We start from the raw sequence: 144,179 nt of genomic DNA, 5'->3' as shown, positions 1-144,179 counted from the left end.
TGCATAAAACTGTAACACCCAAATTACTTATCCAAAGTGTAAACATAAATTATTCATAGCTTTTAGAATATTTTGACTAAAGTATTTTGTTTAATAGAAACTTATTGTAATAACTCAGATTTTGAATTAAGATTTTATCTGTAACCCGACCTGTTTTTATGTTCGAAAAATTTTATCAATTTAAAATACCGCAATTATCGAGTAAATTAACTATTATTAAGTTATTGTTTAATTATTTATATAATATAACTTTCACATTATGGCAAAGTTAACCCAAACTAATACTATTAACTCACTATGTTTCCATCTTCAATCTCCAACGACAAAAATGCAAATAATATATATCTTAACCCTTTTACCCATTATCCAACCCTATAACGAACCTGTTTACCCGATCTCTTGTCTTGTACCCAAATCTCCGTCCTAAACATGGAATTGTTCCTTCCAGATCGTTTATTAGACCTAAAGCGACTCCACCGGCGATCTTAATTATATTAACATGAACCAACTCGTCCTAAATTGAATTATTAATAGACTATCAAGAGATCATAGTAATGCAATTAACTTTGTTAGATCATTCGTCTAGACGTCGCAAACCTTTACCCTATCACTTATTGCACTAACGTTGTCTGTATGTCTCTGATTGAACTCGTCTATGGTCGCAACTGTTCATGCTCTATTCATCATCGATTACGGCCGACAACAGGTAATAGATTAGTGTAACGAGATCGGTGTAGCAACTCAGATATTTTTTAACTTAATACCCGACCCATTTCGATGTTCGGAAATTTTATCACGTATATTGAGTTAATTTATTTATTATAATATTACTTGTTGGACTCGGTCTGCCCAAGAGACATATTAAATTGATGTGTCTAGTACGTTATGATCCAAGTCGGGTCATACCCAATAACAAGCTAGACAAACACCGAAAATATTCGTTCATATATGATGTGATCATAACAAATGAATATTAACACATGAGTTATTTGGAAAGGGGTTTCTAAATAAAATGTACTTGTGTAATAAACAAATCATATGGATGATTTATGTTTTATGAAAGAACATTACATAGTGTTATTTAAGTTGGTTAAATAACAATATGTGAATAATAATAACCAAGCATGTCTCTTAACATATAATAGGTTTTATAAGTTATAAGTTATAAACTTATAAAAGTATATATGTATGGATATATATATATATATGTTTAAAGTTTTATAAAAGAAAAAGATGATAACTCTTTCAAATGTAATATTATTATATGTTTGAGTGGAGACATGCAAGGTGAGTGGAGACATGCAATGGTTATTATTGGTGGAGAGAAAGATGCCTTTAAATAAAACCAAGTCTTTCTCTTTCATTCTTTCATAACACACATAAGTTCCAAGTAAACTTTTCTCTCTTCCTCTCTTGGGTATTTTCATCCAACATAAGAAAAGAAGAAGAAAATTTCAAGTGCAAATCCTAGCTAGAAGTGGTGTGTTGTTGAAGCTTGGGGTATGCTAGCTTGAGGAGCTTCCATATTCAAGTTCTTACCTTTCAATCATCATCTCTTTCACCCGGTTTTGTCATATTGAAAGGTAGTAGTAACATGCATGGACTTATAGTGACATGCATGTATTTGATAGTGTGTAATTCGTATTTGGATCCGGGTTTGGGTTTTGCATGTTTAAAATTGGTTTTATACATATCATATTAACAAGATTTAAAACTTTTATATCCGCTGCGTTTTTGGTAAAATAGGGGTTTTATCACTTTGATAATCTTGTTAAAACCCAACAATGGCATCAAGAGCCGCTTATACGAATGCATGCTTCATTAGATCCAAAATTTTTCGGGTTTATGGTGGGTTTCACCATTTGGCCGAAACTTTTTGGGGTTTTGGTTACCCCATGGTTTTTCAAGGTTATACTTTACATGCATGTGGTAATCTTGAAAAACCAAGTCATTTGGATGATTGTTTAGTTTGTTTGGACAAAACCCGAAACTTTCGGTTTGCTTAAGCTTTGGCCGAAAGTTTTGAGGCAAAAAGGGGAACCATTTTGGTCTTGTATTATTGCATATTTGGATGTGTAATAGATGTTCATAACCTAGCCATGGCCTTGTGTTTGGTTGAATGATTGTGTTGGTTGTTTGTTCATTCGATTTGGTTGTAATATTTATTTGGGTTAGTAATCTATTTATTCATTCATATGGCTTGTAATAATAAGTAGATTAGATGTATTTCTTTTACTAGAAAAATGTATTAGGATATATTTTGTAAAAGAAGATGCATGGATAGAAGCCCAAATAAAATGATGAAGACCACAACACCGGGAGTAAACACTTGGAGCATATGGATGCGGAATCAAGTGGGAGTTCACCGACACAAGTGCATGTTCTTTTGGGTCCCTTAGGAGAGACTTTTTGACACACTTGTCTTTGGTCAACAAGTGTGGTCAATATTAGGAGGCTATGGTTATGAACTTGTGGTTGTGTATATTTTGTGCTTGCATGGTTGATTTACTTATTATTTGCAATATGGTTTGATTAACAACTTAAAATCAACTAGCATAAAATTGGTTCCTTAGAAATTGTTAGGTAATAAAAATTGGTTTTATTAATAACTAATGATTTCATAATAAAAATGGGTTTTATTAATTGGAACTTTAAAAATGGGTTTTTCAACTAAGTACCATACATTTGAATGCATGCAAATGAAATGTACAATAAATAGTTTTCCAATCTAGAATTTAGAAAACTAAAATCCCTTTTTAAAAACAAGTTAAACACCATCCTTTTATACAACACTTAAGTCACTTGTAGACTTGAAAGTGAGTTAGGATCACCTAAGCACTTTTAAGAAAACTTGTGATCATAAGGTGATTTTACAAGTACATTTGGCATTAGGATCACCTAACCACTTGTATGAGTAAACTCACACGTGTGTATAAGTCAGACGACTTGATTTGAAACCATGACTATAGGATCACCTTAACATGGCGTTCAAAGGTGTTGATGGGATTTAACATACCAACTAAACATATGATGTTTAACCAATCCCATAAAACTAGAAGTTGCAAAGGGTTGCAATTGTCAAACGTTGACTACCTTGTTAATTCGAATAGTAGGATAAAGGTCACCTAACTACTATTTGAATGAAACGTTGGGTTCAAGATTTTAATCAATAATTGTCTTGGAGACATTTAAAGGGTATTAAAGATTAAAATTTTATTAATATCGAAAATACTAATTTGAACTTTGTTAAAATTCTTTTAGATGGCCGCAAACAACGCACCGAACGCAATTATCCCACACGTGCATAATCTATCACTAAGATCCATTCTGGATAAGGATCGTCTAAACTTTAACAACTTCATGGATTGGTATCGAAACTTGAGAATTGTTCTCAAGCAAGAAAAGAAGTCTTATATTTTAGACGATCCTATTCCCGATGAACCCGATGTCAATAACTTGGATGCCTATGCGGATTGGTTAAAATACACCGAGGATTCGGTGCAAGTTTCTTGCCTCATGTTGGGAACAATGATTCCCGAGATCCAAAAGGATTTCGAGAATCATGGGGCGTATGACATGATAACCCAACTTAAGGAAATGTTCCTTACTCAAGCTCGGGTTGACCAATTCGAAACGGTTCGAGCGCTTCATGCATGTCATATGGAAGAAACCCAATCTGTTTCATCTTATGTACTTAAGATGAAGAGCCACATTGATCGGCTTGAACGGCTTAACTGTCCCGTCTCAAAAGAGTTAGCCACGGATTTAATCCTAAATGGCTTAACTAAAAGGTTTGAGACATTCGTCATGAACTACAACATGAATGGATGGGACAAAAGCATTGGTGAGCTTCACGCAATGCTTAAGACAGCCGAGGCCGGCATGGGTAAAAAGGTTTTACCCGTTCTTGCGATCAATGAGGGTGGCTCAAAGAAAAGGCATCACCCGGAACCAAAAGCAAAGGTTTCCGTTGGTAAGGGGCAAGTCAAGAAGGGGTTCAAGGGAAAGGCAAAGGCGGAGCCAAAGCCAAAGAAGCTAAAGGTTAGCGCTGAGGATCCGTGCTTTGGTTGTGGTGAGATAGGTCATTGGATGAGAAACTGTCCGACTTATCTCAAGGAGTTAAAAGCTAAGAGGGATGCGGGGCAAACCTCAGGTACAACTTTCATGATTCACATTGATCTTAATATTATTTCTTCTAACACATGGGTATTGGATACCGGATGTGGAACTCACATATGCAATTCATTGCAGGGGTTCAAAAGAAGAAATGAGGTGAAGAAAGGAGATATAAGTCTCTTCATGGGCAATGGAGCAAAGGTTGACGTACAAGCCCGAGGAGATTATGTTTTAAAGCTTCCAAATGGTTTGGAAATTGTTTTGAAAAACATTTTATATTCCCCTAGTTTGACTAGGAATATTATCTCTGTTTCTGTATTAAGACAATCTGGTTATGACTTTAAGTTTGTTGATAATGGCATTTATGTTTTCATGGATAATGTCTTTTATTTTAAAGCGATGCCGTTTTATGGCATTTATGAATTAATTCATGATGACTCATACATTGATAACTCGTTGTACCAAGCTAACACCAAAAGACTCAAAATAGATTTGAGTAATACTTTTCTTTGGCATTGTCGTCTTGGTCACATAAACAAGAATCGTATTCATACACTTCAAAAGAATGGTCTTTTGAAATCAAATGTTGATTCATTTGATGAATGTGAATCTTGTTTATTGGGAAAGATGACCAAAGAACCCTTTAATGGAACAAATGAAAGGGCGAAAGACTTATTAGGTATCATACATTCGGATGTATGTGGACCTTTTAGGACAATGACAAGAAATGGTGAAAGATACTTCATTACCTTTACCGACGATTATAGTCGCTATGGGTATGTGTTCTTGTTAAGACACAAAAATAAGGCCTTTGAAATGTTCAAAGTCTTCCAAAATGAAGTACAAAATAAACTCAACAAAACAATCAAAGTACTACGTTCCGATAGAAAAGGTGAATACCTCAATGATGCGTTTCTAGAACATCTTAGGAGTTGTGGGATTGTCTCACAACTTACTCCACCTGGAACACCACAACATAATGGTGTTTCCGAAAGGAGGAATCGAACTTTATTGGATATGGTTCGATCCATGATGGCTAGATGCTCATTACCTCTATCATTTTGGGGTTTCGCTGTGATCTCTGCTGCCCGTATTTTAAATATGGCACCAACCAAGAAAATGGATAGGACACCTTTTGAAATATGGCATGGAAAGGCTCCAAAATTTTCATATTTAAAGGTATGGGGTTGTGAGGCTTATGTTAAGATCTACACCCCTGACAAACTTGAATGTCGATCCACTAAGTGTATATTTATAGGATATCCCAGGGATTCGATGGGATATTATTTCTACAATCCAAGCGAGCATAAAGTGTTTATAGCTCGAAAGGCTAAGTTCTTGGAAAGAAGGTTCCTTATGGAAGGAACTGATAGAACTGTAGAACTCGAAGAGGATCGAGAACTACAAGCCGATACACGTTTGGTTGACACTAGCAATCAACAAGAGGTTGTTGAGGATGATCAAATGGTTGATCAAAACACACAAAACATTCACAAATCTGGTAGAGTTAGCACCCCACCTGAGACATATGGATTTTTCATGGATGGATGCTACGTGGTTGATTCGGATGAACCCACCACATACCGAGATGCAATGTCGCAATCTAATTGTGACAAATGGCTAGAAGCCATGAATGTTGAGATGCAATCCATGCATGACAATCAAGTATGGGACTTGGTTGCTCCACCTCTAAATTCCAAGCTGGTTGGAAGTAAGTGGGTTTTCAAGAAGAAAACTGATATGCATGGAAACTTGGATACTTATAAAGCTAGACTTGTAGCAAAGGGTTTCACTCAAACTCAAGGGGTTGATTATGATGAAACTTTCTCGCCCGTGGCGATGCTAAAGTCTATAAGGATATTGTTTGCCATAGCCGCATATTATGACTATGAGATATGGCAAATGGATGTCAAAACTGCTTTTCTAAATGGGCATCTTAATGAAGATGTTTATATGGTTCAGCCTGAAGGTTTTGTCGATCCACAACATCCTAACAAAGTATGCAAGTTGAAGAAATCAATCTATGGATTGAAACAAGCAACCAGAAGTTGGAATCACCGTTTTGATGATGAAGTTAAGAAATTTGGATTCATCAAAAACGCTGATGAAGCTTGTGTATAAGAAAGCTAGTGGGAGCATCATAACCTTTCTGGTATTATATGTCGATGACATATTACTGTTTGGAAATGACATTCCAACCTTGGAAGGTGTGAAAGCCTGGCTTGGAAGCTGTTTTTCCATAAAGGATCTTGGTGAAGCCGCCTATATTCTGGGAATAAGAATCTATAGGGATAGATCAAGGCGGTTGATAGGTTTGAATCAAAGTGCATACATTGACAAGATCTTGAAAAGGTTGAAGATGGAAAACTCTAAGAAAGGTTTGGTACCTATTCAAAGAGGAACGATGTTGAGTTCTTCTCAATGTCCAAGCTCAAAGGATGAGCAAGACAAAATGAGTGGTATCCCATATGCATCTGCTATAGGATCCATCATGTATGCCATGATTTGCACTAGACCGGATGTGTCATGCGCCTTGAGCATGACAAGTCGATACCAACAAAATCCGGGAACTAGCCATTGGATGGCTGTTTAAAGCATATTGAAATACCTTAGAAGGACTAAGGATATGTTTCTAATATATGGCTCTGGTGAGGAGGAACTCGTTGTAAACGGTTACACTGATGCGAGTTTCCAAACTGATCGAGATGATTCTCGATCACAATCAGGATATGTTTTCGTTCTCAATGGTGGTGCTGTCTCATGGAAGAGTGCAAAACAAGACGTGGTAGCTTTATCCACCACTGAATCTGAATACATCGCCGCCTCCCTGGCAGCTCAAGAAGCTGCATGAATTAGAAAGTTCATTGCCGATCTAGGAGTGGTTCGTACCATTCAGGACCCTCTAGAGATCTTTTGTGACAACGAGGGTGCGATTGCTCAAATCAAGGAACCCCGCGCACATCAAAAGACTAGGCACATTGAGCGGAGATTCAACTACATAAGGGATGAAGTTGAAAAGGGAAAGATATGTATTCGCAAAGTTCAAACTGATCAAAAAATTGCGGACCCACTCACGAAACACCTTGAAAGGCCGAAGCATGAGAGTCATACTTGCGCCTTAGGACTTCGATATTCTAGTGATTGGATTTGATCAAAATTTGTATTTGGATATTGGAACAATTTTATTTTAACTCAATCATATGGTTTTGGTTATGGTCATGTTCTTGAGTTATGTTCCATTTTAGTATGTTTAAATCCGTGAATAATTTGAATTATTCTAAACGTCCGTAGTCGTTCATATTTGTGGGAACAAATGTGAAAGTAAGACTATTATGAACTTGGATTGGTAGATATTCATGAGGTATGAATATAGCAAAGGGTTGCTGCCAAGGTTCATAGATATTTATGGGATAAATATTGGAATGACCCGCTCTCAATTTTACTGGATGGAATCCTTGGGATTTGTGATCATAAGTAAATTTGAGTAAAGGCGAACTTCATAGTATCCTCCGACCTGAGATACATATTGGGTCTTGATATTCATCGACTATTATGCTTTGACTTAGTTCTTCGCTGCTCTGAAATATGTCAGTACATAAGGCTAAGCTCAAGTATAGTACAAGGTGATAGTGAGAGACGTATGTAGTCAATATGGGATTTGTCCCTCTTATTCGTTGAGAGTTAAATGTCTAAGGCCTGACAAGTTAAATCAACAGAGAATGATCACTCTGTGTCTCTGGATTTAACATGACATTTGTGGCAAAAGGATAAATGATAGTTTCACCTAAATCATTTTCAAGTATGGGACTTGAAAGGGATGATGTTATTGAATGGCACTTCGTCATACGTATTAGGGGTAGTAAACCGTAGTTAGGCGGTATTTGCTACTTGCATCAATCTTCTATGTATCTTGTGCAAGTGGGAGATTGTTGGACTCTGTCTGCCCAAGAGACATATTAAATTGATGTGGCTAGTACGTTATGATCCAAGTCGGGTCATACCCAATAACAAGCTAGACAAACACCGATAATATTCGTTCATATATGATGTGATCATAACAAATGAATATTAACACTTGAGTTATTTGGAAAGGGGTTTCTAAATAAAATGTACTTGTGTAATAAACAAATCATATGGATAATTTATGTTTTATGAAAGAACATTACAAAGTGTTATTTAAGTTGGTTAAATAACAATATGTGAATAATAATAACCAAGCATGTCTCTTAACATATAATAGGTTTTATAAGTTATAAGTTATAAACTTATAAAAGTATATATGTATGGATATATATATATATATGTTTAAATTTTTATAAAAGAAAAAGATAATAACTCTTTCAAATGTAATATTATTATATGTTTGAGTGGAGACATGCAAGGTGATTGGATACATGCAATGGTTATTATTGGTGGAGAGTAAGATGCCTTTAAATAAAACTGTGACAATCGTCAATTTCAGGTTAACTCCGTTAACTCAACTCCGTCAATTCAAACTTTAAGATCATTGAATCTATAACGCACACATCATTACATTTAAACTAGGGTTTAAATGACGCTTAACACTTACTACATGTGTAGTCTTTCGGGATTTGCACCGAAACGCAAACGAGTTGACGCAAACGATTGATTAATAAACGAAAAACGTTAAAACAATAATTATGTGATAATTATGTGTTAGACTTATGTGTTATGTGATAACATGATTATAAACGTTAACTCAAGACGAAAACAAGCTAGTTAGGCTAGAAAAACAACACTTGAAAGTAGAGGGACTAGAGTGTAACTTGTATATCTATAAATATAACCTTAACACTTAACCCTAACTTATTATTATAAACCTACAAGCTCCGATCGGCCCCTCCCTTGCTCCCTCTTGGCTGCCGTCCACAAGCACACACACATACAAGCCCTAATCAAGTGTTTAATCCAAGAACTAGGTGCTAGGAAGGTATAATTGATCATCCTTTACCTTCTTGTTGTTTAATTTTGATGTTTAATGGGTTAATTAAGAACCCTAGACAGCCGATTTTTATATGTATGTATGAGTTAACATGATGGTTGTTGAATTCATGATGATTGATAACTAGTATTGATGTTGTTGCTTGATTGATTGTTGTCTTTGATTTGAGTTAAAACACAAACCCTAATCTTGTATGTATGGTGTAATTGATATGCATGGATAGTGGTTGTAGTGTCTAGCATGTTATATGATTGATTTATGGTCCATAGATAGTTAAATTGTTGAGTTTTGATGTGAACAGATTCTGGACAGAATGTGTATACGATGTTTAAGTGACTGTAACGAAGTGTAAACGTGAAAATTGGTTGAGATTGTGGGTAATGCTGTAAACTAGGTTGAGTCTAGTTTCTATAAAGTATAAGTTTGTAATTTTTGGACAAGTAGAAGTTTACTTTTATGATTTTACAAAAACGTTGTGCAAAGCTGAGCTGTTAGACCTGCTGTTAGGTTATGTTGTAAATGTTATATCTCATGAACTACGAGACCAATTGGGTTGGTTCCACTTCTGGAAGTTGACTCATTGAGTTAGGAACCAAACCCAAGTAGTCTTGCATTTATACAAGGTCTCGGTTGTGTGCTGATGCAACTCGAGAAGGTTATAGCCTACGCCTCTCGACAACTACGGGTTCACGAGAAGAACTACCCGACCCATGATTTGGAACTCGGAACTGTGGTGTTTGCTCTTAAGATATGGAGGCATTACTTGTATGGTACCAAGTTTACCATTTACACCGACCACAAGAGTCTCCAACATATCTACGATCAGAAGGAGCTGAACATGCGACAGCGTCGTTGGGTCGAGTTGCTTAAAGATTATGATTGTGCCATCAAGTACCACCCTGGCAAGGCCAATGTGGTGGCCGACGCCCTCAGCAGAAAAGAAACAGATAAACCCAGACGGGTGAGAGCATTGCAACTCACGATTCATGCCAGCTTACCCGATCAGATTCGCGATGCGCAACTTGAAGCTTTGAAAGATGAAAATCTCCCATCGGAACTCATGCGGGGCATGAACAAGCAACTTGAAACCAGATCGGACGGGGTCCGATATTTTGAGAACCGGATTTGGGTTCCACGATACGGAGAGTTGAGAACTCTAGTGATGGACGAAGCTCACAAGTCCCGATATTCTATCCACCCTGGCTCAGACAAAATGTATCATGATTTAAAGGCACTTTACTGGTGGCCGAACATGAAAGCCGACATTGCCACCTACGTGAGCAAATGCTTGACTTGTGCCAGAGTCAAGATAGAATACCAGAAACCATCTGGTCTACTGCAACAACCGGAACTCCCAATGTGGAAATGGGAGCACATCTCAATGGATTTTATTACGGGTTTGCCTAAGACACCGACGGGATGCGATACCATCTGGGTGATCGTTGACCGGTTGACTAAATCGGCACACTTCCTAGTAATTAAGGAAACGGACAAAATGGAAAGACTGACTCGCGTATACATGAAAGAAGTGGTGTCTAGACACGGAGTGCCTGTCTCGATCATTTCCGACCAAGATTCTCGTTTCACCTCGCACTTTTGGAAGTCGCTGCACAGCGCACTGGGCACCCGTCTCGATATGAGTACAGCATACCATCCTCAGACGGATGGGCAAAGTGAACGGACTATTCAGACCCTGGAGGATATGTTGCGTGCATGCGTTTTAGATTTCGGAAAAAGTTGGGAACCCCACTTACCCTTGGTAGAGTTTTCGTATAATAACAGCTACCACGCAAGTATTAAGGCAGCGCCGTTTAAAGCGCTGTACGGACGGAAGTGTCGATCACCACTCTGCTGGGCAGAGGTGGGTGACAGCCAAATCACTGGTCCGGAACTGGTACTCGAAACCTCGGAAAAGATTGTTCAAATCCGAAATCGCATGGCAGCAGCACGAGATCGCCAAAGGAGTTACGCCGACAAGCGCCGAAAACCTCTCGAATTTCAAGTGAACGATCGGGTGTTACTCAAAGTCTCACCTTGGAAAGGTGTGGTTCGCTTTGGAAAGCGAAACAAACTCAACCCACGGTATGTTGGTCCGTACCGGATAACTGAGCGCATTGGCCCGGTGGCGTACCGACTGGACCTACCAACAGAACTCAGTGGCGTACACGATGTATTCCACGTATTAAATTTGAAGAAATGCCTATCTGATGAATCCCAAGTAGTCCCTTTGGAGGAACTACAAGTTGATGAACAGTTACGTTTCATTGAAGAACCAGTCGAGGTTTTGGATTGGGAAACCAAAACGCTCAAACACAGCAAAATTCCAATCGTTAAGGTTCGTTGGAACTCGAGACATGGACCGGAGTTCACGTGGGAACGCGAGGATCAAATGATGAAAAAGTATCCTCACCTTTTTGAAGGGCTAACCAAACACCGAAAACCGCGAAACCCGGCAAACCGTCAAACATCACCGGAGGTATGTATTAAATTTCGGGACGAAATTTCTTTCTACTAGGGGATGATATGACAAACTGAAAATTTTTTTTACTCTTTCAGACTCTCATCACGACTTGACTCAAATTTTCGGGACGAAAATTCTTTAACATGGGAATGATGTGACAATCGTCAATTTCAGGTTAACTCCGTTAACTCAACTCCGTCAATTCAAACTTTAAGATCATTGAATCTATAACGCACACATCATTACATTTAAACTAGGGTTTGAATGACGCTTAACACTTACTACATGTGTAGTCTTTCGAGATTTGCACCGAAACGCAAACGAGTTGACGCAAACGATTGATTAATAAACAAAAAACGTCAAAACAATAATTATGTGATAATTATGTGTTAGACTTATGTGTTATGTGATAACATGATTATAAACGTTAACTCAAGACGAAAACAAGCTAGTTAGGCTAGAAAAACAACACTTGAAAGTAGAGGGACTAGAGTGTAACTTGTATATCTATAAATATAACCTTAACACTTAACCCTAACTTATTATTATAAACCTACAAGCTCCGATCGGCCCCTCCCTTGCTCCCTCTTGGCTGCCGTCCACAAGCACACACACATACAAGCCCTAATCAAGTGTTTAATCCAAGAACTAGGTGCTAGGAAGGTATAATTGATCATCCTTTACCTTCTTGTTGTTTAATTTTGATGTTTAATGGGTTAATTAAGAACCCTAGGCAGCCGATTTTTATATGTATGTATGAGTTAACATGATGGTTGTTGAATTCATGATGATTGATAACTAGTATTGATGTTGTTGCTTGATTGATTGTTGTCTTTGATTTGAGTTAAAACACAAACCCTAATCTTGTATGTATGGTGTAATTGATATGCATGGATAGTGGTTGTAGTGTCTAGCATGTTATCTGATTGATTTATGGTCCATAGATAGTTAAATTGTTGAGTTTTGATGTGAACAGATTCTGGACAGAATGTGTATACGATGTTTAAGTGACTGTAACGAAGTGTAAACGTGAAAATTGGTTGAGATTGTGGGTACTGCAGTAAACTAGGTTGAGTCTAGTTTCTATAAAGTATAAGTTTGTAATTTTTGGACAAGTAGAAGTTTACTTTTATGATTTTACAAAAACGTTGTGCAAAGCTGAGCTGTTAGACCTGCTGTTAGGTTATGTTGTAAATGTTATATCTCATGAACTACGAGACCAATTGGGTTGGTTCCACTTCTGGAAGTTGACTCATTGAGTTAGGAACCGAAGCCAAGTAGTCTTGCATTTATTGGATTTTTCGTTTAACGGGAATTGCAAATAACATTCTGTTGCGCATGAATCTGACTGATATGAGTTTACTGTAGTGTTTTGATCATTATGAGAAATCTATATGGAATAAAAATAAGATAAAATATGTTCTGGAAACCTAAGACATGTATGTTTCAGTGGTGATTTTTGGTGAATTAATTGAGATGATATGATCGGTGAAATAGTACAATCTTTCAAGTAGAAATTCTGTCACAGTGAAACTAGCTGCTGAGTTGTGTATAAATGCATGAAATATGATATTTCTTATATAATTGTTATGTTTTGACCAAAATACCCTTGCGGGGAATAGTTGCAAATTGATTGCCATGATTTGACCAAATTGCCCTTATGGGGAATAATGGCTAGTAATTGTTATTTGTTGACCAAAATGCCCTTACGGGGATAATTGCTAGTAAAGTATGTTATTAATACATGACACAAAAGTAATTGTTCACTCACGTATCGTATCACAATTGTACTTGTTTAAGTCACACACGATTCACAAACGAAACACGAAACATGTTACGTGCATAGGTATTATGTGCCGAGTCTAGAGACTCGTTAAACATACCGATACTTAGAAAATCTCTTTGTTATTTAGAACGCTAGAGAGTTTCTACGACGCGCATCACTTGGTGATCTAATTCGGGATATTCTTCGCAAACAGTGAGTTCACTTACCCCACTCTTAAACTGTTTTCAAACGTTTTTCACTTGGGGGAGATAACATACTCCGATAAACGCATTTTTGAGATAAACGCATATTTAAGATTTTGTTATAAATTATATATCACTTGTAAAGACTAAGCGGCAAACGTAACATTTGAAGTCCCACACATCGAACCGGTTAATATTTAGAATAGCGAGTCACTGTTGAGTAGTACTACTGGGTTTGACAAACCCCACCCGACGCTAAGCTCAACTGGAGGTTGAGTGGGTGTAATTTTGGCTAACACTTACCATGGTCTGGATTGACCTGGTGACGGGCACTTCAAAACAGTCAGCTTCGGTGTCGAACCACTTAGTAATACTTGTTGTATAGATTAGCTACCTATCGATATATAATTTGACATAACATTATCTGGTAACGCAAAACGCCGTAACGTGGTTACGCAAAACGCAAAACGCCGTAACGTGGTTACGCAAAACGCTTAAACGCCGTAACGAGGTTACGCAAAACACTTAACGTAAACGCTGAATGCAAACGCTAAACGATTTATCTTATATAACTTGTGAACTCACCAACCTTGTGTTGACACTTTTAGTATGTTATTCTCAGGTAGCCGAGGCGGGCGCGCGGTTTAGGAGCATGCATTAAATGAAAACACTTTTATTCTGCAAACTTATTTTTAACAGTTATCTTTGGTTTTAAGTCGTCCTGCGTGACGCAACTTTTGAATTAAGGTTTTTACGCTTCCGCACTTATTTGCATTTAAACGTTTTTATGGTTTGATTATAACTGATGATTCCGATTCTGCCAGTTCACACCCTCTGACGGTAAAACTCCGTGAGTGAATTTTGAGGGTGTGACAAAAACCAAGTCTTTCTCTTTCATTCTTTCATAACACACATAATTTCCAAGTAAACTTTTCTCTTTTCCTCTCTTAGGTATTTTCATCCAACATAAGAAAAGAAGAAGAAAATTTCAAGTGCAAATCCTTGCTAGAAGTGGTGTGTTGTTGAAGCTTGGGGTATGCTAGCTTGTGGAGCTTCCATATTCAAGTTCTTACCTTTCAATCATCATCTCTTTCACCCAGTTTTGTCATATTGAAAGGTAGTAGTAACATGCATGGACTTATAGTGACATGCATGTATTTGATAGTGTGTAATTCGTATTTGGATCCGGGTTTGGGTTTTGCATGTTTAAAATTGGTTTTATACATATCATATTAACAAGATTTAAAACTTTTATATCCGCTGCGTTTTTGGTAAAATAGGGATTTTATCACTTTGATAATCTTGTTAAAACCCAACATTACTGTTTAGTTATTTATTTAAAATATATTTTTAACTTTCAAGTAATGACAAGAATTACCCTAAACTCAAACTATTACCCTATTATGTTTCCTCCCTAAATCTATAGGGACTAAAGTGCAAATTCGTATCATAACCCATCAAGATCTGGTATGCCCTATAGAAACTAAATCAATATTCGTATTACACATACCATTTATGGCAAAACCAACAACTTAATTAACACTACGTGAAAATTGACCTTCGGCCACACGAAAAAAGTGTGGCCGTAGGCTTTTAGCCACACACATTTTGTTCAGGTCATATGTGGCCAAAGGTCGCGACACCGTGGGTATGATATGGCCACACACACTTTTTAGTGGCCTTATGTGGTAATAAGTGTGGCTAAAGGGTACATGCATTAGTTGCTGGCCATCAAGAAGCCTCTCCAATAAGTGTGGGTAAAACGTAGAAAATGGCGACATGACTATTTCCTATGAGTGACCATTGCACGTATATAGCCACTTGAATTATTATTTCAGCCACATGAATTTTACAATAATGTGGCCAATAGGGTTGTGTTAAGCTTGCATTGTGACCTATACTGTGTGGATATAACAAAGATATGTCCACTTAAATTTAATAATAGAGTGGCTAATTACATGATATAGACACTGAATATTATATTAAAAGTGACTAAATATGTTTACTTGCCACTCAAACACTCCTTTGTAGATTATAGTGTGGCTATTGTCTTACCGTTTGTCACACATAATGCTTTTCGTAATTGAAAGTGTGGCTATTGTCTAACTTTTCGTCACACATAGTGAGGTACTGAGTGGCTAATAATATCATATAGACACTTGAGGTTATTGTCAATGTGGCTAAAAATGTGAACTTGCTAGTCAAAAACTTTTTTGTAGTTTGTGGTGTGGCCATTGTCTTACCGTTTGTCACACATAATACTATTCGTAATTTAAAGAGTGGCTATTGTCAAACTTTTCATCACACATAGTGAGGTAGTGTGTGGCTAATCGTATCATATAGACACTGGATGTTATTGTCAATGTGGCTAAAAATTTGAAGTTGCCACTCAAACACTCTTTTGTAGTTTGTGGTGTGGCCATTGTCTTACCGTTTGTCACACATAATGCTATTCGTAATTTAAAGTGTGGCTATTCTCAAACTTTCCGTCACACATAGTGATGTATTGTGTGGCCAAACATATCATATAGACACTGGAGGTTATTGTCAATGTAGCTAAAAATGTGAAGTTGCCACTAAAACACTCTTTTGTAGTTTGTGGTGTGGCCATTGTCTTACCATTTGTCACGCATAATTCTATTCGTAATTTAAAGTGTGGCTATTCTCAAACTTTTCGTCACACATAGTGATGTATTGTGTGGCCAAACCTAACATATAGACACTGGAGGTTATTGTCAATGTGGCTAAAAATGTGAAGTTGCCACTCAAACACTCTTTTGTAGTTTTTGGTGTGGCCATTGTCTTACCGTTTGTCACACATAATGCTATTCGTAATTTAAAGTGTGGCTATTCTCAAACTTTTCGTCACACATAGTGATTTTTCCAATGACGTTTGATCTCGTTCCGCCTCACAAACAAAAACCAACTGATGAAGGTGTGGCCAATGTTTTTGGTACCCTTTCGTCACACAAAAATGTTTTTGTTGTGGCTAATGGTCATTTATAGACTCTAATTTTTGTAATTTCAGGTGTGACTATTATCTTACTTTTGGCCATACCTATTTAATGTGTTCTCTGTGGCCAAATTGTGTGTAATTAGGTAATATTATTATTTTTATTTTTTGTGCAGTAATATAAAACAGCTATAAGCAAGCATGACAAAAAAACAAAATTAGAAACAAATTATATTAACAATATTATTCACTTAAGAAAATGTATATGCAAAATATCTTACAAAAATAACGACTACCTATATACTAGCTAAGGCGTCGGTTTTTTGGCACTGCTCCTTGTCTTCTGTTTGGTCACCCTGTCTATCGTTGTGTACTTTGTCTTTGCCTTCTTGCCAGCTTTGTCTGGTTCTTATGAGAATGGGAGTGGTGGTAGCTGGAACAATAGAATATGAAAAACAAATATGTATAATTAATGTCATATTTTGTAATTTAATAGAACAAAATAGTAAGCTTGCAAACGAACCGAACGTTTGTTTAACTGTTCGTGAACCTTTCGGCGGGAAGTTCATTTATGTTCGTTTATCTTTGTTCAATTACGTTAGTTTAGATTATAAACAAACTAACATAAACGAACACAAGTGTTCATTTTTTAAACTAAATGAAAATGAACATAGATATTTGTTCGGTTAAGTTAAAAGGGAACAAACCTTCTGGTCACATAAGATTAGGTGTTCTGGCCAAGCAACAAAAGTACTACGTGCGTCGCCAACAGTCATAATTTCACCTGCTTCACAAGGAATACTTGTTTGTTCCTTTATGACTTCATCAATACTAACTTTATATCAACCCTCCGGGATTGCTTTTCCATGCAACTGTTGTGGAACCGGTGACCATTGAACTGTACCACGTGCCACCTTGTTACGCTTGTCATGCACACACAAACAACACTCATACACCTATAAACAAGCATGTGAAATTAACAATGTTGAAGTCAATATATAAGTACATACCAATGTTGGTGGGAGATTAACAATGTTTTGCGCAGTACATACCTTTATTTCAGTAGGTGGGGAAGCTTCATCCGTATATACATCAACTTTTCTTTTACGGCTTCTCCGTTTTACCTAAAAACCATTCAGTGAATCAGCTTATGGATGGAAATCAATCAACAATTAAAGGGAATACTGAAATTGCCAAATACTTACTAATTGTTTTTTCGAGCCGTTACTATCCGAAGTGTGGTGTAGTTGTGTTGATGTTTCGTTAACATTGTTTTCTACAGGCTTCATTGGTAATATAAAAGAAATTGGAATTGTTAGACTTATTAGGTTATAAAATATAAAAACTGAAATTGTCAAATACTTACTGATGTCGCGCTATGGGGATCGAGTACCGTTTGGTCAACATTTTTTTCCACGGACTTGGCCTGCAATTCGGTAATAGAAAATGAGCACACTCACATTGGAAACGAATTATAAAAAGTATTGAAATTGTCAAATACTTACTGATGTCGCGATATGGGGAGTGAGTACCATTTCGACAACTATTTTATCCACATACTTGGCCTACAATTAACTTATGCAAAATCAGCACACTCACACGAAAAGTTAATTATTAAAAAAAATCGATCAAAATGTCAAATGCTTACCTGAGTAGCGGATTCTTGTTGCACAGCCTCACCTGAGGTTAAGATGTTTCCCACAGAACTGGCCTACAAATCAATTTATTAGGTTATGGAAAATGAAAAATCACATGGAAAGTTGTAATAAACAAAGAAACTGTCAGATACTTACTGGTGCTGGCATTTTATTTTGCGCCACAGCACTAGTACTTTGGTTAGAACTAACCTGGTTGGGAACATGATTTACCTACGAATTGTGACAAAAACAGTGCCAATTATGTATGTCGAATGCATTAATAATATGTAGCATACGTCACTTACTTGACTTGCCGACATTTGAGGCAACAATCCTTCGAGATGTCTAAACCTGGCCTCAAATGCTAACTGCTCCTTCTCACGGCTTGCTAGCATAGCACTCGTGGATTCAAGTAGAGTCGTCAACCTGTTCACCATTTCATCTCTCTGCACCACCTCATACTCATGTTGGGCAATCCGTTGCTTAAACGAGCCTTTTACCCAACTCACACCCCAATATTTACCTGTTGTCAATCCGTACCTAATCCCTTTTAAAAACCCACCTTTCTCTTTGCCAAGCACTAAGGTGACGGCATCTGTGCACGGTTCAAGTGCCAGGGCTCCGGAGGCGATCTGCTCCTCATGCTGAGCCTGCAAGAAAACAAATATTATAATACACTTGTAACACGCTTATGTATCCACATAAAGTGTTGAGACAAGTTATACAGACTCAAGTTTTTTTTTGTAAACGAGTCTATTACGCTTGTAACACGCTTATGTACAAAAACAAATATAAATATTTTAATACGCTAGTTACACGCTTATGTACAAGAATCAAAGTTTATTACTCTTGTAAGACGCTTATGTATCCACATCAAGTGTTGAGACAAGTTAGACAGACTCAAGTTTGTTTGACGCCAATATAAGGCTATGTGTATGGCAATGAATTGACTTTAACATGATTTAAAAAGTTTAATACTAAAACATACTAATTTGGTTGCCACACCTTTGACAACAACATTCTTGTATGCACCATATTTGTCCTCCCTTCCTTTCATCCACATTAATACACGGCCGGGGATCTCATCCGGTCCAATTTCCTTCTTTTTGACCTTGTAAAATATTCAAGAGAAAGCAGCTGACGGTCATGCGTTAGACACATAATCAACAAATCATTGAACTAGAGAGAAAGCAGCTGACGGTGATTACCAGTTTCTCTCGAAGGTAGGTATAACCCCCTCGTCCCATGTGATGATCAAAAACATTCTTTGCTCGAGCTCCATTTGATGAAGCCGATTTTTTCTTCAACCACACATTATAATCATTTCATTATATTTAAACAAAACATACACCATATATAGTCGATCAATCTACATTTGTAGAGTAGAGGATTTATACCAGAAACTGCTCTGATTGTGTGTACTCAACGAAGCGATCCCAGTCTTCTTGCCTGATCATCGTCCTGTGTCCCTTGGGTATCGCCTTCAGCTTCAGTTGTTTACCGATGTTCGGCATAATGTATTTTGCATACTTTTTTCTTCGGAAATCCCGAAGAAGGTGTCCGAGCGATTCATCACAGAAGGCCTGTGACACGCCTCAATCTCAAAATATTTCTGCATAATATAATACAGTAAAGGTAAATTACTTCTATAAATATAAAATGCACAAATAAAAATTAAGAATAACCGTTATTTGTTCCCACAGTTTATCTTTAAGCTCCTTTGTGACCTCCCTCTAACTTAAATGTCTCAAGCCAACTATTTCCCTTAGAACGTCCCCTAAAAAACTTGCAAACTTTGATATGGTTTTGCTAGTGAACCTACCCAGATTATCAAACTCCACTGCCAGTCTGACACCTCCAGAGTTTGCATAATCGGTACGTAGCTTAGGTAACCTCGTCAACCCCCTTGTAGGTTTTTTCGTAGTAGCAAAACTGTTGATGGGTTCGATAGCCATCGTTGCTATAGCATCGTCTGCTTGACCGTCGTCGTCGTTGGCTTCCTCGCTGGAGTAGCCTTCAGTGTCATCTGATTGAGCGTCCTCGTCGTCGTTGGCTTCCTCATAGGAGTATAAAACATGTTCTTATTCGATTGTTTCATCTATAAGCTTCATCTTCGATTGTTCTTCTTCAGTTGTGTCGTCTGATTAATTTGTGGAGTGGAAAAGTTTTTTAATAATTTGGAGTGTAATTTGATTTTTTGATTGTTAAATGTAATTTGGAGTTTTTGAATATTTGGAGCCAATATTTTGGAGGTTTTTGAGTTTTGCCTCCCTTTTAATTAAGAACCAATAGATTATTGGCAGAGAACCTCTGGCTGAAAATAGGCACTCTGATAGAAGATAGTTTTTAATATAAATTAAAGGGGATAAGCGTGTTACTAGCGTACTAGGATATTTATATATGTTTTTGTACATTAGCGTGTTACAAGCGTAATAGATTCGTTTGAACAAATATATCATATTTTAATAAGCGTATCACAAGCGTTTTTAACAATAGATTAAGAACCAATAGATTATTGGCATAGTTTTTAATATAAATTAAAGGGGATAAGCGTGTTACTAGCGCATTAGGATATTTATATATGTTTTTGTACATTAGCGTGTTACAAGTGTAATAGTGTTTTTTAATAAAGTGTTTTTTGTTTTATTTTTAGATTTAACCAGGTGTTGTTTACGATTTAATAAGCGTATCAGTAGCGTTTTCAACAAAGTGTTTTTTTTTTTTACGATTTGTTTTAAGATACTCCATAATTACAATTCTTTAAAAGTTTTCATACAAAAGGTACCATTAAAACAATAAACTATAATATGTAACCAACCAACATTCATAACAATATGTTACAAGAAACTATAAAAGTAAAGCATTTAAAAGTTAACCAACCAACATTCAAAACAATAAACTAAAATATGTATCAATACAACCATAACATGAAAATAACAGATGTTACAAAAATCACAACTGTCACCAAATCACAAATGTTTCCCAAAGTCACCAAATCACAAATGTTCCAAAAATCACCAAACACAACGCGCATTCTTGCACTAATCAACTTTTGAAACTAACAAAGTACATTCATTGATGTCATATTCAAATCTGCACTTATCACCAATCTGTAAATCATTATCCGCCCTGAAAATTTTCCATTTTGGTAAACAATATCTGAATTTCAGTTTCGACAATTCACCATGAAGTTTCATTTTTTACGACCTTCGGGATTAGCCAAAGTGATTAGAATTCCATCATAGGCATCAATCTTGGTAGCAATGTGACCCGGAAGAAGCTGTGAAAAGCAAATTTCAAATATATTATTAAGTTAAAATTTAAACGAATATACTTGTAAATAAAAAAGAAATTTAAAAATTCAATTTACCAATTTGTTGGTGACGTTCATGTGGAAGAGGATTTTAGAGTCATCATTTTGCTCAACAAGATGGATTGGGTTTTGGGAGGAACTACCTTGATTGCTTAATTGATAGTTGAGAAACAGCTGATTTGGACCAGGAAGGATAAATTCTATGCCATCTTCATGAAATAAATTAATATGAAATCTCAAATTTGATATGACTTCAAACATAACAAACGAACCACCTTTCAAGTTGGTTTGTTTAAAACCTCATTTCATCCATCATCTAGCCTAAAACCCATTCTATCCCAACGACATGAAACGTTAAACAACACTCTATCTGGAGCAATAAGCTCGAAAATCAAATTCATGCAATTTTCACCAAATTCTTGAATCACGTACCACTCAGGGAAATCCTGTTAAACATCTTAATTAATAGACATTTGAATTTGGAAAAAATCATTAGAAACATAAATTAAAACTTACCAAGTAATGAACGTGTCGGTTTCTGACTGGAATGCATAACATTTTACAGGATTGATCATTTACGTTTCTTTTGAAAGTAAACATGTTCAACATAGATGTTGACTTAACCTCAAAAACAACATATGTTCCAGCTTCTATACAACATTCTCCGATTAATTCAGTCCAAACAGTTCCAAAATAAAAGTCATCAAGTACTTTGATTATTACTACAGAAAACGTTCTACCACTTTGATCATAAATCAAACAACAGCCGGTATTCGATTTCATGTCAGCAAACATTGGTTGAACAGCTTTAGGAATGAGCTATAAGTAACACAAAAAATGTTCTTAGAATGTATATGTTGCAAAACTGTAAAATGTTTCATAAAAAAAAAATTAACCAGATAACATTAACATACCATCCTACTCATGGAATCGATGTCGATATCTACCAGGAACTTAACTCCATTATTGAGACGTGACATTTTTATGTCAGAAGAGTCTTTATGTTCTTACCAGGATAAGCGATGTCTATTAATTTTAGTAAACACGAATTACAAATATTCTTACAGTAAAGCGAAGTTAGAAGTCGATTTAGGGTTTTGGAAGTAAAGGGGTTTTATCATTGAGAATGGTTTGAATTTTTATTTTATTTTTTATTTTTTTCTACACATTTAATTATATATATTTTGGTTTTTGTTTTATAACTTATTATATTTAAATTTTTAAAAAAATAGTATAAAAACATAGTCTTACTTTTAGTTTTTTTTACTAACATTCTGCTATAAATTTCGTTAAAAGTTGAGTTCGTTTAATAAATCGTATTTTTTAAATAAACTTAAAATTGTATCCATTATTGATCCATTAGTAAGATTTTCTGGATAAGATTTACAACTTCGTAATAGAGAAGCTCATAACATTCTAGTGTTATCATTATCATAATGAATAAGTATGTAGTTTTGTATCATTATCATCTTCTAGGTTATCATCATCAACATATCTGTTATGATGATGATCAACATCATAAAGTTATCATCATAATCATCAATCACCATCACCATGAAATGACATCATCATCAGACATGCGGGTAATCAACGTGGTCATTGTATAGGCTATCGTAGTCGGCGTTGATCATACGGGTAACATATATCTAGTCAACAGCATCATCATCATCATCATCATCAGCATCATCATCAACCTATTGCCATCTACGGGATGTAGTCAGCATCGTATAGGTTATCGTAAACAAAACACCCAATATTAGCAATCACTGTTGGCACCATCTTATGAATTGTTGTCGTCATCAAACGACATCATCAGTCGTACAGGCTACCATCAGTATGACCATTGTATACATTATCATGGTCGTCATCGATCATACGGGTTACATGTCATTAAACATCGGTGTCACCATCATCATCAACATATATATATATATATATATATATATGTTGTGTGTGTGGGGGGGTGTGCGTCTGTGTGGCGTATTGTCATATAGGTACATATAATTGATCATCATCATATATATGTGTGATCATCATCATAGACATCATGCTCATTGTACGAGCTACACTCGCCATCGTATGGGTTGGCGTAAGCAAACCGTACCATATAGGTTAGCAGCATCATTATGATAACCACCACCAACCCAGGTTGTTATATCCATGTATTCATGTGGGTACCATTATATTAGCATCGTCGTCGTCATAATTGCGCCAATCATCATGGTCATCATACGGGATAGCACCATCATCGTCTCATGGATTACATATCCGCAATCATACTACACACCACCTACTGCCACCATCCACCGGCAACATTCGCCACAACGACCTCCAGCACCAACCACTAACCATACACCACAACCACCCACCATACCTCCGCCACCACCACCACCCACCACACCACCACCACCACCACCACCCACTAATATTATACATACACACACACACACACACACATATATATATATATATATATATATATATATTTATACCCACCCACCACCACCACCACCGATCTCCTCCAGCACAGCCCACTACCCACCACCACCACCTACCACCGACCTCCGCCACCACCACCACAACTGATCTCCCCCACCACCACCCACCACCACACATCCGCCACCACGAACCACCACACCTCCGCCACCGTCCACCACCATCATGACCACCTGAACCCACCACCACCCACTAATATTATATATATATATATATATATATATATATATAAATTTATATCGTACGATTAAAATTTAAAAGCACGCTCCTTCTTTTAAAAGGGTCAAATAATTACCCAAAATTCAACCTCGTAAGTCAATATTTCTACTGTGAAGCACAATCATTCCCAATATTCCTTAAAACCGTCACCGATTCGTTTCTACTATGAAGTACAAGCACAACCATAAGCCCAAGTGGTTTAATTATTCTGGAACGGAACCAAAATGAAGAACCCTAACTCATCTACTTCTGGAACGGAACTAAGGACGAAGCACAAGCAAGATAGGTCTCAAAATAAAGATGGAACATGTGTTAATTTATGATTTTTTTAGCGTTTTAGGTTTAAGTAATCTTAAAATGTAAGCATTTGTTTAAATCATCTTATGTATTAAAACGTTTTATAAGCGTGTTGTTGTAATACATATCTTTTTTTTTAAAAAATCTATTTATAATATTAAAGCATGTTATAAGCGTATGCTAAGAGTGTTATGGCTTTGGTATGAGAATTACCAATGTGATGTTTGATAAGAGTTTTTTGTTTTCTTGTGATTCGTGTTGATATCCCCTACCCCCATGTTTTATTGTATGTATGTATGTGATTTAGTTGTCGAAAAAAACAAGACTGGTAAAGCTAAGCATCTAAACGAGAAGAGAGATAAAAGGAAAACTAAAAAAGTTGCTCCGGTGGTGAAAAAGTTAAAAATAAAACATGTTGTTGAAGCAGACTCTGATTTAGACCTTGACACAAAAATCGACATGTTGTTGTCAAAGCGGAAAGAGGTGGAACACAACACCTCTGACCCGGACTTTCAGCGTCCGAAAAAGAAAGCCATTAAAGAAAAGAAGCCAGCCGAGAGGGAAAAACTTTTGTTGAATTTGTAGACAAAAAAATGAAGAATAGGTGTGCACCTTGTAATATTGTTGATGCAGTGAAGGCAATGACCACTGCCCAAAAAACTTGTGTAGAAGAAATGGGTTTCGGGTCAATGTTAAGACTTCAAGTAACCCAAACTCTAACAACTTTGGGATATTGGATGCTCATGAACTATAATAACCGTTTAAATGAATTGACATTGGGAGCGGTGTTATTAAGATAACACCACAAAAAGTACATGAAGTGTTTGGGGATACCAATAGGTAAGATTCCTGTTTTAGACAAGAGTAGACCAAGATTGGGGGAAGATGTTACTACAGATTTGTTCAAAAAGCAATTCCCGACAAATTCAAGAATAAGTATAAAGCATGTGAAAGACAAACTGGCCTCGGATCAAGGAGTTGGTGAACTGTTTAAGATTAATTTCCTTGTGTTGTTCAACACTTGTATAGGATTTGTGACAAAATCAACAACAGTCAATCAACGATTCGTCGCCGCAATTGATAAACCCTCAGATATTCCAAATATGGACTGGTGCAGCTATCTTATTGAAAACTTGAAAATGAGAAAGGAAGAATAGAGAGATATCAACGCTCAATACAACGGTCCGATCATCTTTCTTGTGATGCTTTACATGCATGAATACCAGAAAAAATGTGGTCCATTTGGGACTCCCGTCACAACGCTTGCAGTCAACTACATAACAACAACTACTCTTAATAAGATGGAAAAATACTTGGAGAATAATGGTCCTCCCTTAGTAGAAGATGCTACTGAGGTTGTTGCTGCTGCTGCTGTGACATTTAGTGTTGATGGGAAGGGGATTAATGTGGCTACTGCTGCTCCTACTGCTGTGACCGTTACTGCTGCCGGGAAGGGACTTGATGAGACTACTGCTGCGGCTGCTGCTGCTACTGAAAAAGATAATGCCGATCAAACAGCTGAACAAGATTTGGATGATTATGTAAGCGTTTATTCACCTTTAAGTTTGCAAATGCCTATCATACTTGTTGACTATTATTTAACTCCATTACAACTGGTTGGGATAAATTGAAAATATTTTTGAATTAACAATAACTATATTTTCTTTTTACAGTCTTGGAATAAGGCAATGGATAAAAATTTGAAGACATTTGATAAAATTTGCTCAGAGATCAACGAGTTGGTCCGTCAAGGAAAGGATAGGCATCCATCAAATCACAATATCTTTGCTAGATGTTGTGAATGGGAAAACAGTTTCACTAATAATGTGGTCCCTAAAACACAAGATTCAGATGTTGGTGTTGGTGGTCCAGTGGCTGCTCTAAAAGGTATTTGGGCTAAATTAATTATAATTATAATTAAAACGCTCATAAAATGCTTATGCTGTTATTTTAAACTTATTACATCTGTGTGATGCAGTTGATTCAGATGTTGGTGTTGGTGGTCCAGTGGCTGCCCAAAAAGGTATTTGGGCTAAATTAGTTATAATTATAATTAAAACGCTCATAAAACGCTTATGCTGTTTTTTTAAACTTATTACATCTGTGTGATGCAGTTGATTCAGATGTTGGTGTTGGTGGTCCAGTGGCTGCCCAAAAAGGTATTTGGGCTAAATTAATTATAATTATAATTAAAACGCTCATAAAACGCTTATGCTGTTTTTTTTAAACTTATTACATCTGTGTGAGGCAGTTGATTCAGATGTTGGTGTTGGTGGTCCAGTGGCTGCCCAAAAAGGTATTTGGGCTAAATTAATTATAATTATAATTAAAACGCTCATAAAACGCTTATGCTGTTAATAAACTTATTAAATCTGTGTGATGCATTTGATTCAGATGTTGGTGTTGGTGGTCCAGTGGCTATTCACAAAGGTATATGTACCAGCTTAATTATAGTCACAATTAAAAACGCTCATAAAATGCTTAGGCTGTTATTTTAAACTTATTACATCTTTGGCTGTCGTAAAAACTGATGCAGGTGATGCAGGTCAAGAAAACAATGTCTAATGCGCAGATATTCATAAAGTTGTTAATACAGTGGTTGAGTGGGCTAAAGAGGGTATTTAATTATTGTTAATACAGTGATTAAGTAAAATGATGTTTTGTGTAAACAACTTGTGTGTCAACTTTTTATATTAGGATAACTTAAAATAATGGAGGTTAGCATATCTAGGAATATAAGGTTGTAACTTGCAACTAGTTATGCAAGTTGTTTTATGATTATTGTAAGTCCCGAATCTGGATCACTACAATTATGATATCAATAGAACGAGTATTGGTGCAGAATACCAACACTTGGTGATTCAAGAACACGAATAAGCACAAACAAACAAAAGCCCACCGAGAACACAAAGTTGTTCTCGGCTCACATCACAGCCCGCATCCCAAGCCCATAAACAAATTAAACTAAATACAAACTAAGCTCAAACCACATAAACTAGGCCCAACAATCTCCCCCTTAGTTTGTTGCTTTGTGTTTTAGTCATATACCATGTAGTCTACATCAACATCTTTCAAAGCACCCGCCCAATATCTGTATCTGATAATTGAAGTTACCATACTAGTGAATTCTTTCCCAGCCATTTCAAAGATCGGATCGACAATTATCTGGATCGTACTTAAAGTCTTGATATCCCTTTCATTGAACTTCAGTAGGTCTCTTGGATCAACAAATCTTAACTGACCCTTTCCTTTTGCCATCTTGATGACAACAATAGCAGTTAAACTATCGTACATCCAGAATCTCATGTTATCCAACGTGCCATCTGGAATTTCATCTGGTACAGGAATATGAGTGGCCTTGTCCGTGGCAGGCCACATCACATTGACAATTGTTTTCCCTGTCTTTGGATCTTGGACTCCTTTTGCCTTCTTCAGAAAAGACTCAGCCGTCTTCATATCAGTGAAACTTCTATCGACTTGTCTTCTCAGAAAGTTCCAAAAATCTATACAGCGTTTATCATTCATTGGATTGGTGAATGGAGCATTAATCAGGTCACTAAGATCCACTTTAATCCAGGAACCAAAGTTTTTCATCTTCTTGTAATACTCAGTCGTTCCTGACTTCCTCTTAATCCACCACATTTTCTTATCCACATCAAAACCCCACGACAGAACTCCAGATCGATCACCGTATTTGTCGGAAAAACCCTTTTGAAAGGTAACAACGAACCTGTCTGGATGATCCTATGATTCAACATTCTGATTCTAGTTCTTCATCACCAGCATTTTCTTTTTCCCTTTTTCAAGTAGATTCTTCTTAATTCTGTCTGGTTTCTCCTTGGAGATGGGGGGCATCCATGTATTGTTGTAGCAATTCTGACTGATCAATGTTGTCTATAGGACGGGCAGAAGAACGGACATTGACTTACGTTGGGTACTTTGGAGACTACATCATCACTACCTTTAAACTCATCTCCAAACTTTTGGAACAACATTTGTTGGAGGTCAAGATACAAGGCAGTTAGTTCCCATGTTGGACTGTAGTTCTTTTATCTTGGAATCTTTATCAGAATTACCTGCTTCCAACTCTTGAATACGCACATCATTGACTACCAAATCTTGTTCAAGTTCAAAAACCCGATGTTGTAATGCATGAACATCAACAGGAGCATCTTCAAGAACCACACCATTACCTTTATTCCGAAGATAAGCTTCCTGCATAGCCAGAATCTGGGTAACCTTTTCTGGCGTACTGGAGCTTGACTGACCCTGAGTATCTAGGCCAGATGAACCGGAGGGAATATCTGTAGTGTCGGTGTGTGGAATATCTGTCTCAAAATCAAATTCACTGACAAAATCACTAGTCAACAAATCATGAAAAGATGGCTCAGCAGTAAATGTATCTTGTTCAACTTGTACTTCTGGGGCAGGTGTCTCAGGTTGAGTAGTTTGTTGTTGACGGCTGGTTGTTGCATTAGTAGATGGTATGGTGGTGTTTCAGATTCACTAATTAGCACGTCAGGCCTCGGGTCTTTCTTTCTTCGTTTACATGGATCGAGGTCTGCGGCTGGATCTTCAGCTATGTCTTCTTCATTAATTTCAGCAACAGTCTGAGGAGGCTTCAGAGCATTTGACTGTAACAAAGCTTTCATAGCTTCCAAAGAACTTAAGGTCTCATTACTTGGAGAGGTATCTGACTGACGGTGTTCAGTCTCATCTTCTTCATCATCAGAAATCTCGTAAGTTGCAACGCGGTTGAACTGGTGCCGCGTGTTCATCAGCAACTTGAGCTATGACCGGCTCAGCTTCTGTCTCAGTAAATCGTCCAAATTTTACCGGAGCATGAAGGCTCCGATAAACGATCTTGGCACCTTTCCTGTTTTGTTTCATCAACCCAAAAGTATTGGGTCCCAACGACTTCATATCCATAGTGTCAACATATTTTACAAGGTCTGGAAAGTGAGAGTCGAAAATCATCTGCAGGAACCTTGGATACATAAGGAACATCTCCTTCTTCTTCCCTTTCAGATTGCTCATCATTTCATTGAAAACGAACTTGGAATAATTGTAATCCCAATCCATGATCAGAGCAGTGATAGCAGACATCTGAGTATGACTAATCTCATCTGAGCCCCCTTTCCTACCGGACAACAAGTGAAAAACGTGTGAATCAAGAATCTCTAGTATGGGTGAAACAATTTCTTGATTGCCATAGGATAGGTGCTCTCATAACCCATTCTGGTGAGAACCTCTGTAACAGCAGTAGTGGAGTACTCAGTCGGGTAATCAGGTTGATCACCAAACAATAACGCCTCTCTCACAATGGCCTTAGTGATACTGACTGGCATCTTCTGTACTTTGGAATCTATGGATATTAATCCATCTTGTCCGCGTGGGTTGATTGAAGCATCGTTCCAAAAGTCCGTGATCATCTTCTTGCAAATGACATGATTCTCTCGTAGTGCATGAGAGATCCTGCACGTGTTGAGACCGACAATCATATAGTTGAATTCCTTGCGAATCAGGGGTGGATCATATAAGTATCCAGTTATGTTATGCGTGTCAACATTCTTTAACGAATTCTGATCAGCCATTTCTGCACCAAACGTATCAAGTTAGACAATATATCGAATAACTTTATAGTATTAAAATATGTTCATGTTTTATATGGGATTTTGGGACATAAGATTGAAACAGGTCCAAAGAGAGAAACATAAGATGACCCAAGTTCATAGATCAGCATAGGTTTGGGCCCAATCAGTGATAGTTGAGCCCATTTGGAGGGATCTCGGTTAACAGGGTGGGTTCTCGGTCAACGAAAGTCAACAAAGATAAATGAAATCAACTAGGAATTGGGGTTCTCGCTTAGCATTTAACCCAAAAACGAGGGTTCTTGGGTCAAGACCTGACCGAGAACGTATGTTTTCTGTCAAGACGAAGGGTTCTCGGTCAACGAAAGTCAACCGAGATCTCCTTGACAGCTGGGGACAGAGAACCCCTTGGCTTTCACCTTGGGAAACGTGTAATCACCCTCATCCCACCGAGATCCCTATGAAACCTCTATTAAACCTGCAACAATTTCACAAGGATTAACCGAAAATGCTTAATTAGACCATAAGACGTCCACCAAAACCCCTAGTTACTTAAAATCTACTTTAATTCATCATATCATCCAAGAGATCAGTTCATGGCAGCCTTAGTCAACCATCTGTCAGATCATGGATCCCAAATAACCTTTGTCCAATACCTGTTGAGTAAGTAAGAACACTTCCCAAAGATTATTAGTGATGAAGAGGTGGATGTTATTGATTTCGGCTGAGAAGCTAAAGAGAGATAAACCCTCTTTGAATTTTTGGCAAAAGTGAAAGTGATAATAAACACAATCTTTCGAAGTACTTATACCAAGACCGAATCGAGCCGAGAACCCTAGATGGGTTCAAAACAGTTCAGGGCCCAAGTAAAATAGTCCAAACAGACAAGAAGCCCAAAGGATTTCAAAGCTCAATTTTTCTAAATAAGCTCGGTTTACGCATACGTTTCGAGGAGAGTAGTTCCGAGATAAACAACATAAAATAGAGTTGACTAAGAATAAAAACAAAAGAGATACACATTTAATTTACACAGTAACTTCCTTTGAATTTTAAAATCGGGATCAAATTTCAGTTTTAGTAAAACGTCGTCCTTTTATGAAAAGACCCGAACATGGAATCATATCGTTTAAGAGGGTGTCACAAGGATTCATGTTCAGCGTTATTATGGCATAAAGAAACAGGTTGAAAGCAGGTATAACATAGTTAGAATGATTTTCATTGCATCAATGATATGATTAAGGTTCAGTTTGGCATAAAGCTTAGATGGACATCACTCATGGACCTGTGGTGCCTCCTATCTCTTCTCAAAGCGTATTTGGCTGTCCCCGGATCACCCCAATTTGACTCCAACCCCCTAGTGCTTGATCAAAAGATTTTTATAAAGGCAAAATTTTTAGGCTTTAAGGTTGAACGTTGGACTTAGTGCCAGTAAACTGACAAGCCGTTCATTCAAGACATGACAGGATTTACTTGTGTGCCCCCATCTCTGTAGTTCTAGTTAACCCTTTAAACCTTTTAAAAATACTTTGAAGGAATAAAATAATACTTAAATAACTTTTTTGTTTTTAAATAATAATAATAATAGCATAATAATACAGTATTTTTGGTGATCAAGACACTAACGGGCTCGTGTATGGCTGGGTAATTGCTTTTCTGCCTATCATTCGGAGAGATGTATCTGGAGACATGCACCTGTCTTCAAAATGAATCTCCACATTAAGTTTAGCAAATTTAGTTTATATCACTTCAACTTTTACGCACCATGGAGAGCTACCATACAATATCAATGACTGTTCTAGAGCCTTTTAAGCTTAATAACTTCACCCGTTAGGCACATATAAACAATTTATCTATCACCTTCCAAAGGTTGGATCAATTTTCATTTGAAAATATTTTGAAGCTTCTAAAAAGCTGTTAACTGAATAGTAATATCATTTCCCAAGGAGTTACATAAAACACGCTTGTTAAGGATTCAGTCACCCAGGTCAGTGTTAAGCTTTTAGGTAAATGGCTATCCTGTATGACCACAAGTGGTTAACCGGACCAAACATGTATGATACACATGTCCTTCCACTTCAAAGTTACCGACATAATTTTAAGTGAAAGAAAATAAAACACATCATAATCGGCCCGGGTGCTTTCAGTCGTTGGGTAAGTGGCTATCCTGTGAAACTACAAGTAGAACACCGGACCAACCATATACGATTATATGTCCTTCAGACTTGAGCAACCGACATAATTTTAAGCGAGAATGAATCTTGAAATTGTTGTTTTGTTTTTAATAATAAAACAAACGCGCACACACACTATTTTTGACTTTTTGATTTTTCTCCCCCTAAATTTGTGCAAGAATAAAAAAATTGTACGAATTTATACCCCAAAGAGACTCAATCCTCAAAACGAAGCATTTTAAGAAAACCCACAAGCATATTAAATTTTGTTGTTCCGACCGGTTTTGTAAATAAGTCCACCACATTGTTGTCAGTGTGGACTTGTTCATGGTGAATTAATTTTTGATCGAAACAGTCACGAATAAAATGAATTTTGATGTCAATGTGCTTGGTTTTGGAGTGTTGAACGGGATTTTTCACAATGGCAATGGCCGCATCATTATCACAAAAAATAGGAGTGTCAAGAAATTCCAAACCGTAATCCAGCAGTTGGTTTTGCATCCAGATGACTTGAGAGCAGCAAGCAGATGCAGCAACATACTCCGCTTTGGCAATCGAAGTAGACACCATCTGTTATTTCTTGCACTGCCATGAAATGAGACAGTCTCCTAGGAACTGGCAACCAGCTGACGTGGATTTCCTGTCAATGTCATCTCCACCATAATTGCTATCAGCAAAAGCATAAAGATCAAATTCTGATTGTTTGGGATACCAAAGGCCTAACTTTGGTTGTCCCTTCAGATATCTAAAAATACGTTTAACAGCAATTAAATGAGAGAGTTTAGGATTACCCTGGAACCGAGCACACTGGCAGACTGCAAACAAGATGTCAATACGGCTTGCTGTCAGATACATCAGAGACCCGATCATCGATCTGTAGTATGTTTGATCTACAGGACTCCCATCAGGATCAGATTACAGTAGTGGTCTTTCCGCCATGGGAGTATTGGCACTCTTTGAATCTTGAAACTCGAACTTTACCAGCATATCCTCAACGTACTTCCCTTGATGTAGTAAAATTCCTTAAGAGCTTTGACGAACCTGTAGCCCCAGAAACGTTGTCATTTCACCCAACGAACTCATCTCAAACCTCTTCTTCATGACACCCTCAAATTCAGTGCACAACTCAGCGCTGGTGGATCCAAAAATGATATCATCAACATAAATCTGGACGAGAATCAAATCTTTTCCAACAGTTTTCCGGAATAAGGTTTGATCGATGGTTCCACGCTTGTAGCCATGATCAAGAAGATGCACGGTCAATGTAGCATACCACGCTCTAGGAGCCTGATGTAACCCATACAATGCCTTGTCTAACTTGTAGACGTGATTTGGCTTTTTAGAATCAACAAAGCCCGGTGGCTGATCAACATAAATCTTCTCCTTTACCTCATCGACAGAAACGCGGTCTTCACATCCATATGATATACTGTAAATCCCAAGAATGAAGCATATGCCAGAAAGATTCTAATAGCCTCAAGCCTAGCCACTGGGACATAGACTTTAGTGTAATCTAACCCCTCAACCTGACAAAAACCCCGAACTACCAATCGTGTCATATTACGAACAATAATCCCGGTGTCATCTTGCTTGTTTCTGAAAACCCATCTAGTATCAAGAGCTTTCTTTCCTTCTGGAAGTTTAACCAATCTCCAGACCTTCAACTTATAAAACTGATTCAATTCCTCATGCATAGCATCAACCCAACTTGTTTCTTAAAGAGCCATTTCTACATTTTTAGGTTCAATTTGAGAGATGAAACACGAAAATATGCACCTATTTATATGTCATGTTTGGCTTCTGGTGGACACTCCCGCTTCAAATGGACCTATGACATTTTCAATCGGATGATCTTTCTGAATTCTTGATGGAATTAAATGATCAGAGACATCACCGGTAGATTATAGATTTGACAAGTTTTCAATATCATCAACAAGAGGGTTTTTCCATCCAGATGTCGCCGTGCTGTGAGAGAACGAAGTGCTGGCAACATATTCATTTGGAATGTCATCGGGAAACAAAGTGCTCCCGCAGATCTGATGAATAGAACTCTCCCCCCTCAACATCAGTTACATTTTCAGTCATGTTTGGCGAGCATTCTGGTTCTGGAGTTTTGTTGGACTGATTATCAGGGGCAGGTGAAGCATTATTCAATTCTATAACATCATCATCAATCAGTGGAGAAATATGAGATACAGCCTATGGTTTTCCTTTGCAGCTTCCACTGTGGGACCACATCGAGGTTCGGTGCTGATGACTGGAAACACATTGAATGGTTTGAAAAATTCATTGTAGTCAAATAACCAATCGGGACCAACACGAGCATCAGTCTCATTTTCTTCCAGCCAACGAACCTCATAAGACTCTAAAATCTATTTGGTCGACTTGTTGTAGACCCTGTAAGATGTATTTCCCGCATAACCAACAAAGTAACACTCATCGGCTGCAGCTCCAAACTTTGGAGTGGTTTCGAGGTTTAGTAAAGTGCACGGACAACCAAAGGCTCTGAAATGTGCAACAGTGGGTTGATGACAGTAAACAATCTCATATGGTGTCTTCAAATTGGTTTTGTTGATTATCACCCGATTCTGAACATAACAAGTCATGTTAACAACTTCTGCCCAAAAGAACAGTAGCAGTTTAGAGTCACACAACATTGTTCTTGCAACTTCGATAAGGGTTCTGTTTCTTCTTTCAGCTACACCATTTTGTTGAGGCGTCCGTGGGGCGCTGTATTGACGGAGCACTCCCTTTTCTGAACAGAAATGATTTAAAGTTGCATTCTTGAATTCTGTTCCATTGTCACAACGGATTCCCTTCAGCTTTAGATTTAGTTGATTTTCCATGAGCACAATGAACTTCTTGATTAGATCTGCAGTTTCACTCTTATTTGACAAGAAAAATACCCATGTAAAACGTGAGTAACCATTAGTAATAACTAGACAATAAGAGCTACGAGACAGACTCAAAACATGAACTGGCCCGAAAAGGTCCATATGAAGTAGTTGAAAAACAGACGAAATGGTATTAATCAATTTTGGCTTGTGAGATTTTCGATGATGTTTACCAAAAGCACAAGCCACACATTTTTCAACAGTCACAAAATTCTTGATTGGTAAACCACGCACTAAGTTATTTTTAGCAAAACGATTTAGAGTTTTTGCATTAGCGAGACCAAGCCGACGATGCCAAAGCATTGCATTATGTTCTGACACTTTTAAAAACAAACAGGTTATTTCGTCAAGAACATTTTTATTCATGTCGATCACATAAGCATTATCATTTCGTTGTGATCGAACAAGAATCTTGTATTCTGGTATAATTATACCAGGTTTCAGAATTAAGCACTCCTTTTTAGTAAAATGAGTTGAAAATTCTTTGTCACAAATTTTTGATACGCTCAAAAGACTATGCTTCAATTCTGGAACAAAATTAACATTTTCAAACTTTAAAACACCGTTACTTACAGTACCCTTCTGAATGATGTTTCCTTTCTATCCTCCCGCAAAAGACACATACCCACCATTAAATGTTTGAATGTTTTGCAGCTGGGTAATGTCCCCTATCATGTGCCTGGAACAGCCAATATCAACATACCAAGGTCTGATGATATTCCTCCATAGCTATCCCTGCACAAAGCGCGGGATTAGTTAGTTTTGGTACCCAGTCCATACTTACACTGGGTGACCCTGACTCATCTACAGTTTTCACAGATTTCCATGACATATCCTTTTGATCATCAAAAACGGAATGAGTAGACGCTTTCGCCGGAGATTTAGGCAACCATTTATGTCTGTATGATTTGGAATTATAGGTACGAATGGTTGTCATAATCTCCGGTGTTTTAGATGTAGATGGAGACGAATCAACCTTCTTTTCCTGTTTTGGTCTAGCCTTAGTGTTCATGTGAGGATTTGAACATCGAACACCGTTTCTGAGTTTTCTGTTGGACATGTTAGATTTGGTCTGATGAGGACTAAACCTGCCAGATTTGTTTCGATTCCAATCACCGTCAAAGGAACTAGCTTGATAATGCCTGAATCCTTGTCTGTACGCGTTATGGGGCATGTATGGAATATTCCTTTGATAAAATCCGTAGTAAGGAACATACGACGATGTGGACAATTTCTGGCAATATGACCAGGAGTGCCACAATTAAAACAAGTTCGTCGTTGTATAAACAAATCATTTTGGGCAACTCCTTGTCTGGACTGGTTGTGTGGACCAGTCTGCTTAAATTTGCGAGAGCTCTTGTTCTCCTTTTTAAGCCTATTACCTTGTTTGTCATTAGAGCATCCCTCCTTGACAAACTTAGGTGCAACATATTTTGTTGATGTTTTTTGTTTTTTTAATTTTATTGGAAATCACATTATTAGAGTTAAAAGTTTCAACCGAATCAACCACACAAGAATCCTTGCTCTTTAAAACAGAGCCCACACAAACATTCGGAATAACAGAATTTAAGACAGGAAGTTTAAAAGAAACATCAGAAACAAAGTCATTATCAAAATCAAAACTAGGGTCATCATCCTCATCAGTCCACTCCTTCACAATTACTTTTTATGCACATGAAGTAGACATATTACGTTTATACTTGAAGTAGATGGACCGGCATTCACAGAGCTGGTCCCATCACCCTTATCTTGTTTACCATACTTCATGTCCTTTATCTTTTCTTCATGTTCTTTGGTGACAGGGGTAGGGACATAATTATGGTTATACGGTGGGGGAACTTGACTGAATCCTATCCCCTCACCTTCATTTTCTTTCCACCACAATTGATTTTCAATCATTGAGTTAACAACTTTACTAGAGCCATCGAATTTTTTAAAATAAAGTTCATCCTTTTCAAACTTTCTAATTAGATTTAAGATTTCTAACTTGGAAGCTTCCAGTTTAGCAGTTAACTCAGCGATTTCTTGTTTAGCATCAAGATGGTGACAACTCTTTATGCTAAAATCAGACTTAAGTTTTTTAATATCCTTATTCAGAGAGTCTATTTTGTCTAGAAAGCCCTTTTCATTTTTCTTGAGTTTAAAATTCTCTGATTTTATTCTTTCCATACCTATACTTAGACTGTCATTATGAAGCTTATACAATTCTATTTTCTCACCAAAATTTAAAGAACATGGTTGAAAACGTACCTCAGATGAATCTGGAGAAGTGAAAGCCATATATGCGAACTGAAGCTTCTTGAGCTTCTCCTCACCAGTGTTTTCTTCTTCAGTGTCTTCAACAGTTGCGAAGTTTGTAGTTTGATTTTCAATGTTGAGTGTAGCCATCTGACCTTCCCAAGAGAACTGTTGAGCAACCATACCTCTTTCACCATTACCCGAACTACCTCCAGCCTCACCTCGTGCACTTCCAACTGGAACCAGTGCCCTTTCCGTGTTTCCATCTTTAGCTGGGTTAGTACATTAACGAGCAAAATGACCCGGCTCATAACAATTGTAGCACCTGAGAGTCTATTTGTTAAAACCCACCTTTTGGTTATTAGGCATGTTCCAATTATTTCTACCCGTCCTTTTAGTAAACTTCTTGGCACGGAAAACTGCCATTGCAATTTGCCACGAGATATCCATTTCTTCAACATCATCGGGATGAATCTGATCTAGTTCAGCAGCAACAACGGGTTGAACCAAATCTCCAGCCAGAAAAGCCTGAAAACAATTCATAAATCCCGCCATTAGAGCTATATTCTCTTGAGTTTCTTTTGGTATTGTGGGAATCTGGTTGAAGTTCTGACTGGGAGTGGTCTTACCGGAATCATTTGTAGACTAAACCGATTTGGTGAAAAAGGCTGGAACTGGTTTGGGCGAATTGGATGATGATGATTGCCCTAGAGTGGATGAAAACATCTGAAAGTTTCCCTGTGGTGGTTGTTGAGTAGGCTTGAATAGTAAGAAGCTATCTTGAGACATAAGAGCACTATTAGAAGCAACGTTATATCCCGCAGCATTGTAAGAGCTAGCGTGATTTATTTCCCGCTGTTTATCATCTATATCACAGGCTTTAATAGTGGCTATCATTTCAATAATGCTCATTCTGTTAAGATCCTTGGTCTTTTTGATAACCACAACATTCATGTCCCAATTTTTCGGTAGAGATTTCACCAACTTGTTGTTAATTTATGAGGTTTGCAGAAAAAATTCTTGCAGTTCTCATTTCAGTCACGAGAGATATAAACCTTTGAAGTTGGGATTCCAATGTCTCTCCCAAAACATGATTAAACATATTAAATTTTTTTCGCAGCAGATCTTGGCGACTTCTCTTCATATCCTCATTTCCCTCATAAACTTCTATCAATGCAGCCCACAACTCCTTAGCAGATTAGAGTTTTCTAAACTGAAGGGCAATCTCAGGTGAGAGTACCATGGTTAGAGTGGAAAGAGCTTTCTCATCTTCTTCAACTTTGGCAAAGTCATCATCATTATATTGAGCAACTGGTTTCACAAGAACCTCGTCTGAACCCTCCCTTTGATAGGTGATCCATTGAGGTTCCCTCACAATGCTTTTCCAAATTTTTGAATCTTTCATCTTGGCATAGTGTTTGAAACGGAATTTCCATTCACTGAATCCCTCATGGGACAATAAATAGGGTATACGAGTGGCAGTTCCCATGATGGAGTCAAGTTCCTGATGAAGTGACGAGTTGGTTGAGTTACTAGTGTTAGTTAACTGGGCCATTTCAATTTAGTCCAATTGAAAGTTTTAAGTCCAATTAAAATTTTGTCTAGTAATCCAAGTCCAAGAAGAACAAGCCTAAACCAACTAACTGGGCTGAGAATAAAATCAGACTGGTTGACCGAAATCTATGGTTTTGACCAATTCTGACCTACAAAACTTAGTGTAGACCGAAAACTAAGTTGTTGACCAATTCTAACCAAGAACACTAAGTGTTGACTGAAAACTAAGTTGTTGACCAATTCTTTGACCGAGAACAACCGTGACCCGAGAACTGATTTGACCGAAAACGCCCAGTAGACGAGAACAAATAGCAACCGAAAACCCTGAAAGATCACCGGAAACACCTAGAAACAGATTTGACCTAGTAAATTTGGTAACAATCTAATCCCTGATTTTACGGGATTCAAATTATTTCCAAACTAGTAACAAACCTTTTTCTCCGATCAGTATCACGCTGGAAAAACCACCAAAAGATGCTATTCTCGAATCGTTGCTATCACAATAACGAGCCTGAAAAGGTCTAAGGCTTTGATACCAATTGTAAGTCCCGAATCTGGATCACTACAATTATGATATCTATAGAACGAGTATTGTGCGGAATACCAACACTCGGTGATTCAAGAACACGAATAAGCGCAAGTAACTAACGCAGGATTGCTTCAAAACACACGTATATTAAGAATACGTCGGGTGATTAAGCACTTACAATACTTGATCACAATAACTAGGAATGAACAACCTTAACCCTATACATGACATAACTATATATAGGGACACCAACCAGCTAGCCGGCCCAAACAAAAGCCCGCCGAGAACAACTTTCATCACAGCCCGCATCCCAAACCCATAAACAAATTAAACTAAATACAAACTAAGCTCAAACCACATAAAATAGGCCCAACAATTATGCAGATTTCATGTTGTAATGTTTTAGTATAAATAGGTGGCTTAAGTGCCTTGTATAAGTGTTGTGGTTTAATCCCTTTAATGCAAGAGCAGTTTTGTGACTTTGATTGCCAACAATTATAAATAAAAAACAAAAGGGTTGAATGTATTTAATTATAGTTACAATTATTTTCAGTCAAATTTAATATGAGTTGTGTTATGTTTAACAGTTGACACCGGATTGTCAACAACTGATAACCTCATTAGACTGAATTCTCCATATCTTATGAGAGAGGTCGACGTATCCGCTAGTGTCACAGAAGACGAAGAAATAATTTCAGAGTATATATTGATGTGTTTACAACCGTCCACCTTGGATGTGTATGAAAAGAAAGTTCATCATGCTTTCCTTATTAATATCCGGAGTGCCAGGAAACAATATTGATGTGTTTTTACAGCCTTTAATTAATGATCCAGCATCTTTATTTAAGGTCGGGGAGCCAAAATATGATGCATATAAACAAGAAATGTTACACTACGTGCAGGTGTGTTATGGACGATTAATGATTACCCTGCTCTTGGTACACTATGTGGTTGCCCTTATAGTGGATTCAAAGGTTGTGTAGTGTGTCAGGGCGACACTCAGTGTGTTCGACTTTATCACACAAAGAAGCAGAGTTATGTTGGCCACATAAGGTATTTATCACATGACCACTCTATCAGAAAACAAACAAAGACGTTCAATGAAAAAGAGGAGATGAGAACCGCTAAAGAGCCTATGACAGGGGAAGATATATACAATGAGGTCAAAAACATTAACAATGAATGGGGAAAGGGATCTGAATCCCTAAGTGGGAGTAAGAGAAAAAGGGATAACACAACGCCGCAGCCATATTGGAAGAAGTTCAACATATGGTACCAACGGCTCAGCTATTGGAAGTATTTACCTATCTAGCATTGTATTGATTTGATGCATGTTGAAAAGAATGTGGCAGAAAGTATTGTCGGGACGTTGCTGAACATTCCCGGTAGAACAAAAGACGGATTGGCAGCTAGAAAGGATTTGGAGTTTTTAGGGATTAAAAAGGAGTTGCAACCGAAAGCAAAAGGCAACAATACAGAACTGCCTGCAGCATGCTTCACATTATCAGCACAAGAAAAAGACATGTTTCTTGAAATATTGTATAAACTAAAGGCTCCACTAGGGTATTGTTCTAACTTATCTAGTTTGGTGAATCTTAAAGAAAGGAAGCTACAAGGCCTTAAATCAAATGATTATCACATGCTTATGCAACAGTTTCTTCCCCTTGCAATACGGTCCATCATGCCAGAACCAATGAGAAATGCTATAATCAGGCTTTGTTTTTTTTTTCAAGTCAATTTGTAGCAAAGAAATCATTGTAGAAGAGCTTGATAAGATGTAGGAGGAGCAAATAGTTACACTGTGCCTGCTGGAGAAGTACTTTCCTCCATCATTTTTTAATGTCATGGTTCACTTAACCATGCACCTTGTCAGAGAGACAAAATTATGTGGGCCACCATGCTTTCGTTGGATGTATCCCTTTGAAAGTGTATGAAGGTTATCAAAGAGCATGTGCGAAACAAAACTTATCCAAAATGGTGCATTGCTGAGGAGAACATTGCGGAAGAAACGATCGAGTTTCTGAGCGAATACCAAAAAAACATAAAGAGTACTGTTGGTATTCCACATGATAAGCATGATGATAATGGGGAGTCAATTCCTGTCACAGGCGCTAAATCAGTTGAAGTTTCTCCTGATCTCTTCAAGAGAGCACATTTCTATGTGCTGCAGAATACGCCTGAAATAGCGCCGTATATCGAGTAAGTATTACTAACATATATACTCTAAATTATATATATATAGGGTGCAGTTACTGTACGCTAATTCCTTAACGTACGGTAGATATGCGAGACGCTCAAAGGCAAAAAACAAAGGAAAAAACCTAAAACGCTCCGAAAACGCTCAAAACACTTAAACCCTCAGCAAACGCACCCATATATATATACAATTACATATACATATACATATATATATATATATATATTAGTTTAGAATATATCATACGTTAAGGAATTAGCGTATAGTAACCGTACAGTAACTGCACCCATATATATATATATATATATTAATTCACAATATATTATACTCCTACTTGCAGACAACACAAGACCTCTTTGAAAAACCAAATGCCTACTAAACGATAAGCGTTGCTGGAGAAGGAGCATACTTTGAAGTTTGGTGACTGGTTACGCGACAAGGTAGATCAATTTATTAAGTCTTCTATAATTTTTAAAAATCTTTTATAGAGAGAACTAATCCTTGTAATGAAATTCAGGTTGAAAGAGAGCTAGCGGGCTCCCCAGGTTCTATATCGGAAACCGTAAAGTGGATTGCACATAGAGCACACCGCAACGTTTACAAATACGACTCATACGACATCAACGGTTTTGAATTTCGTACAAAATCTCATGATGGTAGAGTTTACCAGAACAGCGGGGGTTGGTGTAGAGGCGGATGACATGCACATCAAAAAAGACGTGGTGACCTATGGACAAAACTTTTATTTTGGGGTTTGGCAAGAGATATGGGTCCTACATTATCATAGTAAAATAATTTCGGTCTTCATGTGCCAATGGGTTGACCGTAAACATGTCAAACATGATATTCTTGGTTACACTTCGGTCGACCTAAACAAATTTGGCCACAAGGATGATCCGTTCATATTGGCCTCACAAGCACGCCAGGTGTTTTATGTTCAAGATCAGCTGGATTGAAAAAAGCATCTTGTCCTCATGACTCCACCCAAGAATTATAGGCATTCGTATGACGAGGTCCATGAGGAATTTAGTACGGTAACTTTCCGTCAACGGGGTAATGCATTGCCACTTGTACAACCAAACCAACTGCTTCGTAATGAGTCCCTGGATGATTATTGGAGGCCCGGGAAAAAGTCTGCAACTATTCGTAATGGATATTGACACCGACGTTGTCGACCCAACAGTTGTGTTCGCTCGGCTAGTTAGATGTAAATATATGTTTAAATTTAGTTGTGATACATGATATCACCATTCTTTACTTTGTACTTATTAATTCAAACTAAAGAAATATTGGTTGTTTTTAATGCTATTACTACATATACAGGCCGGTTTGTTGAATTCATTTCATCTTCTGGCTATTTTGGTCAATTGGTGTCAAGTTCAAACATACATCGTGTTACATCGATAAAAGTCACAAATGACTTGTAGTGTATCATAGTATGATCAATAAAGTCATTACACTCATAACTGACTCGTGCTATATCAAAGTTACATTAATACAAAGAAAGCCCAAAAATGCATCGTGTTGTCTAGGGTGTTCATGGTTCGGTTGGAAACCGCGAAACCGCCCAAACCGGCCATCGGTGACAGTCATCATTTCTCGTCTGATGGTTTTGTTTCTTGCAAAACCTCTATTTGGTTATGTTTCAATATACTTTTTAAGAGCTGGTTTCCTGCAAAACATTATCAACTAATTTTATAAAAAAAGACCATTATACCCTTCTTTTCACTAACCTGCATACCAAAATTGTACCCTCCATACTCAGATCTTTGACCAAAGCATCTATGGGTCTTAGACTTTGAAGAAGCCTTTAAACAAATAAAATTCAGTTTTGAAAAACCCTTTCCAAACTCAATGCCATCACCAGTAACCTAATTTAAGATTTGGTGATGGCATTGAGTTTTGGAAGGGATTTTATCAAAATTTAAGATCTTTGGGAATTTAAGATCTGTGGAAATCTTAGATTTTTTCTTCTTGGCCAAGTTTGGAATTCACATAACATATATATATTAAAGCCTAATAAGTTTCAGCCACTTGTTTTATTGCAGACAATAAAGTCTCTGTTGTTTTATAATTGGCTGTTGAGTGTGTAACTGCATACAAGCTGTCAAAATGTTTTCCACACGCTTTGGAAACGCTCACAAGCTACTATATCTTGGAAATATATATCACGCTTTGGAAACGCTCACACGCTTTACAGTTAATAATAACATTTACAATAATAACATTCACATAACATATTGATACCAAAATATAATATCATTTACAATAATAACATTTACATTAATATAGAAAACCAAATTACATAAAACTAACTCCAAGAATCCGATTCCATATCTGAATCTACATCGATATCCATCAGATTCTCAGCTTCTGGAGTCCTACCATCAGATTCTGTATCTGAATCTACATCTGGATTCTCTTCATGATCCTCTCGTACATGCCATCAGTCCTTAAGCCTTTGGAGGCGAAAGTTCACCTGAGTACGGAATGTCCCATAAAGGGACACAGCCTTGAAGTCCTCCAAGTCGTTCAACTCAATGTACGCCACCTCGATTCCCGGGACTACTATATCAATACTGAAATAGTCAGCAGTGGTGTACCCCAGCCACCTAACCATTCGGTTAAGTTGTTGGTACGTGAAGGTTTGAGGATGGACATAGTCCACAAACCTCACCCTTTGATTCTTCCGAACGGCGTCGGAAGAAAATTGGAAAAGAATGGTGAAAAATGTGTGGTCGTAGTAGATGGGGGCATGAGTACCCGGTTTACGTATGATCCATGTTGAAGTCATTATCGGAAATAAATCGGAAGTAGATTGTGGATTGTGATTGTGATTGTGATTGTGGATTGTGATTGTGATTGTGATTGTGGATTGTGACTGGTATTTAAACACCATCGAAACCCGGCGGTACATCTCCCTGACAAATTGAAATTGGCGGCACAAGAAACTGTAAAGGCAATGATGACGTCGCCACTCGTCAAATTAACGTGTGGCCATTAATTACGTTTGGACACGCTTAAAAATATTTTAATGTGACTATTTATCACTTATAGCCACACATAATAAGTGTATTTGTGACAATAAAAAACTTAGAAAAAATAAAACTAAGATACTCTTTGGTCACACAACCTCGTATAAGTGGCCATTAATTACATTTGGACACACATAAAAATATTTAAGTGTGACCATTTCTCACTTATAGCCACAAATAATAAGTGTATCTGTGACAATAAAAAACTTACAAAAAAATAAAACTAAGATACTCTTTGGTCACACAACCTCGTATAAGTGGCCATTAATTACATTTGGACACACTTAAAAATATTTAAGTGTGACAATTTCTCACTTATAGCCACACATAATAAGTGTATCCGTGACAATAAAAAACTTATAAAAAGCAAAACTAAGATACTCTTTGGTCACACAACCTCGTATAAGTGGCCATTAATTACATTTGGACACACTAAAAAATATTTAAGTGTGACCATTTATAACTTATAGCAACACATAATAAGTGTATACGTGACAATAAAAAACTTAGGAAAAATAAAAGTAAACTACTCTTTGGTCACACAATAAGTGGCCATATATTTTAAGCGTTTTAGCCACATTACTAATAAATAAAATGGTTGTTCGTCATATTTCGCCACTTTATTAAAAATGTGGCTAGAAAATGTGACATTAGGTCACACAACGTAATATAAGTGGCTATATCTTTTACCTTTTAGACACATCTCTTAACAATACAGTAGCCGTTTGTCACATTTGGCCACACTATTAAAAACATGTGGCTAGTTAAATGTCACAGTTTGTGGCAAATGCATGTGTTTTTGGTCACGTGTATCAAAGATCAAAGAAACTATGACTGTAGGTCATATTTCGCCACACGTTTTTACAATGTGGCTAGTTTTTGTCACAGTCTTTTTCAAAGTGTGGCGAAAAGTACCTGAGTAGGTATATAATGGTCACATGAAGAATAATATGTGTGGCCAAAACAATATGGAAGGTTTTCAAACATGGTTAAAGACCTTTTAGCCACACATTTAAGCCGAAGTGTGGCAAATCGCCCAGACCACATGTGTGGCTAAAAGTCGATATTCACGTAGTGTAAGTTAACTTGATCTCAATGATCCGTCTTGCCATTCACGATTTAGCCGACACTAGTTTGAGCTTGTTATACAAGCTATCGTCAATAATAACTCAATGAGATTGATAGGCACAAATCCTAAACTTAGCGAACCTTAACCCTCAACTTAACTTAATTATCGTTGTTGTTTGGTAGTCTGTTCGTCAAGCATTATAGCCGGCCTTGTTCATGCTTAATTAACCATCTTACAAGCATCGATTAAGGTATTGGATTATATCATCGTGTTCGTCGTTCTGTGTTGTAAAAAACCCATATTGTTAATCGGCCAATTGATTAACAATATGGCCGATTAAGATTGATAGGGTTTATGTATTATCTGGGTCTTTTCGTTACTGGTTATATATTTTTGTTTTTGTTTGTAACATGTGTTGGGCACCAGTCCAGTTGGCTGGTGCATAGGGTTAAAGTCATGGGTGTCTGGGGGCGCGGGTTCGTACCCCCAGCCCGTTTTTTATTCTAGTTTTTTGGTAAAATTCAATTTAAATTGTTATATTTATTTGTTAAAACATGTAAAATATATATTATAAAGTTAATAATTAATTTGCATTTGTTTAAAACCAACCTATTAACGAATCACTTTTCTGAACCTTGTTAAAACTTATGTGCAGTATATACATACATACATACATACATACATATATATATATATATATAATAAGTAAAGGTTTTATAAATGTTAAAGATTTAAAAAGGTTTTGTTTATTTAGTTTATTTAAAATACATATTAAATCTTATAATTTTACATAATTATTAAGTATTTTATAATAGATTTTAGTTTTATATAATATTATGTACAATATTCAAATTTAAAAGATATCTTTATTAATAATAAATATATACTAAACATATTTTTAGTTTGAAGTAAACATTTAAAGTAAATCTTTCTATATAAATTATAGAGTATTATAAATATTTCTTTACGTATCTTAAAGTGTTTTTTTCTTAAAATTAAATTATATTATATTATTTATGATTAAACTTTGATAGCAAAATTAATAATAAACTAAAGAGATATATAATTTTCGACAGAACATTCCCGATCATCAAATCCCGAGTTTCTATCGAGTTATAGGATCCATTATTCAATTCGTATTTATTTCCTCAAATAATGTTACTTAGGATATCTCGTATGTTCACCCCCGAAGAGCTTGATTAACCCTTATAGCTTAACGAATCTTATCTCCTGCTTAATTGCTAAGGTGAGTATCTCACTCTCCTCTTTTACTTATTTTATCTTTTGGGGACATATGCGTAACTAGATATTTTTATATTATTTCGTATTAAATCGCAACTGTTTATCCTTGTGTGAATATCAGTCTGCCTAACTTGCTATTTGCTTACTTGCTTATTTGAATGCATTTTGGAGAAGTTCCTTATTTATAGTATGATCATAAGACTATCTTCAGCAACCGATGTCCATTTTTATGGCAACGGTTTAGTCCTTGCTTAGTAACCAATGTCCATTTATATGGAATTGGTTGAGCCCTTTCTTTATGGTTTGATTGATTGTTTATGTGCTATGGCTTATTTGTTTATCTCACAGGATTAGTTTGCACTTTTAATTATTTATTATTATTATTATTATTATTATTATTATTATTATTATTATTATTATTATTATTATTATTATAGTACCTTAAATCTAGTGTTATAATCACTCAACCTAGTGTTGACAAAACCTATTGTATTTTTAACGCATATGCAGGTTATCGTGTGATGTGATTCTCAAGTTGTTTGAAGAACTTAGGATTGCATGCTAGAGAGAAGAAACAAGAACTTTAAATTTTATTTTGTCTTTACTTTTTTTATTTATGAAATCATGTACTTTGATTTACTAAAATTAAATAATAGATATTGTCATTTTAAATATCGCATGATAGTACCTTGATAGCTGTGAGCAATCAGCTCATGCCCTGGCATTTCCGTCGTAGGTTGGGGTGTGACAATCAGTTTTCTTAGATTATCAAAACCCCTAATCCAATTTAAATGAACACAATCAGATTCATTTGATTTAATCACCTAGGGTTTGTAATTAAATTGGTGAAGAAATGGGCTGTTTATTTTTATATTTCTATTTCCGTTCATTAAATAAGTTAGCATGCTGGCCCGATGGCCAACACATGTCTGTTAACAACTTGAACCGGCCTGGGGTGCGGGTTCGAGTCTCCTAGGCCTGTTTTTTGAACTTTTATTTATTTATTTTTTCTTAAAGGATTTAAATGATTTAAAAAAATATTAGATATAAAATAAATATTATTTTATTCACCCGACACTCCTAAACTCACATATTCTTGTCGTTAAGTCTCCTTGCAATCTTTTTATGAATATGATTTATGTGTAATATATATATATATATATATATATATAATATGTAAAGGTTTAGATAAAGTCTATAACAAATCCAATTTTAATAAAACGTGTTAAATATATTAGTTACAATTCATGTAAATATTTATATAAATTTTATTATATGTATAATTACATGTTATAATATTTATTTAAATATTTATATATTTTTGTTTTATTTATTCGAATAATTATTGGTATATCTAAAAAATATATTTGAGCAAATTATTTTATTTTTATATATTCATTTATGTATTTAAGTATATTTTATATTATAATTATTTATTTGAATTATAAGTCTACTATATGATTTTTTATCAAGTATACGTAATGGTGATTCTATAAAATAATAAAAGTAATAATTCTTTAAAATGATAACAATAAAAATGGTTTGCAATAATAATAACAAAAGAAACTTATCGTTCAATCATTAACATGTCAACCCCAAACCTAACTCAAACCCCATCGAAATCTTAATTTATTAAATCATGTTATATTATTATCATTAATCTTTTTACCATTAATAACTAAGAACCCTTGTCAACGCATTCTTAGAAGCTCGGTCTCATTTGACATATTTTCCATCACTGTTTCATCTTCACTCGTTATACTTTATCAGGTGAGTATCTCACTCCCCCTTTTTAACTCATTTTTACTGTTTTGGGGACATATGCGTTCTACTTATTTTAGTATCATTTAATACTCAACTTGCAACTGTTTATCATGTGTGTATATCAATATATGCTTACTTGTTATATGCTTACTTGCTTATTTGGTTGTACTGTCGTAGTAGCCATCGTCCAGTGCATCTGGCATCGTGCTTACCGACAACTTATTTACTTTCTTATTTGGTTATATCATCGTAGTAGCCATCGTCCAGTTCATCTGGTAGCGTGCTCACCGACAACTTATTTAGCCAGCGTCCAGTGCATCTGGCATTGTGCTTATCGACAACATATTTACTTGCTCATTTGGTTAAATTTCTTATTTCTCTTGATACAATTTGCAATCTTTCTATACTTATTATTTATTCACTTATCTGGTGTTTTACTCACTCAACCTAGTGTTGACAAAATTATTGTATTTTTGACGCATATGCAGGTAACCGTAGGATATGATTATTAAGATTCGTTTGAAGAAACTTAGGTTGCATGCTAGAGAAGAAGATTGTTTTGGACAAAAATCTACCAAGGATAATGTATCCAAATTTGTTAGGTGAGGTATAGTGCTATGATGATGAAAACGAATATTTATTTATTGCAAACACAAACACACGGATTTGTTACGGGGAAAAGCCCTTGATCTGGTTCGGATCGCCGGCACAAAAACCCCGGGTGATGACAAATCGTCTATCACCACTTTAATCAAGAAAATAAGATTACAAGGATGGAAGCTTTGATCAGTGATTACAATGATGTCTAAGTGTGTGTATAATGCTAATTTCGTAGAGAGCAGAATGTGTTTGTCCTAGCTGATCAAGCTTCAATTTATACAAAAATAATATAACATATATCCCTATTTTATATCCTGTAATCAAGCCATTCCTTCATTATAGCTGTTTCCTTCATTGTCCACGCGTTTTATTAATTTGATTACAGGTTGGACTTGGTCATTAGCCGTTGTACCTACCAAAAATATCAACATAACATAGGAAAATCGTTAATAAATAATAAGTACTGAGCATCATTGATCCTGACAGGATCTGCAACATATTCTAAGGATAATTGATCCAGATTATATGCCAGGATAGCATATCCACATTGTCAAATTTCCGTGCACTAACAATTGCCCCCAAATGGCGGTTGTGATAAGATCACAGCTGTCATTTTGCCTTTAAATTCACACTTCCTGCAAAAATATATGAGATATGACAAGCTGGATATAATTGTTATATATCAATGGAGTTTTCTTGGGGACTTCCCTTTCAGCTGTTTATCCTTCTCCCATAAGTATCGATCCTTCTGTGATCCTTGTAATTGAATTTAGGATACCTGATGCAAATAACTTATGATATTAATTGGGATTAAACCCAACAAACTAGGAGAAGCCCATAAAATAAACTGGGGACAAGCTCGTGCAACTGGGGACAAGCCCATGTAGCTGGGGACAAGCCCGTGCAACTGGGGACAAGCCCGTGTAACTAGTGTTAAACTGGGGACAAGTCCAAAAACTGGGGACAAGCCAAAACTGGGGACTGGCCCAAAGATACGGATGTCAACTGGGGACTCACCCAAACCGGGATTTAGCCCAAACGTGAGATAACATGAAAATTTTATAAACCGGTGGTATGGTACGTCTACCATAAATCGTAGGATCCTCCATATAGCCGAGAACAATGAAATTGTCAGCCACTAAGCGTGTACTAGTCCTGCTGCCCTGGACTATACGTTGGATAGCGTGCGCTAGAGGCGAGAGTGTAGAAACTCTAATTCGTAAGAAAGGTGAAAACCTTTAGACCTTAGAAGATATGACCATCGGGGGTCATACCTTAATCGTGGGCTAGGCCAAGGGAAATAGCAACATACCTTATTCGTGATGGAGAGGTGGCCAACCTCTTAAACATTGAACCTCTTATTGAAATCTGTATTGTTATTTAAAACTTGGAAAAAGACAAACGTTAAAAGTATATTATCCTTAAATTAATAAGAATCTGAAATGAATAAGTGATATGATAGATATTACCAATTTCAGGATCCTTGATCCTTCTGGAGGATACTTGATCATGATTAGAAAAAGTATTTCTTGAGATGGATAGCATTCCATGCTCTTGGTAGTCGGTCAACTTCCATAGTAAGTACATGATATGCCCCCTTTACCGCTTCTGATTCGATCAAGTAGGGGCCTTCCCACTTACGTGCTAGCTTTCCAACCACTGGATTGGTTGTATTTTGGAAGGCTTTTCTCAAAACTAGATCTCTTTCTTGAAATATTCGAATCCTAATATTCTTGTTGTATGCCCCTGCTACCCTTTGCTGATATGCTGCCATTCTGATCTTAGCTAGGTCTCTGAGCTCATCAACAGTATCTAGATCTTGGAGAAGGATTTCATTGTTGACTTGAGGATCATGGATGCTTGTTCTGGCAGTAGAAACCACCATCTCCGTAGAAATTACACCTTCTAAGCCAAACATCAATAAGAAAGGTGTTTGACCTATTGCATTCTTTGGTGTTGTCCTGTCAGCCCAAAGAACATATGGTAGCTCTTCGGCCCACTTGCCTTTCTTGGATCCTTGTTTCTTCTTCAAGTTGTTGATGATAATCTTGTTACTTGATTCTGCTTGACTATTAGCTTGAGGATGAATTGGTGTGGAGGTAATCATCTTAATGCCCCAATTGTCACAAAATTTAGTGGTTCTTTTCTTAATAAACTGGAAACCATTGTCACAAAAAGTTTCTGAAGGGATACCAAATATAGTAATAATGATTCTTTTAAAGAAAGATATCACCTCTTTCTCGCGGACTTGTACAAAAGCTTTAGCTTCTATCCACTTCGAGAAGTAATCAGTCATGGCAAGCATAAACACTCTCCCTCCTGGTGCTTTAGGTAGCTTTCCTACAATATCCATGCCCCACTTCATGAAAGGCCACGATGAGGATATAGGATACATAGGCTGTGCCGGCTGGTGTAGAATGTTGCCGTGTCTTTGACATGAGTCACACTTCTTTGAATACTCCATAACATCTCTCTTCATAGTTAGCCAGTAGTATCCTGTTCTCAGAATTCAAGAGAATAGGGCTCTACCTCCGGTGTGATTACCACAATCTCCTTCGTGAAAGTATTTGAGCACCTATTGAATTTCAGGATCTTCGATACACCTCAAGTATGGACCTGCAAGAGATTTCCTATACAGAATATCCTTTAATAAAATGTATTCTGATACCTTAAGTTTGAAGGACTTAGGATTCTCTGTGGCTGGAATCTCTCCATTTTGAATGAACTTCTTGATCGGGAGGATCCATGATCCTTGATTACTTAAGGATAATGGATCCCAAGGCACAATCTCTTTGTCAGTTGTTATCTCCCCAACTTCTTTTTTCTCCTATTGATGGTGAGAGTATATAGATGATTGGGATCTTCGTATCTTCTGGTGTCTTCAGTGATGAAGCTAAATTTGCTAAATCATCTGCCTCAGCGTTCTCTTCTCTTTGTACCTGTATAATACTAAAAGAATCGAAGAACTTTGATAGTTCCTTCACAACATCTAGATATTTGATTAGTTTTTCACCTTTAACAGCATATGAGCCATTAAAGTGGTTAGCCATCAATAACGAATCTACATATACTTTAAGATACTTGATCCTCATATGTTTAGCTAATTGCAAACCTGCGATCAGAGCTTCGTATTCCGCTTCATTATTGGTGGCTTGGAATGCACACGCAATGGACTGGGGTATTATGTCCCCCTGTGGCGGTTTCAGTAGGATACCTAATCCTGTTCCACTTATGTTGGATGCTCCATCAGTAACGATGATCCAAGGATCCTTGGTTTCTTCCAGTTGTTGAACCTCCAAATCAGCTTCCTCTTGCATGTTACTACTGAAATCAGCCACAAAGTCTGCAAGTGCTTGTGACTTAATGGTTGTTCTGGACTCATACTAAATATCATATGCACTCAATTTCACAGCCCATTTTGCCATCCTTCCTGACAATTCTGGTTTTCTTAGCACATTCTTTTAAGGATAATTAGTTCCTAAAATAATAGTATGTGTTTCAAAATAGTGTCTCAACTTAGATGAGGCCATAATCAACGCAAGAATTAATTTTTCAAGGTGAGAATACTTGACCTCTGCATTTAACATGCTTTTACTTACGTAATATACCGGGTGTTGTTGTCCTCTATGATCCTTGGCTAGAACAGCACTGATTGCATTTCCTGACACAGCTAAGTATAGGGACAACGGCTCACCATCTATTGGCTTCATCAAAGCAGGCACTGAGGATAGATAATCCTTAAGAGCCTTTAGTGCAGCTTCATGCCTTTGAGTCTGTTAGGCCATGAATTTTATATTGAGGATCCTTTATCCTTAACTGTCTTATGAATAGGTTATCCTTGAAATATGTATCAGGATATAAAGGATCGACGATCCTCGGTATTATTTGTTTAATAATGATTGCGTTTAGTATGGTGATGTGTTAGACAGGTGTGGCAACTTTAAGACGTATTTGTATCAACTATCTTCATAGAGCAACCTCTAGCTGGAGCATGGATCCAGGATCCTACTTCAACACAGCTGATTATGGATGAATTCTCTAGAAGATTGATGTTTAAATATCATCAACGGTATTTAGACTTGGTCTACCACTTATATCGCTGTTGGATGTCTATTGACACGTGGTCAAAGGTCGTGGAGTGGCTAAGTGGAAGACTTCCGGATAATTAGGAGATATTGTTAATGTTATTATCTTATTTTAACGAGCTATGATCGAGTAGAAAATACACATGTACTGACACACACACTAGAGCAGAAGTAAATTCTCTCTCTACACACTAGCGAACTTCGTATTCTCGATCATAAACTCCACCACATTTGTATCCCAATTTTAACCATTAATAAACTTGACGGTGATAATTTTCACCATCCGGGGGTTTTCTGTACCGGAGATCATGATAATCATATACTCCTCAACCAAAGGTTATCTTGTTGGTCATTGACTAAAGTAATTCGACCAAATATTATCTCATTAATCCTTGACCGAAACTATTTTACCAAAGATTGCCTTGATAAGTTTTGACCGAAGTAAGACTATCTTGATTAAGGGATTTTTCCCTCGTGATCAAACCTTTGTGTTCACCAATATTACGATTACGCACTTGTCATTATCAAGTTAGCACCTTACCTCACTTAACAGATTTGGATACTTGATCCTTAGCAGATTTTTATCCAAAACAATTTGGTGCTCACTGTGGGGCAATTGGTGCTATAATCCATATTATCCTTATCATTCTCAACTTTTTCATACCCATATCACTACCAATGGCCTCTCAATCAACCTCTGCCTCATCAACCATGCCGACAACGGTTCCTCTCTCATCAAGGACTTTGCCACCGATGCCTCCGCCAATCACGGGAATGCAACGGCCTGCTACTGCTGGGAGCAAGACGCAATTACCAGTCTTCCAGAGCTCAAAGACCGCTGCTGCTGCCCCGGTGGTTAATACTAACAATGATGTTTCATCTATGTTTTCGCAGGTTAAAGCATACATGGAGCAACAGAACAAGACTAATCAGAGGATTCTCCGAGAGATAGAGGATCTCAAGAAGAACAAGAGGCAAACAGAGGATCTCACCCCCTTGATGTCAAGGATGCTGGATTTCACCAGTCCAGAATCCATGGCTCAATTATCTCAAAGATCATCTATCCTTCAATAGGGATCCATGCAACAGACTCAAGGATCCTCACTATTTCATCCAGGATCATCTATCCTTCAACAGGGATCCATGGGTCAACAGACTAAAGGATCCTCGCTATTTCAGCCAGGATCATCTATCCTTCAACAGGGATCCATCGGTCAGCAGAATCAAGGATCCTCATATTATCGGCAAGGATTGATCATCCTTCCACAAGGATCCTATGGTACCCATCCTCAAGGATCCTTCATCCCGAATCAAGGATCCTTCTTTCCGAATCAAGGATCCTCGGGCGTCCAAAATCAACGATCCTCCAAAGTCCATGAAGGAGGCATAATCCCCATGTCTACTATAGCCTCTGGAGGACCAACTCTTATCGCAGACTCCTCCTATCCCATCTACTCATCCGAGATGCCAACCTTCACTCAGCAAAGAGGTAATTTGTACGATCCTCTATCTTAGATGCTAACCGTTGTTCCATGCAGGATGCAGGTATCAACCAAGCCATGGCCAAGGAACTACAGAAGCTCAAGGATATGATATCCAGTGTTCCCAGGGTCATAAGACTAATTCCCGAGATACCTGAGGGAAGCCATAGAGTATCCAGATTCGCTCCGCCTATCTGTGATGCTGAAATCCCGAAGCGGTTCCAGACTCCGAATATGAAGACTTACGACTGGACCACTGATCCTGAAGAACATGTAGCACAGTATAGGGAAATGATGGAGATCAATCCTATTCCGGAGAGACTCAAAGAAGCTTGCCTATGCAAGAGATTTGGATCCACACTAACGGGAGCCGCTTTGAAATGGCTGCTAAGTCTTCCTGCCTTTTCAATTACTTCTTTCTCTCACTTAGTTAACTTGTTTAACATTCAATTTTCCAGTAGTTGGAAATTTGAGAGGTTAACCAGTGATTTATATCGTGTTTTCCAACCTAGTGCTGAATCCCTTAGGGATTTCGTCACCAGATTTGGCAAGGAAGCTCTAGAAATCCCAAATTTTGACATGACTACTGCTGTTGAAGCATTCAAGATGGGAATTCAGATGAGCTCCCCCTTTTATGATGATTTAGCGATGACTCCATGCAGGACATTAGACGAAGTCAGAAACAGGGCATTAAGATACATCCGATTAGAAGAAGATAAAAGGATCCAGGATCGTATTGGAGGACAAACAAAACAAGAAACTCCCGAGAAGAATAAAGGATCCTGGAATAGGAACAACAATTCAAAGCCGTACGCCAAGCCCAATAATCACAACGTGTGGGAAGTTGAAGAAGGAGATGACGATGAAGACTATCCTTGCATCTCCGGTTATTGTTTCTCTGTGGATACCCATGGCTTGATCTGTGCCATGAAGGATCTGGGAGAAAAAGCAAGGTGGCCCAGAAAAAATGAGAAGGTTGTCGGCTTCAAGGACAAGTCTAAGTGGTGCGCTTTTCACGAAGATTTTGGCCACGCAACAGACGAATGCATCGGCTTAAGGAGGGAAATTGGTTACCTCCTGAGCAAGGGTCACTTTAAAGAACTCTTGGTAAGGACGAAATCCAAGATCCAAGATCCTAAAGACCTTCCACAGAAAGCAACACCGCCACCACCAGATGCTCATGTGATCAACTTTGTCTCCAGAGACTACGAATTATTACAAGATTCTTGTGCCATAAGAGAAGATCCCGTAGTAGAATTCGAACTGGACGACGAGAAAAGACCGCTCATCCCCACTACTCGAGTGATTGATCAGAGAATCTTCTTCAATTTAAGGATCCAGGATCCTCACCAAAACAAGCTGGATGTGCGAACGGTCAATTTCATCTCAGGAGGTTCAGACATATGTGGAACTTCTTTCTCTGCAGCAAAAAGACTCGCTAAAGAGACAAAGATGGATAAAGGAGATCAACCAATAGTGTCAACCACCCTAATAACATACAAGAGAATCTTATTCGATGAGGAAGACAAAATGAACATACAGGATCCTCATCACGACGGTTTAATTGTTACTTTATTTATCTCTAATCATTATGTACGCAGGATCCTAGTAGACGGCGGCAACTCGGTCAACATTATCCAACATGATGTCCTTAAGAAAATGAACATCCCGGATTCAGAAATCATTCCTAGAACTTCGGTGCTAGTTGGTTTCAGTGGCGAAACCAAAAAGACACTGGGGGGCATCAACCTCCCAATTTATATCGAAGGGTTAAATTCATACCAAAAATTTTGTGTTATAGATAACCTTTCCTATTGCAATGTTATTTTAGGTAGGCCGTGGCTCCATGGAATGAAGGCTGTAGCCTCAACTTATCACCAGTGCATCAAGCTACCTACTCCTTGGGGAGTTGTAAAGATAGTAGGTGACCAAGCGGAGGCCAAGAACTATTATTCATCATCAATGAAGCCAACAGCCAAGCCAACCATAGCATAGCAACTACAGCAACATCCTAGGGATGTGATGGAAACTCGGGAGAAATACCTTAAAGAAGTATCATTGGACCCCGAGGATCCAGAAATAAAGGTGTTCCTATGATCCAGTATCCCCAGTAAGATTGAGGAGGACATAATATCCTTCTTAGGGCGAAGAAGATCTACTTTTTCCTTCAAGCACTCGGACATGACAGGTATTTCAAAAGAGGTAATCACTCATAAACTCGGCCTTGATTTATCTGTTAAACCCGTCCATCAGAAGCGAAGGAAAGTCGCTCCTGAGAGGAACAAGATCATAGAAGAAGAAGTTGAAAAACTTCTTAAGGCCAGTATGATCAGAGAGGTTCAATATCCTCGATGGCTTGCTAATGTGGTCGTTGTTTCAAAAAAGAATGGAAAGTGGAGGGTGTGTGTCGATTTTACTGATTTAAACAAGGCATGCCCCAAGGATCCTTTCCCATTACCACATATAGATTCCACGGTGGATGCAACGGCAGGACATGAAATGCTTACCTTTATGGATGCTTCCTCTGGATTTCAACAAATTCAGATGGAACCATCTGATCAAGAGGATACAACATTCATGACTCCTACCGGCATATACTGTTATACTGCTATGCCGTTTGGACTAAGAAATGCAGGGGCAACATACCAAATATTAGTCAACATGATGTTCAAGGATCAGGTGGGTAAGACTATGGAGGTCTACATAGATGATATGGTGGTAAAATCAAAGAAAGCTGAAAGTTTCTGGGAAGCATTCAATATCCTTGACCAATATAACATGAAACTGAATCCGCCAAAATGCCACTTTGGTGTTAAGGCTGGAAAGTTTCTGGGATATATGGTGACTAAAATAGGAATTGAAGCAAGCCCTGAACAGATTGAAGCCATCATCAACCTTAAGTCACCTGCAAACGTCAAGGACGTCCAAAAACTAACGGGAAGAATAGCTGCTCTCAACCGATTCATCTCAAGATCCTCCGAGAAATGCAAAGACTTCTACGATATTCTTTGAAAGAATAAGAAGTTTGAATGGACAGAAAAGCATGAGGCTGCACTCAAGTCGTTGAAGGATTACTTATCCTCAGCACCATCCTTAATGAAACCTGTGGATGGAGAATCCTTGTATTTATACCTAGCAGTTTCAGGTAATGCAGTAAGTGATGTTCTCGTCAAGGATCATGAAGGTGAACAACACCCCGTATATTATGTAAGTAAGAGTCTGTTAGATGCAGAATCCAGGTACTCTCATCTTGAAAAATTAATTCTTGCTTTAATTATGGCTTCTACTAAATTAAGACATTATTTTGAAACTCATCCTATTATTTTGAGAACTAATTATCCTGTGAAGAATGTTCTTAGAAAACCAGAGTTATCAGGTAGAATGGCCAAATGGGCAGTGAAGTTAAGTGCATATGATATCCAGTACGAGCCGAGAACAGCAATCAAGTCTCAAGCACTGGCGGACTTTGTGGCTGATTTCACTAGTGATCTACAAAAAGATGCTGACTTGGAGGTCCAACAACTGGAAAAGACCAAGGATCCTTGGATCCTCTTCACAGATGGAGCATCCAACGTAAGAGGAACGGGATTGGGCATACTACTGAAATCGCCACAGGGGGACATAATACCCCAGTCCATTGCATGTGCATTCCAAGCTACCAACAATGAAGCAGAATACGAAGCACTCATAGCAGGTTTACTTTTAGCCAAAAGTATGAGGATCATGTATCTTCAAGTGTATATGGATTCTTTACTCATTACTAACCACTTTAACGGTTCTTACACCGTAAAAGGTGAAAATATGATCAAATATTTAGAAATTGTAAAGGAATTAGCAAAATCCTTCGAAGTGTTTAATATAGTACAGGTACCAATAGAAGAAAATGCCGGGGCAAACACTTTGGCAAATTTAGCCTCATCCCTAAAAATACCAGAAACTACGAAGATCCCAATTATTCACATACTCTCGCCAACAATAGGAGAGTAAGAAATTGAGGAAATAAAGAGTGATAAGCAGCTTGTACTTTGGGATCCATTATCCTCGGACAATCAAGGATCCTGGATCCTCCCGATCAAAAAGTACATCCAAACAGGAGAAATTCCAACAACATAGAATCCCAGATCCTTCAAACTCAAGGTATCGCAGTACATTTTATTAGATGATATACTATATAGAAAATCTCCTGCAGGTCCATACTTGAGGAGCATCGAGGATCCTGAGATCAAAGAAGTACTCAAGCATTTTCATGAAGGAGACTGTGGCAATCACACAGGTGTAAGAGCATTGTTTTATAGAATACTTAGAACTGGATACTTCTGGCCAACAATGAAGAAGGATGCAGTGGAGTATTCAAGGAAATGTGATGCTTGTCAAAGACATGCAAACATACTTCATCAGCCAGCAGAGCCTTTATATCCTATATCCTCCTCATGGCCTTTCATGAAATGGGGTATGGATATTGTAGGCAAGCTACCAAAAGCACCCGGTGGAAAAGTCTTTATGCTTGCTATGACTGACTACTTCTCCAAATGGATCGAGGCAGAAGCATTTGTACAAGTCCGAGAAAGGGAAGTAATATCTTTTATTAAACGAAATATTATAACTAGATTTGGTATTCCTGCTGAAATTGTTTGTGACAATGGTTCCCAGTTTATCGGGAATAGAACCACTAACTTTTTTGATAGTTGGGGCATCAAAATGATTACTTCCACTCTGGTTCATCCTCAAGCCAATGGCCAAGCAGAGTCTAGCAACAAGATCATCATCATCAACAATCTAAAGAAGAAGCTAGGATCTAAGAAGGGAAAATGGGCTGAAGAACTTCCTTATGTTCTTTGGGCAGACAGGACAACTCCAAAGAATGCAACAGGTCAAACACCCTTTTCATTAGTGTTTGGATCCGAAGCAGTAATTCCCACAGAAATGGTGGTTCCTACTGCGAGAACGAGCATCCGTGATCCTCAACCCAATGAGAAAATCCTTCTGGAAGACTTGGATACTATAGAAGAACTCAGAGACCTAGCAAACATCAGAATGGCAGCTTATCAACAAAGGGTAGCTGGGGCATATAACAAAAATATCAGAATCAGAAGATTTCAAGAGGGAGATCTAGTATTGAGGAAAGCCTTCCAAAACGCAACAAACCCAGCTGATGGGAAACTAGCTCCCAAATGGGAAGGACCTTATCAGATTGAGTCAGAAGCAGGAAAGGGAGCATATCATTTGCTCACAATGGAAGGCAATAGACTACCAAGAGCATGGAATGTTATCCACCTAAAGAAGTATTTTTTCTAATCAGGATCCAATATCCTGAGAGGATATATTATCCTTAAAGGATCAAGGATCCTAAAATCGGTAATATCTATCTGATTACTTATATATTTCTTATTCTTGTTATTCTAAGGATAATATATTCTTAACATTTATCTTTTCCAAGTTTTTAAGTAACAATGAAGATTTCAATAAGAGGTTCAAAGTCTAAAGAGGTTGGCCACCTCTCCTTTACATATAAGGTACTTTACTATTTTCCTTGGCCTTGCCCACGATTGGATATGACCCCTGATGGTCATATCCCCTAAGGTTTAAAGGTTTTCACATTTCTCACGATCGCCAGTTGCGCACGCTATCCAACGTATAGTTCGGGGCAGCGGGACCAGTACACGCTTAGTGGCTGACAATTTCGTTATCTCCGGCTATATGGAGGATCCTACGAATAATGGTAGACGTACCATTTCCTAAGGTTTAACGGGTTTTCACCACTTCTCAAGGGCCATGTCGCCAGTTAACATCCGTATCTTTGGGCCAGTCCCCAGTTTGGGCTTTTCCCCAGTATTTGGGCTTGTCCCTAGTTTAACACCAGTTACACGGGCTTGTCCCCAGATTACATGGGCATGTCCCCAGATTACACGGGCTTGTCCCCAGATTACACGGGCTTGTCCCCAGTTGCACGGGCTTGTCCCAAGTATATTATTTGGGCTTGTCCCTATCTTAATGGGTTTGATCCCAGTTAACCTTATGAATTATTTGCAACAGACTTACTAAGTTCTTTGTGAAGATCAAAAATATAAGGATCCGGATCCTAAAGCTATTCCTTCAAGGATCTTCTGGTAACTTAGGTCTATCTAGACCCTCTGGTATGATCTCTATCAATTTATGTATCATATTTGTTGCAATAATTTTGAATATTTCAGTTTAGAAGGTTATTCCCTTAAAGTTGTTTTATTGCTAAAGATATTTTACTCTATTTTAGGGATACTATATCCTAAAAAACTTTTACCTTATTTTAAGGATACTCTATCCTAAAAACTTTTATCAACTTTTAAGGATATTCTATCCTAAGCAATCGTAATAAGGATATTTTATCCTAAAAATCTTTTACTTAAGATTACTTCGCAAAAATATCTACAATGTTAAGATTATATCTAATAAAATTTTGAAAATAAATAACAAGTAAAAAGTCAAAAGATTTATATATTAATTAAAATAAGCCCCTAGGACTTATCCAAAATTACTAACCCGGACTTCACCATAAGAATAGATGGACCATCCATCCGGGTTAAGTGAAAGTTACTAATTGTTCATAAAGTGCAGGGAAATTAAAAAACAAGGGTAACAAAGGCTTCATCCCCACAAACAGAGGATCCCTCCACCTTTGTCACCCTCGCCGATTGTCTTAAGGATCATGGATCCTTTCTCCTAATTTCTGTTGTTTATTAGAAACCATGGAAATTGTCTTTAAAAACACCATAAAAGAAAAATAAAATGGGCTTGGGCCTTGTCTTTCGTATCCTTCATCGCCCGTTCATACGATTGTATTCACTCCCACCGGTGCCTCGTTTCCACCTTCAGCTTCATCCATATCCTTTACACCGCTTGTTCCTGCTTCGCCCACTTCAACCGTTATAGCTTCAGTCTCATCCTCGCCTCCATCCAAGTCGATCAAGGCTTGCTTCCATTCTTCGATTTCCCATGAAGAGTTATCGAAAGATGGATCATTGGCTTCGGTAAAAATTTTGATTCTGGCCTCGAGGACCGACTTGGTTGCCCACACTTTCGCTTCTTCGGCAACCCGGTTGATTTCGTCCTACATCTGGACGGCCAAGGCAGCAGCATGTGTCTCTATCTCTCTTTCTCTTTGGTCATCTTCGAGAGGGCCTTCTCCTTAGCAGTAGCCGTTGATCGAAGCACAGCGAGGGTCTTTTCATGCTTTGCGACAGTCTTCTCATAGTGGTGTCGAGCAGAATTAATGGCCTATGAGTGAAAGCGGAATAAGATTAGGAAGATGCTTGGAATAATTGGAATTGACAAATATAAAGGATCCTTACAGTAGAAAGCATGTCCAGAATCTGCTTTTCGGCATCAAAGGGATTCTCCGTATCTGAACTCCTCTTTCTCTTGGATCCAGACTTTGTTCGAGTTGTGATCAGGCGAGGCTCGGATGTAGGGGTTGATTCAGGGTATTTTTCTTGGTAAGCATGCAATCAATATCCTTGAGGGAAAACTTGGAAGCAGACTTTCCTGATTTCGGAGCACCTATAAACAGTAATTGACAGATAAGTTTTCAATTTATTAATATTTTTTGTACTAAGAGTTATTATTCTTACTTGACATGAGTGATTCTGAGTTTGATCTTCGAAAAGCTTCAACAAAATTTGCCTGAAAGGTCCTAATTGTAGGATCCAGTGACAGAAACCTCTTCACTCTATCTTCAACTCTCGGAAGATAAGCCAACAATTCGAAATTTTCAACTGCACAAGTGTTAAAAGTTGTTAGCAGAAGAATAGAATATCTTGTCTTGGTAACCTAAGGATCCTGGATCCTAGCCTTTGGTATCCACTTTTTGGGAAGATTAGTTCCACCCGGAATAGAATCTCGTCTTACGAAGAAAAAATAGGTTTTTCCAAAGGGTACTATTAAGAGTGACTTTGGAAATGGGATTTTCTTGGTGAGGTTTCTATTTAAAGATAAAGCGTTGGGAACCGTGGGTAACAAGATTGTATTTATATGCTAATTCTTCTAAGCCGAACTCGACTCCTTCCTCTACGATTATCCTTTCTATGGTATGAAGGACTCTCCACAACATTGGCGTGGCCTGGATATAAAAAATTCCCGCTAAATTGAAGAAACTTTGAGTGAAACTGGGGAAATGATACTTATAACCAATGAGAAACGGTTGGGCCGGAAAGCAAACCCAGTTTTTCGAAATGCTGTCACTACGAGCTGCAGGATCGAAGGGACGAAAAACTGTGTCGGCTGGGAAGTATGATCGGATTTCATCGATATCCAAATCTGTGAATTTACAGGTTTCGGAAGAGGGTGATTGAAGGAGATTTTGTGAATAAAGGTTATCAGGATGGAAAAAAGAAGAGGAAGAAGATGTAGAAGCAGTTGACATGTCGAAGAAAGATTAACGAAAAGAAAGAAAGATACCTAAAAGACGCTTGGATATGTGATTATAAGAATATTATAGTTATCACATATATAGGAGGTATAATTATGGTTTGTGGATATTAAACCGCCTGACACACGTCTAATCACCTTCTGTTTTGCAGAATTTTGAATTTCAAAATGACAGCTGTATTCCACTGTCACCCGCCATTTTGGGGGCAATTGTTTGGCCATGAATTTTATACTGAGGATCCTTTATCCTTAATTGTCTTATGGATAGGTTATACTTGAAATATGTATCAGGATATAAAGGATCGACGATCCTCGGTATTATTTGTTTACTAATGATTGCGTTTAGTATGGTGTTGTGTTAGACATGTGTGGCAACTTTAAGACGTATTTGTATCAACTATCTTCATAGAGCAACCTCTAGCTGGAGCATGGATCCAGGATCCTACTTCAACACAGCTGATTATGGATGAATTCTCTAGAAGATTGATGTTTAAATATCATCATCGGTATTTAGACTTGGTCTACCGCTTATATCGCTGTTGGATGGCTATTGGCACGTGGTCAAAGGTCGTGGAGCGGCTAAGTGGAAGACTTCTGGATAATTAGGAGATATTGTTAATGTTATTATCTTATTTAAACGAGCTATGATCGAGTAGAAAATACACATGTACTGACACACACACTAGAGCAGAAGTAAATACTCTCTCTACTCACTAGCGAACTTTGTATTCTCGATCATAAACTCCACCACATTTGTAACCCGATTTTGACCATTAATAAACTTGACTGTGATAATTTTCACCGTCTGGGGGTTTTTTGTGCCGGAGATCACGATAATCATATACTCCTCAACCAAAGGTTATCTTGTTGATCATTGACTAAAGTAATTCGACCAAAGATTATCTCATTAATCCTTGACCGAAACTATTTTACCAAAGATTGCCTTGATAAGTTTTGACCGAAGTAAGACTATCTTGATTGAAGGCTTTTTCCCTCGTGATCAAACCTTTGTGTTCACCAATATTACGATTACGCACTTGTCATTATCAAGTTAGCACCTTACCTCACTTAACAAATTTGGATACTTGATCCTTAGCATATTTTTATCCAAAACAGAGTCCATTTAAACTTTTTATTTTTCCTCAAGGTATCATAGAAGTCTTTGCACTTCTCTTTGAGGATCTGGAAATGAATCTGTTAAGAGCAGCTATTCTTCCCGTCAGTCTTTGGACATCTTTAGCATTCCCAGGAGACTTTAAATTAACGATGGCTTCCATCTGCTCGGGGCTTGCTTCTATTCCCCTTTTGGTCACCATGTATCCTAGAAACTTCCCGGCTTTAACACCAAAATGGCATTTTGACGGGTTCAGCTTCATGTTGTACTGATCCAGGATATTGAATGCTTATTCAAGATCTCTGAGGTGATCCTTAGCTCTCTTCGACTTCACTACCATGTCATCTATGTAGACTTTCATGGTTTTGCCTAACTGATCCTTGAACATCATGTTGACCAATCTTCGATATGCTGCCCCTGCGTTTCTTAGTCCGAAGGGCATAGCAATATAAAAATATATGCCGGTAGGAGTCTTGAATGCTGTATCCTCCTGATCAGATGGCTCGAACTGAATTTGTTGAAATCCAGAGGAAGCATCCATAAAGGTAAGCATCTCATGTCCTGTCGTTGCATCCACCATGGAGTCTATATGTGGTAACGGGAAAGGATCCTTGGGGAATGCCTTGTTTAAATCGGTGAAATCGACACATACCCTCCACTTTCCATTCTTTTTAGAAACAACAACCACATTAGCAAACCATCGAGGATACTTAACCTCTATGATCATACCGGCCTTAAGAATTTTTCAACTTCTTCTTGTATGATCGCGTTCCTCTTAGGAGCGAATTTCCTTCTCTTCTGATTGACGACTTTAATAGAATAATCAAGGCCCAACTTATGAGTAATTACCTCCTTAGAAATACCTGTCATGTCTGAATGTCTGAAGGCAAATGTGGATTTTCGTCACTTTAGGAAGGATATTGTATCCTCCTCGATCTCGTCAGGAAAACAGGATCCTAGGAACACCTTCATGGCTGGATCTTCAGGATCTAAAGATACTTCTTTTGTGTCTCGCTCTCGAGCTTCTAGCACGTCCCTAGGATGTTGCTGTAATTGCTATGCTATCGTTTGTTTAGCTGTCAGCTTCATGGATGAAGAATAATAATTCTTGGCTTCCAGTTGGTCAACATCTGTCCTTACTACTCCCCAAGGAGTTGGTAGTTTGATGCATTGATGGTAAGTAGAGGCTACAGCCTTCATTCTATGTATCCAAGGCCTACCAAGAGTAACGTTGCAACAAGAAATTGTCAATAACACAAAACTTTTGGTAAGAGTTTAACCCTTCGATGTATATTGGGAGTTTGATTTCCCCCAATGTTTTCTTGGTTTCACCATTGAAACCCACTAGAACCGACGTTCTCGAGATGATTTCCGAGTCCGGGATGTTCATTTTTTGCAGCACGTCATGTTGGATGATGTTGACCTAGCTTCCACCATTGACTAGGATCCTGCGCACATAATGGTTAGCAATAAATAAAGTTACAATCAAATATTCATGGTGAGGATCATGGTTGCTTGTCTTATCTTCTTCATCAAAGAAGATTCTTTTGTCAGTCGTCAAAGTAGTGGATATGACTGGTCGTTCTCCGTTCTCAAACTTTGTTTCTTTGGCGTGTCTTTTTGCTGAGGAGAAAGAAGTACCACATATATCTGAGCCACCGGGATGAAGTTGATTACTTCTGTGTCTGGTGGGGGTGGAGTTGCTTTCTGTGGTACATCTTCAGGATCCTGGATCCTAGACTTTTTTATTCCCAATAGCTCTTTTAAATGGCCATTGCTCAGGAGGTATCCACTTTCCCTCCTTAAACCAATACAACCTTCTGTCTGATTGCCAAAGTCTTCATGGAATACACACCACTTGGACTTGTCTTTGAAGGATGTTGTTTTCTCATTTTTTCGAGGCCACCTTGCTTTCTCTCCAATATTCTTCATGACACAAATCAAACAATGAGTATCAACAGAGAAGCAATACTCGGAAATACTTGGCTAGTCCTCATCATCTTCTCCTTCTTCAACTGCCCGGACATTTTGATTGTTGAATTTGGAGTACGGCTTTGAGTCATTGTTCATAAATGAGGATCCTTGTTTCTGGTTAGATGACTCTTGTTTTGTTGGACCTCCTAACAGTTCTTGGATCTTCTTGTCATCCTCTAGCCTTATAAATCTGAGTGCCTTGATTTTGACTTCGTCTAAAGTCCCACATGGAGTCATCACAAGATCGTCATAAAATGGGGAGCCCCTTTGAAGTCCGATCTTGAATGCTTCAACAGCCGTAGCCATGTCAAGATTCGGGATTTCTAAGGCTTCCCTTCCAAACTTTGTAACAAGATCCCTTAAGGATTCATCACGAAGTTGCATAACTCTATATAAATCACTAGTTAATTTCTCGAATTTTCTACTACAAGAATATTGGCTATTGAACAAATTAACTAAGTGCGAAAAAGAAGTAACAGAATAAGGAGGAAGACTTAGCAGCCATTTGAGTGCGGATCATGTTAAAGTGGATCCAAAGCCTTTGCATAGACAAGCCTCCTTGAGTCATTCAGGAATTGGATTGATTTCCATCCTTTCCCTATACTGAGCCACATGCTCTTCCGGATCAGTGGTCCCATCATACACCTTCATGTTGGGGGTCTGAAATCGTTTTGGGACTTCAGCATCACAAATAGGTGGAGCAAATCTAGACAACTTGTGGCTTCCTTCCGGTATTTCAGGAATTGGATGGACCACTCCTGGCACGCTGGATAACATATCCTTAAGCTTCTGAAGTTCCTTAGCCATAGCCTGGTTTATACTTGTATCCTGCACAGAGCCCAGGTTAGTGTCTAAGGATATATGATTATACATGTTACCTCTCGATTGATTGAACGTTGGCATCCCAGAAGTGCAGCCAAGATAAGAAGCATCTACCATGGTAGTTGGTCCACCAGAGTAAATGGTTTACATGGGAATGATGTCCCCTTCATGGACATCCTAAGACCTCTGATGTTGAAGTCCTGAGGATCCTTGAAGTTGGGAGTTGAAGGATCCTTGGTGATATATCCCAGAGGATCCTGGTTGAAGGAACGAGAATTCTTGAGTTTGCTGACCCATGGATCCCTGTTGAAGGATAGATGATCCTTGCTGGAAAATCGAGGGTCCCTGAGCATGCTGACCCATAGACCTTGGTTGAAGGATAGATGATCCTTGAGGAAGTTGCGCCAAGGATCCTGGGGGTGGTGAAATCCAGCATCCTAGGCACCAAAGGAGCCTGATCCTCCAGTGGCCTCTTGTTCTTCTTGAGATTTTCTATCTCACGAAGGATCGTCGGATTAGTCTTGTTCTGCTGCTCCATGTATGCCTTAACCTGTGAAAAAAAACATCATTGTTAGTATTAACTACCGAAGTGGCAGCGGTAGTTTTCGAGCTCTGGAAGACTAGTAGTTGTGTCTTGTTCCCAGCAGCAGTGGCCCTTGGTGCTCCCGCAAGTGGAGAAGGCATGAGGGTCTCGGTGGGAGTGAAACTAAGGAAGGCATGGTTGATGACGTAGAAGATTGTTGACAAGCCATTGATGGTGATATGGGTATGAAAGGTTGAATATTGATAAGATATTTTTTGGATTATAACACCAATTGCCCCACGGTGGGCGCCAAATTGTTTTGGACAAAAATCTACCAAGGATAATGTATCCAAATTCGTTAGTGAGGTATAGTGCTATGATGATGAAAACGAATATGTATTGATTGCAAACACAAACACATGGATTTGTTACGGGGAAAAGCCCTTGATCTAGCCGGATCGCCGACACAAAAACCCCGGGTGATGACAAATCGTCTATCACCACTTTATTAATCAAGAAAATAAAATTACAAGGATGGAAGCTTTGATCAGTGATTACAATGATGTCTAAGTATGTGTATAATGCTAATTTCATAAAGAGCAGAGTGTGTTTGTCCTAGGTGATCAAGCTTCAATTTATACAAAAATAATATAACAAATATCCCTATTTTTTAGCCTATAATCAAGCCATTCTTTCATTATAGTTGTTTTTTTCATTATCCACGCGTTTTAATAATTTGATCGCGAGATTACAGGTTGGATTTGGTCATTAGCCGTTGTACCTACCAAAAATATCAACATAACAAAGGAAAATCGTTAATAAATAATAAGTACTGAGGATCATTGATCCTGACAGGATCTGCAACATATTCTTAGGATAATTGATCCAGATTATATGCCAGGATAGCATATCCACAGTGTCAAATTTCCGTGCACTAACATAGATACACGAATTTGAATTTTGGATTTTGTTTTAATGGCTTTATTTCTAAATTATCTACCTTGTTTACTTTGATGTAGATGATTATTTAATTAGATTTAATAGATATTTACACCTTTAATATTGCATGATAGTACCTTGAGGGCTGTGAGCAATTAGCTCACGCCCCGACATTTTCGCCGTATGTTGGGGTGTGACACTTATAATATATTGTAACTTCCTATTTGAATTTGTAAATGTAATAACTAAATTTTGTACATTTTAGGTTAATGTTAACTAAATTCATTTTGAAATAATACATAATGGCAACAAGTTTGAATGAAGTGAATCACTAATGTTGATAATTTAATTCCAATTTGACCATTCTTATTTGAAAACTTGATAAGAGTATCTCAAATTGATAAATAAGTGAAAGAACAAATAACTGAAAATATTAAATAATAATAGATATTCAACAATTAATCGACCTACACAGTTTATGGATGTAACTTTACATTATTTTTTGGTATTATCAATGTAAGATGGCAACAAGTATGTATATTGAAACGATGAAGATTCTCAATGAAATCTTAAATCAACTATCTACTTGTTATCCAACTAAATAGCACAAACTGTGGTCAACAATATTCATAGATAATAAACATATGGCATGCATGATAAACATTAAAAACTAATGACATAGCATAAGCTTAACGTAAAATCATTGATATGAATATAAAATGCAACCGTCACCAATAAAATTAAAATGTCAACATGAAATAAAAGATTACCAAAACGAAAGTCATTCAAACTAAAACATAACTAAATTAAAGAGAATTTCAAAATGGTGCATTTATTATGAATCTTGAGAATTCCTCCTCTCTAAACCTTTGGTGTGACAACGGCAACTAATTCACCACTATTGGTATATTTTTTTAGCTTCTTCACCAATCTTGGTTTTGGTTGACGACATACCCGTGTCGGTCTCAATATCATAAGCTTCATCCAATTTCCGTTTGAGTTGCCATCACTGATAGGTGAACAGTGAATCTTTTCGTCAAGTAATGAAACACGGTCATGAATAACATCTTGTGAATTTGAAATAGGAGTGACTTGATCGGACGAAGGAGTAGACGAAGCCTACAAATACAGTTAACAAAGATGTTTTCAGTTTACACAATTTGATGTTATGAAATCATATAGTGCGCGTAACGGACGAATATAATTTTATAAGAACATGAAAAAGTCATAACTTTTCGTTTAGTGTGTCGTTTGACTTCAGGCTAGAGACTGAACCAAATGTTAAATACGATTGCTCGCTAGGCTGTACATCAATATAAACCGGGTCAATAACAACGTACAACTATAAAAATTAACATATTGTGTATGTGCAGTAGAATAGATAGCAAAACAGATAAACAAAATCATACCTGACCGAGTGCAAGCTTCGTCTCAAGCTCATAAAGCACATCATCGTCATCAGTTAGCTTGGAGACACCATACACGTCATATGAGTTTTTGATATTGTAGTCACTAACATCTATAATGAAAGCAAACCTTTTTTTTCTAAGATAAGATTAACTTCTTGATGTAATGCATGCATCGGATCAACGTGCATTTAAATATAAATTCAATGATTATGTACAACCATTAAATTATTTTAATTTAATAATTAAAAAGGTAGCATATTATATTTTTCATTAAATTTAGTGTCAATGATAGACTTGATTATCTATTATCAAACACAGAGAGGGAGGCTTACTTTTACAAAAATACATAGTAAATATATTCATGTGTAATTTTAAAAGAAAAAAAAAAGGCACATTATTAAAAAAGTAAAACATTTAACATGGATTACAATAATTGATACTTAATAAACACGTGGGCAAACCTATATATTATGCTCTAAAAAGTTATTGACTTATTAAGAATGAATACGTTACCTCCGCATCACCAACAACAACTTCTTCTGCCGTTTTATTGAACAACTGCTTAGCATCATTATCAAACAGCGTAAGAGAAACCACGCCTGTGGTATCTTGGACACGAATTGGAATACGAAATCTGAAAATAAAAATTATTATTTGGAATATATAACGGAAAAACAAAAGGAAATAAAAATTTAACTATATATTCACAAAATGTACCATATTATAAATTCACTAAAAGATTACCTTGGTCCAGCGTTTATGCATTGAGAATTACAATTTGTGCTCTTACATTCATAAACTTTTAACACCATCAACAAATGTCGAACAAACCTTACGACCACAACGTTTGCATCCAATTTAATATCATTCCTTGCTACTTAGTATTGCCTTCACAGTACCACGTATGATTACGTTTTTTGCCTACAAACAAAACAATATTGAATGTTAAGTGAAAAAACATCCTAAATTGATAATAAATTTTACAAACTAATACTTACCTCGAGAATGGTACAAAGATCACTTATTGAATAGAACGGCGCCTTCTTCAAAAAATCATCTTTGACAGTCAACAACATAGATGAACCAACTAGTTTGGGTATTTACACCTGGACTTGAGCCGAAATTTTTACCAACCTGATGTTTAAAAACCGCCGGTCAGAAGATGTTTCAAATAAATAATGAAAAAACGTAGTAAAATCAATTGAGTTAAGAAGTTGTAAGAATTTACCTTTTTTTTGTAATCAACCAACTCATATAAATAATCGTTGATTAGTAACCTTGACACAACATTACCATAAGAGTTATTGACATAAACATTAGCTGAAACTAGTATTTAGACCCCGCTGCCAATTCAAGTAAATCGTCAACGAACAACAATAGAGATGATTATACGTGTTAGCATAGATTGGAGATCTTAGTCTAACGTTTGCTTCATATACCAAATTGTTAACTTTGGTAGTCCCAGCCAAGCAAAAAACTGGGGTACGTAAATAAAACGAATCTTAGTGTCAGTTCATAAACAACTTTTTCATTTGGGTTCCGAATCTTGAATTAGCAAAACAACCAACCATAGTTATTATGAAAGCCTCTAATAGTGGTCAACGTGGCGATCCAATTAAAGCAAATAATAGCATAAAGTGCATAAATTATCCCAGTAAGATAACCTAGAATAGTTAACACCAAAGAAGAACACAATCTACAAAATTGATCTTTTAAATTGGTCAAGCCTCTATGGATTATGTTGTTGCCTGTTGACCTCGAAAGTATAACAGTCATTTTAAAGTCGATCTATGAACCTGGAATATACTTATCTTTAATCATTTTCTACAAAAATTAAAAACATCAGCATAACAACATATACAAAATAATAATAAACTGAATGGTTAAAAAATAACCTTCACAGATCGCATGACGCGAACAGACAGTGGCAAATTGGAATGTGAGGGTGAAAAAAAAACACCCAAACTATAAAAAAATCTAAACGTGATTTGTGGCTCAGATCCCCGATATGGTTGCAACATACGTTGCCATTCCATTTAACGGACTAACATAGCCTTATCATAGCATAGACATAAATTCAAGAGACAGAATAATAACAACATACTTGAGGGCCGGTTAAAAACCATATGATTGTGAACCGGCAGACAACCACCAAAATCAGTTACTAAATTGTCGTTACACAGCAAATTTAATCATAATCGATGTGTCATAATGGCATAGATTGAATATTTAAGCGACGAACCAACAATGACATATTGACATGAGGCAGCAATCACCTCCGCAGCCATAGACGATTGTAGTGACACCGGAAAACACCACCGGACCACCACCGCCACCAAGGAGTTCCATATAGAACCCGACAGCAGCAGTTTAGCAACGCAATGAAAATCTACAACACTAAAAGATCATAGGCCGACAAACACCACCGGACCACCACCACCTTGGGTTTACAATTAGTACCCGCCAAACCACGAAGACACCACTGGCCACCGAACCCAACCGTCCTGAACCACCAACGCATAGACTTCGGTGACGATCTGGCGCCGTCAAACTACAGCAACCTAAGGTTTCGAAATGAAATTGCTTAAGAAAGTTCTTAATTAATATATATATATATATATACATATACATATAGGATTAGGTTTCATTTAAGAAGTTTTCTTACTGCGAGAAGCACGAGAAATAAAACCAACTAATCATAAATTTTCTTTTGTTATATGATTTATTTTAATCATAGGGATATTCTTATACAAATGATTTTCTTTATATTTGGTAACTAATTATTTTCTAAAAACAGTTACACTTTATTTGTATTATTAGTTTATTTATTATAAATTATAAATATTACCTGATTACACTTTATCAATGAAAGAAATTCATATTGATTTTACTATCGACAAACAAACGTTTTTTTTTCTTCTAATTATTGATTTTAACCATTTTTTATTCTAACAAACAAACATACGTGTTTTTTAATTTAATGGTTCTTGTATTTTTTAAATAAAACCAACAACGAACTAAACAACCTAAAACTATCATTATCACTTAAAAGAAAGCGATACACAACTATTATATATTAGTAAAAAAACGGTTCATCAAAGCATAACATAATTTAGAACTCTACAATATACAATTACATAATAAATTTCGAAATTATATACTACGCATCAATACATAATTATAAATTTGTGAAATGTCCTACACATAAAAAAATACACACTACACATTAAACAAGTGTAGGAATATTTTTTTGTGTGTAGAAAATATGTTTTTTAAATGTGAAAACATAAGTGTGTAGGTCATGTGAAACACAAATGTAAGTTATATGTAATTTGTGTAGCTTAATGTACACATGTGTAGGTTGTATATTTTGTGTAGGTTAGCGTACACGTGTAGGATGTGTAGGTTATATGTACATGTGTAGAAAAAATGTTTTTATATGTGAAGAATAAGTGTGTAGGTCATGCGAAGTGTAGGTTAATGTAAACATGTGTAGGTTATATGTATATGTGTAGGATATATAGTTTTTTAAAATACACAGATAAACATAAAAACTACCAACACTTACATTTAAATGAATACTATTCGAACTCCCATACATTCGTACTTACACACTACATCACTCCTACACTCTCAGATTTTAAAATAAATTATAACAAATAATCACATAACAACAAACATGATATACTAAAAATCTAACATTAAATACTACACAACAATACACAATTATAAATAATTAAAATGTCTTGTATATCAAATAAGTTTATTAAAAAAAAGCTGAACATGTTATATTTATTAAAATATATACTAAAAGCCAATATATAAGAAACGTTTTTAATTCACAATTCCTTTAATGTTATATTAATGAAGGCACAAAAATGAAGGAAAATTGATGAAAAGACTTTAAATGATTTAATTATGCATATATATATATATAACAATTCTATTCTTTTTATTTTAAAATTTGTTATAACAATGTCAAAGTAATTACAAATATGCCATTCATGATCTCCACCATTGATTACACATAATCAATGGTTAAGATTAACTTCTCGCACTTCTCGCATGAACCGTCCCCTATATATATAATATGACATTTATATGTATTAGTTTCATCTTATTAACTATCAAACAATACTAAAAGTAAACTACAAAAGTTATATTTGTTAATAATTGTAAGGCCTCAGTCCCGGTGCCCTACCTTGGCGTTGAATTTACTTATAAACATACTTCCTCGAGTATTATTAGGGCCCGGTTCCCTTTTCTACCGCGGACATTATTAGGGACTGGTTCCCTTCTTCCTCATGTATTATTAGGGCTCGGTTCCCTTCTTCCTCGAGTATTATTAGGGCGCCGTGCCCTTCTTCCTCGAGTATTATTAGGGCCCGGTTCCTTTTCTTCCATACAACCATATCATACTTTTCTATATATTAATAATTATAACTTACATACACACTCTTGATCTTTTCTATAACATACATACATCATTCATACATCATATATAAACAATCGCATCTTCAAACTATCACCTGGAGGTATATGCAATATCCGAAGATCGTTTACGCACCGTCAAGCATTTTTTCCTACATAAATCATATAAGGCATACACTAACCACTTAAGGTAAGTGTATTAACTAATCACATCGAGTATGCACGCAGCCCTGAAACATTACAAGGAAATGGGCTAGAAACTCACCTGCAAACGGTTCCTCTCTGAATATACAGTTATGCCTATCTTGAGTTGTGCACGGCTAACTGTGTATCAATCATAGTATCAATTAACTACTTCTAGCTGTACCATACTTTTAAGTTATTGTAACCCCTAGCTACGAGGGTCTGGGGGCAGCGCCCTTGGCAACGGGGTACTAGGGGCGGCAACCCCTAGCGCGGTCCAAGGGGCAGAGCCCCTGGCTGGGGTTAAGCTGCCATGTCAGCTTGGAAAAATTATATTTTAATTAATAAGTCTTTACTAAAAACCTCATCAGAAAACTGAAGTTTAATTATTTAATCAAATCAAATCTTCATTTTAAACGTTACCTTTCATTATTAATTATTCTCATATTCGAAGCTTATATATTGTATAAGTTCATATCTATCGTTTACGTACGTATACGTTGTTTATCTTTCGTTTATTCGAAAAATCACTTTAAAGCGTATATGTTTTCAGGCGTATAAGTCCATTGGCGCATAAGTCTTGTCAAACGTATAATTCTCCTTTGGCGTGTAAGTCCTTCCCCCGTATAAGTCTTTCTTATCGTGTAAGTCAGCACGTATAAGTTTAATCACATTAAATACCTCTGTATAACTTATAAGCGCGTATAAGTTATTCCTCGTATAACTTATACGTTGCATATAAGTTATACGCATAAGTGACTTATGCGTTAAGGTACTTATGCGTTGAACTCTACTAACACGCTGCCCAAACATATACGTTTTGAACCTATACGGCCACGCATACTTATACGGACATACTTATACGTTCATAAACTTATACGGCTCAACGTGCAGGTCAGCTATCTTTTTCCGCGTTATTTAGGTTTTTCTTCGATTCCGGCGCCGTCAGCCGCCGTTAACCACCATGGTTGGTCGAGGTTTGATCGTTTATGGCCTAGGTAGCATCGGGGTGTCCAGATCTAAGTTGAGGTGGTCCTTAAGCTCGTTTACGGTTGATTAAACACCCGAATAAAGCTAGATCTAGATCCAAACAACTCGTACGACATTAAGGGGCTGCGGTGTCGGGTTTTACTATGTTTGTAGAACTGAGATAAATCATTTCTTACCTACGGTTGGTCTTTGATCGTTGAATATACTAGAGTATAGAGTGTTTGGATTAAGTGTGTGTTTTTGATGGCGTAGGCTATGGTGTAGAGATGGAAGAAAATGGAAAGGATTAGGGTTTAAGGGGTATTTATACTCCCTTAAGCCCATGACCTAAGGCCCATCTTTCCTTTTTGGTCCATATATAATTCCATTAATTAGCCTACTTATCCTTCCATCTTTATTATATTATTATTTCTCTACTAACTCAAGTAAACTTTTCCATCATAATTAAATAATATAAAAAATATTATTATTAGAAATTTCGGGATGTTACAAGTCTACCCTCCTTAAAAGAGGTTTTGGCTCCAAAACCTATCTCTTACTTAAAAAAGTTTGGGTAAAACTTGCGCATGTCATCCTCAACTTCCCAAGTAGCATCTGATCCCTTACGATGCTTCCATATTACTTTCACTAAAGGAATAGCTTTGTGACGAAGCTGCTTTTCCTTACGGTCCACTATCTCAATAGGCTGCTCAATGTAGTTCAACAGTTCATCTACCTCAATGTCCACTAACGGCACGTGGGACGTGTCATCCATTAGATATTTCCTCAAGTGAGAAACATGAAAAGTAGTGAATTCCTTCTAATTTACCAGGCAAATCCAGCCTGTAAGCTACTTCACCAACACGATCGACAATCTTAAATTGTCCGATGCACCTTGGACTTAACTTTCCTCTCTTCCTGAAACGAATTATTCCATTCCAAGGCGAGACCTTGAGCATCACATTGTCACCAACGTTAAACTAGATTAGTGATCGCCGCTTATCAGCATACGACTTCTGACATTATTGAGAAGCTTTCATCCTTGCCTTGATCTGATCGAACCATGAAGAGGTTTCTTGCACAATTTCTAGACCCCCAATCTCTTTCTGACCAATCTCTCCCCAACATACAGGAGTTCTATAACGTCTACCATACAACATCTCAAATGGTGGCATATAAATACTTGAATGGTAGATGTGTTATAGGAGAAGTCTGCCAGATGCAGATGATCATCCCAACTTCCTTAAAGGTCTAAAACACAAGAACGTAGCATATCCTCAAGGGTTTGGATAGTCTTTTCAGACTGCCCATCTGTTTGAGGATGATACGCCGTACTGATGTTCAATCTTATTCCCATAGCTTCATGGAACTTCTTCCAGAATCTCGAGGTAAAATGAGTATCTCTATCCGAAACGATCGACAATGGCACTCCATGTTTAGCCACAACCTCCTTGATGAACACATTTGCTAACGGTCTGACGAGATGGCCTCTCATATAGGCAGAAAGTGAGCACTTTACGTTAAACGGTCAACAATCACCCATATGGTATCATGATGTCTAGCTGTAAGAGGAAGCTTAGTTATGAAATCCATGGTGATGTGTTCCCACTTCCATTCTGGTATCTCTAGCGGCTGCATCTTCCCATATGGCTTCTGGTGTTCCCCTTTAACTTGTAAGCAAATTAAACACTTACTGACATAATCTACAACTTCATTCCTCAAACCTGAACACCTGTAGTCTCTCTTGAGATGTTGGTACATCTTGGTGGATCCCAGATTAATCAAGTATCTCTTTTTGTAAGCTTCATCCAATATTCGACCTCTAAGGTCTCCATGGCGTGGAATCCACATACGGTCAAACCTAGTCTTCACACCATGAGGGTTTTCCATTAGCTTGTCTTGTTGTCCGAAGATTCTCTCTTTCTTCATTAACCCTTCGTCTATAAGCACTTCATCCTGTACCTTAATGATCTTTTCAAAGAGATATGATTTAATGATCAACTTGTATGACTTCATGGTTGCAATGACTTCTTCATTCTTCTGGCTTAGTGTGTCGGCAACCACATTAGCCTTACCCAGGTAGTATTAGTCATAGTCCTTTATCAAATCCAACACTTTTCTCTGTCTCATGTTCAACTCTTTATGCTCGAAGAAGTACTTAAACTCTTATGATCTGTGTAGATAGTACACTTAATACCACACAGATAATGTTTCCATATCTTTAGAGCATGCACTACTACTGCTAGCTCTAAATCATGTGTTGGGTAGGTACTATGAACGCATAAGCTATAACCTTTCCTCGTTGCATTAACACGCAACCTAACCAACGATGCGAGGCATCGGTACAAACAACCAAATCCTCGTCACCATCGAGTAGAGCAAGGATTGGAGCTTACGTGAGTCTTTTCTTTAATTCCTCAAAAGCCTCCTGTTGAAAGTTTCCCCAACTGAATACCACGGTCTTTCAGGTCATTCCGATCAACGGTGCGGCTATCTTGGAGAAGCCTTCGATGAATCTCCTATAATAGCCAGCCAACCCTAAGAAACTTCGTATATCAGTCGGGTTTGCGGATTCTTCCAGTTTTTTATCGCCTCAATCATAGCTGGGTCCACAGTAATCCCTTCAGGATTGATCACGTGATTTAAAAACGGCACTTCACGCAACTAGAATGCGCATTTCAAAAACTTAGCATACAACTTCTCTTTGTTCAAAGCCTCTAATACTTCTCATAGATGCTCAGCATGATCAGACTCGCTATTAGAATAAATTAATATATCTCCAATGAAAACGATAACTGACTTGTCTAACATTAGCCGACATACCCTATTCATCATATCCATAAATGCTGCAGAAGCATTCGTTAGACCGAACGACATCACGAGGAACTCGTAGTGTCCATACCGTGTACGAAACGTTGTGTTAGGGATGTTTGCCTACTTCACCTTCAGCTGATGATAGCCTGATCTAAGGTCTATCCACGAGAACCAGCTCGAACCTTATAGTTGATCAAACAAATCATCAATCCGTGGCAACGGATATCTGTTCTTCACCGTAAGCTTACTCAACTCACGATAGTCTATACACATTCTCATACTTCGATCATTCTTCTTGACAAACGACACTGGTGAACCCCACGGGGAAAAACTTGGCCTAATAAAACCCTTGTTGAGGAGTTCTTGCAGTTGGGACATCAATTCTTTCATCTCAGACGGCGCCAGGCGGTATGGTGCTTTCACGACGGGTTGTGCGCCTGGTATTAAGTCTCTGAAATTCTATCTCATGCTTCGGGGGCAACCTCGGAAGTTCCTCAGGGAACACTTCTGACTAGTCGCACACAACAGGAACATCTTTCACTTCTTTCGTCTCGGTCATTACTTTGACAACATACGCCAGGTAGGCACAACACCCTTACTTAACAACATTTTGGCTTTTATCATCCAAATGAGATTAAGCCCTGAACTTTATTTATCACCATAAACCGTCACTGTACCACCATCCAAGGATCTTAACCTTATAAATTTACTCTTACACACTATCTGAGCCTCAAACTCAGATAGCCAGTCCATTCCCAAAACCCTCCCAAGGTCATGACATACAAAGTAACAGGGAACTCATGTCCCTCTAATTCTATCTTACAGTCCTAAACTATCCTCATTATTCTAACCGAGGTCTCACTCGCGATTTCTACTTTAAAGGTTTTAGGCACACGACAACATTTCATTTTTGCTAACTTACTAAATGTCGTGGCTACAAAGCTTCTATTGGCACCCGAATCAAACAGTTTTGAAGCAAAATACCGTTTAATAGAAACGTATCATTCACGACATCAGGGATCTGTCGAACTGTTCTTGAGTCAGTATATAGACCCTAGTCCTTGGCCTCACTTTCAGCATCTTTCTTTTCACTCCATCCAGCTTCAATACCGGTGCAAGCCCTTGCAAGGTAACCGGTCTGACCGCACTTATAACATGCGGGCTTTGCATGGCAATCCTGAGCAAAATGCCCCATGTTTCCACATTTGTAACATGCATTCGACCCTAACTTGCATTCCCCACAATGGGAGTTTCCATACTTGTGACACACGTCAGAACCAGTACCCCACTTGCACTCTACAGCGTGCATCTTACCACAAGTCTTACATGACCATTTCTCCCACACTTTCTGTCTTTTATCCCTAGGGTTCCATGATTGAGTACCAGGTCATTTAGCAGGAACAACCCATTTCTTCTCTTTCTTCTCTTCCACCACCACCTCATCCACAGCCAGATCTTCGTAAACCATTTATGCGAGTTCAACAAAAGAGTCGAAGGTAGCAGGTTTACTTGTCTTGACCAAGGTGCGGATGTTCTGTGGCAGTCCTCTTATGTAGCACTTGATCCTTTTTGCTTCAGCATTCACCATGTCAGGAACCAACTTGGACATGCGATTGAATTCAGTAGTGTACTCGCGGTGTGTCATTTTTCCTGCCTACAGGTTTAGGAACTTCATCTTAGCCTTTTCAACCTAGACATCAGCACTGAACCTCCTCATTACTAACTCCTTTAGGTCATCCCACCTCAAGGCCTTAATCTCTTCTTGAGTCTTCCTCTGTTCCACCGACTCCCACCAGTACATCACTTCATCTCCGGACGATTGGGTGGAATAACCCATTTCTTGGTAAGGACGGCACTCGCTAATTCGGATAACCATTTTCATGGCGGTTATCCATTGGAGAGTAGCGATTACGGCTCCTAAACTAGTCAGCTTCGGCGGGTCACAACCTTTGAATGATTTGCAGTTACACCCGTCGTGTCCTCTCCTTCTGTCATCAACTTGCACAGATCGAACCTCACTTGATTCACCTTTCTCTCTCTCGTCGTCCTTCTTACCATTCTCTCCTGACCATTCAGCGGTTCTTGCATGGATTCCAGCAGACTTTTCAGGTTGTAGGTTCTTCACTGCAGCGACTACAGCTTGAGCAATGGCGGCCTGAACAGCAGGGTTAAGTTGATACCCTTCATTGTTGCTTGGATTCCATCCAGCCGCACTTCCTTCTTCCCCTGTGTTCGTAGCTGATTCTATAGAAGGTTCTCGAATAATACGCGGCCTACCACGACGTCCAGTACGACCTCCTTGACTGACGACCTTTCTTGTCCAGCCATTCGTATACTATATGGAAACACAAACGTCATCACTTAAGGAACCATTTAGTACAAGGATAGTAAGGCTAACAAGTAATAAAAGTGGTCAGCTGTGATTAGCTGATCACGTTACTCTCCTTATCCTACACACTTCCCTTTGTGAGTCCAGTTGTGCTAGTTCTACTTCTAACAGTTAGACAATCAAACAGTTCATATAATCATATACTCCTATCCCTAGCATTTATGCTAACTTCCTCATACATTCTTACATCACATGTGAAATTATTCTTATACTTTATCTTTACTTTGCTTGCTTGAGCGACACATGGCTTTCTTGAACTGGCATCTTCTTTAATCTTTTTCTTATGCCATTCTCTGTTCGAGTCTAAGCATGTAGGATGCTTAATTCTCTCAAACTTATGATCTGACACCAACTTGTAACGCCCCAAACCCGGTGCCCTACTTGGATGTTGGATTTACTCATAAACACAGTTCTAAATATCAGAGTGAATTAAAACTTTCGCTGAATAATATAAAAAGTCAACCATTCATAACAAACATCCATAACTTGTCTTTTTTAAAAACATAACATAAAACATAGCATTCAAAACATCATGACAAATCTTCAGATGCCAGCCTCTTCAATCCTGTCATGTGTCTCACTCAAACCAGCTGTCTCTGTCTGTTAACCTGTGTGCATACTAAAAGTCAGCTACGCTAAGTGAGTTCTAGTTAATCAGTAAACATACATTACTTTCACATACATACGTAAACACGTATCCGAAGATACATACCTTCATCTTTCCTTACATACTTACATACATTTATACATTCATTCTTACTTTCATACATACATACATACATACATACATACATACATACATACATACATACATACATACATACATACATACATACATGCATGCATGCATACACCCATACATACATACATACATACATACAAACATACATAAATACATACATACATACATACATACATACATACATACATACATACATACATACATACATACATACATACATACATACATACATACATACATACATACATACATACATACATACATACGTACGTACGTACATACATACGTACGTACATACATGCATACATACATGCATACATACATGCATGCATGCATACATGCATCCATACATACATACATACATACATACATACATACATACATACATACATACATACATACATACATACATACATACATAAATACATACATACATACATACGTACGTACGTACGTACATACATACATACATACATACATACATACTTTCATTCATACATATGCATTTTAAAGAGCATTCTACCCTATAACCTTCACAAGTATTATTAGGGTCTGTTACCTACATTTGCGGATATTATTAGGGTCCGTTCCCTACATCCGCATATATTATTAGGGTATGTTCCATGCATTCACAGATATTATTAGGGTCTGCTCCCTACATTCGCAGATATTATTAGGGTCTATTCCCTACATTCACATATACTATTAGGGTCTGTTCTCTACTTGAACCATACCTTTCGTTCGTGCTATGACCATACATACCTTTATTTTACATAATCATACTTTCGTACATACTCAATTCATTACGTACTTTCTTACTTACATATTTCACACATGACATACTAATATTACTTTCCCCATCAATACGTGCAATATCTGAAGATTGTTCACGCACCGACGAGCTTTCATTCATACATCCGTAGATACTATCACATAGATCATAATAGCATACACATAGCATTTAAGTAAGTGTATTAACATTCACATTGAGTATGCACACAACCCCAAAAACATAACAAGGAAGTGGGGCTAGAAACTCACCTGAGTCCTGTTATGTTCACCATTAAATGTTATCCCTTACTTTAGCTGTGCGCGACTAACTGTATAAAAATTATACGTATCAATTAAGTATCACTACCCATATCCCGTTTCTAGTTTAATTATAACCCTCAACGAACAGGGGTCTAGGGCAGCGCCCCTGGCAGCGGGGTTCCAGGGGTGGCATCCTCTAGCAGGGTCCTAGGGGAAGAGCCCCTGGTTGGGGTCGAGGGCTTCTATGTAATTAATCCATTCTTTTCTAAGTCCAGGGACCATTTCTGTCATTCTTTCAAAGTCTAATTCGTTATCCAGTTCGTTAACGTACGGATCATTCGTTACTTCTTAACTTTATAACGAACTGCTCTTTATAAAGAACTGGTCTTTATAACGAACTGACCTTAACGAACGATCATAACGAACTGCTGCTAATTCGTTATTTCTTCTTAACGAATGGGCATAACGAATTACTGTTAATTTGTTACTTCTCCTTAGCGAATGGGCATAACGAAATACTATTAATTCGTTATTCCTTTGTTAACGAATTAGGGTTAGGTCAGAGAATGTCAGGAACATTCTCTGACATCCATAACCTCGTACGCCGTTTTCCGGCGCCGTCATCGTCGGAAAGTGAGATTTCCGTCGTTTTCCATCGTCTTTCACAGTTTTTCATCCTGTTCGATCCATATCTGAGCTAGGGTGACCCCTAAGGTCATCTTATAATCGGTTTATACCTGATTCCATCCGTATCTCGTGACTTTAACGGTTTAGGGTGTCGGCTCGTCGTTTCGCGACTAGATCTAGTGGGTTTGGACCCATACAATATCATACTATCATTACCTTGGGTCGGGAATCGATTCTTCTTCTTGGTTTCGATTAGAGAAAGAGAGATATGAGAGGGAGCTTAAGTGTGTGTTTTTGATGGTGTATGGAATTTGTGGAAATGAATGGATTATGGGTTAATTAAGGTTTATATATCATGGGTCATGGGCTTAAGCCCATGGTCTTTCTCCCTCTCTTATTAACCCAAGTCCATTACCCATATTACTTAACCCAACACAAGTCCGACTCATAATAACTCATATTTTATTTTATTAACTGAAATGAGAAAAACATGATGCTACACTTGGGGATGCAAGCCTTCCTTACATAAGCTTGAATTATGTTACCCTCATACATTATTATTATCATTAGTAAAAAATTGTGTGAATAATATTCTAAAATTAATGAATGTGTAATTTGGAATTAAAGTAACAGTCCTAGTTATGGTAAGCTATTTATTTTTATGTAACAATACAATTTCGTCTTGCAAAATCATCTCTATCGACCAATCTTCTCCGGGCTTGTTATTGTCCTTGAGATGCCATAGTTTCAAAATACGAACCTTCAGGACACAATCATTGTAATGCACATCCAATGGTTCAACATTGTAATGTTTGTTGGCTCCATCTTCTTGGTGGTGAAAAATTAAAAATAAACAAACTATTAATTTTTGAATAATTATAGTTTGAACCAAACAACTAAAAAACCAAATATATAAGCACCACCAAACAATATACCTAACAAAGAAACAAATACGATTTTGCTAAATCCGGTGTGATTGTGTGAGAATTATTATGTGAAGGTCAGAGTATTTATACATAAGTAGTAGATGCTTGAATTTTTGGATAGTTGAATAATAAAGAAAGATATAAATGTAATTATTATTATTAGTTTACATTATAAAATTAGGGATTTTGAAATAGCTTGAAATATGGAAGAAATTAGGAAATATAGTACTTGAGAATTTTTAATGTTATATTTTTAACACATTTAATTAGAATTTAATTTGATAATTTTGATTTGTATGTGATTTAAATCTGGGTGATAATATGTTTTGAACACGATTATAGTTACAATTTTAGAAAATAATTAAAATTGATATGTTTAAATCTACACCATATTTCAAGCTAGAGCATAAACTTAGTAATGTCTAAGAATAACTTACTAATTTTATCATGATCATTAATATAATTAATAATCAATTCAATAATTTCGTGATTGATATGAATTGTGGTAACTGGTATGGATTATCAATTCCCATATATATAAAATTAGAATCAATTATGATATATATTTAAATCATTAATCACTGGTTAGGCTGTTTTTTAATTGGTCAATTGGTCAATTACCATAAATCTAACATTAGACCCAATTTTGACAGATTTAAATCTGTAATCACTGGTTAGGTTGTTTTGTATTAAATCCGATTGATCAAATATCAATTAATCAATTGAACAATACTAATCAAAATAAAACTATCTGACATTTGATCGAAAACCTAGTGGGCGGCCGAAATTAGTGTATGAAATCACAAATATAAAATATATTTTCATGTCAATTAACATACAAAAAATAATACCTAGTGCTTTAAGTGACCGTTAGTAAGGTTGATCGTTGGTGAACACAGTCATGGGGGCGACATGATGTAGATTAAACATCCGGATGGTGAACAGCTTCATCGATGGTGGATGGTCAATTTGCCGGATCGATGAAATCAAGGGAAGGATCCGTGGAAGAGGATGGAGGCGTGAAAGTTGGGATAATTGATTTTAGTTATTAGGGTAAAATTCTTACGTTATAATGAACGCAGAATAATATAAATTAGTTAATAGAATTTAATAATCATTTAATAGAAACGAGGTGTTTGGTATTGTAATTTATTTTAGAAGTATTTTATTCACATAAAAAATAGAGAAGTGGTAGATAAAAATAGAAAGGTTAAGAATGGACCAATAAGAATAGGCCAACTTGAGTATAACTGTATTGTTTTAATAGTATAGGTAGATTTACCGCATTCAGAGAGGCCCATCATTATAATCACTTCATGTCGTAGTGGTCGGCGTCCGATCGCATGATAATGGTTTCACCGACAACTCTATTACTCATTTATGGTAACCAATGCCCGATTCGCATGGAAATGGTTTAGCCCACACATTTTTATTTGTTTGAATTGTTTATGTTATGATTTGATTGGTTATACTCACAAATAACAATTTTTCTCTTGTATATATATTTAAATTATTGTAGTGTCAAAAACTGGTGATTTTCTCACTTAATCTCGTGTTGACAAAATATATTTTGTACGTATGTGCAGGTTATCAGCTTGGTTGTTTAGCAAGATGAAGATCATGTAGAGATGTCTTTTAGGATACAAACTTATTGAATAATTAATTGATCATGTTTTTATTTCTTTATACTTGATGTACTTTACTGCAAATTGTTGTATTTAAATAAATTAAATAGATATTGTCATTTATAAATTGGCATGATAGCGCCCTGTGAGCTACGAAAAATCAGTCCGTGCCCTGACATATCTTCCTTAGGTTGAGGTGTGGCAGATTGATATCAGAGCCGAAAGTTTGAGATATGTCGTTAGTGGTGCCTTAGAAACATGCTTAGGACGCCGTACGTGCTTATTTGTTTTACCTTATGTGTTATATTTTTTTGTTTACAACTTATGTAATTACTTGCTAGATTAAGTTCTTATTTAACTGCTTATTTAATTGTTATTTTTATTATCATGCACACACATCTCCGAAGCTATGCTTCACCTTCAAAATATTTTTATAACTCCGAGACTATGTCTCACTCTCAAAATATTTTTATGATTCCTCTCAAATATTTTTATTTAAAGTTAGTTGATTGTTTTTATTTGGAAATTCCATGAGAATTCCCTAGCCTTGTTTTTTTTTTTTCTCTTTTTCACTTAGAGCTAGGGAGTGTGACAAGATTGTCATACGACCGACACTTTAAGCATTTAACGTAATCGGCTAAACGGTTACATTCTTTATTGTGTTTTATTACTTCCAAAATTTCTAGTCGGCTGGAAAACCATGGGAAGCCATGGACACGCCAACTGTTCATTTGCACAATTCATTTTATTTGCGATATTTTGTTGGATCATTATCATTCTTGGTGATACACGAGATGCTTCAACTACACATGTTTACATTCATTTATTAGTTATTTAGTTTGGTCGGGTAAAATGCCATGTAACGCTCATGGTGGAGATCTTATTTAGCTGGGCCAATAAAATGACATGGACAAGCTCATGGGAAGCCCAACTCACACATTTGTTTTGTTTTGGTATGCTAACAAGTTGGGAAAATAAAATATCATGGAAAGCTCATGGGAAACCCAACACATAGAAGAACATTCGTTATTTGTTTATTCTTTTGTTTACTCGTTTATATTTGAAACAACAATTTATGATTTGTTTTATTTACTCAATTATTTGTGAATCAAGATTTACTTGTTCGATGTATTCTCATACTTAAAAACATTTTTCATCCTCATGATTTGACACAAATCACTCAGTCATAAAGACTCAGCTATTATTGAGACAATTTAAACAATTTTCACCTCATTATTGAATTGATATTTCTCATAATAATCTTATCACGTTCACAAGTTATCAACTTATGAATTAACATTAAACTTCATTAACTATTTAAAATGCATATTTGTTCAATTATTATTATTATTATTATTTATTTAAAAAAGGTTTATGTTATAATTATTTATTTATTGTATTATATATTTATATCTTATTTACTCGAATATTATATCTCAATTTGTATTTACCCACATCATTTTACTTAATTTGTGTAATTAATTATTTATTTAATTATTATTATTATAAGTATATTTTATATTAAAATTATTTATCTAAATTATGTATTTATAAGTCGAACTATATGATTTTTATCAAGTATAAGCAATGGTGTTTCTATAAAATAATAAAAGTAATAATTCTTTAAAATGATAACAATAATAATGGTTTGCAATAATATTAATAATAGAAATCAATCGTTCGATCAATAAACATTCTAAACACAAAACATAATTCAAATCATATCGGAATCCTAAATTCATTATTCGTGTAATATCATTTATAATTAAATCACAATAAAATACTAATTAACTAGGAATTCTTGACGCTAAATCCCGAAGGGTTATCATTCTCACATCATTGCTTGTATTTCGTTCATCTAACCAGGTGAGTAATCACTCCCCTATTTTACTATTTTTTTTCAAACGTTTTGGGGACTTATGCGTACCAGTTATTAATTTACACCTTCTATTATATTCTTAAATGCCGACTGTTGATATTTGTGTTGTGTAACAATTGAATGACTACCTGCTATTTGTTATTTGTTTATGTTTTTATTTACCGCATTCAGAGAGGTCCATCATTATAATAACAACATGTCGTAGTGGCCGACGTCCGATCGCATGACAATGGCTTTACCGACAACTCAATTACTCATTTATGGTAACCAATGCCCGATTTGAATGGCAACGGTTTAGCCCACACATTATTATTTGTTTGAATAGTTTATATGCTATGATTTGATTGGTTATACTCACAGATAACTATTTTGCTCTTTTATGTATACATTATTTTTGTAGTGTGAAAAACTGGCGATTTTCTCACTCAACCTCGTGTTGACAAAAATATATTTTGTACGCATTTTCAAGTTATCAGCTTAGTTGTTTAGCAAGATGAAAATCATGTAGAGATGCCTTTTAGGATGCAAACTTATTCAATAACTAATTGATCATGTTGTAATTTCTTTACACTTGACGTACCTTGTGAGCTGTGAACAATCAGTTCGCACCCCGACATTTCCGCCTTAGGTTGGGGTGCGACAGGAGGATCTGGAGGAAGAAGACAAATATAATGATTGATGCATGAGGGAGATAACGTTTGAGTGTATTTTTGCAATTTTGTGATTCGATTATGGCTTTGGGGGTTTATCAGAGAGAGAATGGAACCACAGTTATTTGTTGTGGTGTTTTTTGAGAGAACGGGACAACCTATCATTTGTTGAGAAAATATAGGATTAAAGGGTATAATTATGATATATAATTTTTATGAAATTAGGATTATACTTGAGATTCAGCAAATGGAATGATAATTATTTAAAATTAAGACGGTAAATGAGACTAAGGGGTTTCTTGTTTTTTCTTAAAATCTCTTCCGACCTATTTTGTCTACTCCGCGCAGACCATGCATAGACATTATGGTCTGCAGTGTGTTTGTTTTTCGGAAGACCTTTCATTAAAAAAGATTTGCATGTCATATTCATTGAGAGCTATGGGTCATCCACTTTTAAAATCGGCACACATCTTCTGTACCCTAACAACCATGTTATCATCTCTTTCACATCTATCCACCCCATCGATCTCTCTCACACCTCTCCACCATCGACCCTCCACCACTCTCCACCTCCAGAAACCTTCCACCTCATCAGCCCTTCGCCTCTCTCCACCTCGTTGGCCCTCCAGCCCTCTCCACCCCGTCGATCCCTCCATCTCCGCACCCCCTCCTCCGACCCCGAACCCCGCCATACATTTGTCGATTGATTAATGGGAATGCTTTTGTTGGACCAAACCCGTCTTTATTGATCTGTTATGATATTGGAAATGAAATGAGGGTTTTGGGTTGTTGGATCTACTAGTTTATTAATGTTTATGAAATTAATAAATATATCAATCAAAGGAGCTGATATCGATTGATTACCTTCGTACTTTTATGCTATATGCTTGGTTTTGTTAAAGGTATATTGATTTGTTTTTTTTTGGTTTATGTTGTGTGGTTTTGTTAATGGTAGATAGATTGTGTAGTTCCTTGGTTTTGATAATGTTAGATTGATATGGTTTTTAAGTAGCAAACATAAGTTAATAAACACTCTTCTTAATACAAACTACAGACCTATGGTCCGCCTCTTTTTTTTACAGAGGTATGAAGATGTGGTCCGCACATTGAAGACAATTTACCTCTTAAAAATAAACAACACTAAAAAATTCATTATCGATTCATTAATTATGTCGGACGTTTATTTATGTTCGTTTATTTAAAACACGCTAAAATGGGTAAATATGCAATTCTTAATGTTTAATATAGTTAAGGACAAAATAGTCCTTATATAATATAGTTTTAGTAAAATAAATCAAAATGGGTAAATTTGCAATTGTGTAATTTAGACTGGGTAAATATGCATTTAAGAAGATTTATAGGGGAAATAATACATTTTCCAAAGTAATATAAAAAACTAAACTACAAACAAATTATGGATTTTATTGTTTTGCCTTTATATTTTGTTTTAATAAAAAATTACCGAAGCAGTAATTTAGCAAATTCGTGAAGTGAGGTAGTTTGCTTTTCAGTAGTGAGGTAAGTAATATTGATGTGCGAAAAGCTATATATAAATCTTAATAACTAATTCTCGCAATTCAACACTAAATAAGCTTGACACAAACGGCAAGTGTACCGGTCGCGTAGCAGCACGGTCTAATGGAAGTTCGGTTGTCGAACACAAGGACACGTGAGAACGGCTCAGATAATTAACCCTAATCCAAATCCTGCCTAAATAATATATTTATTTATTTATCTTAATCATTTGAAACTAACTTAACTAATTTAACTAAACTAACAGTGAAACTTAACGAAACTAACGATAATAAGAAAATGAACCACCTAGGAAAGATGAATTAACGGTCGTAAATGACACATGTGCTAACATGTGGTTGAAACCATGGTTCTAAAGATGAGCTAACATAGGTGAAGTCAAGGTAACTGGGTCCTCACTACCAGTCTTACCAGTAAACCATAACAACGTCGAGATAGCTTTTAATTCATGGTTGTTAATATACGTACCCTAATAACTCATCACTAGGTCCATGTCTAAGTTACAGATCTCAATAAGGCTTTAACTATTAGAGACCTAGGAGAAGAGGGGTAATTCAATACTAGGGTCAAAATAAATCAACTTACAAACTTAACCTAGCCAACAATGGGAAAACCATATGTGGTCTCACAACGACTAACCCGATCAACTAACTAGAAAGATAAGTCGACACCTAAAGTCTTGGTTCAACTAAAGGTTGGTGAACTCACTGACTTGAATGACTTAGGAAACACAAACCCTAATGGTATGCCTATCATAATCAATCAACACACAAAGTATTAACCCAAACATGCAATTAACGCCTACATGAAACTAATTCATGCAATAATTAACCACACGGAGCACATGAAACCTAAGATCCATCTATGGCAGCAGGTATACATGGAATAACATCTCAAAATATGAACTTTACAATAGGAAAACAATCAACCACTTGTTAAACACCCTAAACTAATTAATTTTAATCGTTAGACATCAAATCTAGGTGATTCAAACAAGTTTAGCCAACCATAATGAATGAAAAACAAATAATTATCATAAATAAGTTCAAAGAATCCATTAAAAACTTATTGGAACATGTTTCAAAGTCTAAAACTCAAAAATGAACTCACAAACGTTAAAATAGGCAAAACCGACAACCGGTTGATGAAAATCCGAACTGGCTGCTTCTCCTCTTTGTAAACTCGTATGAAACTGATGTGGGACGGCTGGAATGATGTCTTTTTCATTCATAGGGTTTTAGGGTTTAAATAGATTACTTAAACTTGATTAACAAGCCAAACTATGTCCAAAACAAGCCCACCAAAGACAAAATAGTCGTGGTCAACGAAAGTCAAAAGTATGGGCAGCCCCTAGAGTCCCGCGCCATGTGTCCACTAAGGCTAAGGTGGCCGCGCGGTGTGGCCAGGTCACTCGGCTGGTTTTTCATTTTCTGACTCGCTTATCTTTAAATGCGCATACTGGCTTTATCTGAATCTCGTTTGTGCTGATTTCTTCTTCCTTAAACTCGTTTTTTTGCTCTCTTCAACATGGGACCTATCACATACACAAGCATGTAAATTCATGCAAAAAAAATGATATTCGTTAACGTTTAAGAGCAAAAAGACATAGAAACTAGCTAGTAAAAATGTGTGTTTCACATCACATCAAACATTCCCAAACTTAAATCTTTTTCGTCCCTGAAAAAGAAGTATGCACAAGATCATAACCGATATATTGTAGCAACTGTTAGTGCATGGTTTTGCGTCTCGAGTCTTCGTATTTAAAGTTAATGTAATTGTTATTTAATTTATGTAATAAATTATTAAAGTATTAAGTTTAGTTCGTTAAATGTAATGTCTAGTTTGCTAAGGATGTTTAGCGAACTAAGACTTAAGTTATTATCCCTCCTGATCGTTAAGGATGTTTAACGAATCAGGGGGTGATTCGTTAAGAGTATTTCGTTTTAACGTATGTAACAAAGTGGACTCTAGTTCGTTAGGGGATGTTAACGAACTAGGTCCATCTTCTATTTATATGTGAACACTGTTCACAATTTATTTAAAATTTTTTGGAGATTTAATTAATGAAACTCTGCCCAAAATCTCTCTCAAGCTTCACTCTAATTATTCAATCTAATATTATACATACACATACTATAAACTAATACTAATATATATAAACAATCAATACAGATATAATCAATAGCAACTATGAACTAGATCTATTAAGTGTTAACTGAGCCTTGGATCTGAGATCGATTCACGCTTTCACAAGTGGTATTAGAGAATTCGGTCGTTCACAAGTGGTATCAGAGATTTCGGTCGTTCGATTGCTCTTGATTCGTGCGTATAATTGTAATTTGGACTGAGTTAGTGTTAATTTTGGAATCGGTTTGAATCTGATTCAATTTGAGCTTGATCTGGATTGATTATAGCTCAACTGTATTGGATCTGAGGTGGTTAAGGTATTGGATAGGTGTGATTGACTGGAATTGGAGTTTTGATTGTGTTTGAATTTTTTTGGTTGGATCTGCGTTTGGCCAAGAAACAGGGGATTTTTTGTGGTCAAATTGGATCTGAGTTTAGGATAATTGTGATACGGGATCGATCTGAGTGGATTCGCGTTTGGGTTTTGAGTATTTTGATTGTTTATTTGAGCGATTTGGTTAAGAAACGAAGTAATATTACGGATTTTTTTATGGGTTTTATGTTCATATGATTTCCAGTTTCTGGAAATAACATTTGAAGGTTTGAAGATCTTCAAACAAATTTGAAGATTTGTTGATACGTTGATCTTTTGGTCAATTCGTTAACACTGTTCATCCGAGTTGTAATCAGATTCGTTAATTGTTACACTAATTCGTTAGGAGTTTTGGTTGATTCGTTAACCAATTCGCTACTCAATCTAATTCGTGTCCAACTGATTCGTGTGACACGCGTCTACCTTGGAATTTGTGTTATAACAACCACTGCCACGTGTCATTCTGTGTCGGAGTTTGTTATAAACGGTTGTAACAACCTGATTCACTATAAGTTGATTCGTTAATCAACTGTAGCTTGTTCGTTATCTAATTCGCTAAGTATTTCTTAGTGATTCGTTATAGGAAACTTTCTAATTCGCTAAGCTTGCACTTCGTGATTTGCTTAGTCAATTCGTTAGTTGACTTGTTCGTTGACCATTTCCAATTCGTTAAATTGAGATTCACTAATAACTGTTCACAGTTCGCTACACTGTTTACAGTTCGTTAACAAATTTTAAATTTTAATCCTCAAAATTTGAAACTTTTACAAAAATGGCTGGTATGTATGCACTAGCTTCTCAAAACATGTTGATGCAAAAAATGTTACAACTGGACACCGAGATTGGTTCACACTCAAAATGTCCACGTTTGATGAAGTTTAGCGATTTTGCTAAATGGGAACCCCGTTTTCGTGCTCATTTGGGTTCTGTTCACCCTGATTGCTCATATTGCCTAGATGAAGTATATGTTGTTCCAGTGATCGGTGATGACACCATTGGTCACACTCCTAAAGCTATTTCTCAATATTCACAAGAAGAGAAGAAAGCATTAGAGATCGAGACGAAGGCTTATTCTACTCTTACTATGGCTTTACCCAAAAACATATTTCATAAAGTGGGTAGTATAAAGATTTGTGCTTCCTTATTTCAGCATATTCATATAAAAAGCATGGGGAACACAGCTGAGAGTAAGAAAGTAATGCTCAAGTTTCAGTTTCGAAACTTTAATTTATTGAAGGGTGAAACAGTTGAAGAAATGACTACAAGGTTTAATCACTTAATTGCTGATATGGACAAGATGAAATTGGAAGTTTCTGATATGGATAAGATTGACACTATTAAGAGTGTACTACCAAGTTCTTAGTCCACATTTTTAATGGCTCTGAAAGAAAATAACTATTTCTTGAATGAAGATTTGACTGCAATTGAATTCTTGCAAAAGAATGAAGCAAGAGAATACAATCTTAAGTGTCAGAAATCTTCCAAGGAAAGTTAAGATCCTGCTTTCTATGGTGGAAGTATGCCTCTAAGTTCAACTATTTCTCCGATAACTGCTTTCCTTACCCAAGCTGCAAGTGAAAAAGATTCAACTATATTTAATGATCCAAGAGCTTGTTTTTACAATGCTGGTAATTCTGGATCATCTGGCGGTTCTGGAAGTTCAACTACTACTAATCCATTTGCTTCATCACCTAGTGTCAACATGAAGGAAGCTGAACATAATTTTGCTTTTCTAACATCCTTCATGTCTTCATATGAAAACTTGGTGAGTAGTAAGATAGCCACAAGTGATCTAACTGATGAGGATTATGATCGGATTGATCCAGATGATTTGGAAATTATGGATTTAAAGTGGAACATGGCTATGATTGTCCGTAAGGTTAAAAGATTCATGCAAAGGACTGGTAAAGATTTTCCCGCCTTGAATAAGAAATTGGGATTTGACAAGTTAAAAGTGAAATGCTATAATTGTCAAGAGTTCGGGCATTTTGCTAAGGAATGTGACAAACCGAAAAAGGAGTATACCGGGTCTCGTGGTCAACATCAAAATTCTTCTACACCAAGAGGTAGTGATGCTGAAAAGAAACCATCTACTCGTGGGTCATAGGCAATGTTAGCTGATGGAAATGATTGGTCACAAAGACTGCTGTGTAATGATACTCAAGCTAATTGGCTATGTTCGGGCTAACTAAAGATATTCAAGATGCAAGTGGAAGCGAAGTGTCCTCTGACAATGATTATAGATCTGATTCTGACGACTCTTGTGACAAGCCTCCAACTGTGTTTGCTTGCATGGCAAAGATCAATGAGGTTAGTCATTCTATCTCTGCTATTTCATCTGTTAAAGTAACATGTGTTGAATGTGAATCTAACAAATCTAAGTTAGAATCTTTAAAGAATCATAATGACAGTCTAGTGAGAGAAATTTCTTCTCTGAAGGATACTTATCGAGAATACCTTGAATCTCAAATGAGATCTCGAGAAAATATTGAAGCATTGTCGACAAGTAACCTTGATCTCAAGGCTGAGTTATCTGTGAAAATGACTATTAATGATCAAAAGTTTCAAGAAATCCTGAAACATAGATCAAAGATAACTGAACTTGAGAATGAGGTTCTTGAATTGAAGAACAAATTGGGTAAATTTTGAAATTCTTCTTTTCTATTGAATGAAATTATTGAAGTGTCTGAAAAACAAAAAGATTCAAAGAAAATTATCGGTTTTGTTAAAATTCCGCCACCCTTTCACAATGATTATAAAATTAATCCTTTTGTTAAACGAGAAAAAGAGGTAATTGTGAAAGAACCTGTGATTTCAAAAAATGCTAAACCTGTTAAATTTGTAACTGTTAAAACCCAATTTGCTCCTCCAAAACCTCACGTTGAAAGCAACAAAGTCTTTGTTGAGAATGTTGACAAAGTAATTATTGAGTATGTGTTGGTGCATGATGCCAGTAGTTCAGTATCTCGTGTTTATTTGCGTCTGTAATCGTTTATATTGTTCGTTTGTATTAAAAACATGTTCTTATATGTTCGCCTTGTTTTAAGCGAACTTGAAGTCAGCGAAGTTATGACAACTTCGCCTAGTATGTTAGGCGAAGTTGTCGAGTGTTATAAACCCATAACTTCGGCTGTTTTGTGTAGACTTTTGACGATTGGTTTTGGTGATTCTCTGAGTCACGTGTTTGTTACCTTGGTTATTAAGCATTGCAATATATCAAGTATTATCTTATATTCTCGTGTGTTTACATATATTCAACGTATTAATCGTCTCAACACTCGTATCGTATACGTGGGGATTCCGCACCCTCATGTTACGAGATACTCATGTGTAGATCCAGCTGGGAACCTACATTTGGTATCAGAGCATTTTGCTCGTGATTGTGTGGTTCGGGATTATCACACGAGTGTTAAGATTGTTCCGTTAGACAATTCGCGGAAATGTTTCACGTTGAAAAACCTCTCTTTTGTCCATTGCCCCTCAATACTCATCAATAACATCTTCCAAACAACCTCACAACCCTCGAAATCTATTGTGTTTAACGTGCAAACCTTGTTCGTTCTTCCGGAAAAGTTGCTGTCACCCAAACTAGGGTTTTTAGCGAAGATATAGGATACAACGAAGTTTTGTGGTCAGCGAAATTGTGTGGTCGGCGAAGTTGATAAGTCAGGGAAGTTGAGTAGTCAGCGAAGTTATATATTCAGCGAAGTTGTGTAAGAGAAGTTGTATTAACTTCGCTGCTTACTACACAGAATTTTGTTTTTTAAGTTCTAAGTCTTGTTTCGTTCAAGTATGACTTTGATAAACATCACTGAACTGGTAAAGATGGAGGTTGAAGCTGCTTCAGCAACTAAAGCTCCAAAACTGCTTAAAGGTACTGATTTCGTTGCATGAAAAGATAGACTTGAACAGTATGTGAAGTATCAAGATGCAAAGATGTGGGTCTGCATTCAAGACGGGTACATTCCACCAACGTCCATGTTTGAAGGTCGTGAACAAATTAAGAAGTACAGTAAGATGGAAGATGATGAAAAGAAAATGTATGAGGCAGAAAGTAAAGCGCATGCAGCTATAACCATGACACTTCCACAAGAGATTCTTCATACTTTCAAAAAATACAAAACTGCTAGAGAGCTATGGGAAGCACTAGAGAATAGATATGAAGGAAATGTTGGGATATGAACCTCCAAAACAAAGCTGCTAAAAACCCAATTCTCAGCATTTAAGTATCTGAAAAATGAATCACTTGAAGACATCATCACACGATATTATCATCTAATGACTGAGCTAAATAACTACTCCATTGAATACAAGGAAGAAGAGATAGTGGAAAAGCTTCTTGATTCTCTCCCACCAAAATGAGAGATGTACACTGTTTTGATGAGAGAAGATAAGGACTTTGAGAAGATTTATTTGGAGACGGTGGTAAATAAGTTACGGAATTTTGAACTTAACATGGCTCGAAAGGAGACACCTACTGATCAGGTTCAGGATCTGGGAATGTATGGTGCTAAAGTCACTCCAAACTCAAGTTCAAAATCAAAATCCATTGCCTACTACTCAAAGGGGGAACCAAACTCCACTCCAGATGGTCATGTGATTCTCAATATGGATGGTGACCTATGTTTCGTAGTAGGAGGTAGTAGTTCTTCAAAACCTCAAACCACAACTGGTAATTTCTCAACCAATGCTTCTAGCAAGAACTACTCACAGATGCCTATGAGTGTGAAATAAGCTGAACAACAGTTTTCTCTTTATGCCTCCTTCATTGCATCTTATGAGAATTACATCAAAGGAAAAATAGTCGACCCTGCAACTTTGGATGAAGACTATGATCAGATCAACGTTGATGATCTGGAAGAAATGGATCTGCAGTGGCAGATGGCTATGATAGTAGGAAGGGTGAAGAGATTTATGAAGAAAACTGGTAGAAAGTTCATTGGAGAAAGACCGGGAGTCCAAAGTTCGTTGTTATAACTGTCAACAAAATGGTCACTTTGCTAAAGAGTGTACAAATGTGAGAGTCGAACGAAGCCAAAACAGGCCTGCTCAACAGAATGGGAGTGGAAGTGAAAATAAGGCTATGGTATCTCAACAAAACGATGGATACAACTGGAATATACAAGTTGAGGAGGTGTTCGATCAGGCAAATCTGGTAAACATCGAAACTGGAGGAAGTGACAAAGAGACAGGGGAAGATCAAGCATATATGGCAGAATCGAACGATCAACTCTCAGAGGTATGTTCTGAATCTCATTGTGAACAATGTGAAAAACTATCTGATCAATTGAAAACATTAACTGATCAGTTTGTTATTTTGGATACTGAATTTAAAAATTTAAAAGAAGAACATCACTATTCTAAAACTAAAGAAAACAGTTACTCGGTAAAAATAAAAGCTAGTGAAAAGGATATCAGAAGTTTTAAAGCTACTCTAGTTGAAAAAATACATGTGATTGATATTAGTTATGAAGTGTTAGAAGAAAAGACCAAACTAATTGCTGAAAAAGATAAACAGATAGCTGATTACCAGGTAAAAGTGGTGGAACTGAACATAAAAATTGAACAATTAAAAATTCTTCTGCGATGTTAGATCACATCATAAGTGTTCAACGTTCCCCGGTTAACAAAGGGGGAATTGGATTCTCTGAAGTTCCACCACCATACAACAATAACTATACATATAATCCTAGTAATCAGCAATCTGCGAATGTTGAAATTAGTCAGACAGTTCCAATAAAAGTTTCTGCTAAAGAAACTGAAGTTAATGAGAGTAAAGCAAGTAAGACAAGTTCAAATGTCACAAGTTCTGTCTCTAGTTCTGTCTCGTCAAACCCAGACAAGTCGTCCGAATCGGGTGAGATAAAATAAGAGGTCGTGTTACTAAAACGAGGGGAGGACTATAAGTTTGATGAAAAGAAATCTTACCTAAATCCGTTCGTCCCACCATATGTGAGACAAACGGATAGTAACTCAACCTCGACATCTGCAACAACTTTTGAGACGAAAGTTCAAAACAGCCAGAATAGTTCGAACATAAGTTGTTTTAGATGCAACAGGATAGGACACCTTGTCGCTGATTGTCCTCTGAAATAGAGAAAATCTAGGAATATGAGGCCTACTAAAACTGAGAATAAAACGAATACTAATTATGATGCTGGTAAAAAGGTGAACACACCAAATTTCAACCATTGGACTATTCCAAGATTTCAAAGAAATCAGTCTCGTTCTTTCCCAGTAAATTACCAAACCAACAATTATAATTCCATTAATTCACGAAGGTTTGGATGGCCTCATAGCCAGTCATCTAGAAATTTTCCTTTCAGAACTTATAGAAACTCTCCTCAAACTGACTTTGGGTAACCAAGGTACTGGATGCCGGATAACAGGTTTAATCAACCCAAGACCAGAGGGTCTTGGGTCCCCAGATTTTAATCTATTTCTTTAATTGTGCAGGAACAGTCAAACAGGGCTGTAAACAATATGTGGGTTGTTGATAGTGGCTGTTCCCGACACATGACTGGTAACAAGAATTTTTGCGTGACTGGAAGTCTGTTCAAGGAGGAAGGGTTAGTTTCGCAGGAGAAAGTGGAGGAAGAATTAGTGGTATTGGGACTGTGACAAATGGAAGAATAAAGATGGAAAAAGTGAATTTTGTGGAAGAGTTGAAGCATAACTTGTTGAGTATCTCTCAGATTTGTGACAAAGAATATACAGTTCATTTTAATAAAGATGAGGCACTCGTACTTTATCCTGGTTTCAAGATTCCTGAAACCTGGATCGTGATGAAGGCTCCAAGAGAAAAGAACACGTATCTAATGGATATGAGATCAACTGAGATGGCAAATGAAGAATCATGTCTTCTGTCAAAAGCAACAGAGTCTGAGTCAGAGTTGTGGCACCGAAGAATGGGTCATATACATCTTCGTAAGATGAACTACATAGTCAAGAATGGGTTGGTACTAGGAGTTCCTTTGAAGAACTACAATTTTGAAGACCAATGTGTATCATGCAATAAAGGAAAATAGCACAAGAAGCCTCATAACTCAAAGAAGGTTAACTCAATTGTCAGCACCTTGGATCTACTTCACATGGATCTCTTTGGTCCTGTGAATGTAAAGAGTCTAGGAGGAACTTCATGTAGTTTGGTGGTAACCGATGATTACTCACGATACTCTTGGGTCTATTTCCTGAAGGCAAAAGATGAGACAGTTCAGTTGGTAATTAACTTGATTACCAAGGTGGAAAATATTGTTGGGAGGAAGGTTAAGTACATCAGAAGTGATAATGGTACAGATTTCAAGAACTCTCAGATGGAGATGTTTTGCTTATAGAAAGGGATAGAGCATCAGTACAGCGCCCCATATACTCCGCAACAAAATGGAGTAGCTGAGAGGAAGAATAGAACTCTGATCAAAGGCGCCAGGACCATGCTGGCGGATGCTAAACTTCTCGTGGTGTTCTGGGCTGAGGCTGTTGCTACAACCTGTTATATCCTTAATCGTGTTTTAACTGTTAAAAGATTAAATAAAACCCGTTATGAACTTATGCATGGTAGAAAGCCAAATTTGAAGGGTCTTGAACCATTCGGTTCCCCATGTTCGATATTAAAGACTAACTCTAAATTTGGTGAGAAAGCTGACGAAGGTATCTTAGTTGGCTATGTTGTTGGGACACCCAATAGAAGAGTCTTTAATCTATCAAACAACAAGGTTGAGGTGGTATGTAAGACGGACATTACATGTTACAAATCACCAAGGCCTAGCATGGGATCGGCAGAGGCTTTCGACAATGATAAGCTATTCAAATCTTTTAATGTGCCTTACTTGGATTTTGCAGACATTGATGAGAAAATGGCCTCACAGATGCTGTATGGCGAACAGGAGGACATTGTAAAACAGCCGCAATACAATGAAAATCAACCGACCTCGTCAAGTGCGGTTGAAACTCCAGCTGTCTCGAATGAAGATGAATTCTACAATCCATTTCACACTCAACCTCAGCCTCACTTTGATGAACTCTCTTCAAATCTTGAGAATGATCTGGAAGTCGGTCCGGTACAAACCACCAAAATTCACAAGAATCATCCTTTGGAGAATGTGATCGGTAATCCTTCTGATGGTGTACGTACTAGAAGAAGTTTGGATGAACACACATGTGTGTATGCAAGCATTAAATACATGGGTATTATAAATGAGTGCTTGTACACCTGCTTCATCAGTCAGATTGAACCAAAGAATTATCAAATGGCACTGAAGGATAGCTCGTGGGTTGAGGCCATGCAGGAAGAAGTGGCACAGTTTGAGAAGATGGAAGTATGGCAGTTAGTTGAAAAACCGCAAGAGATGAACGCTATCGGTACAAAGTGGGGTTTTAAATGTAAGAGAGATGAGAAGGGGATAATCATTCACAACAAGGCAAGATTGGTAGTTAAAGGGTTTAATCAACAGGAAGGAATTCATTACAACGAAGTGTTTGCTCCTGTGGCCAGACTGGAGGCAATTCGACTTTTCTGGCATTTGCTGCACATAAAGAGATGAAAGTGTTCCAGTTGGATGTGAAGAGTGTGTTTCTTAACGGAAAAGTCGATGAAGTGGTATACGTAGAACAACCTCCGGGTTTTCCTGACCCAGATTTTCCTGATCATGTGTACAAACTAAGCAAAGCATTATATGGGCTACATCAGGCTCCTCATGCCTGGTACGCAACTTTGTCAGATTACTTGCTAGAGAATGGGATTGAGAGAGGGAAGATCGACAATACCATGTTTATCAAACGGAAAGGGGGTGATTTTCTACTCGTTCAGGTTTATGTGGACGATATCATCTATGCTGCCTCAAGAGTTACTATGTGTCAGGAGTTTGAAGCAGTCATGAAGAAACGGTTTAAGTTGAGCACCATGGGCGAATTAACTTTCTTTTTGGGATTCCAGGTAGATCAGAAGAAAGATGGCATGTTTATTCATCAAACGAAGTATGTCCATGATGTGCTTAAACGATTCAAGATGGATGATAGTACCCCATTCAACACTCCAATCTACGTCAACCACAAACAGGGTGCTGATTTCGACAGTGATGAAGATGTGGATCCCACTCAATATCGAGCAATCAAAGGTTCTTTAATGTATCTAACTGCATCTAGACCTGACATTATGTTTGCAGTTTGTCTTTGTGCTCGTTTTCAGGCAAACCCGAAGGAATCACACATGAAGGGAGTGAAAAGAATCTTGCGGTATCTTAATGGAAAGCCTAAGATGGGACTATGGTACTCGAAAGGGGGAGAACTGGACTTGGTAGCATACACCGATTCTGACTATGGAGGCTGCAATCAAAACAGGAAGTCAACAACCGGTGGATGTCAGTTTCTCGGAGGAAGATTAGTGTCGTGGCAGTCCAAGAAGCAGACCTCTGTAGCCATTTCCACTTGCGAAGCAGAATACATGGCAACATCTATCTGCTGCTCCCAGGTTTTTATATATACAACAACAAATGCACGAATATGGTATGAATTTCACTCAAACTCCTATTTACATTGATAACACTGCTGCTATCTCAGTAACTAATAATCCCGTTAAACACAGTAAAACTAAACATATTGACATTTGTCATCATTTTATACAGGATTGTGCTGAGAAGAAATTAATTTTGCTTGAAAAGGTTGATTCACTGGATAATTTTGCCGATCTTTTTACTAAAGCTTTTGACCGATCCCGTTTTTAAAATCTTGTTGAGCTTAATGGGATGATCAATCCCGAGTAACCTTGTTTTCTTTTTTATCTTAAAAAAAACATCACTATCGCTTAAAATTATGTCGGTTGCTCAAGTTTGAAGGACATATCCCAAGGATATGTTTGGTCCTTACATCTACGTGTAGATTATAAGGATAGCCATTAACCAGATGACTGAAAGCGACCGGGACGGTTTATGATGGCTTTTTATTCTTTCGCTTAAAATTAGTCATTCATACTTAGTCAGAGGGACACATACTCGTATGTGGTCGGTCCAGCTAATCCACTTGATCTTCAGGATAGCCGTTTACCTAAAGACTTTGACTTGATCGGGGCGTTTGAATTAAAATTTTTTTTTTGGGAAATGATATAATTTTTCAGTCTATAACTTCGCATGAAGTTTCAATACGGTGTTAAAATGAAAATTGATCCAACCTTGGAAAATGATAGATAAACTGATTTTGTGTGCTTAACTGGTGAAGTAATTAGGCCTAAAAGACTCTTGAACAGTCATTGTATGTTATGGTAGCTTTCTATGGTGCGTAAAAGTTGAAGTGATACAAACTAAATCTTCTCGATTTACTGTGGAGAGTCATTGTGAGTTGTGCATGTCTCCACATACATCTTTCCGAATGATAGGCAGAAAAGTGATTACCCAGTCATACACGAGCCCGTGAGTGTTATGATTCCCACGAAGATAGTGTTAAGTAATCTGCAGTGATCCAGATTCGGGACTTGCAGTTGTCTTAGACTTGCAGTTATATTATTGTCTTAAAAAAATCTAGTTATTATCGTTAAGCCTTTTGAAGCTAGTCCCGTTACAAATATCAAGAAAGAGTCAAGAAAGAATATTTTCAAAGTATAAGAAAGATCGGGAAGATGAATCAGAAGGTCGACATGTGCACATTGATTGATCATACACTACGGGTCGAAATCAACTCGAGGTGACTTGGGGAAAGCCAAATATGCTTTGAGAATATATAGGAGGCATCACAATCTCTCATGTGATGTCCATCTAAATTTTGAGCTTAATAGAACCTAATCCGTATCACAGAAGCGATGAAAACCATACTAAGTTTTATATCTGCCTACAACCTGTTTCTCTATGTCATAATATCGCTGAACATGGATCTGTGTGACAGCCACTTAATCAGTATGATTCCTGTTCAGATCTTTTCTTAAACATGCAGGTTCTCGTCAAGACTGAAATTTGATCCCGTTTATTTAATTATTTTTATTTTGTTATTTTGTTATGTATTTTATATTATGGTATGTTTTCATAAACACTTGGTTACTTGTTTTTGATCACATTTTCTTAACTATTGTCAACATCACAATGGGCGAAGTCGGTTTTTAAGCGCAGTTCACTTTGGGACGAAGTTATCAAAAGAGCGAAGTTGACCAATTGGTTGACCATAGGCGAAGTTGTAAACAGGGCGAAGTTAACCATAACTTCGCTGCTGGGTTTTCGAACTATATAAAGGAAATCGGTGGTCAAAATTAGTCAAACCCTTTAAACTTCTAAACCCTCGACGAACTTAATAGTTGAATCGAACCTCTTGTTTATCAATTTTGATCCATAAAACAGGTTGGTCCGATCGGAGATACACATAATCCATATTGTATTCCGTTAATCGGTTTCTAAATAATCTGTTATGATCTCTTTTGTGTTCCAAACCCTTACCACTATGTCGGTCCGATTTCAAGGCACTTTTTGGTGATAATAAGTGATTCGGCACTCTAATCGCATTACTTTTTTCTTGTTGATGCTATCTGATCGGCCATTCTTTGCCATTACTGGATTTGCTTGTTGCGCCGTTTATATAGTGAAGTTAGGGTTTCGGCGAAGTTGGCATAACTTCGCCAGTCCCTTAATTTCGCTAACGTTACAACTTCGCCTGTTTCATGAAGGGCGAAGTTGTCAACTGCTGTCTTAATGATCTGACTTGGCTCGTTTGTTTTGCAGATATAGCCGATGTGGCTGGTGCTGGTGGAACTGGTGGTGACGAAGGAGGAGGTGATAAGAGACAGTTTTTTACGGGTCACAACATGTATATCACCTTGGATCCGGAAGGTCGAGGAACTAATGACTTTCGCGAGATCATTACGTTTCTTATTCGCTCACGTATTTTCAATGCCATTACTACTACTCTTCCAATCTCACTACCGAACATAGAAGATTTCTAGAACACTGTTGAGTATGACTGTCGTGTTGACCCGCCTGTGATACGTACTACAGTTAACAATCAAGTGGTACAGTTCTCAACCAATCAGATCCGGGAAGCCTTACAGCTTGGGGTTGAAACTACTGACGACCCTACGGACTTTTTGGCCACTTTCCGAAACGGTGCATTCATTCGTATGGGGTATTCAGGTCCATTGGAAGACTCTCAGAGATAGAAGGGGTTTTTGTTAGATCAGTGGAGGTTTCTGATGCACGTGATGATAGTGTGCATGTATGGTTGTAAAGCTAGTACATACGGTATGGGTGCAACGATGCAATCTGTGATGACTGCCTTGACTTACAACAAGCCCTACAGCTTTAGTCAGATGATTTTCTATGAGATTGATCGACAGAGATGTGCAGTGGCTCGGGAAAGATTTTTGATGTACCCGAGATTCTTACCGATGATCCTCAATCATGTAGCTCCCAATTTGCCACAACGACGTCCGATTTCTTTTGTAGAGAGTGTTTCTAAGAAAATTTTTGCTCAGTGTCGTTCTTCGAGTGCACGTAGCAGGGAAGAGTTACGTCCTAGGCACACAGCATTATTTGGGTACTTAGTGAATCCTGCATATGTTGCTCCTCCTGGTGACGAATTTCTTGATCCAGCACCGCAACAGGCCGATGTCCCTCAACCACCTCATGTGGTTCAACCACCACCTCCTATCAGTCAACCACCCGTGGTGCTGCAAGCACCGCCTGCTGATCTTGTTTTCGCTCCAGAAGAACAGGTTGATCTTGAAGCTGCCTTTAGAGGGCAAGGTTTCTTTTACATGGAAAGGCTTGATCCAGCTGATGAAGTTCAAGCCTTAGTAGCTGAGGTGTCTGGTGTGAATATTTCCATGGTTGCTACATCTGTGGCAGATTCTGAGAGAACTGAATCTGACTCCTCCACTGACGATATCGTTAAACCACAACAAATCCTTGACAGACAAGAAAGGAGTCATGGCAAGCGAAAGAAAGACTCAGATGACAGTGAATCAGATTATGAGGAGGATTTATACCGTCTGGTACGAAGATCAAAGAAGGAAAGGGTTGGTGAAAGTTCAAGAGTTTGCGAAAGTTCGAGGGTTGTTCGTTTACTCTACCATCGTTATCAGGTATGATTATGTTACCAGCTGTTTCGACTGTCACACTACCGATAACCTCAAGTGTTCCTTTGGTGACCACGTCGTCATCATTTTGTACTCCTCCAACCACGTTTCAGTTTACGGGCACCAGAGATTGTTTCTTTACCGCCTCCTACTCTAACTCCATCAGAGGTGGTTGCTATGTTTGCTGAGTCCACATTGGTAGCTACTGCTGGTTTATCTGTATCGATGCCATCCCCAATTCCTACTCAGCCTACACCTGTTATTCCTGCAAGCTTGGAAATCCCACTACGGTTTGCTCAGACTACCTCTCACTTGAATGTTGATTTTGATTCAATTTTGTCTAATTCGGAGAGGATTGTAGCTCTTGAATGGGTGGTTGCTGAACAGTCACGGGTAAATATTATTCAGTCTCAGACTATTAATCGTCTGGTGGCACAAAATCAAGTTCAGACTGCACTGCTTATTGAGCACGGTAAGATGTTTGATCAGCTTAAAGAGTTCTTAGCATCTCAGGGGAGTATAGTTGCAAGGGTGATGAGCTGAGAACAAAGAAGAGGCAAGACAGAGACGATGATCCCATTGCATCGAAAGATGCAGGTGGTGAGTTGCCAAGAACTGAACAGAATCTTGGGACTTCCACATCTCAGGGGGAGTCTGCTGGTCCGTCAACCAGTACATGTGATGACACAGTGGTGATTTTAGACTTTGAAGGGGTTTTGGGAAATGATGAGGAGGAGTTAGTTGATGATGTGTTAACGGTTGATGAGATTGAAAAGATTGGGGAACAGATAGAGATTGATAGTGAGTTGGAATAAGGGGAGATAGTTGATGATGGTGTAGAGCATGATATTCCAAGTATTGAGGAAGTGAAGCTGAGTCAAGATGAAAATGTGTCGGATGAGTCTGAGTGGGAAGAACAGCCAAGATGGAAAGAAGGTTGTGCTCAGTGGTTCTTCAAGACAAAGAAGCCTGCGATACCAACAATGTTTAAGAAGAATTACAATATCAAGGGCTATGCTGAGTCAAAGAAAGGTATCATTTGTTTGTTGTATGACGAACAATTGAAGTTGTTTGTGATTTAAGCGTTATGATGGGATTCAGTACTTTAAGAAGGCTTTGAGATCGCTTAACACCTTGCCTGAGTGTGAGGTGAAAGATTTGGCACATTTGAGGTTGATTAATCGAAGTGATGACAACTTTGCAAGATGGGTTGGAAGGATTGTGTGGAAAGAAAGTGTGAAAGAGAAAAAGTTTGAGTTGCTGAAACCACAGAAAGGGAAGTTGGTCGAAGACAAGGAAAGAGGTATGAGGACTGATGGTAAGCCTTGGATGGTGATGAAATACAAGCCGATTCGCTGCTTGAAAGAGGTTCCGATGAAAATGATGCCCAAGGATGTGTTGAAGGATCTCAAGTGGTGGTACGTTGACTGCCAGACTGCTGAAGCTATTATGGAAGATGAGGATGAACAGGAGATCCTGAGAGTGTATGATCCCATGCACTTGGTTAATTTGTCTCAAGATGATTTGCTTTATTTCGGGTTTCGGGTATACCCGTCCCATTTATTTCGAGTTTTGGGTACTTAATGATAAGAAGATTTTCTCTATTCCTGCGTGGAAGGAGGAAGCAAAGAAGTACCAGAGGGTGGTCTCTGTCTGTGTGAGATAGGGCGTTCATGCTTGAAGACGATCGGTACGAGATTTTTGGGATTACAAGACACGAGAAAGAAGGTAGAGATATGAAGCTACTGCCAAGGGGGAGACTGTTGGTGCATAATGCCAGTAGTTCAGTATCTCGTGTTTATTTGTGTCTGTAATTGTTTATATTGTTCGTTTGTATTAAAAACGTGTTGTTATATGTTCGCCTTGTTTTAAGCGAACTTGAAGTCAGCGAAGTTATGACAACTTCGCCTAGTATGTTAGGCGAAGTTGTCGAGTGTTATAAACCCATAACTTCGGCTGTTTTGTGTAGACTTTTGACGATTAGTTTTGGTGATTCTCTGAGTCACATGTTTGTTACCTTGGTTATTAAGCATTGCAATATATCAAGTATTATCTTATATTCTCATGTGTTTACATATATTCAACGTATTAAATTCTCAACACTCGTATCGTATACGTGGGGATTCCGCACCCTCGTGTTACGAGATACTTCTGTGTAGATCAGGCTGGGAACCTACAGGATGTGTTTGAACCTGAGGTAATACACAAGAATAAGAACATCCCAAGTTTTAATCATATTCTTTGCGAGTCTCATGAATTTGAGGAAGTTGTGTATGGTTCACACAAGCCTCTTGTGACAAAGGCAGAACAAGTGAAAGTTAAACCTGTGAAGGCAAAGAAATCAGAACAACCAAAAATTTATGATGAGGAATTGATGCGTTTCATTAATCCTCCTAGTTCTAAGCCATCAGCTGCTAGAGTTTTTAAGTTAAAGGGTATGGACACGATGTTCACTGAAAAAGATATCCCGATTAGTATCATTAAACCGAAACTAATTGAAAGCGTCTTTTATAATGAAACTGATAAGTTGAAAGAGTTGGAACGTCAATATGTTTGTGCCAAAACATTGAATTCATCAGACCCATTATTGAAAGCAAAACAATTGTTAAAACAAGCTAAACAGGTTCAGTTTGTCAAATCAACTAGAACAGATACATTGAAAAGTTTTTCCAATTGTTCTAACCTTGACTTTTATATGAAAAAGAAGTCTGTCACTTCTGATGATTTGGCCAAATGATTCACTAAAAATGTAAGTTATCAACCTTCGGTTGCATATGTTTCTGCCATACCTCAACATGGTCATGTTGACATGCGAAGTTGCTTTTTGTGTGGTCAACGAAGTCATGTGGTGAGAAACTGTGGTAAACAGAAAACTCAAAATCTCCATCCTTTTGTCAAGGATAATTCTAAACCGATTCCTGTGACAAAGGAGATCTTGAAACGACCAATGTCATTTGAGAATGATACACATATCATGTTTTCTAATGTGAATCCTCGAAAGGTAATTCATATGAATGAAACTCATGGTCAAGTGAAACCAAAATTCGTTCCAACTGAGCCCATATGTAGGAACAAAAATTCAAAATATTGTTCAAGCTGCTTATCTGAGACGAAAGTCTAGGAAGACGGCAACATATTCTCAAGTTGCTGAACAACAGTTGAAGGCTGTTCAAATTAATGATCAAAGAGAAACTCAAAAGGTGCCCAAGACTGAGGCCTGGGCTGCCTTTTTGAACGAATCACTTTTACTTTGTGTGTAGTGTACATCCAAGACTGTGTCAAGTGAAAACTGGATAATGGATAGCGGATGTACTCATCATATCACTTGAAATCTTAACCTATTAACCAACGTAAGAAATATTCAAGGACGTTATGTAGCGTTTGCTGGGAATTCTGGGGGCGTGATCACACAAGAAGGTGAAGTTTCAAATGGTCACATTACTTTTGAAAAGGTCAATTACTGTGACAAGGTGGATCATAGTTTATTAAGTGTGTCGCAAATTTGCGATAAGAAGTACACCACGGTATTTACTGATAAAGAGTGTCTTATCTTGAAACCGGGATACGTGATTCCCGAGGACATGGTTGTCATGCGATCACCTCGATCAAATGATATTTATGTCTTAAATATGAGTTCTAAAGTATCAACGTCTATCGAAACATGTTTTGTCTCCAAAGCAACCGAGAAGGACTCTATTCTATGGCATCGTAGAATGGTTCACATTCATGTTCGAAAGATGAATTATTTAATGGCTAATGACTTAGTTGAAGGTGTCTCGTTGAAGAACTTTAAGTTATCTGATCACTGCATTGCATGCAAGAAGGGCAAGCAGAAGAAAAAGTCTTATCCTTCTAAGTTATTGAATTCCATTGATACTCCTCTTAAACGACTTCATATGGATTTGTTTGGTCCTATGAATCGTGCGAGTATTTCTGGAGATTGGTATTGTCTTGTGGTAATTGATGATTATTCAAGATACTCATGGGTGTTTTGGTACAAAACCTTATCACTAAGATCGAATCACTATACAAACAAAAGGTGAGGAGAATCCGAAGTGATAATGGTACTGAATTAAAAAACAATGTATTGGATTTCTTTTGTATTCAAAAAGGAATTCACCGAGAATATAGTGCACCCTATGTACCTCAACAAAACGGTGTTGCTGAACGAAAGAATAGAACTTTGATTAAAGCTGCAAGAACCATGCTTGCTGATTCTAAGCTTCCCGTCCAATTCAGGAATGAGGCGGTGAATACAGCTTGTTATACGCTTAATCAGGTTTTAACTGTTAAACGACTCAAGAAGACAAGTTACGAGCTTTTGATCAATCGAAAGCCTAACTTAAAGTACCTGGAACCATTTGGGTGTCCTTGTACAATGTTGAAGAAGGATACAGGTAAATTTGAAGAAAAAGCTATCGAAGGTAATTTCTTGGGGTATGCATCTCCAAAGAAACGTGTATTTAATTTCATGCCTGGTTGTGTCGAGGAATGGTATCATGTGGACTATCAAAATTACACCACTCCTCCTCAAGGGAAAGGTCCCGACTGGATGTTTGACTATGATGGTTTATTTAATTCATTTACTCCTTCAACTGAACACATCGATGAGGATCTGGTACGAGCATACTTTGAAGATCATTTGGCCATTCCAAGATTTTCAAGTTCTAATGATGTTGAAGCTCGACCTGATGCTCCAACTGAAGAACCACATGTTGCTTCTCCCGTTAATGCTGATAATTTATCCTTTTCTTCTGATGATGATCAAGCTGAAGATCAAATTATTGAACTTGACAGTGATAATGTTTCATATCCTGAACTTGGTGAACATTACACTAATTTATTTGATAATGTTGTTGTTCCTGAGAATCCCACTCTTCGGATTCATGGATATCATCCACAGGAAAATATCATTGGAAACCTTGATGTGGGTGTACAAACACGTCATCAAGTTGCTTCGTTAAGTGAGAATAACGTATTGTGTGCCTATGCTGACTTACATTCCTCTGGAATTATAAATGTTGCTAAATTCACTTGCTTTCTATCTCAAGTTTAGCCAACAACGCCTCGTATGGCTCTTCAAGATCCTTCTTGGGTAGAAGCTATGCAAGAAGAATTACAGCAATTTGAACGGTTGGGTGTTTGCGACTTAATCGACAAACCTGCTAGAGTCAAGAAAGCTATTCCGACTAAGTGGGTATATAAGTGTAAGAAAGACGATCGAGGGATGATTGTCAGAAACAAAGCATGTTTAGTGGTGCAAGGTTTTCATCAGGAAGAGGGTATTGATTACACAGAAGTATATGCTCTAGTTCCAAGATTAGAGTTGATTCGAATCATCCTGGAGTATGCTGCTTATAAGAATATCAAGGTCTATCAAATGGATTTTAAAAGTGCTTTTCTCAATGGTGAACAACACGAGGAAGTGTTTGTTTTACAGCCTCCTGGTTTTGAAGATCCTAATTATCCGGACCGAGTTTACCGATTAAACAAGGCCCTGTATGGTCTACATAAAGCCCCGAGAGCTTGATATGGCACGCTCGCTTACCATTTGACTGATAACGGCCTCAAGCGAGGGACTGTCGAGTGTACTTTATTTCATAAGACTGTTGGTGATGATCTTCTCCTAGTTCAGATTTATGTCGATGACATTATCTTTGGGTCTACAAATGATACGTTGTGTAAGGATTTCGAGAAGTCCATGCAAACAAAGTTCGAGATGAGCTCGATGGGAGAGATGAATTTCTTTCAAGCGTTGTGAGCTCACCAGTCTGCAAACAGAATCTTTATTCATCAGACCAAGTATGTGCACGATGTCTTGAGCCGATTCAAGATATCTGCCGAAAAAATCCCTTCTACTCCTCTCCCCGTGGGTCACAATTTATCGCCGGATGAATTGGAGGATACCGTTGATCCTAACCTCTATTGTGCCATGAAGGGTTCTTTAATGTATCTAACGGCTTCTCTCCCCGACCTTATGTTTTATGTTTGTCTTTGTGCTAGGTTCCAATCAAGTCCAAGAGTGACTCACCTAGTTGCGGTTAAGCGAATACTTCAATATCTGAGGGGAAATCCAGACATCGGGTTATGGTACCGTAAGGACGATCACTTTGAGCTTACTGCCTTCTCAGACTCGGACTATGGAGGTTGCAAGATCAACTTCAAATCAACGACTGCAGGATGTCAATTTTTAGGAAACCGGCTTGTTCCTGGCAGTGTAAGAAGCAGACAACGGTCTCCACTTCAACCGCCGAAGCTGAGTATGTTGCAGCCTCAAGTTGCTGTTCCCAGGTTTTGTGGATACAACAACATCTTCGCGACTACGGTTTGAAGTTTCTTACTACTCTATTTTAATTGATAATTCTGCTGCAATTTCTATCACAAAGAATCCCGTACAACATTCAAAAACAAAACATATCGAAATTCGATATCATTTTATACGAGATTGCTTTAAGAAGAAATTGTTTGACCTTGAGAAAGTACATACTGAATTTCAAAAAGCCGATCTATTTACCAAAGCTTTTGACAAAACGCTTTTTCAATTTTTGCTTGGTTTAAATGGATTGAAGACCCTCGCTGATATCCTTCAACAAGGATGACTATTTTTATTTTCTGTCATTTTTCATTTAAAATTTATTTTGGTTTTAGGGGGTGAAAAGCTAGAAAATACAAAAATATTGTGCGTTCTCGTTTGTATAGTTAAAACCCTAAAACATTAAAAATTCTTAAAATACAAAAATATTTGAAAATTTTTGAAAAATCCAAAAAGATTGTGATTTCTTTTCTTTAATGTTTTTCCTTTAAAATCTTTTGAAAAACCAAAAACATTTTAAAATATGAAAATCCAAAAAGATTGTGATTTCAGTTTGTACAGAAAAATCCGAAAATTTAAAAAGATTGTGAAGTTTGTTTTGTTTATAAGAAAATTGAAAAAGACAAAAAGATTGTGTTTTTAAAGTGTGAATAGAGAAAAACCAAAAAGAGTTTTGCAAGCGTTTGCTGAAAATTATGTCAATTATCTACATTTGAAGGACATATACTTGTATATGTTTGGTCCTGATAGTTTCTTGTGAACCTTCAGAATAGCAATTTATCTTATAATGGAAAGTAGTTGGGGCGTTCATTATGCATTTCTAAATTATTTTCTCGCTGAAAATTATGTCAGTTATCTACGTTTGTAAAGCATGCTTGCATGTCTTGGTCCTATTATTTACTTGTTGAATTGATAGGTTATCCATTTATTTATAGACTTAAGTTAACTGGGGCAATTAAATTTATCTCTATTTTTTGTTTTATGCTCCTCAAAATTTTGAGTTTTTGAAACAAAAAGAGGAAATGATAGTACATTGACTATCTTGACCCCAAATCCAATAAGAAATAAGCTTAAAAGACTGTGTGCTTAATCATTGGTGCATTGGTAGATCTTAAAACAAACAAGTAGAGTAAAGTATGTGATATAAACATAAAGAAACGCCAAATTAAAAGACGTGTTAGTCTCTAGCAAAAATCTCAGTGAGGATGGCAGAAATGTAATAACCTGTCATATTCAAGCCTTATAATTGTTTGATCACCAAAAATAACTGTATAGGCCTTGATCATCTTAATCGGTTTGGCAGCCGAATGGTCATGATAAACAATGATCTGTTTTCCCGAATCATCAACAGAACTCATACCCGCACTAGAAGCTGGGTCTTGAGTTTGTTTAGGCTCACCTCCAACATCAGACTCATCAAGATCCTCATCGTCATTCTTGAGCTTTTTCAACGCATCATCTTTACATGTTATCTGTAGAATAAGTTCTTCTTGTTCTTTAATTTTCACCCCCTGAGACTCAACAATCTCACGGAGGGCTTTTGTTACCTTCTGACAAAAAGAAACATAACTGACCAGCTTCTTCTGGTTTTCCATCAGACGTTCTTGATTTACACGATCAGCATATATTTGATTTTCATACAAATGAAGAAGATTCAAAAGCATGTCTGTCTGACGATTCGGTGGCATAGCATACAAAGATGGATGAACTGGTTGGATTGGTCCCTGAGGCCTTGTAATTCTCATAAAGGAGATATCACTAGGTGGAGGGGGCCCCATGGATGGTGTTGGAGGAACAATAGAAAGTGTAGCAGAAGGCATTGGTATTTAAGCTAAGGCCGATTGTGGAATCATACCAAGCCTATCATGAGGAACCATCGTCGTCGTCAAAGTCATCTCCTGAGTGCTAGTAGTAAGTGGCACTGCCGGGCGTTGAAGAGTTGCAGGACGAGACGGTTGAACACCAAAAGAAACTCCATCTCCAGCTGATACACGTCTCTTTGCAGAGATTTCAGAAGCTGGTGCTTTACCCTTACATTTACGTTCACGTTGAGCTGCAAAAGTAGCAGCCAACGCAGCTTCAACTGCAGCCTGTTGTTCTCTAAGAGCTGCATCACCATTACCACCATCGTCACCATGATTACCATCATCATCTCCATCGTTCCCACCTTCTCCTCCCTCACACTCGGAATTCGAGTCATCATGGATCCAGCGATCCTATGGAGGACATACATAATCAGGATTAATAATATGACCGATCATACGTTTGTCCCGCGACTTCTCTTTATGATAAATCATCATCCTATGCACAGTATTAGCCTTCATGTGTTCTAAGGGGAGCACATCATTCACCAAAGTTCGATTGATAACCAGGTTGGGTATCAAGTCGTTAATAATCAGCTGATGAAATCTTGGATACATTAAGAACTTCTTCTTCTGAACAGTTTGTTGAACTTGCTCCTTGAAATGATAAACCACCATTTCTGAGAAGTTAAACGGTTTGTTTAGGAAGAGTGCCACAAAAGCCGATTGCAACATGATTCGGCATTCATCGAAACCCCTTTTACGACCTCCCAAACAATGAATCAGCACATGTAATAAATACTTGTAGGGTGGGCACAGTCCATTCTTGTTATACTGAGAGTCTTCGATAACTCCACCATAACGTACACGTCGAAACAAACCCTTGATTAATTTCATGTCAAACTCACATTGGTTATCGACATTGTCAACAAAACGCAGTACACGCCTAATCACTTCAACATCCACTGTGATAGGAGTTTGATTGATTGTGGCTCGAGTGTGGTTTTCTGCTTCAACAAACTCCGCAGTATTCCAGAACTGCCTAATAATGCTCAGATAAACAGTGGGTCGAGCAGTTATGGCATAGTGGATCACTGATCGACGTAAGAAGGCTAACATAGGCCCAAAAAGAACTTCGTCAACAACGTTTGGATCAACGTAAGCACAGATGTTGTGTTTCTTGTCATACGGTAACAAGAGCACTTCCTCTTGTTCTTGTTGTTCTTGTGGAGCAGCAGGCGGGTCTTGATCCATTTTATCGGCCATTATACTGAATAAATATAGACGAATATAAGTAATATGAAAGTTGAATATACTTTAAGCGTGTATACAAATCTATCAATAGGCAGTGTATTTAATGTTTAGATGTCGTGTGTAATCAATTTATCGACGCGTTTAGAACTTTTGAATATTTTATTAATTTACATGACTTTCACATTACTTATATTCGTCTATATTTAAACAAACTCAAGACCCAGCTTCTGGTTTGGGTACGAGTTCTGTTGATGATTAGGGCAAACAGATCATTGTTTATCATGACCATTCGGCTGCCAAACCGATTGAGATGATCGAGGCCGATACAAATATTTTTGTGGATGGAAAGGGGATGATAAGAAGTATGGTAAATAGAGAGGAGATTGAAGAAGGGCAGTTTGTTGATAAATCACTAACACGAGAGCAGATTGCTATCTTTCTTGATTTGAATGAAGACTAGATGACCGTGTTAGAGGCTGAGCCCGATGTTGAGGTAATTAATGATGATGAGATACTAAATGATCCTACTGTTGAGATGAGTACGGATTATATTTATGAAGACGAGGAAGTTGAGATGGAGGATGTGACTACTGAGGATTACCCTGATCTGTTTCAACACACCAATGTTGATCAGGGTGCTCCAGTATTTAATGAAGAATCGGTTAAAGAAGTAGAAGACCATCTTTAGAAGAATTCCAAAGGAAAGAATGTCTTTGACATGAAATCCGATTCGCTTCTCGCCCATCTCTTGAGGAGATTCAAAGTTGGTTCAGACACAAGAAAGCAAGTAAGATCATCAAGGCATTCAGGATTGTTGATCAAGAACAGAAAGAAGAAGGTATTGCACGGGCCAAAGCCAATCAGAAGACCTCATTAAGGCCGTGTCAAAGGTGCAAGGAAATATTGTTTCTTGGATATTTGAATCTGAACTTAAGGTATACATTGTGAAATGGGAGAAGGGCGTCCAGTACTACGAAAGGATGATTGATCTTCTCTCATTACCGAGATGAGATGTGCGCACATTGGCGTATCGTCCGTTTATTAATCGCGGTGATGACTACCCTGCAAAAACGTTTTCACCAACACTTGGTGTTTGAGGTGAATCATGGTTTTAAGTATTTTAAGCCACAAATTCCTATCCGCAAGCGTCTCAATGAGATTGATCCAAAAACGGGTTGGAAGAAGTTGGTCCTTAAAGTAAAGCCGCCGAAGACGATGAAGCGTGTGCCAGTGAAGACAATGAACCAACACATGCATTTATCCTTCAACTGCTGGTACTATGATAATCGTACTGGTGAGGCCATCATTTTTCTTGGTACATGGTTGAAGACTGAGATGATAAAGATCATTGACCCGATGTGGTTGGTGAATTTAACCGAGACCGACAACGACGTGCTCCACAACAACAAGATTCTGTTTGAATGCAATGAAGACTATGACCTGGCTATGCAGTTCTAACGCGTTGTGCGTGTATGTTATGAGAACGAAATTCATAGTTGCAGAGACTGGCAGTCCAAGCGTTTCAAGTAAAGTAAAGACAAAGACCTCAAGACGGGGGGTGTCTGTTAGTGCACGGTTTTGCGTCTCGAGTCTTTGTATTTAAAGTTAATGTAATTGTTTTATGTAATAAATTTTTAATGTATTAAGTTTAGTTCGTTAAATGTAATGTCTAGTTCGCTAAGGATGTTTAGCAAACTAAGACTTAAGTTATTATCCCTCCTGATTCGTTAAGGATGTTTAACGAATCAGGAGGTGATTCGTTAAGAGTATTTCGTTTTAATGTATGTAACGAAGTGGACTCTAGTTCGTTAGGGGATGTTAACGAACTAGGTCAATCTTCTATTTATATGTGAACACTGCTCACAGTTTATTTAAAAGTTTTTGGAGATTTAATTAACGAAACTCTGCCCAAAATCTCTCTCAAGCTTCACTCTAATTATTCAATCTAATATTATACATACACATACTATAAACTAATACTAATATATATAAACAATCAATACACATATAATCAATAGCAACTATGAACTAGATCTATTAAGTATTAACTGAGCCTTGGATCTGAGATCGATTCAGGCTTTCACAGCAACTCAACTCTTTATTTTTTATTTCAATATTCAAAAAAATTATCAAAATATTATCCGTGATTGCCAGTGTATTGGTCCACTTTAAACTCATGCCCTTTCCATACGCAACGAGATAAATAACATGTGACGCTTTTCAAGTTTATATGAACTAGTGGAAGCCAAAATTAATAATAATATATATTTTTTCTTTTCTTTTGCTTGGTTTTACTGAACCAGAACCACCCCAAGTTGACTTAAACCTCATATCTAACTGATCAAAACAGAATATAACATTAAGCATATATAAGACGATCATGGATATTGTTTATCCACCTAAATTTAAGCATTAAGGTCTACTAGGCAGCCACTTAGATACTCGATTAAGTCTAATTAAGAACTAACTAGCTAGTGTTCCCCACTACATGGCATACCCCGTTATCAAGCAACACCCCAGGAGCATCACCATCGGTGAGTATACACGAATTCATTTGTGGGTTTACATATAACGTGAGCCTTGTGGTATGTTTCTTAATGGTAATAGGACACGAGCAAGGAGACCTCATATGGCTAACAACGTGGTTTGATCAAGTCAGTAATGTAATTTGTACTTTAAAGCACCAGTGATCAAGTTTTATGACTTATGATTTAGCAATAAATTATGGGTTTGCTAATTTTAGCTTATTTAAATATTGATAAATCCACTTAGGCGATGTGAATACCCGGATGAAATACCATATACCGACCCATAGTCTCCGAATCCTGGAGCACCCCATCAATACAAGAATTAAGGTTTTAAAACTATACACCTACGAAGTATCTACCACTAAAACTAGAATTATGTTTTTTTTATGTTTATTTCATGGGCTAACTAGTATACCTTAACTTTAAACCTACCCAAGCATCGTATTTCAGCATTCATATTTTCATAAAAATTTAGCAATCAAATTAAACATGACGCTTGAGTATGGCCGGGATTTCATCCTAAAAATATTTATAATGCATCCCACTAAAGTTAAAATACATTAACATTCAACTAAAGTCAAACATGTACTATATATACCAACAAAAGAGTTGATCCCACCGACACATCCAAAATTAGATGCTCTGATTTAAAAATTCATTTTTATTTTAAGACTTCAAGAGTGATAAAGATCGGTAGTTAATATAATGTCATGTTTAATGCAAATATTTTGAAAACAAGGGACAACTTTTAAAATATTTAACGTTTTTAATCAATTTTTTTTATTTTTTTATTTTATTTTTGTTATTTATTAGTACATTTAAAATATCAATTCCCTATCTCCACACTTAAATTTCACATTGTCCTCAATGTGAGACAGGAAGCAGACAAAAATAAAATAATAAAAACTGGAACAGACTCCCTTGGTAAATAGCAGTGAACGTGTGTCATGAGTCATGTTCTGCGCCCTCCAATTCGAACGCAAGCCTCATACTCAAGTGCTCTCTACCAAGCTGTTACTCACGAACGAGCGCGACTCTTCTAAAACTAGTGACATCCCCACACTTGTTTATAATCATCTCATCAACAAACCATTGAACAACCTGCAAACAAGAAAAGAGGCTTCTCCTTTATCCTCTTCCTATAAATGCTCTTTAACACTTTCCTCTTACAACTAGGTGGGAAGAAACCAATTGCATTACTCATGTGGGCCCGAAAATATAAATTAAGCTCAATCCACCAATTCTTGAATTCCCTAGAAAATGATACAGTGAAGTGAGGCGGGGAAGACAAACTCTTCATCTTAATATTTTCCTTGAGCCCAGATATCCTCCTTACTCTTTTAGCCAACTTTTTAAACCTTGACACGTCCTGAATGAAGATTGAGTACGATTCATGTTTTGGTTTTTCACAATCAAAGTGCAATGGTGGAAATACTAAATCACTAACTACCTCATGGCTCTCCTCACAAGGCTCCTTCTTGATCCCCGTACTTGGCTCGTTATACAATAGATCTTAAAGCAACTTTTAATCAACAAGTGGGTCAAACTCTCCTTCATCCATCATGGTAAAATTCAAAACCCAGAAGATTCCCCCTTAAATCAAACACTAAACCTAATCGGGGTTTCATTCGATTTTTCTCTTTGTAACGTTTTTGTAATTTAAATCCATTCCCGTAAGTCTCCGTTACTGCACACTTAAATAGAAACGGATCACGGGCACCAGATAGTATTAAATTAATTAGAAATAAAATTCAACTAAAACTAAACTATTTAAAAGAAAACTAAACTAAACAATATTCATCTAAATATATATACAAAACTACAAAAGGAAAGTACCCAAACTCGGGCCGTTCTCTAATCACCTCAAACCGTGTCCCCGGCAACGGTGCCAAAAACGTGATGTGCGAAAAGCTATATATAAATATTAATATCTAATTCTCGGAATTCAACACTAAGTCTTAAATTTATAAAACCAAACAATCCTAACTAAGCTTGACACAAATGGCAAGTGTACTGGTCGCGTAGAAGCACAATCTAATGGAAGTCTGGATGTCGAACACAAAGACACGTGAGAACGGCTCATATAATTAACCGTAATCTAAGTCCTGCCTAAATAATATATTTATTTATCTTAATTATTTAAAATTAACTTAAATAGTTTAGCTTAACTAACGGTGAAACTTAATGGAACTAACGATAATAAGAAAACGAACCACCTAGATAAGATGACTTAACGGACGTAAGATGACACAGGTGCTAACATGTGGTTAAAACCCGGGTTATAATACTAGAAAACCCTAACAATGTCTAGATAGATTTTAATTCATGGTTGTTAATCTATGTACCCTTATAACTCATCACTTGGTCCATGTCTAAGTTACAAATATCACTAAGGCTCGAACTTGTAACATCCTACTTTTGATAACAATTAATAAAATAAAATTCGTTTATTTTATAATGTGTCGTGTATCGGTTTAAAAAAATAAACTAATATAAGGTGAGCTTGGACTTTAGAAGATGAAATAAGAAATGAAATGGGCCTTAGGTCCTTGGGCTTAAGGGAGTATAAATACCCCTTAAACCTTAAACCTTTCCAATTTTATCCATCTCTACATTATAGCCTATACCATCAAAAACACACACAGACACTATCCTATAACCCGAGTCAAGATCCGAAGGCGAAAACACGAGATTATTGGTACAAGAATGTTGTGAAGAACCGAACCTACATCAACGACCAGCTCGTGTTTGTAGTTCGACTCGTTTAAGGTACGTTTATAACTAGAAATCGTTCATTTAGGTCCGGATTCATTTAGATAATCCCAGATCTGCATACATATGGTAAAAATGAACTAGACATGATGATTCTTGCTACAAACCATTAACGATTGATAGGTTAATTGTCAACCTAAAGAACCCGTAACATATAGCTAAAATCGCACCCCATAAACATGAATATTTGGACGAACAAAGGGTTAGGGTTTGTCACCGGTGTAATTCCGAATCAATTGATACCTAAATCGTGTTATTTGGTTAGGAAATGAATGTTTAATTGCAGATCTAAGATATGTTGACCATATGGTGTTCTTGACGATTTTGACTTTGACCTCTGAGTCAAAGTCTGGATAATATTAGTGTAATTCGTTACGAGAAAGTAACGAATTAACTAAACAATTCGTTAAGGCAAGATAACAAATCAGTTCGCCAATTCGTTATGTCCAGACAACGAATCAGTTCACCCATTCGTTATGCCCAAATAACGAACTAGACAACGAACCATATAACAAATCAGGTGATCCGTTACTCGCCAATTCGTTAAGAATAAGGTAATGAATCAGGGCTTGTTCAGATAACAAACTGGAATGATGAATCAGATAATGATCAGATGACGAATCAGTTAACGAACTAGATTATGAAAGTAACGAATTAGTTAACGAATTAGGCTTAATTCGTTATGGAGAATGACTTAGTGAATTAGAAAATAAAATAAAATCCTAATGGAAAATATGTTAAGACAGCTTAACCCCAGCCAGGGGCTCTGCCCTTTGGACCCCGCTAGGGGCGGCACTAGAACCCCGCTGCCAGGGGTGCTGCCCCCGGACCCCCGTTCATTGTGGCTAATAATTGAACTAGAAAGACGATATGGGTAGTGATAGTAAATTGATACGTGTAATTGTTATACAGTTAGTCGTGCACAGCTCAAGAAAGGGATTACCATAAACGGTGAACGTAACCGCATTCAGGTGAGTTTCTAGCACCATTTCCTTGTTATGTTTTCGGGGCTGTGTGCATACTCGATGTGATAGTTAATACACTTACCTTAAATGGTAAGTGTATTCCTTGTATTACTGATATGTTAATTATGTATATCTTGAATGTGAACGAAAGCTTGTCAGTACGTGAACGATCTTTGGATATTGCACGTATCAACAAGGGAGGTATGTATGTAATGGATGAATGTGTATGATAGCTATATGTACAACATATGAATGTGTATGAATGCGTAAAGAATGTATGTGTATGTTATGAATATGTAAAGACAGAATGTACGAAGATGAAGAAGCAAGGGATCAGGCCCTAGTAATATCTGAGATATAGAAGAAAGTGATCAGACCCTAATAATATCTGAGATAGAGAAGTATAGAGGGATCAGACCTACTAATATCCGAGATAGACAAGAAAGGGATCAGACTCTAATAATATATGAGATAGACAAAGGAAAGAGGGATCAGACCCTAATAATATCTGAGATAGAAAAGGAAGGGATCAAACCCTAATAAAATCTGAGATAGAATGGACAGTAAATATAAAATATGAAAGTTATAAAGTAAGTACGTATGTATGAAAGTATGAATTGAAAGTAAATTAGTAAAGTAATTTTTATGTATCTTCGGATGCATGATTGAAGGTAAGCGTATGTATTTTATGATGTATGATTAACTAGAACTCACTCAGCGTAGCTGACTATTAGTATGCACGCAGGTGAGTAGGATGAGACAGCTGGCTTGAGTTGGGACACATGGCAGAAGAGTAAGAGTCGGGCATCTGAAGACGCAAGTTGTTTATGTTTAATGTTTTAATATTAAAAGATAGAGAATGTTTTAAGACATGTTTATGAATTGATATTTAATGTTTTATGAAAGTTTTATATTCCGCGTAAAGTTTTAATTAACTCTGATTAGTAGAACGATGTTTATGAGTAAATCCAACGTCCAAGGTAGGGCACCGGTAACGGGGCCTTACAGAACTATTACAAATCTAGGGGAAGAGGGGTAATTCAATACAAAGTACAAAATAACTCAACTTACAAACCTAACCTATCTGACAATGGGAAAACCACACGTGGTCTCGCAACAACTAACCCGATCAACTAACTAGCAAGATAATCAGACACTTAAGGTGTTGATCCAACTCAAAGGTGGTGAAATCACCGACATGGATGACTCAGGAAACACAAACCCTAATCGTATGCCTACCACAATCAATCAACACACAAAGTATTAACCGAAACATGCAATTAACGCCTACACGAAACAAATTCATGAATTAATCAACCACACGGGGCATATGCAACCTAAGATATATCTATGGAAGAAGGTATACACGGAATAACATCACAAAATATGAACTTTACAATAGGAAAACAATCAACCACTAGTTAAGCACTCTAAACTAGTTAATTAAACCGTCAAACATCAAATCTAGGTGATTCAAACAAGTTTAGCCAACCATAATGAATGAACAACAAATAATTATCATAAATAAATTCAAAGCATCCATTACAAACTGACTGGAACTTGTTTCGAAATCTAAAACTCAAAAACGAATCACAAACGTTAAAATAGGCAAAACCGACAACCGGTTGATGAAACTCTGAACCGGATACTTCTCCTCTTCGTAAACTCATATGAAACTGATGTGGAATGGCTGGAATATTGTCATTTTCTTTCATAAGGTTTTAGGGTTTTAAAAGATTACTTAAACCGATTAACAAGCCCACAAAAGACAAAATAGTCGTGGTCAACGAAAGTCAAAGATCTAGGCAGCCCCTAGGGCGATGCGCCACGTGACCACCAAGGCCTCAGTGGTCGTGCGGCGTGGCCAGGCCACTTGGCTGGTTTTTCCTATCTGACTCGTTTATCTTCAAACGCGCATACCGGCTTTATCCGAATCCCGTTTGAGCTGATTTCTTCTTCCTTAAACTCATTTTTTCGCTCTCTTCAACATGGGACCTATCACATACACAAACATGTAAATTTACACAAAAGGAAATGATATTCGTTAACTTTTAAGTGCAAAACAACGTTGATATTAGCATGGAAAAATGTGGGTTTCACATCACATCAAATATAGTTGACAAATGTGGTAAAAGTAAATGTTGACCCAGCGATATAGGGATTTTAAAACCTTAGATACCGGTGAGGATCCTCGCAAAACAACATCGGGAGGGGAAAAATATACCCTACCTCGATTTATTAATGAAAATGGTGTTTATAGCTCGGGAACTAGTTCAGAACGAATGCTAGAATACAAGTGTGAGTATTGTGACTGTGGAATGTGTCTTATTACGTTCTGAATAGCATCATTTATATAGGAAATAAAAATAACAAAAAGTGTTATAAATTCGGGAACCCTAGCCGCCATGATTAATTAACGACTTAGTCTTCATCCTACGTGTATTTTAGTTGTTTCTCCGAGCTTTTAGGTAGAATAAGTTATCTAGTAGTTGTAGACCATTTGAGTCTTGCATAACCTACAAGCACAACATAAATACAACAAGTATAGCCGGTTAGTTCAGGATCCTGTAGCTAGCTGGGAATCCTAGCTTATCAGGGTAATTTCCAGGATCAAGTCAGGGATAAAATGACCCCTAACAATTGTCCCTAAATATGTTACAGCTGTAAACCACTAATACCCAGCTGTCACATTTTTCCCAATTGATAATAATTTCGAATTTTGTCGGCCTTAGGTAAATTGATAAGGCTGAGCGCAACTTCCGAGGTTAGCCAACCACCTCTCTTTTTATCTCGAGAAAACCCTTATACTTACTCTTGGTTTGTTTAACATACACATTCAACTTTCGTCATCAGGTAAATTCTCTCTCTCTCTCTCTCTCTCTCTCTCTCTATTTTAGGGTTTCTCATTCTCTTCCTCTTTCTACCGATCATGACTAAAAGTCAATCCCGAGACTCTTCTTCCAGCAGCGTGAGCATACACCCTGATTTCGATTGCAAATATGCCCTTTCTGAACACGATTTAGAAACTTGTTCCTTATCCGATCTCGACCTTTCATATCTCTAGTCCGGTAATGCATTTCCTGCCAGAGCCAAATTTCTCCCTTTTGACCAGACTCTCCGCTCTGACTGTATCCCTATGAAATGCGTTGGGATAGCTCATCCATTCACCATTGGATTAACATATCCTTTTACCAATTTCTTTGCTTGTTTCTTCAAATTAACCAGCATTAGCTACATTCAATCTTTGCTAATGTTATGGAGGGTTTTGTACATGCTCTACAAGATCATCACAAGTTATAATATTGATTGGAAAATATCCGGTTTAGCCACCGTCTACACCCTCAGAACCGACGGTTCTAGCTGTTTCGTGCTTCAAGTGAAATCTAGCCAAGTTCCCATGTTCTTAGAAACAATGGAAAATGGTACATAAGATTCTTCTTTGTCCAAAGGGATTCTATTCCCGGAGGCGAGGAACTTCCTTACCAGTTGGGTTACGAAGGGTAGGAAGTATGTTTTGGATTCTTAAGAAATAAAGGCCATAATCGATACTTATCTTGTTTTTTGTCTCTGATTTCCCGAGATGTTTTCTAATCTCGTGACTCCAACTTCTTCCGCTTTGAAGAGGATTTCGATTATTTTGGGATTCCCAAGGTAGAACGCTTTTTCCAGCCTGAGGTCTTGATTTCTTCGGAATCTGAGCAATTAGCTAACAGAATTATGTCAGGTGAGATTATTATCATTATCCATTCTGAGTATTTGAGATATTGTTTTCATTAGGATCTCAATCTTGTGTCATAGCAGTCCATGGACTGAGTTTGGATGATCTAGATAGCTTCATCTCCAAGAAGGAACCTACCATTGTTGAAATTTCCAAGATACTTCATCCAGCTTCCCATGCCAGAGCTTCCACTTTGAAGAAGAGGAAAGCAATTGAGGTACCAGGAGGCACTGTTGACTCAATCAACTTTGATAACGCCGAGCCACTCCTCATCCAGGTTACGATCCTATAACTTTTATTAGTCTGGTTATTATTATTCTAATGATACTTGTTTATTGTTGTAGGGTCTACAACACGAGATTAAGATTTATCGAGATGCTCTCCCTGAGGTCGAAGTGCGGAAGTAGAAAGTGGCTGATCTCAGTGGCATAGTCATGGTTGTTAGTGCATGGAAATTTGACACTGTGGATACGTTATCCTGGCATATGTTCTTGGATCAGTTATCCTTAGTCAGATCCTGTCAGGATCAAGGATCCTCAGTATTTCTTATATACTAACGATTGTTTCCTGTGTATAACATTATATTTGACAGATGTAATGGCTAAGTGACCTGGTCTACCACTATTTCGTAGCCTGAGTGATGGAGCATGTGGTCAAAGTGGATGTTACGTTATATTGAAGATAATGGTGGATTTTAGGAAAATTAGTTAATTGTATTTATTATTTATAACTCCATTAAGTTATGATCAGTTAAGGCACACACCCTATACATATGACACGTTCATAATCATTCAGGGAGCAAGCCAACAACACACACATACACACTTAGAATTATTGTAAACACTGATCATAATCTCCAACTTTGTATTTTCATTTTTCATATTAATAAAGTGGTGATAGACAATTGTCATCACCCGGGGTTTTTGTGCCGGTGATCCGACCAAGATCAAGGACTTTTCCTCATAACAAATCCTTGTGTTTGTGTTTGTGTTTGCAACTGTTTCATAATCGTTATTATCAATAAAGCACTAAACCTCACATTACAAATTTGGTTACATTATCCTTAGCCTGTGGATCACGAAGGTGAACAGCATCCCGTTTATTATGTAAGTAAAAGTCTTTTAGAAGCGGAAGCCAGGTATTCTCATTTGGAAAAATTAATTCTTGCACTTATTATGGCTTCTACTAATTTGAGACATTACTTTGAAACGCATACTATTATCTTGAGAACATTATCATGTTAAGAATGTGCTTAGAAAACCAGAATTGTCAGGAAGTATAGTCAAATGGGCTGTGAAACTGAGTGCGTTTGATATTCAGTTTGAGCCCAGAACAGCCATTAAGTCACAAGCACTTGCAGACTTTTTGGCTGATTTCAGTAGTGACATGTAAAATGAAGTTGATTTGGAAGTTCAGCAACTGAAAGAAACCAAGGATCCTTGGATCCTCTTTACTGATGGAGCATCAAACGTAAGAGGAACAGAATTGGGTATCCTACTGAAATCGCCACAGGGAAACATAATACCCCTGTCCATTGCATGTGCATTCCAAGTCACCAACAATGAGGCAGAATACGAAGCACTTAACGCATGTTTACATTTAGCCAAATAGATGAGGATCAAGTATCTTCAAGTTTATATAGACTCTTTACTTATAACTAACCACTTTAACGGTTCTTATACAGTAAAAGGTGAGAATATGATCAAATATTTAGAAATTGTGAAGGAATTAGCAAAATCCTTCGAGTTGTTTAGTATCATGCAGGTACTAAGAGAAGAAAATGTCGGGGTGGATGCCTTAGCAAATTTAGCATCATCATTAAAGATCCCGGATGATGTAAAGATATATATATAATTCGTATATTGTCTCCGGAAATTGGAGAACAAGAAGCTGTGAAGGTAACAGTGGATTGCGCAGAAGAACTTATGGATCCTTCGTCCTCCTTAAAAGCAGGATCTTGGATCCTTTCAATCAAAAAATTCTTCCAAGATGGAGAAATCCCTACAGGGGAAAACCCTATAGCTTTCAGGTTGAAGGCATCACAATTCATTATTTTACTAGATATTGTGTATAGAAAATCTCTTGTAGGTCCCTATTTGAGATGCATCGAGGATCCCAAAATACAAGAAGTATTCCAAGACTTCCACAAAGGTGATTGCGGCAACCACATAGGGAGAAGAGCATTATTCTCCAGTATACTTAGGGTTGGATACTTCTAGCCAACAATGAAGAAGGATGCTATGGAATACTCAAAGAAGTGTGATGCTTGCCAAAGGCATGGAAACATCCTTCACCAGCCAGCAGAACCTATGTATCCTATATCCTCTTCATGGCCTTTCATTAAATGGGAAATGGATATTATTGTAGGCAAGCTATCAAAGGCACCAGGCGGAAAGGTCTTTATGGTTGCTATGATAGACTACTTCTCTAAATGGATTGAAGCAGAAGCATTCGTGCAAGTCCAAGAAAGGGAAGTTATATCCTTCATTAACGGAAATATTATAACTAGATTTGATATCCCTTCTGAAATTGTTTGTGACAATGGTTACCAGTATATCGGGAAAAGAACCACTAACTTTTGTGACAGTCGGGGCATCAAGATGATCACTTCTACACCAGTTCATCTTCAAGCCAATGGTCAAGCAGAGTCAAGCAACAAGATTATCATCAACAACTTGAAAAAGTAGCTAGGATCCATGAAAGGCAAGTGGGCTGATAGAACAACACCCAAGAATGCAACAGGCCAAACACCCTTCTCATTGGTGTTTTGATCAGAGGAAGTAATCCTTACAGAGATGGTGGTTCTTACAGCTAGAACAACATCCGTGATCCAGAGGCCAATAAAGAAATCCTTCTCGAAGATTTGGATACCGTTGAAGAACTAAAAGATCTAGCTAAAACCAGGATGGCGACATATCAACAAAGAGTAGCTGGGGCATACAACAAAAGTATAAGGATCTGAAGATTTCAAGAAGGAGATCTGGTCTTGAGGAAATCCTTCCAAAACACAACCAATCCGGCAGATGGGAAGCTAGCACCTAAATAGGAAGGCCCTTATTTGATCGAGTCGGAGGCAGGAAATGGGGCATATCATTTGCTCACTATGGAAGGCTGCAGGTTAGAAAGAACATGGAATGCTATCCACCTCAAGAAGTACTTTTTCTGATCCGGATCAAGTATCCTCCAAGGATCAAGTATCCTTAATGGATCAAGGATCCTAAAATTGGTAATATATATCTACTCACTTGTTCATTTTCTATATTCTTATTATTAACCTAGAGATAATATATTCTTAACGTTTATCTTTTTCCAAGTTTGTAAGTAACAATGCAGGATACTAGTTAAAGGTTCCATGATTAAGAGGTTGGCCACCTCTCCTTCACGGTTAAGTTACTTTACTATTTCCCTTGGCCTAGCCCACGATTAAGGTATGACCCCCGATGGTCATATCTTCCAAGATTTAAAGGTTTTCACCTTTCTTAAAATTAGAGTTTCTACACTCTCGCCTGGAGCGCACGCTATCGTACGTATAGTACGGGGCAGCGGGACCAGTACACGCTTAGTAGCTGACAATTTCGTTGTCTTAGGCTATATAGAGGATCCTACGATTTATGGTAGACGTACCGTACTACCGGTCTATAACATTTTCATGTTATTTTATGTTTGGGCTAAATCCCGTTTGGGAGAGTCCCCAGTTAACATCCGTATCTTGGGCCAGTCTCCAGTTTGGTCTTGTCCCTATTTCACGGGCTTGTCCCCAGTTTATTTTATGGGCTTGTTTCCAGTTTGTTGGGTTTAATCCCAAATAATTTCATAAGTTATTTGCATCAGGTATCCTAAGTTCAATTATAAGGATCACATAAGGATTAACACTTATGGATCCAAGATCCTTAATTTATTTTTTGAAGGATCGCGGAAGGATCAACACTTATGGTAACTTAGATCTAATTAGATCTTATGGTATGATTCCAGTTTATCAATTTACACTTGTTTGATTTTAATTTATACTTTATGGATATAAAGGTCCAGTATTCTCAATTTGTTTTTACAATAATATTCTATCCCTAAAGCTTTTCTTAAAACATTTCTTAAAACTCTCTATGGATCTTAACTATAACAGCTAGGCTTTCAGAATAACAAATAATAAGCAAAAAGCCAAAATTTTTATCTTATTATTATTAATAAGTCACCTGGACTTACCAAAAGTCTTACCCCGGATTTCAACATGTAAAGATGGACCATCCACCCGGGTTAACCAGGTGTTACTAGTTTTTCATGATTTGCAGGGAGAAGGATATACAGCCGAAAAGGAAGTTCCCTAGGAAACTCCATTGATATATGACAATTATATCCAGCTTGTAAAATCTCAAATGTTTTTGCAGGAAGTTTAAATATAAAGGCAAAATAACAGTTGTGATCTTATCACAACCGCCATTTTGGAGGCAATTGTTAGTGCACGGAAATTTGTCAATGTGGATACGTTATCCTAGCATATGTTCTTGGATCAGTTATCCTTAGTTAGATCCTGACAGGATCAAGGATTCTTAGTATTTATTATTTACTAACGATTGTTTCCTATGTATAACATTATATTTGACAGATGTAACGGCTAACAAACCTGGTCTATCCCCTATTTCAAAGCCTGAGTGATGGAGCACATGGTCAAAGTGGTTGTTACGTTTATATTGAAGATAATGGCGGATTTTTAGGAAAATTAGTTAATTGTCTTTATTATTTATAACTCCATTGAGTTATGATCAGTTAAGGCACACACCCTATACATACTACATGTTCATAATCATTCAGGGAGCAAGCCAACAACACACACATACACACTTAGAATTATTGTAAACACTTATCATAATCTCCAACCTTGTATCCTCATTTTTCATATTAATAAAGTGGTGATAGACAATTGTCATCACCCGGGGTTTTTGTGCCGGCGATCCGACCAAGATCAAGGGCTTTTCTTCGTAACGAATCCTTGTGTGTGTGTTTGCAACAGTTTCATTATCGTTATTACCAATAAAGCACTAAACCTCACATTACAAATTTGGTTACATTAACCTTAGTAGATTTTTGACCAAAACAATGGTTAAGTCTCTTTATGTTGAGAAAATGGCTATAGAATTTGATTGCTTGAAAAATGAGCAAGCTGACCTCAAGGCCGTTCGTGCCAATGAGCTGAGTAACTTCAAGACTCGACTTATGAAGCAAGCTGCTCACTCCATTTGTTATGCCATCATCAAGCTGATGGATGAGGCTAGGAAGCCTAAATTTGATGTGTTTTCTTGGGACCTCGAAGGGTTAAAGGTGAGGGAGGTAGAGATCATAATTGAATTCGGCTCGGCTTTTGAGGAGGATCCCGTAGAGTCAAGCAAGGTTGTTAAGGCGAAGGCAGGAGATGTTGAGGTGAAAGCTGGAGAGGGAGACAAGGTGGTGCAGGTTGGGATTGCAACAGGTTTCTCGGAGGGGCAGTGAAAGATGATGAAAAGAAGGCCCAATACCCTCTTTATCTGATGACTTTTGTTTGATATCATTCTATATGGTTGTACCTTTGAACAATTAACTTTTCCTATTATGTGGTCATGGTCTTTTGAATAATTTACTTTTTTGTGCTTTTAAGACAATGAATAGTTTAAGGTGGATGGATCCTAAGTTTCAGAACGAAGCCCTAACTATTCTTAGCTGATTAGGAAAATTTTTTAATATATCTGATGGAGGGATCCCGAGTTTCAGGACGAAGTCAAAGATATTAAATATAATGGTAACATTTTGCTTTTACTTATGTCTATCTCATTTTACTTGTTAAAAGATTATTCGTAAAAACGCTGGTTGAGAAAAAGTACTTAGAAGAATAACTCTTTACCACATAGCTAGAAAAGTAAATAAATGATCTAACCTGGTAGGGGTAGGATAAGGTTTACTCTGATAGGCTTCTAAATTTCTAAAATTACCAGCAATCGTCACAACTTCCAACTTGGGTTGAACTTTGAAATCCTATAAATGATCTTGAGGATCCTGAAAAAGATCCCAAAGTAGTTTTAACAGGAAAAATCCCGAGAATAATCTCGAAAGTAACTTTGATATTAAGCTAACAGATAAATGTTAAAAAATTGGGATAAGTGACATGAAAATGTCAAGACCTTACGTAGATACTTGGGGCAAGCTAATCGTGAGTGACATGAAAATGTCAAAACCTTATGAAAATACTTGGGACAAGCCATGGTTGTATAACATGTCCATGTTATTCCATTCTTAATATACTTGAGGATCCTCCATGTAACCAACAACAACGAACTTTTCAGCCACCATTAAGATGAACTGGTCTCGTCATCTTGAATTACATGTGAATAACGTGCGCTCCTGGCAAAGTTTTTAAACCCAATTGGTAGAAAGGTGAAAACCTTTAAACCTTTGAGGGATTTATACCTTAAACTTAGAGAGGTGGCCAAACCCCTAGGAATGCATTTACTTCTTAGCTGGGATACCAATTCTTCAAAACACTAGAACCTTTGTAAGGGTAAGCCCTCCAATGCTTAAGTCAATAATGGGTTTCAATAAAATAATTGAAGTAGTAAAGTCCGAATATATACCATACAAAGTTGTTGGGATGAGAAAATGACTAAGGAATATTGGAAACCGAGCAAACTTAGGCATCCGAGCAAGCTTAAACTTAGTCAATGAAGGTATTTTGCCCAAACGAGCAAGGTTATTTTTTTGAAGTCTTCAGCGTGTTAGATCGAGCATGCTACACTTCATCAAACAAGGTTGTTCTTCAAGTCAAGCAAGATTGGTTTCAGAGCAGCAAACCCTTGACTAAACCAAGGTAAAACCAAGTAATTTGGTGGATCTAGCAAGGTTTGTTAATAAACAGTGGTTCAAGCAAACTTGAAGGAAGGTAATGAAGAAATTACTCTAAGGACTTCTAACGAGCAAGGTTCAACCTCGAGCAAGCTACAGTGTCACCAACACACTTGAACTTTTTTAATAAGTTAAAAGACGAAAGGTTGAAGGGACCAGAAGAACAAATTTGCTCGTAGGATAGATATCGAGCAAAGTTTTATATTATCATAAATATTGAAGTCTACTTGATGAATATTTTGTAAGGAAAATATTCTAAGCATAGCATACTTGGAGAACTGTCCCTGAGCACACTTATTGATTATCAGGTCTGCTCGACAAGGACAAAAGCTTACAAGCTTACCCGAAGACCTGTTTACACTTAAAATATTTTGTAATATGTTTGAATATGTTAAGAATCAATGATAGGGTTTTTATAAGGTGTCAAGGCAGGCCTATTTAAGGAAACTTTAGGGCACGTCTATATCGGACACTGAACGAATATTGTGATTTGACGGTTGTCTTTATCTTGTACGGAAAAGCTGCCAAAAATACAAACATTCCACCTAGAATTCCTAAATAATTTCTCATTTGTGTCCTTCATAATATTAAATGGAAATATTTTGAGTCTCTTTGTGTGTGTTACAATTCTGTCCGTTTAGCAATTACTTAAGTATTAGTGTTTCCGCCATTAATACTTATTTGTTGTTCACAAAAGCAGTATTTCGTAACCTTTTTGTCGACACATTTGTGTGGGTTACGAGAGTGATTAAGTGAGATAATCGGGACCGAAAAGTGGTATCAGAGCTTGTGTTGCTGTGTTTGAGAAGAACTTTTGTTGATTTGTTGCTGAAAAGTGTTGATTTTGAAGATGAAGACGACGTCAGCTGACAACTGCTCCATTGATTTGTGACGTCAGCTGCCCTGTTTTTCATTTTTCTCAGATCTACTGTTTCATTGAGGTTTAAAAATGTTTTTTACTCAGATTTACTTTGATTTGTTTCCTTGTGTGTCCAGATCTTGTTATTATCCATCCAGATTCATTAGATATAAGGATTTATTTCACAGATCAGATTGTTTTTCAAAGTTTTTAAAAGTTTCTTAAAATTTAAGTAATTTCTCATTTCAAAAATACTTTTAAAATACCAAAAATCTGTTTGGAGTTATGGATGAAAAGATGCGACTACTAACAAAATTCCTAGATTGTTAGGACAGGAAAACCATATCAAGTGGAAGGTGTTGTTTGAGGCTGCTGTTTGCGATAATGATGTGGAAATGTGGAACTCAATCAAAAAAGGACTATATGTCCCAGATGGCACAAACAATAACCAAACAGTTGAAAGACAAATGATAAAGAAAGATGACAGAGCACTATCCATGCTGAAATTAGGCTTGTCTTGGGAAATACTAACTAGTGTAGCTCATCACACTACTGCAAAGGCTTTGTTTGATGCCATTGTAGAAATGGTTGAGGGAAAAACTGAGCTCAAAGATATCAAGAAGGACATAGAAGCAACAACTAGACAAATTCAAGTTCAGATATTGAGAAAGATTGAAATATGTGTTACGGAGGTTTGTTGCTATTGTTAAAAAAATTAGAACCACGTACCTTGGAATAACATATTTTGATCTCAACAAAAAGCTATTGTCATCTTTATATTGTGAATGGTACACTACAAGCAAGTTCATCAAGGAAAAATCTAATTTCCCAACTTTCAAACTTGATGATGTGATTTGTTTTTTGCAAGCTGCTGAACATGAGATGATAGAGAACAACATGATTAATGAAGACAGGTCAAGCTTCCAAGTGGAAAATACTCTTATTGTACCCATGGGAAACTTTTCTACCAAGAACCAATAACAAGTCCCCATAATTGAAGAGCTAAGTGAATATGGTGGTGAAACACCAAGAGTATTTGTTGCTAGTAAGTCATGTAATCAAGGTGGACAATACATATTCAATGTTCAATTGATAGATGATAATGATACATCATCAATGGCCAGTGGACATTCACCATACATTGTTGGAAGTGTGAATCATGGGTATGAGTATCAAGCTCTCTTGTCAATGTTTACTGAGTCTTATAATGCTTTTGTGGCTAAGAGTCTGATTCATACTTGTGTGGTTCAAGAAGATCTTGAACAAATTGATGCTGATAATTTGGAAGATATGGATCTGAAGTGGCATGCTGCAATGCTAGCCTTGAGAAGTAAGAGGCCGTATAATAGAACTGGAAGGTCTTTGGTTTCTGGTCCAAATGACCTAATAGGTTTTGACAAGTCAAAATCAATCTGCTATAACTGTCAACAACCTGGACACTTTGCTAAAAGTGTAATCAGCCAAGGCAATTTCAGAAAAAAAATCAACAAAGAAATCAATTTCAATATCAAAATCAGAATCAAGGTAAACAAAAAACTTCAACAACAACAACTTTCAACAGAAAAATCATCAACATGTGATCCCACAACAATGACCCTTTCATAGAAACCAACAAGTCCCTCCACATGCTCCTATTTATCAAAACAGAAATAATGCCAATCAGCCAAGAAACCAAGGGAATGTTTCCCTAGCACAACCACAACAAGATGGTGTGTTTGATTGGAGTAACCATGCTGAAGATATTGAAAAGGAAAATGTGGCTTTCATGGCAAAGAATGTAAATGAAACTGAGTCCTCTTCATCTCAGGTACATTCAAAACCCACAAATTTTGAATTACTTGAAATGAATGATTCTTTGAGATAGACAATTGGTAATTTACAATGTGAATGTTTCAAGAAACAAAGCATGATAAATGTATATGAAACAAGTAAATTTACCTATGAAAACCAAATCAAAAGTCTAGAGCAGGATTGTATGGATAGTTACATCCTTCAATGAAGGTACACCAATAAAATTGAAGAATTGAAGAAAATATACCTTTATGAGAAGGTAAAGAATACTCAACTTCAAGTTGAATTTGATTTTCTAAATAATTTGTTGTCAACTAGAAACATTTATGGTAAGTTGTGGTAAGTAAAAAGTCGTCCTTCCATATTTTAATGATAATTACTCATTGAAAGTGGACAACGAGAAAAGAAGTGCTTACCTTGACCAATTCAGAGAGGTATTTGAAGATAAAAAGGAATTCACTGAAAATTATAAGTTGGTTGAAGTTGATGATAAGGGAGAGTTTGTAATGAAGGCTGTTGAGACAAAGGTTGAAAAATATGTTGGTACTAAAGTGTCATTTGATTATGAAGATAGTGATTATTTGAACAGAGATGATTTGAGTGACTCAAGTGAGAAGAGTTCAAGTAGTGTAAGCTTAAAAGAAGAGAAAAAGAGTGAATTGAAGTAAAAGGAAAAGATTCTTCTGTTACCCAAGATCACTATCAAAATCAAGAAACATCAAGAAAAAATGAGAAGGGAACACAAATCTTTTGATCTATGTGGTGGATCAAAGGGAAAGAATGAGAGTAAGATTTCTACATACAAAGTGCCACAAAGAAAGAAAAGTGTCAAAGGAAACAAGAAAGTGGAAGATAATGTGAAGGATGATGATCTTTTCCTTCCTATTTATCCAGTGTTTTCAAATCAGGAATTATTTGATATTGGAGAAGTAGAAAGCATGGAAGACAATATCAGAAGATGGTCAAGACCAAAAAAAAATGGTGACAAACCAATCAAGATGGAAAAGATAAATTTTGTGAAAAGTACAATTGAAGAAAGATATGTCAAGAGTGAAGAATTCATACCTTTTTCAATCAATTTTGATGGTCTAATTACTCACACAACAACCATTGGAATTGATCCTCTAAGACCTAGTGAAATATTTAAGAGAGAAAGTTCTAGTAAAAGTTTTAAAGGAAAATTATGGTGTAAAATTTGTGATGTCTATGGTCACCATACTGACTCATGTCAAGAAAGATTCTCTCCTGAACCATTCCATGTACCTAATATCATAAAATTTGGCCAAGACTTTGGGTTTTACAAGAAGAAGTACAGTGAATACTTGGGAAAAGGCAAGAAGAAGATTGATGAAGGAATTCAGTGCAGTAATAATGTGAATGATAAGAAATGTGTGTTGAATGACAAGAAAAAGGCTTCAAAGTTAAAGAAACTAAGCAGATCACAATCTGTTAAGTCACAATCATCTGAAAAATCTGATGACTCTAAAAGGTCAACAGTTTGTGAGAAAAGAAGCAAGCCTTTGAAGAAACTTCTCACAAAAAAGAAACCAAATGCACTTAATGGTGATGAGAGGTTTCTATTGAAACATGGTGTTAAACCAAATGGATTTTTGTGGAGACCAAGGATTCAAGCACAAGTAATAGTTGAGAAAAGGGAGTTTGTCATTAAAGAATGCACAAGCATAGTTCCTTATACTGGAAATTTGATTGAATCTGGTTATGAATATGATGATTCATGTGAACTTGTTTATGAGGATCCCAAACCAAATGCAACAAATGTTATTGTTGCTGATGATTTGCAAGCTGAGTCAGTTTGTACTTCATCACTTAACTGATTCATTTTTCTTTAATATGTGCAGGAACAGTCCAACCAAATCAGTGATGTATGGTACTTAGACAATGGATGTTCCAGGTACATGACTTGTGAAAAGAGGTCATTAGTCAACTATGAGGAAAAATTTGAAGGACCAGTTGCATTTGGGAGTGATGAAAATGGAGAGAAAATTGTGGGCAAAGGCATTCTGACAAATACCAAAGTATCTTTTGATAATGTGTTCTATGTAGAAGTATTACAATATAACCTTTTGAGCATTTCCCAAATGTGTGAAAAAGGTTATAAGGTTGGATTTGATGATTCACACTGTTTCATCCTCAAGCCAAAATTTGTAATTCCTCCTGACATGATCATGATGGTTGCACCAAAAAATGGAAACTTATATGAACTAAGAATGAAAGATGTTATTTCAAGAGGAGGAACCTGCTTTGTGTCCAAAGCTACGGAGAATGAACAAAATTGTGGCATAGGAAACTTTGTCATGTCAACTTGAAAAATATGAATAAACTTGTTAGAGGTGAGCATGTCTTTGGTTTGCCTACAAGGGAGTTCAAATTGGATGACAAATTTGATTCTTGTCAGTAGGAAACGCAGCACAAATCATCTCACAAAGCAAATCTTACAAACTCAATTGAACAAGTACTGGAAATGCTTCATATGGATCTCTTTGGTCCTGTGGGTGTTCCTAGTATTGGGAAGAAAAGATATTGCTTGGTAATCATTGATGATTTTTCAAGATATACTTGGGTTTATTTTCTGAATTCCAAGGACGAAGTTGCTGAATTAATCAAAAGTTGTGTAACAAGAATGGAGAATCAGTTGGATGTATGAGTGAAGGTAATAAGAAGTCACAATGGGACTAATTTCAAGAATGGGGGTAATGGATGAATTTTGCAACACTAAAGGAATATTTCAACAATTCAGTGTTCCTAGAACACCTGAACATATGGAGTTGCTGAAAAAAGAAACAGAACACTGATAGAAGCAACAAGAACTATGTTAGAAGATTCTTATTTTCCTGTAACATTTTGGGCAGAAGCTATAAACACTGCTTGCTATGTTCAAAACATAGTCCTTCTCAATAAAAGTCAAGACGAAACTCCATATGAGATTTTGTTCAAAATAAAATCCTACATAAAGTTTCTCAAACCTTTTGGTTACAAATGCTCATTGTTGAATACTAAGGACTATTTGAACAAGTTTCAGTCAAAATCCTTATATTGTTTCTTTGTTCGCTATTCAACACACTTAAAAGTTTACAGAGTCTACGTGAAAGACCATTTGAGTGTAATTGAATCTTTAATGAAATTTGAGTGTAATTTCAGATGTGGTCTTTAATGAAAATTAATTCAACACTGTTGATGGAGCAACATGGCTATTTGATCTAGAGAAGTTAATCAAATCCTTCCAGCTTTGCCCTGAAGATTTTGATGATACTTTGTATAAGACAAGGGTCCCTGAAGCAACTTCAAAGAAAAATGTTGATTTGGACAAATTATGGTCAACGGTTGCTGAGAAGAACAATTAATATTCTTTTAATGAGAAAGTAACCAATGGTGAATCTAAAGATGAAATTGAGAAAACAGACAATCTTGATCAGTCACAAGATCAAGAGCATTTTGTCATTAATGATGTGCAACCTGTAGACCAGCAAGATCAAGAAAAACTGACAGACAATCAAACTTTGAAACCTTGTTTCAGAATTTGAACATTGGAAATGATATTGCTTCAAGATCCCAACAAAATGTTGAAGAAGATACTGGTTTGCACGAAACTTATTCAGATTTGATTACTGAAGAACCTTATATTAATGACTCAAATCTTAATTCAACTATTTCTTAAGATCCAATTGTAGAAACTTCTTTTGTAGAAAGAAATCATCCTGCTGAAAACATCATTGGGAGTATTCATGAAAGATTTACAAGAAGTGCATCTGAATCTGCATACATTTGTATTTACTCCTGCTTCTTATCCCAAATTGAACCCAAGAACAATGTTCAAGCATAAAATACAATAGTTGGGTGGAAGCAATGCAATAGAAGTTGGATCAATTCAGAAACTTGCAAGTGTGGGAACTTGTGGATAAGCCAAGAGGAAAATATGCAATAGGCAACAAATGGATTTTCAGAAACAAAAGGGATGAAAGAGGTATTGTAATGATAAAAAAAATCAAGACTAGTTGCACTAGGAATCCTACAAGAAGAAGGAATAGACTTTGTAGAAGTATTTGCTCCAGTGGCAAGGCTAGAAGCAATCAGAATATTCCTAGCTTATGCTGCTTCCAAGAACATCAGAGTATTTCAATTTGTCAATCAAAGTACGTGCAAGATATTTTGAACAAGGCTCTATATGGACTACATCAAGCTCCTCAGTATCCTAATAGAGTATACAAAACTGAACAAGGCTCTATATGGACTACATCAAGCTCCAAGAGCTTGGTATGATAAATTGTCAAACCACCTACTCGTTAATGGATTTCACAGGGGAGCCGTTGATAAGACACTCTTCTACAAGAAAAGGGGAGGAGATTTACTTCTGGTTCAAGTTAATGTTGATGATCTCATTTTTGGATCTACTAATAAACATATTTGTTTGGAGGTTGAGGAAGTGATGAAGTCTAAGTGCTGCATGAGCTCAATGGGAGAAATGAATTTCTTTCTGGGATTGCAAGTTCAACAAAAGAAGGATGGTATATTCATTTGTCAATCAATGTGTGTGCAAGATATTTTGAACAAGTTCAAATTTCAAGACTTGAAAACTGCTTATACTCCAATGGACACCCATGAGAAGATGATAGCTGATAAAAAGGGGGAGCATGTTTATGAACATGAATATAGAGTTAAGATTCGTTCTTTGATGTACCTAACTGCTTCAAGGCCTAACATTATGTTTGCTGTGTGTGTGTGTGTGTGTGTGTGCAAGATTTTAATCATGTCCAAAGATGTCTCAAATGACTGCTGTCAAGACAATCTTTGGATATTTGAAGGGGAAACCTGATTTGGGGATATTGCATCCAAAGAACCAAGCCTTTGATCTACTTGCTTACACTGGTAGTGACTATGATGGCTGCAACATGAGTAGGAAGTCTACATCAGGTGGATGTCAATTCTTGGGAAACATGCTAGTGTCATGGAAATCCAAGACGCAAACAACTGTGCCCGTCTCTACTGATGAAGCTGAGTACATTGCTGCATCTGCCTGCTGTGCACAAGTCCTCTGGATTCAAAATCAACTGCTGGACTATGATTTGAATTACTTGAACACTCCTATTTTCATTGATAATACTGCTTCTTTGTTCATTGTTAAGAACTCAGTCCAACATTCAAAGACCAAGCACATTGAAATCATACACCATTTCATTAGAGACTGTAATGAAAAAGGTCTAATATAAATGAAAAGAGTTGATACTACTGACAACTTGGCAGATTTATTCACCAAGCCACTAGATGGAACAAGATTTCACTTTCTATTGAAAGCATTAGGCATGATCAACTCTGATGAAGTCTAATTGATGATGTGTGCTTATTGTGCTAACTGACTATCTTTTGAAAGGTCTTGATGAGTGAGTTGTGTTTGATATGTGAATATGTGTTTATTCTTAACTGATATGTGTTTTAAATGATAATATGTGTGACTTAGGTATCTATGATGCTTAGGTTTGATTTCAGTAACTGCTGATAATATATTGATAAGTGTGTATGTATATGATTTGAAGTGATAAACCTGTATGCTTATATTATATTTTTGAATATGTTGGATAATCTGATATGATGATGTGTTTAGACAGGATAGAATTTGCATAACTGTCTTGGTTGAACATTATGTGAAGTCTGCTTGTGTTAATTCATGTCACTCATGTTATGATTATTCTTGAATATGTTACTCTTTGCTTGTGTCAAAACAATGTTTTTGTGTTAAACTTGTATGCTCAAATGAATATCTTTCAAAAGAGTTTTACAAAACATTTTGACAAACAGAGCAAGTTGATGGTGTTGAGAAATGAAAAGATTATTCAATTCAAAGCTTTATATAAGCTTAAAAGGTTTTTAATGAAAATTGATCCAACCTTTTGGGAAGTGATAGTAGGTTGATTATTTATACCAATCATATGAATTTATTAGGCTAAAACACTATTAGTGCAGTCATTAATAAGTATGGTTGCTTTCCATTATGTGTAAAAAGTAAGGTGATATAAACATAATGAATATGCTAAGCTTAATGTGGAGATACATTGTTTAATATGCATGTTTCAAGATAAATCTCTCCGAATGATAGGCAGAAAAGTGATTATTCAGTCACACACGAGCCTGTTGGTATTTGGTCACTCAAAATGAAACATCTTATAGATATGACAAATAAACAATGTGAACACAAGTTTTATTATCAACCAAAAGTTGAAAATGTTCACAAAATTTGAAAATCAAACATGAGGGTTAAAACTAGAATTACAAAGGTGTGGCATCATTATAAGTCCTCAACACCTTGAATGGATGGCTAGTAAGTCTGTATTGCGTGGCATGTAAGTCCAACGTTCAACCTCAACCTTTTGAAATGTTTTATAAAGAAAGTTCATTAAGAAAATTAAAGTGTTCAGTCATCAAAAATATTTTGACCAAATATCAGGGGGTTGAAGTCAAATTGGGGTGATCTAGAGAAAGCAATAGACATGGAACATCATAGTACAATAAGTGTTATCCATTTTGTATTATGCACTTAACTTAACCTTAAGCATATCACCAAAGTAATGAAATTCATGCTAAGTCTGGACCTGCTATTAACCTGCCTGATATGTCATAATAATGCTGAGAATGAAGTATTGAAAAGTGACTTAATCAATATGATCCCATGTTGAGATCTTTACATAAAAGAGAAAAATAGATTGAAAGGATATAACTGAAATTTGATCTCATTATGCAGTATTTGCTCTTAAATTTAAACTTTAATGAGAAAACTATTTAAAATAAAGTTTAAGTCAAAGAGAGTTGCATTTTAACCTTTAATATGTCTGCATATGTTATTTCGAGTAAACCTTGATGTTTTTTAAACTTTCGAATAAACTAAGGTTTTTTTATTTGAAGTTTAGCTCATTCAAGCAAACTTGATAGTTACTTGTTTTGAAAAGAACTATTCATGTATTATCTTGTACACTTTGATTATTATGTACTTACGAGTAAACTTGGCTGTTTAGAAGGTATTCTTCATCGAGCACACTTGATGAATATGTGATACATGTGTGAATATGATTTAAATACATGTTTTTAGTAAACTTGGGTGTTTTAGTTGAAATTTGTGTTTGTCAAGCATACTTCATAGGTTTGGATTGAATTACTTGATACTTTCTGAAATTGTAAGTGTTTTCGAGTAAACTTTGTCTATTGAGAAAACTTTATGCTTAGAGCACACTTGTTTATTATTTTAATAATCACTGTGTTCTCCAAGCATACTTGTATAATTTCAGAAGACTTTCAAGCAAACTTTTGTTTGCAAGTACACTGTATGCTCTGAGAAAGTTATTGTATTAAACTTTAACTTTCCTCTAGCACACTTTGCACTTTGAAGGTATTGTCGAGTAACCTTCACCTTGGAAGTACATCTAAGTGTATATTTCTAAAACTTAGTTAACTTTTTTTCTTTACTATGTATAATTCAGTAAGGTTAGTATGAATAAGGTATTCGAGTAAGGTTGACAATTAGAAATATATAAGTTATTATTTTGGGATCTTCATTGATCTCGAGTAAGGTTGCATGTTTGATAAATTATACTTGATTATTTATCTTGTGATTTAGTTCTCGAGCAATCTAGTATATTCGAGTAAGCTTCCTTCATCTTATCCACTTAGTTTATTTTTAATTACTTTAAAATACCTCAGCAAACTCTGGGACGAGCAACCTTTGGAAATAAATCTTATTGAGCAAGCTTTATGCTGGTGCATTTAAAATTGGGTTTATGGCAATATTCATACGCAAAACGATAAAATTCATTTAAAACTCACCTTCAAATGTGCCCATCGTACACTATATAACCGACTTAGAAAATTTTTCATTTCCCCTATTTCTTACTTTCATTATTGCCAACTTGATCGCTACCCAGAATCTCAATCGTTTGCTAAATATCCTAATCTAAATTGGTCGTCCAACTTAATCCGACTCAGTAAGATTCAAATGAATGATTTCCAACACTAATTGTATGGGTTTAGGGCTTCAGTTTTATGTTTACTGACGTCTCTGTTTTCTGTGTAGGTTATTAATTTGTCGAAGAACAGGTTCTTAAAGACCATCCTTCATTTCTTCTTCAAATATAACTCAATACCTGTTAAAGCTTTATACTTTAACGACTCATTGTTTCTTTGAATGTGTCCTTGTCTGTGTTTGTGCGAATATGACGTATCCGTTCGAGAAAAAAGCATAACATGTGTGCCTTTCTCCTGGTCACGGAGGAGAATAGGCCTACAGAGTTGATGATTAGGTGGCTGTTGCGCTCTAATCTTCGCTTCTCATTCACTGAAAGCCCTATAATTTACAGAAACCATCATTTGGATTTCTGGAATTCTGTTGAATTAGAAGATGACGAACTTGGTAGAAGAATTGGGGCAATTGTAGCTGTCAATGAAGTGGTAATCAATGAAAATTTAATAAGGGCCAGTCTCCAGTTACAAGATGACGTGGATGCTCCGATACACTTTGCTACCCAGAGATTGTTGAGGATTTTCCAAGAGACAATGGGGTTTTAAGGAGATGTTCTTGAGGGGCAATTCAAGAATGGGATGTTTCCCATCTTGTATAGATTTCTAATACACAACATCATACAGGGCTTCACACCATGGAGGGGTAATTGGACCCTCATGAGTAAGGAGATAGGAAATGCTACTGTTGCAATTATAAATAACCCGCCATTTGATTTTTCAAGACTGATATTTGAGGGGCTGGTGACTAATCTTCGAAAGAGAAGGGATGACATGGTTTTGGTTTATTCCCGATTCTGGCAAATCATCTTTAATATTGTGTGCCCTGATATACCAACCTTGGGCACAACACATGTCTTGCAAGATCCAAATGTATATAGAAGAATTGAAAGGTTGGGGGGCCACAAGTAATTTTGTTCCTGGAGTTGAATATGATATTCTCCCATGGCTAATTGATAAAAATACGAAGATAATGGAGGTAACGAGTCACCAAGAGTGACTTCTGATGAGGATGATGATGGGACTGATTCTGATGAAGATAATGATGGAGGAGATGATGATGGTGATCAAGTTGTTGTGCAGGAGGAGGGTGTTGAAGATGCACATGTTGTGGATACTACTGCGGCTCAGGGGGATACATTAAACCTTGACAACCCCATCCCTACACCACCCACCTCGCCCCAAACCCAATCACCACCCCAATACAAAACCCAAGATCCATACATTCCATCCACACCAACTTCACCATAAACACAATCCCAAACCCAAACCCTAAGCCAAACCCAAACTCAATCACCAACAAAAACCCAATTACCAACCAAACCCAAACCGAAATATCAGACCAACCTGAAGATGAACCTTACATACCTGAACACATACCAACCCACCTTATAAACCAACCAAATACACCATACCAATCCCTAACACATTTACAAACATCTGACCAACCAAATATTCCTACCTTCCAAATCATACACACATATACACCTACAATATAAACTAGAACCCCATTACCCTCAACTAGTGAAAACATAATAGAAAGCCCACCTCAGTAAAACCACCAAACACAAATTCCTGACCCATTTCCTATCTCACCAATAAACTCCCCTTCCCCTGATGCCAGGATGAGATTACTCGACAGGCATATGGATGTTTTAATTGAAAACTGTGACTTGAAAAGGGAGAATGAGGATTTGAAGAAGAAAACTGCTGAATTGGAATCCCAGTTGGAGCAGGCTTTACACCGGATTCAAACCCTGGTCAGTGAGGTTGAGAATACCTCAGCTGCACCAAAACATGGTGAGAATCCACCTGTTGTCAATATGGTTGATGATGATGTGCTAAAAAATCTTGGTGATATATATGGAAGTGGGGGGGGAGGATGAAGAGGAGGAGAG

The sequence above is a fragment of the Bidens hawaiensis genome, unplaced genomic scaffold, assembly GCF_021521415.1.
Source record: "Bidens hawaiensis isolate Kalapana, Puna unplaced genomic scaffold, B.hawaiensis_p1.1 tig00000536_1, whole genome shotgun sequence".
Lineage (NCBI taxonomy): Eukaryota > Viridiplantae > Streptophyta > Magnoliopsida > Asterales > Asteraceae > Bidens > Bidens hawaiensis.
This window is presented reverse-complemented; position numbering follows the sequence as displayed.